General features: G+C 48.6%; 2 protein-coding genes and 2 pseudogenes across 6 annotated transcripts; 1 reads left to right on the plus strand and 3 right to left on the minus strand.

The window, feature by feature from the left end:
• Window positions 1-26,861: 26,861 nt before the first annotated feature.
• DRD1 (dopamine receptor D1) lies at window positions 26,862-33,069 on the minus strand. The gene is made up of 2 exons (XM_012781542.3): window positions 32,630-33,069; window positions 26,862-32,514 (listed from the first exon to the last, which is right to left on the minus strand). Exon 2 carries the CDS (start codon window positions 32,019-32,021, stop codon window positions 30,681-30,683), a length of 1,341 nt encoding a protein of 446 aa, XP_012636996.1. The 5' UTR covers window positions 32,022-32,514; window positions 32,630-33,069; the 3' UTR covers window positions 26,862-30,680.
• A 5,927-nt stretch (window positions 33,070-38,996) lies between these two features.
• LOC142865037 (uncharacterized) lies at window positions 38,997-39,085 on the minus strand (annotated as a pseudogene).
• Window positions 39,086-41,053: 1,968 nt separating this feature from the next.
• On the minus strand, window positions 41,054-44,132 carry LOC105868669 (large ribosomal subunit protein uL23 pseudogene; annotated as a pseudogene).
• A 9,140-nt stretch (window positions 44,133-53,272) lies between these two features.
• Window positions 53,273-85,915, plus strand: SFXN1 (sideroflexin 1). Of its 5 annotated transcripts, none has more exons than XM_075998490.1 (11): window positions 53,273-53,379; window positions 63,368-63,539; window positions 68,009-68,179; window positions 69,551-69,649; window positions 71,767-71,842; window positions 73,044-73,129; window positions 74,750-74,877; window positions 77,646-77,695; window positions 81,559-81,608; window positions 81,992-82,039; window positions 83,415-85,915. In XM_075998490.1, the coding sequence occupies exons 2-11, from the start codon at window positions 63,376-63,378 to the stop codon at window positions 83,509-83,511; spliced, it is 969 nt and encodes a 322-aa protein (XP_075854605.1). In that variant the 5' UTR covers window positions 53,273-53,379; window positions 63,368-63,375; the 3' UTR covers window positions 83,512-85,915. The 5 variants fall into 5 exon arrangements, 4 of the variants coding, with proteins under 4 accessions (XP_075854605.1, XP_075854606.1, XP_075854604.1 ...); XM_075998491.1 differs by lacking the exon at window positions 53,273-53,379 and adding an exon at window positions 54,158-57,450; XM_075998489.1 differs by lacking the exon at window positions 53,273-53,379 and adding an exon at window positions 60,667-61,552.
• The last annotated feature ends 56,495 nt before the right edge of the window (window positions 85,916-142,410 follow it).

The following is a 142,410-nucleotide window of genomic DNA, read 5'->3' on the forward strand; positions in this document are numbered from 1 at the left end:
ACCGCTCCTGGTCACGGTTCCCCCGATCGTGGGGCCACACACCCCTCAAGCCTGCACTGCAAAAGTGCAGGAAAAGGTGCTCTGCATCACCAGCCACTTAGGGAAACGCAAACTAAGCCACCGTGAGGAGATGTCATGCTGCACCCAGTGGCACAGCTAAAATAATGATATTGACAGTGCCAAGTGCTAGTGAGAAAGTGGAGAAACAAGGTATCACGTCTATTACTGGTGGGAATGTGAACCATGCAGCCACTCTGGAAAACGGTCGGCAGTTTCTTAGAAAAACTAAACACACGCTCATCGTACAACCCAGCCATTGCACTCCCGGGCATTTATTTCAGAGAAATGAAGACCTATGTCTACACGGAATTCCGGACAAGATTGTTCCTCTCAGCTTTACTGGTAACAGCCCCCAAACTGAAAACAACGGAGATGTCCCTTCAACAGTGGCCGGCTAAACAAACAGTGGTGCAGCCATACCCTGGAACACTACCCAGCAGCAGAAAGGAGCAAATTATGGGCACATGCACCAACCTGGGTGGATCTCAAAGGCATTAGCAAGAAAGGCAGTGGAGTGATAAAAGCCAGTCTCAAAGGGGCAAGCATCGTGCTATTGCATTTGAATAACATGTTCAAAATGACAACACTGTAGAGATGGAAGGTGGATTAGCCGTTGCCGGGGCTAGTTAAGGACAGCAGAGGAGGAAGGGACGGGTGTGAGCCTACATGGGTAGCGGCACAGGGAGATGCTCCCAGAGCTGGAATATAATAGCCGTGTATCTTGGCTGTTGCAGCTACACAAAGCTACGCAGGACATAAAACTAAACACACACACAGTTTCAATGTCCGAGTCATGGTTTCGATCTTGTACTCCTGTTATGTAAGATATGAAGAGGGTTCATTTCAACCTGCACAGAAGCTGTTCTCCTAAACACCCCCTTTAGCCAGTTCACCTTTCTCTGTGCAAAGCAGAGGGGCTGCAGTGCCTGAGGCCATCACCGCTCCCTGCCAGGACTGCTCCCTGCACAGTGCTCCGCAGCTCCCGCCAGTCGCGTTGTCTGCTTACTAAGAGCGAGGTGGATCTGTTCTCCAGCCTCTTCAGTCCCCTGAGCTGTTTTTCTGAACATGTAATTAAAATAAATATTACAAAAAAAAAACAATTAAATAGAAGTGGGATAAACAAGAGAGTTTCTGTTTCAATGAAAACTAAATTAAAGGCTTTGGAAAGGCTCAAAAAAATAAATAAATAAAAGCAAATCACTCGTGCAAAATGATCAATGTCGAATTAAGTGTGGGCGAGCCAGCAGAGAGACATTCAGGGGAGGTAGGAATCTTAAAACTCTAGAAGGGCGCTGCGTTCACACGATTTTACAAGGCACTCTTAAGTTCTTGCTCACTTTTACAGGCTCCTCAGCTGGAAATTCCGGACAACACAAAACCCCAAACGGAGGACACATACACAAAGATGAGCAGCAACATGACAGATTTGGATACAGACCCGAGTAAAACAAAATGCTTAGGATAAATTTGCGTAATCCCTGATTTCCCGTTTTAACTGACGGCCAATCCCAATTACCTCTCATAAGGTTCCCCCTGTACTTCTGCATATTTGACAGTGGGCACTATGAACCGCCCCAAACGTTCTGGCCCCTGACCCAGTCACTCCACTTAGGGAAATTTCATCTAAGAAAATAATTCCAAAGTCTGGAAAGAGCTGTATGTGCAAAGACGGAGTATTTATATGGCGGAAACGTGGTGTTACACCAACACCTAGCATCAGTGGCCTTGATTTCTGTGAGGGTTTATGCCCCTGCCCCACCTTGCACAGTTTGGGGCCTGCTGTGCGCCAGGCATTCAGACTTCACCCGTCCTGGAGCTGGGCACGTGGCCGGGGCCAGTTCAACCCCATGCTCTCCCTAGGGACTTTGTGTCCGTAGTGGAGTGGTGCAAGGGCCGGAAGCCACAGTTGGCATTTCTTCACTCATACATACATATATACACATACATACATACATATATATCCATCCATCCATATATACATACATACACATATATACATACATGCATATATACATACATACATATACATACACATATACCCATACATACATATATACATACATACACATATACATGCATGCATATATACATACATGCACATATATACATGCATATAGACATACACATACATATATACATACATATCTATACATACATATATACATACATATACATAGATATATACATACACATATATGTCCATACATACATACATATCTATACATACATATACTTACATATATACATACATATACATACATATACATGCACACATATATCCATACATACATATACGTACATATATCCATACATGCATATATATCCATATATACATATATCCATACTTACATACATACATACATATACATATATACATACATACACATATACATACATATCCGTGAATACATATACATACATACATACATATACACATACATATATCCATACATGCATACATACATATACATACATACATGTATACATACATGTACACAGCACAGAGCTATAACCAGACTGTCCAGTAGCTTCTGATGCTCAGACCCCCAGAACTTTCCCAAATCCCGGCCCAGAGATGGGGAACCTGTGACCGTAAGGCCACATGTGGCCTTCTGGGTCCTTAAGTGTGGCCTTTTGACTGAATCCTGGTCTTCTTATTTTTCACCTGGAACTTCAACCCCCTCGTGAACCCTGTGGGCTCGTCTATGTCCTTCAAGTCAATCCCTGTCTGCCTACGCTATCCAGAGTTGCTTTCTACTACTTGCCAACAAAGAACCCTAACTGACTCAATTTATGAAAGTAGAAGAAAATAGAAACCACCCAAATGTCAAAGAATTAGAAAATAACAAAGTAAATTATAGTTTATTCCTTCAAAGAAATATTATGATGTCGTTAAAAATTACAGTTATTAGGATGTATAATAAAATAGGAAAATGTCTACAATATAACATCTGTGGGGAAAATGTCAGGGTACAAAATTTTATATGCAGTATGATTACAATGTAAAAATACCCATAGAAGAACTTCCAAATCTTAACCATTATGTTGGGATTATGTGTTTCTGTTCTTTTTTTCATATTTTAAAAATCTTCCTAATTAAGCTGTATTTTTTTTTAACTAGAGAAGCTAATTTTTATGTTTGTGAGGTTTTTAAATAAGAAAAAGAAACCAGGTGAAAATTATCAGTTTTTATTATCTAACATTTTGTTTTGAAGAATTACAGATTTACAGATTATTTAAAAAGTACAATAATCGCAAATACTAGATTCCGTAGGTGTGTATATGTATATAAGTTTTCAATTTTCTCAAGTGTTTGAAAGTCGGAGATATATTAATATTTCTTTAATCCTAAATATTTTAGTGTATTTTTCTAAAAACACCGACATAGCCTTACATAACCACAATACAATTATCAAAATCAGGATGTTTAGGAAACTGTTGTCCTCATAAAAAAAAAAAAAAAAAAATCAGGATGTTAACATTGGTAGTACTGCTACCTAATCCACGAATCTTTTTTTTTTTTTTTTTTTTTTTTTTTTTGAGACAGAGTCTCACTTTGTTGCCCAGGCTAGAGTGAGTGCCGTGGCGTCAGCCTAGCTCACAGCAACCTCAATCTCTGGGGCTCAGCGATCCTCCTGCCTCAGCCTCCCGAGTAGCTGGGACTACAGGCATGCGCCACCATGCCCGGCTAATTTTTTCTATATATATTTTTAGTTGGTCAATTAATTTATTTCTATTTTTGGTAAAGACGGGGGGTCTCGCTCAGGCTGGTTTCGAACTCCTGACCTTGAGCAATCCGCCCGCCTCGGCCTCCCAAAGTGCTAGGATTACAGGCGTGAGCCACCACGCCCGGCCTCTAATCCACGAATCTTATTGAAACTCTACTAGTTTTGCCAAAATTTCATCTCATAGAAAATGCCTTTTGATTTTTTTTTTTCTGGTTTAGGGTCTAATCCAGCGTGTCACTCTGCCTCGTCCCTCCATTCCCTTGTAATCTGGGGCAATTCCTCAGTCTTTGTCTTTGATAATCCTTGAAGTTTCTACATTGTGTAGGCTGTGTACTTTGTGTGAGGTCCTCAGCTGTAGTTTGCCTGATGTTTTCTCATGACTAAATTCAGGTCGCACATTGTCTTGTCACAAACACCACGGAAGTGACGTTCTGTCTCCCCTACTGCATTGTGTCAGGCAGCGGGACTATGTTTGTCCCCTGGAAAGTGATGTTAACCCTGACCTGATACCAGGTTCTCCACTGTAACGAAAAACTAGCTTGGGGCCGGGCGCTGTGGCTCACGCCTGTAATCCTAGCTCTTGGGAGGCCGAGGCGGGCGGATTGCTCAAGGTCAGGAGTTCAAAACCAGCCTGAGCAAGAGCGAGACCCCGTCTCTACTATAAATAGAAAGAAATTAATTGGCCAACTGATATATATATAAAAAATTAGCCGGGCATGGTGGCGCATGCCTGTAGTCCCAGCTACTCGGGAGGCTGAGGCAGGAGGATCGCTTGAGCCCAGGAGTTTGAGGTTGTTGTGAGCTAGGCTGACGCCACGGCACTCACTCTAGCCTGGACAACAAAGTGAGACTCTGTCTCAAAAAAAAAAAAAAAAAAAAAACTAGCTTGGGATCATCTTTCTCAAGCAAACAATGTGTCCTTTGCAATAGGTAGATTCAAGTGTTATTTTATTTTAGGAAAGTTTTCTTTCTTTTTCTTTTTCTTTTTTTTTTTTTTTTTTTTGAGACAGAGTCTCACTCTGTTGCCCAGGCTAGAGTGAGTGCCGTGGCGTCAGCCTAGCTCACAGCAACCTCAAACTCCTGGGCTCAAGCGATCCTCCTGCCTCAGCCTCCCGAGTAGCTGGGACTACAGGCATGCACCACCATGACGGCTAATTTTTTTTCTATGTATTTTTAGTTGGCCAATTAATTTCTTTCTATTTTTAGTAGAGACAGGGTCTCGCTCTTGCTCAGGGTGGTTTCGAACTCCTGACCTTGAGCGATCCTCCTGCCTCGGCCTCCCAGAGTGCTAGGATTACAGGCATGAGCCACTGCACCCGGCCGACCCTTGCTTTTCATGGTGAGAAGAACATGCCTCAGGTAGCCATGGATTTGAGGAGGCTGAGGGGCCTATGGAGCAGACTGGCACCCAGCCCTCCCACTGGGGTCAAACCCAGCTTAGGCCAACCTAGTACATGAACTTCAGCCACCCTGAAGACACACGAGCAAGAACCAGTGTTTCTTGAGTTTGGGAGTGTTTGTTATCCGGCAAAAGCAGACTGGCACTTCCAGCCTCCTCATTTTCTCTGAACCTAATCAAGTTTGGGGGGAACTTCTTCCACCTCTGAACTTACCCTCTTTTTCTAACAAAATATATAACATTTTTCCTCCAAAATGGTTCCCTCAGCTTCAGGAAGTTTATTTTTTGGTCCGATGCTTTACTCTCTCCTCTGCTGTTGGCTACTTCCTCTCACATAGCTCCTGTGTGCCGTTGGCAGCTCTTACAAACTACGTTTCAGTCTGTCTCCTAGCTGCACTGAAAAAAAAAAAAAAAGTGTGAATTTTTGCTTTCTCTTCTCCTTATTGCTTTGGATGGTTTCCAGGAAGAGAAGAAGAGCATGTTAAGCGAGTCTATCTTGCTTCTAGAATAAGAAGGTGGCGCGGAGTCTCAGGACAGACATGAGCTTTGGAATCACACCAATCTGGATCAAATCCTGGGGCTGCCACTAATTTCTGTATGAATTTGAGAAACTCACACTGACCTCTCTGAGCTTCCGTTTGTATCCTGGAACTATAAAGAGGATCTAGGCCGGGCGCGGTGGCTCACGCTTGTAATCCTAGCACTCTGGGAGGCCGAGGCGGGCGGATTGCTCAAGGTCAGGAGTTCAAAACCAGCCTGAGCGAGACCCCATCTCTACTATAAAAAATAGAAAGAAATTAATTGGCCAACTAATATATATATATAAATTAGCCGGGCATGGTGGCTCGTGCCTGTAGTCCCAGCTACTCGGGAGGCTGAGGCAGTAGGATTGCTTAAGCCCAGGAGTTTGAGGTTGCTGTGAGCTAGGCTGACGCCATGGCACTCACTCTAACCTAGGCAAGAAAGCGAGACTCTGTCTCAAAAAAAAAAAATAAATAAAGAGGATCTAGTAACGCTTGGCTCCGAGATTTATTGGAAAGAACATCTTCAGAGAATTAAAACATGGGCAGCATCTAGGCACCCCCCCAAAATGAGACCATTATTATGATGGTGCTTCTTTCATTGTGCTGTTAGTGGTGGTGATTGGTGAAACAAAAGATATCGAAAAGTCGTTTTTAAAATACCTGGGTGAAAAGGCAATGACAGTATAGAGATGTGTCTCCCGTTCTGTGAAATCTAACAGCAGTGAGAGCTGCTGATTCTTCCAAAATCTCAGAAAATAGCTTGATTCCCAGCACCCTGTCCCCTCTCTCAATACTTGGGTTTTCTCGTTCTCCCCCGCCCCTGCAGACCACATGCCTTGGTCCTGGGGATGGGACAGCTGGCTCAAGCCACACGGGTCAGCACGACCTCATTCCCTGACCACCGTCCCTTGGTTCACTGATGGGCGTGTGATTCCTTCGGGGCCGATGAGATTGTGAAAGACGTGAGCTGGTGGCTTGGGGACAGCAAGGTTTCATTCTTCTGGGACGGCTTCTAAGGGCCACCTTCTCCCTCTCCCCTGATACGGTCATCAAATCCCAGAAGATTCCGACAGCCCTCTTGCAACTACAACCAGAAAGGGAACTGGCACAACAGAAAGCAAACACGGAGAGGAAAAGACGCTGGCCACCACTAGCACACCTTCTGTGGGGGGACAGCATCTCCCAACCTGTGTCCCTGGGGTTTCCGGAATCAGAAAATCATCACTCGCACGACGGTGCCCTGAGGTCATCTTTCGTGGCCGTCCGGGGAGCAGGCCGTGGGCGCCGCCATAAAAAGTAAATAAATAAGTAAAATAAAACCCTATTCCACAACGTCCGTTTTACGATTTATAGTATGATTATGTTTTCCCATAGACCATGATATGACATGTATTCAGCAAACATTTATCAATAATAAAAGCTAACATCTAAGTTCTTTTTTTTTCTTTTTTTTTTTTTTTGAGACAGAGTCTCACTTTGTTGCCCAGGCTAGAGTGAGTGCCGTGGCGTCAGCCTAGCTCACAGCAACCTCAAACTCCTGGGCTCAAGCGATCCTTCTGTCTCAGCCTCCCAAGTAGCTGGGACTACAGGCATGCGCCACCATGCCCGGCTAATTTTTTCTATATATATTAGTTGGCCAATTAGTTTCTTTCTATTTATAGTAGAGACGGGGTCTCGCTCTTGCTCAGGCTGGTTTCGAACTCCTGACCTTGAGCAATCCGCCCGCCTCGGCCTCCCAGAGAGCTAGGATTACAGGCGTGAGCCACCGCACCCGGCCTAAGTTCTTAATATTGATATCTGCCAGACCTTCTGCTGAGCCCTTTGGGATCTTCCACCTGATTCTCATAACATTCCCGAGAGCCGAGCGCCAGCCATTGCGTATTCACACAGAGAGAGAAACCAAGACTTCTAAGCTAACAGACTGAGCCATCTTAGCTACTCAGACTATGTTGTGGATCAACACGTGGTGAATCTCAGAGTCAAACTCAGGCCGGGCGCGGTGGCTCACGCCTGTCATCCTAGCTGTCTGGGAGCCCGAGGCGGGCGGATTGCTCGAGGAGGTCAGGAGTTCGAAACCAGCCTGTGCAAGAGCGAGACCCCGTCTCTACTATAAATAGGAAGAAAATTAATTGGCCAACTAATATATATATAGAAAAAATGAGCTGGGCATGGTAGAACATGCCTGTGGTCCCAGCTACTCGGGAAGAAGCTGAGGCAGCAGGATCGCTTGAGCCCAGGAGTCTGAGGTTGCTGTGAGCCAGGCTGACGCCACGGCACTCACTCTAGCCTGGGCAACAGAGTGAGACTGTCTCAAAAAAAAAAAAAAAAAAAAAGAGTCAAACTCAGATCTCTCTAACTCAAAGTTGAATTCTTAAACACTAGGTTGAACTGGGTCTAGAAAACAGTTGCCAGGAGTTCCGAGAGGAATCGGACAGTTTTAACTCATGAGATGAACACGGACTGGCAGTGTGAGCAGATGCCAGGTGACTTTGCCGGAGCAGGACCCGGACACAGGCAGAGGCCAACTCAGGGAAAGTCCGTTAGCCGTGCAGAGCCGCCAGGACTCCAGCCTGGGAGCGGGGGAATGGACACAATCACACAGGGTCTGTGGACGGTGGACGTGAGGATGGCGTGAGCCGCCACTGCAGAGCACAAGGCCGGAGCCCGGCAGACCAGGAGGAAGGTGCGCAGCGCCCAGGCAAAGCGGGATGCATGCACGCCCGGGTAGGAACGTTCACACGACTTCCCCTTGGGTAGAAGAAAGAAAAGGAACGTAAAGTGTTTGCTCCACGTTCCCCTGCAAGCCGGCAGCCAGCCCAGCGGGAACTGCAGGTGTTGAGGGGCGTCCTGCGTCAGGGAAGGGCCCCATCACCCAGGAACCGAGTCCCTCGACCAAGAACAAGGCCCTCCTCCTCGGCGGCCTGCTGCGCTGCCTGGCAGGCGCTCAGCATATTTGGAGAGCAGAGAATGGGCCGAGTCAGCCAGGAGTGCTCGGGCCTCGGGCAGGGGACGCTTCCTGTGGCGTTTTCAAGCTCCATAAAGACTAGCTCGATTCTGCGACTCGTCCAGTCCTCAGCATGGACATTTTCCTCACCCAGGCTCAAGCACACGCACACGCAAAACGTGAACGTGCACAAAGAATGCTCACTCGCGGACTCTGTGGTTCGAGGCATTTCCTCAGTTCTTTCCACGTCCTACCCTGTGCAGCGTCACTGCTGAGCGAGGGGTCAACCCTCAAACTATAGTCGCTAAAACTGAGCGAACCTCTACTCTGTGCCGGGCCCCGTGCCAAACGTCGTATGCACATCCATGCATTGATCTCATTAAACCCTTAAAAGAAAGATCTTGTTGTGTTGGTATTACCATCCAAATGGTGAAGAAGAGAACATAAAGGCTCAGCAAGGCAGAGGCTGATCCGTGTGACCGGAGCCCCGTGCTTTCCGAAAATGAGCGGCATCCCAGCGTTTATCCAGCTCTGCAGCTCCACAGGAACCGGATGGTCTCGTTTGGTCATTACAGCAACTCTCTGCAAAAGCACTGCCATTTCTCCAGGCAAAGGGGCTGAGGCTCAGAGAGAGGCAATGACTAACGCAGGGTGCATGGCAAGGAGTGGACGGGAGGTTTGCCTGCAGGAGCCCAAGACAGTGGTCCTCGCCGTTGGGGCGCACTGCTCGCTCCATCCTGGGGGCCTCACCCCTGCCCGGATTGACCCACACTTTCTATTTCTGACTCTGTACGGCGGAGCGATCTTCTCATGCTCACATTATCAGCCTGAATTAAAGTTGACCGCCGCCCCATGATCTCACCCGCAGGCACACAACAAACAATAGTAACAGGTGTCGTGGATGCAACCCTTGGCACGCCTTTTAGAAAAGCAGTCAAACTCCTTCGTCCCAAAGCGCCTGTGAGCCGGAAGTGCAGAGGAGTTGACAGAACTGTCTTAAAACGCATTTGGAAGCAAATGTGCTTCTTGTTCTTTAAAAAGACCTGAACTGAGGCAAAACAACACTGATTTTGTTCTTAAGGGTCTTGAAATCCTTGTCTTTCCCTTGTTAGGAATTGGGCTGACAGCATCAAAAGAAAAGTCACCATGGAAGGGCTTTGCGAGGCTGGCCAAGACTGAGCTCACCAGCTACTCCACCAGGCTCCTCTCAGCTCTGGCCACACGGGACCGGCCACCACGGCCACCGCAGGGCAACTAATGAACCAAAAGGAAAGGCATGGCCACTTTACTGAAGGTGACAGGGCTGTGCCAAGCACTTGTGCCTTCATGCACAGTCTAAGGGCTAAATATGCACACCCTGGAACCAGCATGTCTGGGCTTGAAGCCTAGATCTGCCTTACCAGCTGGCCGCCTTGGTCAAGTCTCTTAACCTCTCTGTGCCTCAGTTTCTCCTCTGTGCAATGAGGCCTGTAAGAGCACCTGCCTCGTTGGACCGTTGGGAGTTGGTACATGTGGAGTGGGCAAAGCAGGTCCTGGTGCATGGTCAGAGCTCTCTCTCTCTTTAAGAATTAACCATAATTAGGCCGGGCGCGGTGGCTCACGTCTGTAATCCCAGCACTCTGGGAGGCCAAGGGGGGCGGATTGCTTGAGGTCAGGAGTTCGAAACCAGCCTGAGCAAGAGTGAGACCCCGTCTCTACTATAAATAGAAAGAAATTAATTGGCCAACTAATATATATAGAAAAACTTAGCCGGGCATGGTGGCGCATGCCTGTAGTCCCAGCTACTCGGGAGGCTGAGGCAGGAGGATCGCTTGAGCCCAGGAGATTGAGGTTGTTGTGAGCTAGGCTGACGCCACGGCACTCACTCTAGCCTGGGCAACAAAGCGAGACTCTTGTCTCAAAAAAAAAAAATTAACCATAATTTATATTAACTATATTTTCAGTCTTCACGCCCGCTCTGTGAGAGAGACGCTCTCGTCCCCTTCTGGGAGATAAAGAAACCGAGGCTCAGAGTGATAAAGTGACCACGGCTGGGGAAGTGGCCGGGAGAATTGAGTCTAGCCCTGGTCTGGCCCAGGGCGGCCTGTGGTCTCTCTCCTGCGGTCCCTCGCCCTGGCTGGCAGGTGCACGGCCCACAGGGCCTTTGAGTCTCATAGACCAGGTGAATGATGACCCACGAGGAGAAATTCAGAAACGCTATCACCACAGGACAGTGTGGACAGGTTGCCGACAGCCAGACACACACACAATAGCCAGGTTGTGCCCAATTCCGCTACTGACACCGAGTCTCGGAAATTCTAATGACACTGTTCCACCCACCTGTCCATCTATCCACCTGTGCACCCGCTCACCCACCCATCAGCACATACGTACATAGGTCGCACTCTTTGTCCGTTCTAGCGAAACCCCCCAATCTTTAACGCCAAGCTGAATGGCTGACTGAGTTCTGTACTGGGTGCTAAAGAAACATAAAAGTCATCTGACAGGTCTCAACATTTGTCATGTACCCTCTGTGCCCACCACCACCTCCTCGACAGGGAAAGGATTCATCATGAGAAATTTCTCAATTTGCATCCAAGAAAAAGGGACTTGTTATTTGTATAGCTGAGGCATCCAACTTCACTAGCCTGAGATATGTGTGTGTGTGTGTGTGTGTATATATATATATATATATATATATACATATTTGTGTATATATATATATATATACATGTTTTCATATCAAGTGAAACAATTCCAATATCCCATCTGACCTGTTACTGTCTGAATGTTTGTGCTCTCCCAAAATTCATATGTTGGACCCTAGTCACCAATGGGATGGTTCTAGGAGGCGGGGTCTCTGACAGGTGATTAGACCGGGAGAGCTCATGCAGTTAGCGCCCTTCTGAAAGAAGCCCCTAGAGCTGGCGTTCCCTTTCCGCGGCGAGGACAGGGCTGTGAGGACACAGCGAGGGAGTGCAGTTTATGAACTGGGAAATGGGCTCCCGCCAGACACTGACTCCGCTTGGTCTTGGACTTCCCAGCCTCCAGAGCTGTAAGACATAAATTTCTGCTGTTCACAGCAATCTAGCCTGTGACCATTAATTGCAGCACCCCAAAACAGACTAGCCTGCTGCCAGTTAGGAGAACGTCTCCTTTCTCTCCCACCGTGGTCCCGAGCACCTGCAGGGTCAATGCAGCCCAAAGAGACAGGCCTGAGAGTCATCACCACAAGGGCAGAGCAGGCCGGGCACGGTGGCTCATGCCTGGAATCCTAGCACTCTGGGAGGCTGGGGCAGGAGGACTGCTTGAGGTCAGGAGTTCGAGACCAGCCTGAGCAAGAGAGAGACCCCCATCTCTACTAAAAATAGAAACAAATTATCCGGACTACTAAAAATATATAGAGAAAAAAATTAGCCTAGCATGGTGGCGCATGCCTATACTCCCAGCTACTCAGGAGGCTGAGGCAGGAGGATCGCTTGAGCCCAGGAGTTTGAGGTTGCTGTGAGCTAAGCTGATGCCACGGCACTCTAACCTGAGCAACAGAACAAGACTCCATCTCAAAAAAAAAAAAAAGGAGGGGGGGGACAGAGCACATAAAGTTCTGCTTGGCTCAAGTGTTGGCCTGGGCAACGTGGCCATCTAGCTTTTGTGGCTGATGGGGCCACACTACTGCATCTCTGAGGATTTATGGCACCGTCAAGGCTATGTCTGTCTACCTAGGATGTGGGTCCCGTTGCTGAATAGCACAAGTATTATTTTTTCCAGGTGTGGAATTAAGAGGGCCAGAGAGTTCGGGAACAAACAGTCTCCTCTTCCCAAGTGTTCTGCCCAGTTGAGGTTGCTGCACCAAACTTCCACCTTCCATAGTGAAGCTCTCTGGGGACTCCATTCTCTCAACACCCCCCCCCAAAACACACACACACTTCCACGCATCGTTTATGATCCAGGGAGTCTGTGTTAGAAAGAATCCAGCTATCACACCTCGCGTTCTGCCTAGAACTAGGCCTGCCTTAAATTCTTGGGAAGCTTTTACAAGGAGGTGGGTGGGCCAGAGCATTGGGCCCAGGGGTGCCTCGTAGACCAAGGGGGTCATCCTACCCTCAGAACCTCAGCGTGGCCTCCACACATGCCCCGTCTGGTCCAGAGGACTCTCTTCCCTCCCCAGTCCAGCCCCACCCACTCCCCGCCCCCGGGCCTGGCGGTCGGAATGCCCAGTCTCTTGCCCCGTGTCTTCCTAAAGACTGGTAACAGCCCATGTCCCTCAGTCCAAGATTCCCAGTCACCACTCTATGTTTCTTTCCAAATTTCCCACCACTTTATTTCCTGGGATCCTCGTCTTCTTTCTTCCTGGGAGGAGGGAGGAGAACCCACAGGCTGCGGGGACATTTCAAAGGCTCGTTCTGGGTATTAAATGAGGAAACGGATGCAGAAGTTCCCAGCACGGTGCCTGGCACATAAAAGCAACACTAAACTTCAGCTTTCTGCCCCCCTACTTCAAACTACTTAATTTTCTTTGCAACGAACACTTCTTTTCTAATTGCCCTTGACTTCAAATGTCACCTTCTTTAGCCCATACCTCATTACTAATCCATTCTTGCCTAGTTCCTCCTACATTCCTTTTGTTCGTGTTGAGGATGACTTTTTCTTTTCACCTGTGTAAGTCTTGCTGCCTCCTACACTGATTAATTCAGGTAGATTGAAAAGAGGACTAGCTCTTCCTCCATAAAACTCCAATTAATCAATCATTTTAGAACCTGAGCAATTTGGTGTGAAGGTATTTGGTAGAAAGAGGGGGAACACTGCTGTCAGTCCAGGGACATGACACTTAACGGCAGAAAGACCTCAGACAGTACTTTTAGTTTTGGAAGTCTCAGTTTGTTTATCTGTAGTACCCTAACTCATACGGTTGGTGAGAAGTTTGCAAATAACCTAAGAAAATTCTCCTGGGCAAAGCCTAACTTATAAGTGCAAGACAATGGGAAATTATTGCACTGAGACAAGACAGCCCTGGCTCTGAATCTGTTTATACCACTTAGCCTGTCTTTATGTACGGAATATTCCGTCAGACAAGAATAGAATACATATTTCTCTCAAACTCACAGAAAACATTCGCCAAGATAGACCACATTAGGGGCCATAGAACACACTTTAACAAATGTAAACAGGTATAAACATACAAATTATGTTCTCAGACCGCAATAGAATGAAACTAGAAATCAACAATAAAAAGATAGCCCCCAAACATTTGTAAATTAAACAGCACATTTCTGAGTCCGTGAGTCCAAGAAAGAGTCTCGAGCAAAGTTCAAACACATTTCAAACTAAATGAAAACATGATTATCAAAATAGGCAGGATACAGCAAAAAACAATTCTTCAAGGTAAATTTGTAACATTAAGTGCATACAGGAATAAAAAAAAAGATCAAAAATCGATAACCTAGGCTTCCACCTTAAGAAACTAGAAAAGCAAGAGTAAATTAAGTCTAAAGCAAACAAAAGAAAAGCAATACTAAAAAATGAGAGCGGAAGTAAATAAAATCGAAAACAGAAAAACAATAAAGAAAATCAACAAATTTTGTTAAACATTAAGCTGGTTCTTAGAAAGGATCAATAAACTTGATAAACTGACAAATTAAGAAAAAGGAGAGAAAACACAATTTACAATATCAGAACTGAAAAAAAAAACAAAAACCCAAAGTCTTTACAACTAAGTCCATGGACATCAAAAGGATAATAAAGGAATACTATGAGCTACTCCATGCCCCCAAAGTTTGATAACCTAGATGAAATGAAAGACAGTTTCTTGAAAGACACAAACTATCAAACTCATACAAAGAGAAAATAATAACCTGAATATTCCTATATTTATCAAAAAGTCAAATCGATAATGAATAATCTTCCAAAAAACAAAGCACCAAGCCCAGAGAATTTCACAAGTGAATTCTACCAAACATTTAAGGATTTAAGGAAGAAATAATATCAATTCCCTACTATCTCTTCCAGGAAATGGGAGCAGAGGGGGAAATCTCTAACCTATTCTATGAGGCCAGCATTACTCCAATACCAAAACCAGATAAAGACACTACAAGACATTATAAGAAAGAAAAACTGTAGACCAATATCTCTCATGAACATAGGCACAAAAATCCTCAACAAAATACTAGCAAATTACATCCAACAATACATAGAAAGAATTTTACAGGATGACTATGTGGTGTTTATTCCAGATATGCGAGGCTATTTCAACATTCAAAAACATCACATTTAATGGTGGGAGACTAGATGCTTTCCCCCTAAGATAAGGAACAAGGAAAATATTTCCTCTTTCACCACTCCTACTTGACATCATGCTAGAAATCCTAGCTAATGCAATAAGATTTAAAAAAGTAAATACAAGTCTATACAGACTGGAAAGAAAGAAATAAAAAACTGTCACTTTTCATAGGTGATATGATTGCCTATTTAAGAAACCTCAAAGAATACACACACACAAAAAAAAAGAACTTCTGGAATTAAAACGAGTATAACATGATTACAAAATACAAGGACAATATACAAAAGTCAGTTACTTTCCTATATGCCAGCAATGAATAACTAGAATTTAATTTTTTAATTTTATTTACAATAACACACAAAAAATGAAATAGTTCTAAATCTAACAAAATGTGTACAGAGTGTATATGCAGAAAACTATAAAGCAGTGATGAAAGAAAACAAAGACATAGAGAGATACTCTGTGTTGAAGGATTTAAAGATTGAATATTGTTGAGATGCCAGTTCTTCTCTGCTTACTTTATAGATTCAATGTAATCAAAATCCCAGAAAGCCATTTTTTAGATATCAACAAACTGATTCCAAAGTTTTTCTGGAAATACGGGGACCTAGAATAGCCAAAATGATTAGTGGAAGCAACCAAGATGCACCCCCATACGTGAATGAGCAAAGGAACTGTGGTACAACCACATACTGGAATACCATTGAGCAATAAAAAGAAATGAGAAAGCCACACAAAGACAGGGATGACTCTAAAATGCATATTGCTAAGTGAAAAAAGCCAGTCTAAAAACATACCGTATGAATCCATTTATATGATATTGTGGGAAAGGCGTAACTCGACAGAGAATAAACAGATCAGCGGTTTCCAGGGGCTTGGCAGTGGGGAGGTTGACTAGATCAAGCACAGGAGGTATTTTTAGGGCAGCGAAACTATTCCACATACTGCAATGCTGGGTACATGACATTATGTATTTCTCAAGTCCCACTGAATTTCACAGCACAAAGAGTGTACTTTAACGTGTGGATTTAAAAAAAAAAAAAAAATCATTTGGGTGGTCAGGGGATCCCAGGATGGAATGCAGACTACGGCAGAAAAGTCTAACTATATCATAAATGCATGAAATAACCTCACCAAAGGCGGTAGCGGGAAAAGGGGAGAGCCGAGCAACTTCGGAAGTGACGCAGTCTATAAGAGTAAAGGGGGGGCCGGGCACAGTGGCTCACGCCTGTAATCCTAGCTCTCTGGGAGGCCGAGGCGGGCGGATCATTTGAGCTCAGGAGTTCGAAACCAACCTGAGCAAGAGTGAGACCCCGTCTCTACTATAAATAGAAATGAATTAATTGGCCAACTAATATATATAGAAAAAATTAGCCGGGCATGGTGGTGCATGCCTGTAGTCCCAGCTACTCGGGAGGCTGAGGCAGGAGGATCGCTTGAGCCCAGGAGTTAGAGGTTGCTGTGAGCGAGGCTGACGCCATGGCACTCACTCTAGCCTGGGCAACAAAGTGAGACTCTGTCTCAAAAAAAAATTTTTTTTTAATTAAAAAAAAAAAAAGAGTAAAGGGGGGAAAAAACTGTACCCAGGTACTTGATAAAGTTGATTCCTACCGGGGTATGAGTTAACAATTCTGAAACCACTATACATGTATACTGGGATTAAGCAATAAAATGTCAGCTGATGGATGGTGGAGGGCAGGAGCCAGGCCCCTCATTGACAAAGTGGGGGTTGCAGCTGAGCAAGAAGGACGAGGCTAGAAGGGCCCATGGGGTGATGGATTCGGGCTGGAGACATCCACACAAGTTCAGGTTAAGCTTAATATAGATTCAAATGATTACACATAAAAATAGTTACAGATGTTTGTATCTACGTGGTTAGTGTGTTTCTTTGCTCTGTCGGCTCAAAGGACCTGGAAGCAATGACACTTTGGTAGCAATGAGCACACCTGAGTGCCCAGATTTTGGTTTCTGAGTCCATTCTTCAATAAAAACAACCAGGGCTCCCTGGAGAAATGGCTGATTCTAAGGCTGGGTCAGGAAACCTGCAAGATGAGCCTGGAGCAACTTACAGCGCTAGAAAGTCAGGGGGGGTGGGCGGATAAAACCACAGTGAAATGTGTATTTCAAAGAGACACTAACAGAGCTTCCAATAGGCAAAGGTGACACAATTTGAGCAACAACATGATGTAGTATTGGATTATATAACTCGAAGCAAAACAGGTATCCATGATCCATAGAGATATAAATGAATGATTGCATAAACAAACAAACAAACATGGGAGAATAAACACGTCTCCCACGCAGAATAATTTCAGATAACTCACGTAGATAACCCACTCCTTAAACTGCACATGATGACACGGAAATTACGGATGGGAATTAGTCTGGGGGTAGCTTAACAGGCGGGAACTCTGGCAGACAAACACTACCCCAGCCAGGCGATCAAGGTCGTGGGTCATGTTGACAACAGTCTATGCCCTTGATAGAATGTCGCAGAGATGACCCTTTAGCCCCTGTGATCTTCACGTCAGAACCCAGCGACGCCAGCTGATTATGAGAAAAATATCAGACGATGACGATAGAGGGACAGTCTACGAAGCAGCTGAGCAGCGCACCGCAACCTGTCAGGCCCTCAAAAACAAGTCAAGTCTGAGAGACTGTCACAGCCCAGGGGACCCCGAGAGTTCACGAGGACCAAACGTAGCAGGGTGCGGGACGGCGCGCTGTAGCGGGAACAGGACTTTAGGGGAAAACCGAAGAAATCCAACAAAGTATGGATTTCAGTTAATAACAATCTATCGGCCGGGCGCGGTGGCTTACGCCTGTAATCCTAGCACTCTGGGAGGCCGAGTCGGGTGGATTGCTCAAGGTCAGGAGTTCGAAACCAGCCTGAGCAAGAGCGAGACCTCGTCTCTACTATAAACAGAAAGAAATTAATTGGCCAACTAATATATATAGAAAAAATTAGCCGGGCATGGTGGCACATGCCTGTAGTCCCAGCTACTCGGGAGGCTGAGGCAGGAGGATCGCTTGAGCCCAGGAGTTTGAGGTTGCTGTGAGCGAGGCTGACGCCATGGCACTCTTTCTAGCCTGGGTAACAAAGTGAGACTCTGCCTCAAAAAAAAATAAAATAAAATAAAATAAAAAAATAACAATCTATCAACATTGGTTCACTAATGGAGACCAGACTAATGTAAGATGTTAATAATAGAGGAAACCGGGCGTGGTGTTGATGGGGACTCCGCACCATCTTTGCAATTTTCTGTCTATCTAGAACTGTTCTAAAATAAAATTTGCTTTTAAAAACGTGAGATGGCAGCCCTTATTTCTCCACAAACCACAAGCTCTCTCCTCCTCCATCCCCACCTCCATCTCTGCTGAATTTGGAATCCCTGTTAAACACGCATGGGACTGTCAGGGAGAGGACCGAGAATAACCAGGCTGCCTGCCGGCTGAGTCTGTACCGCGTGCCACCGTGAAGTTAAGGGAGTCGAGCAGAGAGGGCCGGTGACATGCCAACGTGGCCTCCCCAAAGCCACCAGCCATACACCAACGGATGCTGTGAAAAGTCCCCAAAGACCTCTTCCTATGGGAACTTGTGTTTGAAATCACTTTACCACCTTGATCTAACAGCCTCTGCCTATAGCCGACTGCCAACTAACAGAGCTCCCCGTAGGCAAAGGTGAAACAATTTGAGCAACAGAATAATGTGGTATTGGATTACAACTCGGAGGAAAGCAGGGCTCCATGACCCATACAGACATAAATAAATAATTGAATACACAGACAGACAAGCATGGGAGAATAGACACATCTCCCATGCAGAGCAAGCTAAGTATTAGCTATCCCCCGGTTGCCATCTGGCCCGGGGAACCCTCTGCATTCGGACTTATTCTTCTGGCCTCTCATTGGTTATAGCATCTCATGCTTCAAACTTAAATTTCTTCCTCCTCCTAGAACAAGAGATCAGACAATGAAAGCTGTCTTTTCCTTCAACACTGCCCTAAATGATTTTATCCTCAAACTTTGGATTCACCACTCGAAGCCTTCAATCTCTATCCTCTGGAAACTTCTAAAGCGAGCCTATGGGAGCATTTAACATAAAAAATATTACTGAAACTTTTACCATCCAAGTCAGCCACAAGAAAAATAGAATTCGAAAGCCTCCCGAAATGGTAAACCTAAGGATAAACGCTGGAGTGTGTTTTTCGGTTTGGGGGTGATCAGAAGTGGTTTACATCCCAGTGCACGCTGCGTTTCAGGAGAGGCACTGCACATTTGCGTAGTGACTCAACAGCTGGAGAGCGAGAGAGAATTCGACAGGGAAAACGGTGATGGTCACTCTTGCCGTGCCTAAGAGCACTTGGCACCTCTGTCCTCTAAACTCAGAGAAAATTCTTGCTGCGGTTTGCTCAGAGCCAACGCGCTGGAAGTCTCCTGGGCTCTGAGCTATTCAAAAGTGCCCAGAAATGCTTGAGACTTGATAGGGAGAAAAATGCATCGGCCCCAGAGAATGACAAAGTAATCGCAAAATTGAAATTAAGGACAATTTTCACGAACAACATGTAAAAATCCTTATTTTTGGCAGGGAGGTGGGAGCACGTTGACACGTTTGACTGGATGTGCATCGGGGCACCTAAAGTAGGAGGTCTAGAAAAGTCTCAGAGCAGGGCAGGCTGAGGAGGGTCTCTCTGTGTTGGCTCCAGTGATTTCAGACTGGTGACCCCCCCCCCTTTGAATGCTTTTTGTCATTTCCAAAAAGCTGGAGAGAAAACGCTTTAACCTATGAAAAGGCCACCCTGTGTATTATTTTTCTAAATGAGATGCATTTGATCAAAAAAAGTATCCCGAATATGGACTCTGTGGAAGCTCAGTAGAAAAAGACCCTTGGTGTGAATGAAGTAAGACCCCCACGCGGTGGTGAGGGTCATGCCTTGGGCTTTCTGGGGAGGGCTTTCTGTGCTCTGCCCTGTGTCCCCGAGTCCCTGCTCTGCTGACCAGCTGAGCATCTACAACCAGCCCCAAGCTCGCCCTGCCTCAGCCGGACCAGGCCCTGACGATTGAGCCAGAGATGTTCCCTGATGAGCTCAGGAAAACATAAGGTGCTTAACCACTGCACATCCCTTCAAGGCCATGCTTACACCCCCCACCCTCGCCCCCCACCAGCAAAGCAGCCACAGCTAGAGCTTTTCCTGCCTAACACCCAGTTCAGCATGCTTGTTTTAAAATCTGATTTTAGCACTCTGGGAGGCCGAGGCGGGCGGATTGCTCAAGGTCAGGAGTTCAAAACCAGCCTGAGCAAGAGACCCCGTCTCTACTATAAAAAAAATAGAAAGAAATTAATTGGCCAACTAATATATATATATAAAAAAAATTAGCCGGGCATGGTGGCGCATGCCTGTCGTCCCAGCTACTCGGGAGGAGGCTGAGGCAGGAGGATCGCTTGAGCCCAGGAGATTGAGGTTGCTGTGAGCTAGGCTGACGCCACGGCACTCACTGTAGCCTGGGCAACAAAGTGAGACTCTGTCTCAAAAAAAAAATAAATAAATAAAATAAAATCTGGTTTTAATTGCACATGTAAAATACACAAGCACAAGCTTCTTGTAAAAACCAAGGAATCCGCAAAGTAGAATATGAAAGTCTCCTCCTCCCTGGCTCTCCCGAAAGCTCATTCCCTCCCCCAAAGATACACAGGGGTGCACAGTCATTGCGCGCAGCCCACACTTAGGGGATGTGATTGACGTACCTCGATTATTTGGGATTCTTCTGCCTGGGAGATTTGTCTATTCCCCCACGGTTATCTCTCTGTTTGTTTGCTCCAGTCACTTATTCAGGGGGGTGGGCACTGCCCCACATCTTTTTTTTTTTTATGTATTTACATTAAAATATATATACTGCTTACACATTTGTAAATAAAAGGAATCATATTGTCCATATTGTTTGGAAACTTGTTTTTTCCCTTCATAAATGCATCATGAAAATCCTTCCATAACGGATCTGCCTATGGATCTGCTTTTCTTTCTAACAACCACATACGACGGATATCTTTTTAACCACATGTACTACGGACATCTCACATTTCAGTTATTCGTGAAATCGCCCTTTGGAAAATTAAAGAGCCACAAGCTGGAAACCGTGGTAGGAGCCCGAACTCTGCCAAGGTACAAGCGCAGCTAGAAAAATAACCAGCCGCCGTTCCCCGGCTGGCTTCCCTGTGCTTGCTTATTACTCAGGAGTCACAGAAGGGATGGGTGTAAGACTCTCAGCTTTCTTAATTGCTCCATAGGTAAAATCATCCTCCTGAGCCCTAAGGCTGGTCTTTGAGACACCTTCCAGACCTGCATTCCAGTGGGACAACTGACCTAGCCAGACCAGAGGCCCGGACCATGGGACTGGCTCACCTGGTCTTGTGATTCCCACCCAGGAACTAGCACAGCACAAGAAGGTGATTTCTGCAGGCCCGATTTCACCACCTACCCAACCAATCAGCAGTACGGATTCCCTAACCCTCTGTCCCCAAACCATACCTAAAATCCCTATTCTTGGAGAGGCAGGTTTGAAAAATTTCTTCCGTCTTCTCACTTGGCACCCTCTGACCTTAAACTCTCTCCCTGCCGCAAGTCCCATTGTCTCAGCCTGTTGGCTGCGTTCTGGTTGGGGGCTGACACCCACCCCCTACTACTGGGCACGCAAGTTGTCTCCGGTTGGCTGGTACAAGCAAGGACACTGGGTCAATCGTGTATGTGTGTGTGTGTGTGTGTGTGTGTGTGTGTATGCTTTAAAGTTTGGTTGTTCCTGCCAAAGTCCCCTTTTCTGTTGAGCCATATCAATTTGCACTGCTATGAGCAGGGCAGGAAAGCATCTGTTTCTTGTACCCCAAACCAGAGGTTCTGCTGCGGGATGGAGCTTCACCCAAGTGTGACATTTTAAATTTTACAGCCCCATGAGCAAGCAAATAAGCTTTCGTTTCAATATTGGTGCCAATGAATACTTTCTAAAAATGGCATTACAGTTTGATTTTGTCTCAAGAGTATTACGATCACAGGCTTTTTAAACAACCTAGAACCATCATCTTATTGTCCCTGGAGTGGATTCCTCTTTAATCTTCCCCTATGCCAGTCAGGAGCATGCAGTTTTATAATGACCCCGCCACCCATCCAGCAAAAACCCACAGCTGTTTTGGTAGAGCTGTGTATAGCACCCCTTCTGCCCCCGGTCTAACGACAAACAGCAGTGTGCATTAAAGAAGCATCTTACAAATGGGGATGACCATTATCTTAATTACAGTCAACATGTTTATGATGCTGAATACATCTGTCCTAAAAACAGCGGCCTCAAAACAGCATGCATGTGGCTCGATAATCCGGGGACACATCTGTGACATCTGGTTGACATCTCCTCTCTCCTGGGTAAAAGAGTTGATTGCTAGCCAGGCACACCCATGAGAGAGAGAGAGAGCCTTCGTTTGCCATTTAAATACTATTTCAATTATTTTCCTGCGGTGGTATCAGTAACAGAGAAGCCTAACTCGGCAGAGTGGATCAGCCCTGATAACTTCAACAGGGTCAACCACACGGCGGAAATTTCAGGCATGCGCATGAGCACCTACCTAAACCTTCTGCAAAGTTATTGATTCGCTCGCTCACGCAATGAACTGAAATATTACCTTGGGCGCCTACTGTGCACCAGGCACTGGAAAAACAGTGTTGGAAAGGACCCCCTGCCCCCCCCCACAAGGGTCCCCCCACTCACTGGAGAGCAGGGACCCGGACAGCACGGGACAGGTTGGACGCCCTGCAGGGCCGCCAGACAGGGAAGGGAAGGGCCAGGGAAGCCTTCCGCCTGAGGCTCACACCTGAGACGAGTCTCAGAGGAGGATGGCAAAGAGGAAGAGTGTCCCACCTGGAAGAAAAGCAAAGAGGTGCCACCAGAGTGCACTTGACAGCATTGCCCCCGGGGAGCACAGCCGGAGAGGGTGCGGGAGGGAGGGTGTGCTCACTCCAGTGGCTGTCGCATGACCTGGGTAATTATCCAGGTGGACTGAAAAAGGGCTCCTGCAGGGGCAGGGGGGGAGACCACCCCAAAACAACTGATGTGACAGCCTGTGGGCCCCATTTGGACCAAATCTTCTAATACGTTTAAATTCATCTCGGTACCATGTACTATGTCCAGAAAATTGATCTCTGCATCCCTGTCTCTTTCCACCTGTCAGATCTCCGTCCACCCTTCAAGCCCACCTCCAATGCCACTTCCTGCCCACCCTGTGCCTGGTTACCATGCCCTGCCACAGCCCCTCCTGCCCCCCAATTCTACCTTGTCCCCCTTCGCCCCGTCCCCCTCCCAAAGCTGAGCACGAGTCAGGTATGCGTAAATGCTTGCTGAAATAAACTCTGTGTCCAGGCCAAGGTGATCTGCAAACATAAGAATATTTAAGCCTTTGATTGAGCCATCTCCCTATTCCTTTAGCTTTGAACTCCACAAATTCTTATTTTTGAAACACAAATGTCTTAAAAGTCTTCTTAGCTTAAGCTTTCCTCTGCCAGAAGACACATGCTTCCTGTTGCCATTGCTCAGTTAACCCTTTCAAAGACCTTCAACCTTAATCTTGCTACTGTTCGAAACTGGGTCACAGGGTGGGTGCACAGGGATTGATTGTATCATTCGATCTACTTTGGGTATATGCTTGAAAATGTCAAAAAGTATTTTTTTCATGCACCAATATTTGAGGTATTCAGAACCCCCTTAAGAAGTCCTTGTTTGGTTAGGACTATTTCCTAGCAAACAACAGATTTATGATGAAAAGAATATGCTCTGGCTGGGAGGCCAAGGAGGGAGGATCGCTTGAGGTCAGGAGTTCGAGACTACCCTGAGCAAGAGTGAGACCCCATCTCTACTAAAAATAAAAAAAATTGGCCGGGCGTGGTGGAGAGCTCCTGTAGTCCCAGCTACTCGGGAGGCTGAGGCAGGAGGATTGCTTGAGCTCAGGAGATTGAGGTTGCTGTGAGCTAGGCTGACGCCATGGCACTCTAGCCCGGGCAACAGAGCAAGACTCAGTCTCAAAAAAAAAAAAAAAAGAAAAGAAAGAAAGAAAAAGAACAGATTCTAAAGTCACAGAGTCCTAGATTCAAACCTGACCCCATCATTTAACAGCTGTGTGACTTTGAACCATTACCTGCCCTCTCTGACTTTTAATTATTTTGATCTATGAGATGGGGATAATGATGATTGTGCCTACCTCGTGGTAGTAGGAGAAGGGAATCAGACAGTGAATGGATGCTGCTTGGCACGAGGTCAGGTTTCGGAGGCTCAATAAAATGGAATTATTGGCATTACCTGGGGAAAAAAATTTCCTTTTCTCTACATCATACTTTCCAAATATTTTTCGATGATGGTTTATTTGCATATCTGTCTTCTTCCTCTAAGACTAGGAAAGTGTCCAATCTGTTTCTGTGTCTCTGGCATCCAGCACATGGTGTGAATCCTAAAAAGTGCTTCTGGAAGGCTATTAAATGCAAATTGCATCAAATTATATATATATATATATATACACACACACACACACACACGTATATGTGTGTGTCTATGTGTGTGGCGTGTAGATGCAATTTCCTCTGTACAACCACCTCACATGCCAGAAACCTGCAGGCCTCGAAGTCGTTGGAGATTCTACTCAGAGACCTTAGAGAGAGCCTAGCAGACCTCCACGCATGATCAAGCATCCCCAAAATAAAACTGCACTAAAATTGTGGCTCCAGGCCGGGTGCGGTGGCTCACGCCTGTAATCCTAGCACTTTGGGAGCCCGAGGCGGGCGGATTGCTCAAGGTCAGGAGTTCGAAAGCAGCCTGAGGGAGACCCCGTCTCTACCAAAAATAGAAAGAAATTAATTGACCAACCAAAAATATATATACAAAAAATTAGCCGGGCATGGTGGCGCATGCCTGTAGTCCCAGCTACTCGGGAGGCTGAGGCAGGAGGATGGCTTGAGCCCAGGAGTTTGAGGTTGCTGTGAGCTAGGCTGCCACCACAGCACTCACTCTAGCCTGGGCAACAAAGCGAGACTCTGTCTCAAAAAAAAAAAAAAAAAAAATTGTGACTCCAGCGTTCCCTATTTCGACTTATTCCATCCTTTGATTCATTCAACAAAGATTTAAGGAGCAGCTCTTGTGTGCCAGGCAGTGTCCTGGATGCTCAGGGATGCACAACGAGAGGGAAGAAAGAGTAAAACGGGTTTCGCTCTCAGCACGTTCATCGCCTAGGGAAAATGATGAGAGAAGAAGGTCACTTCACGGCCGCCTGGTACGACCTTGGAGGGAAGAAGGGTGCAGAGGCAGGACGAAGGTGCCCAGGAAGGCTTCGGGCAGCTGTGATCGGCTGCGTCTTAAAGGGTGAGGGGGAGCGGGCCAAGGCCACGGGGAAGGGTGCCCAGGCAGAGAGAACGGTGTGTGCAAAGGCACAAACGTGAGGAAGGGCATCGCTGACCGCGCAAAAGCCAGAGTGCCCGGAGGACAGTGCTGGTGGGCTACCGGCAACGGCTGAGGCCGCAGAGGCCAGGTCACGAAGGGCTTCGAATACGTTTGATTTTTTCCTCCTGAAAGTAACTGGGAGCCATTGAAGAACATCAAACAAAGGCATCACCATCAAATGGCATTTTGTTTATAAATATCAATCTGTTTGGCTTTCCACTAGCGAAGAGAATGGGGGCTCGGGAGACCTATAGGGGACCCTATCAGAGTCACGTGTAACCTGTCATTGATCCCGTGCGTCATATTTTCAAGCCAGAGACTATCTCAGAACTCATCCCATATAACATGCCTTATTGTAGACACACCAAAAAAAAAAAAACAAAAAAAAAAAACACCTTATTTCTGTAAGTAGCGCGTCCTTTTTAAAAACTAAATGAAACATCCTGCCGGACAATTCCGTCTTCCTAGGTCCTGCCACCATTGCCCCCCTGCCAGCCCTCCTGCCAGGGCAGGCGTGAGAGAGAGGTGGCCTCCCTTCCGGGGCCGCAGTTCTGAAGGTCTCGCCAACCGCTGGAAGCACTCGCCAGCTCTGAGAGGGGGTAGGGTCTCTCTTCTGTGAGCATGAGAAAATCCCAACTGGTTCTGTGCATTTTCTCATAGTGATTAGAAAGTTAAACCCTTCTAAATCAGAGATTATGCTTGAGCTTCTAATACTATTTAAATTACAACTCCCGAATCTTGAGTGATGTAACAGACTAAAATCCAAATGTTGCTTCCTAAATTCTATATATCACACGGCAAGTTACTTAACGTGGCAGAAGGCACTGTAATAGATCGGCCTGGTAACAAAATCATAGAGGTTTTGTCTGCGGCATGATGCTCACCAGCCTCTGAATCCTCCGTAAAACAAACCGGTTGGTCTGTCATCTTTTCTACCCAGGAAATCCTGAACAAATCCACACAGGTGCGTCTAATCTACACAGCACTGCACCCTCAGGGCCACCAGCTTCCCTCCTTCCACTGACCACGGTGATGAGCTCATGCAGAGCAGCTGGCCCTAAATTAACAGCCCAGAGCTGACAGGCCACCGACTCATCATTCCTGAAACAAATTACATAAGATAAGGAGATATTACACAATAAAATATTGTGGACAGGCCGGGCACGGTGGCTCACGCCTGTAATCCTAGCACTCTGGGAGGCCGAGGCGGGCGGATTGCTCGAGGTCAGGAGTTCGAAACCACCCTGAGCAAGAGCGAGACCCCGTCTCTACTATAAATAGAAATAAAATTAATTGGCCAACTAATATATATGTAGAAAAAATTAGCCGGGCATGATGGCGCATGCCTGTAGTCCCAGCTACTCGGGAGGCAGAGGCAGTCGGATCGCTTGAGCCCAGGAGTTTGAGGTTGCTGTGAGCTAGGCTGACGCCACGGCACTCACTCTAGCCTGGGCAACAAAGCGAGACTCTGTCTCAAAAAAAAAAAAAAAAAATATTGTGGACAGATTTTTTTTTTTAGGCAATATCTAGTGGTAACTTAAGGCAATTGTTTTTAACCACACTGATATAAAAAGCCTCTTGCTTCGGGAATACCAGATAACCACAGCCAAAGACAATGGTGTCTGGAACAACCTCAAACCACGTGTCCTCTACAAGTCATCTCTAGTTGCTGCAATCGAACATGCAAAAGTCAAATAAGTAGCAAATCCATTATTACTAATGCAACAAATATTAACTGATCACCCCTTCGAGTGACAGACCTTGCCAAGATCAGGCCCACAGCTCCCTGCTCAGTGCTCTTACTCACGTCAGCCTCATTTTAACCTTCGCAAGAGCCTGCGTGTTTATCTCCACTCCGCAAACGAGAGGTAAAGACATTTGTTTATCCTCACGCAGGCCAAAAGCCTCAGCTGCGATGTGAGCCCTCCTCTCTCTGAAACTAAGCCTGCACTTTCTGCATTGCAGGTCTCCAACTGTGGGCCGGCTCCTGGGGAAGTGGGGGCCGGGACTGAGACCCCCACCCCGCCCCCGGAGCAGGCCCAGGGAAGAAAGCATGTGGGGACCCAAAGATTGGAGACTTCAGAAAGTCACGGACGTTGGATGACACATAGATTTGCTTTTGGGGGTGACCACTCCCAAAAGAGATGACATTGAACCCAGACTCAGAGAGCTCCACTCCTTAGATCCCAAGAGAAAGCAGCGACTTTCCTAAATAAACCCAAAAACTCCTGATGGAAGCCCAGTGCCCAGTCCCCTCCCAAAAGACTTCCTGCTGTGTCAGTCACCAGAAAGCTGTGCATATATTTGATTAGGAGAGGTGGGAAGATGGAGAAGGGAAAAGAACATCTCTTTTAAACTGTTTTTCTCTTTGTTAAGGTGTCTCACATAGATTTAGCATTATTAAGGCTCATCGCTATGGTTAAAAATGAAAGTCATTTCATTGCACTTTCGCTTTTACAGTTGTAATATCAAATTCTCCGAAAGATTCAGCAAAATTAACATTCCATAAAGACGCTGTTTCTCAATCAAATATGCCAGGGATCCCGAAGTACAGTCTCGTTCAAAGCGTATTGAATGTTACAATTATTTAACATAATTTCTAGACACGTCATTTGTTTTCTTACTCTTTTGCCACTGAAATAAATGACAAAAGCTTTTCTGTCACGTTTTATTAGCCAGACAATGACAAACCGGACTGAGCATTGTAGCTCGATGTTGCTGAGACTCTTAATTTATGAACAAAATTAGATTTCGAAGAATAAAGATATCCAGAAAGTTATGAAACAGAAAGAAAAGGCATCACGCTTCATGGGTGCTCGTTCTAGATGTGTTCATTATATGCCACAGCCCGGGGAAGGCAAGTACGGGATTTAAAAAGACACCATCTGTCGTGTGATCTTCCAAGTTATAAACTTCACCCTTAATTTCTCCATCACCTGCTGCTCAGTCATTCTCCTTCACCAGGGTGAGAAAAAAATGACTTAGCACAGCACGTTAACTAAGTAGCCTCCGCTGGACCTAGGATGTGCCTTGTGGGACATTTCCATAAGCCCAGCAGCACAACCTGTAGATTTTCTCCAGGAAAAAAAACATCCCGTTTTTTTTTTTTTTTTTTTTTTTAGGGGGGCCAAACCACGTGGCTTTATTATACACTCGTGGACGAGGTTCTGGGGCCCCAAGAGCGAGGGCTCCGGAAGTCGCCAAAAACATCCCGTTTTATTTTACTTTTAAAATGAACGCAACACGTATAATAGTTGCCACCGGCTGTAAGTCCCACAACCCCCAAAGAAAGCCACAGTCTTTTCTGAAATTTTCATTTTATTTGAAATAGGTTCTTCGACAGAAAAAGCAGAGACTTTAGAAAGCTTTCAAATCATGAAATGAAAAGTAGAGTCATTCCTCAAGTGAAGAGAGATTTCTTTGTCAAAAACAATGTTAAGACAGAAGAAAAGAAGCGGGTATATACCCCAAATCAGAAAACATTTTCTGTTTAAATAGTCAAAGGCAACCCATGGCACACATGACAAGAAGAAATTTCCATTTTTTTTTTAAAATAAAGGAATGTATACTTGAAAATCCCTATGTTTTTCTTCCTTGTAGATCTGAAACATCCTAGTTTTTAAAGCACATTTAGCAAAAGCAACGGAGCTCATTCGGGGTTGATTTGAGTTCACAAAATAGTTTTATTATATGTAAGAAAGCATACAGCCAATAAAATTAAGAAAACATTCACAATACATAAATTACACAGACCTGATGCAGGAGATATTTTTCAATAGATTTTTTTTTTTTCTTTTTACTGATTTCATCTGAATGTTAACTAAGTTGCTTATCAAGAAGAATACTTTGTAGACATTTCAGAGAAACTCTCGAAATGCCCCACATGAGTTAGCATCTGCAAAGAAGGCTAACGCTACTTTTTACAGTCCAGGCAATGAATGACACAGGGACCTGAATCCAAAGCACAGAGAAAGGAAGAGCATTTGTCAGAAGAGATGCTGACGGCTTCGGAGTGCTTAACACACCCAAAGAGAAGGGTTCTCCTGTTTCTTCCACTCAAGGATGCTAGGGAGGCAATTAATATACCACTAACATTTGAAGACTTTTTAAAAAATTCAGTTCTAAGTTCGGATTAAAGCACTGCAAAAAGCAGCCCCACTGACTGGCTTGTTTTGACCTGGTAAGACAGAGGTTTGAGCTCTGTGTGTCAGTGGGGCTGCTACCTTCCACATCTCTATCCAGCAAAGCCATTTGCTTGCTTTTCAGAAAAGCTATCTGACACATGAAATGAGAAAAGACAGAAGGGAGCCAATTATTTTACATAAATACAAAGTGGCATATACTTTTCATTGCCACCTAAGATCATAGATTTAAAGTTGGACTCTTTTCAGCTGGCTTTTATCTAAGATATTTACAGAGCTACAAATCCCTCTGGGAAAGTTTTTGCCGTTTAAGAAATTCTGAACATCATAGTAACCAACTTTTTTAGATTTTTTTTTTCAAAATCTTCTTAGAAAGAAGAAGCATTCACAGCTTCATCAGTTCTCACCTCACATTTGTTTGTGTCAGTAAATTTTAAGGGATCAGTCTTTGCTATGTTTCTAGAAGTTGCACATGATCATTTAGAATCTCTCAGAGTCAGGGTGTTTGTTTCACTGGCTTACAAAGTTCTAGTTACATGGACAAAAATGTGGTTGTAAGGTCTCAGATGACTCATTAGTTTATCCTATTAAATATGATAAATATATTATTATTATAATAAATTAAAAATATACATATAATACAACAAATAAATAAAACCAGTATCAACAAAGCATCTCTCAATTCTGAAAGAAAAAAAAAAATCCCATTCCTACTGTAAGCCTCAATTATTCTTTAGAAATAATTTATGAAGGCATGCACCTACCTTTACAATCTGGGACCGTGTTAGCACCTGTTTGTATACAGCAAACTCAACCCTTCTCATTTCCTTCCCAGAAAGGTTTGATTTTTTTTTTCAAGTGAAGCTGCTCATTGCTGATTCTTTGCCCTCTTTTTAAAGTCCTAAGATAAGAATAAATTTCTAAAAGCAATTTGGGAGGCAAAGACATGTCCCTTATAGCTTCCCATGTTTGTAGTGTCCCTGTTTGCTTGACCGTGAACAACACAGAAAACACACTAGGATGTATCTGAAAATATAGCTGCATGTTGGGAAGCAGCAGAAGGCTGGCCTGACACCCAGAGTCTCGCCATGCCTTAGTTTCTTAACAGCAAGCCCCAGACAAACCTGCTGCAGCTTTGGGGGTGAGCAGGAGCATGCAGCAGCTCAGGTTGGGTGCTGTCCATTCTGCGCGAGGGGTTGGATCTTCTCTAGGGAGACATCAGTGTCATAGTCCAGTATGACCGACAGGGCCGGGGACAGCTTCTCCAAGGGTTTGGCTATTCCACCTGCCTCCTCCTTTTTCAGGTCCTCAGAGGAGCCCACGGCATGCGGGATCAGGTAAACCAGATTGCACTCCTTGGAGATGGAGCCTCTGGGCTCGTGGTGGCTGGAAAACACCACAGCCCCGTTGTTGTTGATGCTAACTGTCTCTATGGCGTTATTTGTCGCAGGGCAAAGCCTGTAGCATCCCAAGAGGGTAGAAAACGCCTTCCGAAAATCAGCATTAAAGGCGTAAATGATGGGGTTCAAGGAGGAATTGGCCCACCCAAACCACACAAACACGTCGAAGGTGATGGAATCGATGCAGAAGGGCTGGGTCTCCCCGGACCCGCAGAAGGGCAAGATGCAGTTCAAGATGAAGAAAGGCAGCCAACAGCACACGAACACCCCCATGATCACCGACAGAGTCTTCAGAACTTTGGTCTCTCTTTTGAAGGACATCTTAAAAGAGCTCTCGGGCTGAGAGCACTCGACAGGTTTCCCATTACCTGTGGCGGTCTGGCAGTTCTTGGCATGGACTGCTGCCCTCTCCAGGGCAGAGATGCGCCGAATTTGTTTCTGGGCGATCCTGTAGATCCTGGTGTAGGTGACAAGCATGATGGCCACAGGGATGTAGAAGCTGATTAGGGAGGATGAAATGGCATATGTCCTGCTCAGGCTCGAGTCACAGTTGTCTACGGTCTCGCCCGGGGATGTGGCATTCCCGTCGGAGGGACCGGTGGGTTTTGCCTTGTGCCAGCTGAGCTGCACTGGGATGAAGGAAATGAGGACAGACAAGGTCCACGCCACGCTGATCAGGATGAAGGCTGCCTTGGGCGTCATCTTCCTCTCATACCGGAAGGGGCTGGAGATAGCCCAGTACCTGTCCACACTGATCACACAGAGGTTGAGGATGGACGCCGTGGAGCACATGATGTCAAAGGCCACCCAGATGTTACAGAAGGACCCAAAGGGCCAGAAGCCAGCAATCTCGGCCACCGCCTTCCAGGGCATGACCAAGACGGCCACTAAGAGATCCGACACAGCCAAGGAGATGACGAAGAAGTTGGTCACCTTGGAACGCAGGTGCCGGAACCTGATGACAGCAGCGCAGACCAGCGTGTTGCCCAGGAGGGTGGACAGGATGAGCAGTGACAGGAAACAGGCCGTCAGGATGCGGAAGGAGAAGTCCCTCTGCACCACCAGCCCGGCCCGGTCCATGGTGGAGGTGTTCAGAGTCCTCATCTTCCTGAGGGACAGCACATGCGGGGCTGTGACACCCTCGAGTTCCGAGCAGGGATTAGGGGCCGCCAGACTCCAGGAGCTGCCCCTGCTCCCCGGCCTGCTCCCCTGGGTGGAGGCCCTTCCCCCAGCACCCCGAAGAGCACGGCAGGGACCAGGTGTGGCAGGAGCCTCCTGTCGGCAGTCCAAGTCAGTCCCCAGGAAAGTCCCTCTTGCTTCCTACAACTGTCTTCCGACTCCCTTGCTCCAGGTCACTGTCACCGGCACCAGCTGGTCCCTGAATTCCCCAAGGAAAATATTGGCTTTTTAGTATATTCTAAGCCATCCATCCAGGGACCCCCCCCCCCAGGCCTCTGCCCTGCTACTCAATTGCAGTCACATGTCAGGGCTGTTGCTTCCCTGATGGTGACAGGGAATTCTCCCCTTTTCAGACGCAGCTGAAAATGCATGTCTCGCTCCTCCAAGCCCCTGGCTCCTCCGCAGCTCTCCAAACGCCCTGAAAAGCAAAGGGAAAGCACACGGTCGTTCGCCCAGACTTGAGCAGATCGCATCTTTACTCACATCAAGCCCAACCCAGTAATTTGCTGGACGAGCCAGTCCGGGCCACCTACCTTGCCTTGGGGTTGTCGCTCTCAGAGCCCCTGGAGCTGGGAACGCGGACTTCGCCAGCAGCGCAGCGGGGCGCCTGAGGCCAGCCGGCCGCCGCCGCGCAGCAGGGGTTCGGCTCGGAAGCGCAAAAGCCGCCCGGGCCAGGCGCGTTTGGGGAAAGGACCCCGGCCAGGCCCGCAGAGAGGCGGCGCTGCCCGCTGCCTCCAGCTGCCAGAGACCATTCACAGCGGAGCCCCAGGCAGAGGATGCCCGGGCGCTCGGAGCTTTCCTGGGAGAGATCACCCCCAGGACCACTCGGGTAGCCTATTTTCTTTGCTTCCTTTCTCCGGGAGCCGAGTGCCTGGGCACCCCTCGGGTGGCCCTGAGCGCAGGGCCCCCGCCGCCCCCCAGCACTGCCCGCCACCCCTCTGCAGCCCGTGCGAGCGCCAGGCAGAGCGCGGAGCTGGCTCCGGCGGCGGGCGCTCGGGCCGGCCGGGTTCCCGCGGGGCACAGCGCACCCCGCCCGCGCGTCCCCTCCCCTGTCCTGGGGGCGGGCCTCGCTTCCCAAGCGGAGTCGCAGGCGACAGCCGCACGTGGTTCCCGGGAAGGCGCTGCGGGCGAAGGGGCGGGGGACGCCCAGGTGAGCGCCTGCCCCCGCAGGTTACCTCGCCCACCCACCCCAAGCCTGGGGGGCAGCGCGCCCAGGGCCCGCGAGGCGACCCCGACGGTGGGACCTCCAGCGAGCCTGAGTCGCCAGTTAGCCAGCGCCTCTCCGGGTAAACCCCCAGCCCGACGCACAGCCCTAGCGAGAGGGGACCCTCCCTACTCACACACCAGCCACTAGGACGGCCGGCCCGCGTCCGACCCGCGCTGTCTCCAGGCACCCCAGCTGGGCGCATCGTGCCCCGCGGGCGCCCGAACTCACCGCTCGCGGGCAGGGCGCTGCGCCGCCGGGCGCTCCGGGCCGGTGCGCGCCGCTGTGCCCGGGGCGCTCGCTTTGCGCTCCGCCCGGGTGGCCCGGGTCGCCCGGGACTGCAGCCCGAGCCTGTCCACGGGCGGGCTGGCGCCCGGCTCCCGCGCCGCGCTCCCTGGGCCCGGGGCGCCCTCTGCCGACAGCCGCGGCTTCCCGCGCCGGGCCGCGCCTCACAGGTGCCGACCCCGCCCGCACGGGCTCCGGGAGCCCCTGGGACCCGCGCCCCGACTCGCTCCTCCCTGCCCGTGACCGCCAGAGCCTGGGAAAGGGGAGACAGAGTCTTCCTCACTCAGGACTCCTCTGCGTAAAGTACCCCCAAAAACTGACAAGGGTGGAAAGTCCCTCTGGCATCGCATTCATTGAGCCGTTGCGCGCCAAGCACTGGGCCGGGGCAGCAAGGTGCAAGCCTCGCTCGCTCACGAAGGGAACAGAAAGGCCCGGAACTTGCTGAGGGGCCTCTGAGCCCCAGGCGTGCGCCTTGCATCGCTCACCCCCTTGAAACCGTCCCTGCTCGCAGGCCGGCTCGTCTCCACCCGCCCTGTGGCCCAGGGAGGCTCAGCCAGGTGGGGACCTGCGTGCGCGAAGCCACACGGCTAACGAGAGTGCTGGCCGGCTGCCCGACACCCGCCCAATGTACCGCCTCCAGCTCCGGAGCCCACAAAGGAAATAATTACTTATTGGGCTAAGTTACAGGCAAGAGCCGGCGGAGTCAGGAGGGCTTGGAGAAGGAGGGTCCCCCAGCCTCTCGCGGTTGCCCCGGGGCCAGGCAACGCCTGGCCTCTCAGACTTAGTACTAATTGTCCTCAAACGAAGACATTCACCTGCCTTCCCGTGCCGTAGGAAGGTGGGAAGAGAGTAAGCACAGGGCTCTGAAGTCACCCTGCCTGCTCTCCTGTCCCCCACCCTACCACTGTGGGCTGCACGTGCCCTCTCTCCTTTCTGAGCTGGGTTTCTTCCTCTGCAAAGTGGTGATGACATAACAGGACTGCTGTGAGCACCCAACGGGAGGGAAGATGCTTGCAGGGGACTGGCACCACACTTGGGAGCTAGTCAGCCCTCCTCCGAGGCAGGAAACCCCTGGGGTTCATTTAAAAGCCAATGGTATAATCTACATTCACCACACCAGGAGCAAGAATTTTCTCAGTAAAAACCCTGAACCTGAATGATAATTCTATCTGATTGGAATGCAAGCTGCACCTTGGTTTTGGATGCAAGGACCCCCATTACTGATGTACACCTCCCTGTGCCTGTGCTCACAGCCCATGTCCCACCCATGGCCTCCCTGTCACACACGGCATCTCACGGGCTAGCGACCAGAGGCACAATTTTTGCTCCCAGTTGCCCCATTAGAACCATAGTCCTGCAGAGCCTTAAGCCCTGCTTAATGTAATGCTTCCGGATCCTTCCCCAGCTTCTTGACTCTGTTTCATCTTTCTTTCCCTTTATACTAATAAACACAAATTAAAGGGTATGTTTCTGGTTTAAGACAATCGTGTGAGGCTGAATGTTTTAACTCCTTACGTTCTAATTGTCCCTGTCTGCCGTTTTACTCTGCAATTACCCAGAAATAAACAAGGTGGGGAAATCCGGGGATAACCTTGGAAAGCAGGAAAGGGTAGGATCCTTTCCCTCCCTCGGGATAGCCCATGTTGGGGGAAAAGGACTTCTGGGTCACCTGAGGAAGAAACCCCAAAAGAACACACTAACCCCCCAACCCCGAGATCAAGGTAGCAGGGACTAGAATCGAGGATGAGGCCAATTTGAGGGTAAGATTTCTGTCCGATGACTGCCTTTGAGAAGCGCCCCCAGTTGCTACAGCCAACAATGCCCACGGCTCTTGAAATTAAACCACGGATGACAACCACGCCACCACACCTGGGTCTCAGGTGGCATCACACTCAGGGAAACACCAGTTCAACAGTCAAAAAATATTTTATGCAAAATGTAAATACTAACCAAAACCTTGTTGCAAGGAAATGCCATTCATAACCAATTTCTTCATGTCCTCATTTCACTCAAAGCTCAGCAGCTGCTCAAAAAATAAAAATAAAAACTTACTTTGCTGGAAAAAAATCCCCTAAATTTTTTTCAAATTAGCCCATACTGACCTTTGTCTTTTTCTTTCAACTCATTTACCTGATGGATCTAAGAGATCATGTCAACACGTAGTGGTTAAGAGGTTTTTCTCACCCACAGGTAAATTTCTGCCCTTTTCCATGTCAGAACGTAGGACCTCCTTCACACCCACGTGCTGTGCTTTGCGGGGGTCTCTGTCAAAGCTCCTGTTGAGGCTGAATTGCCATTGTCGCGGTATTATGAGGTGGGACCTTTGAGGGGTGGTTAGGCCACAGAGCTCTGCCCTCGGGAATGGAGTTGTCTTGGGAGTGGTTAGTTATCGCTGGAGTGGGCTCCCGGTAAAAAGAATGTCAGCTTTGGTCCCCCAGCTTTTCCCTCTGTTTCCTGCCATGTCATGTTAGCAAGAAGACCCTCACCAGCTAGAGCCCCTCATCTCTGACTTCCCGGCCTCCAGAACCATGAACCAAATCAACTTCTATTCTTTTCAGCTTACTCGGTCTGTGGCATTTTGTTATAGTAGCAGGAAATGGACCAAGACGCCAAGGCATGCAAGAAAGACCCAGAAACCAAAGCAGCAAAGAGAAAATCCTCCTGAACAGGTAGAGGAAGAGAGAAAGGACCTGTGACTAACCTGTGATCAAGGAGGTAATTTTGTTCCCTATCACCAGGAAAACAAGAGAAATTGGGGCCAATTTCTTTTTGATTCCATAACTCTAAGACAGACAGCGGAGATCCCTTGCTGACAAGAGTTAGGTCACCGGCTTATGAACATCCTTTGCTGAGAAAACAGGACAGAGTGAAACGTAGCTCAGATCTCGGGGTTCCACTTGGCACAGAGTGTGAATTTCAGAGGAACTTAGAGTCTAGTCGGAGGTTTGGAGTTTTTCTGATTTTTCTCTCTTGAAGCTAAGAGGAAACAAAGCCTTCCCTTTTGTTCTATAAAAATCCCTGCCACAAGCAGCAAGAACACTAATATAAATGCAAGCAGGTATTAGCATTAGATCATGCTGGGAATGTAAACCCAAACACAAAAGCACCTTTGTTTCCCAAATTGGTATGTCTTTTAAACTCTACCGTGATTTGTGCACCGCAAGGAGGGGGAGGTTAAAATGCTGCTTTTCAACAAATTTTTATTTGGAGTGTGTAAAAAGCAATGAATACAAAAGGCATGCCATCTAAGGGGGAGTTTACTCTCATAAAAGAATAAATAAAGCAACTAAAGTGTCAAGTATATCAAACGATATATTAAGAGGCTTTAGGATTATTAAAGCTGATTTTAAAAGAGATAAAGCTTGGCCGGCCTTGACTAAGAAATGAGAATGCTCTTTTCAAGCAATAAATATAACTTCTCTGAAATTCCTAATGCCCCGTCATATTTACTGCTCCTACAGTTATTAGACAATGCAAAAATCAATACTTTAAAATTTAAAAATCAACAGACATTCCTCTTGGTAGTGGTTAGAAGTATCACATGCATATTGTGTTTTCTATTATTGCATGTTCTTCCCTTTTTTTTTTCTTTTCCTCTTTGTCTGCCTTTTATAGGCTTAACTGAATAGTTTTTATCATTCCATTTTATCTCCATTATTGGCTTCTTTTCTATAATTGTTATTTTTTCATGTTGCTTTAGAGTTTGCATCATGCTATGTATGTGTGCATGTGTGTGCACATACTATACATACTTTTCACAGTCTATCTTCAAGTGATATTGTACCATTCCATGTATAGTTAATAAAATTACAATAGCATCCCTCCATGTCTTCTTAAAAAGTCAATTACCTTTTAAAGAACTTTAATAAGAAGTAAATATGCAGGCCGGGCGCGGTGGCTCACGCCTGTAATCCTAGCACTCTGGGAGGCCGAGGCGGGCGGATTGCTCAAGGTCAGGAGTTCGAAACCAGCCTGAGGGAGACCCCGTCTCTACCAAAAAATAGAAAGAAATTAATTGACCAACTAAAAATAGATATACAAAAAAAAAAAAATTAGCCGAGCACGGTGGCACATGCCTGCAGTCCCAGCTACTCGGGAGGCTGAGGCGGGAGGATCGCTTGAGCCCAGGAGTTGGAGGTTGCTGTGAGCTAGGCTGACGCCATGGCACTCACTCTAGCCTGGGCAACAAAGCGAGACTCTGTCTCAAAAAAAAAAAAAAAAAAAAAAAAGAAGTAAATATGCATTTGCCATGTGCCATTTCTGTGCTCTTCCTTCTTTTATGTAGATCCACATTTCCATCTGGAATCATCTTTCTGCTAGAAGGGCCACCTTTAACATTTCTTGCAGTGCAGTGCCACTGGTGGCTGATGCTTGCATCATCTCTAAAAAAGTCTTCGTTTTTGTCTTCATTGAGTAACAGATTTTTCCTTTTAATGTTCTCAGATGTTGCACTACTGTCTTCTTTTTACATTGTTCCCAGTGAGATACCTGCTATTATCCTGACCCTTGTCCCTCTGTACATAACATGCCTTTTTTCCCACTCTGGCTGCTTTTAAGATTTTTTTCCTTGATCGCTGGTTTTGGGTAATTTAATGAAGATCTACCTTAGACTAGTATCCTTCAAACCTTTAGTGTGCTTGGAATTTATTGCTTTTTTTTTTTTTTGGATCTGTAGGCTTATGTTTTCTGTCAAATATGGAAAATTTTGGCCATTGTTCCTTCAACTATTTTTTTCTCTTCTTCCCTTCCTTCTTTCCTTTGGATGCTTGAATTACAGAGTGTTTTAGACTGCTGCGGTTGGCCTCCACCTCCTGGACGTTTATTCCCTTCTCTCAACTCTCTTTTCTCTCTGTGTTTTATTTTGGGTAGTTCCTGTGGCTGTATCTTTAACTAATATTTTTCTTCTGCAATGTCTAACTTGTTGTTAATCCCATTCAGTGTTAATCCCACTTCTGTGTTACATTTTGTAGCCTTCTTCTCTAAAAGTTTATTTTGTGTCCTTTTTCGTGTATGTATCCATTTAACTTTCTGAATCCGTGAAACATAGTTGTAACTTTTAATGTCCTTCTTTGCTAATTCTAACCTCTCTGTCACCTCAGTTGATTTTTCTCCTCATTATGAGTTGTATTTGTCTGATTCTTTTCATGCCTGCTAATTTTTTTATTGGATGGCACCCATTGTGAATTTCATCTCCCTGGGTGCTAGTTTTTTTTTATAGTCTTAAAAATATTCCAGAGTTTCACTTGTGAACACATTCGAGTTACTTGGAAACAGTTTAATCTTTTCTGGTTTAGGTCTTGCTTTTTTCTTTTTCCTTCTTTTTTTTTTCATACCCCCTTATTTTATTTTTTTTTTCTTTTTCTCTTTTTCCTCGTCTTTTCTTTCTTCCCCCCTCCCCCTTTTTTTTCTCATGTCAGACATGTGATGTTCCAAAGGCAGAGCAAAGTCTGAGGGAGGCCTGTCTCACCCAATCATCATGCTCATGGGACCACAAAAGGATCGGAATCCTGCATGTTAAGATTTGTTTGTAGGCTGGGCGCGGTGGCTCACACCTGTAATCCTAGAACTCTGGGAGGCCGAGGCGGGCGGATTGCTCCAGGTCAGGAGTTCGAAACCAGCCTGAGCAAGAGCGAGTCCCTATCTCTACTATAAATAGAAAGAAATTAATTGGCCAATTAATATATATATATATATATATATATATATATATATATATATATATAAAATTAAGCCAGGCATGGTGGCGCATGCCTGTAGTCCCAGCTACTCGGGAGGTTGAGGCAGGAGGATCACTTGAGCCCAGGAGTTTGAGGTTGCTGTGAGCGAGGCCGACGCCACGGCACTCACTCTAGCCTGGGCAACAAAGCGAGACTCTGTCTCAAAACAAAAAAAGAAGATTTGTTTGTAGAACCAGAGCGTTGTTTAATCTGGGCCTGTCTGTTTTGTGTGACTGAGGCAAGACTCTGTCTCCATGCACTCTGCCCTGTGACCTGTGGATTGCGACGTTTTCCTGTCTGGCTGGTGGCAGCGAGCTCTGTGTGTGAGTGCCAGATACTGCTTCTTCTAATTCTCACACCTGTCTCTCCTCCCACATGGGTAACTGGTCAGTTCTCCACTGAGTGCAAAAAGGTGACTCTCTGAAGATCTCTGGAGTTCCCTTCACGTGTGTGCGTGTGTGTGTGTGTGTGTGTGCATGTCTCTCCAGCACTCTCTTCAACCTCTAGCTATCTTGGTCTCTCCCTGGACTCTCAGTTCTCCTTCCCCCCCTTGGGGCATCTGCCACACACACACACACACACACACACACACGCACACACACCAGTGCCCTCCCTCCCTGCCCCATGGCCTGGACCTTCCCCGGGACAGCAAGCCCAATGAGTATAGGGCTTAGCTGGTTTCCCACCTTTGGGGATCGCTGTCCTTTTTCACCTGGTGTCCAGTATCTTGAAAAACATCATCTCATGTATTTTGCTCATTGTATTGGTTGTTTCCAGTGGGAGTGTAAATCCAACTCCTGTTAACTCCATCTTGTCTGGAAATAGAGATCAAAAAATCTCAACTTTTAGACTCTAGTCTCAACTTTTTAGATTTTTGAACCTAAACCAGCAAAGGAATCTATGCAGGCAAGGAAACTTGGGGTGGGAAATGGAGACTGACCCAGCAGTACTGGTTCTCTTCTGGCTTTTTGTACCCCAAAGCGGCCACCAGCTCATGGCTCTAGCCTGCTGCAGCCCCAAATGTGGCCCTAGTCCCACCTGCCATCATGGCTCTAGTATTCTCACCTCCCCGATCCAAGTACCCCCGTCCTGGGAGACATAGGGAGTCCATTTAGCTCAGCCTGGGCTTGAGGGAAGAGCCGGTTCTTTGAGAAGGGATGAAGTGGTCATGAATACCATCGTGCATTCCTTAAGTACTTTTTCCCAGTGCCTATTATTGGCCAGGTGCCGTTCTAGGTGCTAGGATTGTAGCAGTGACCAAAACAGTCCTGTCTGGCTGGGCACGGTGGCTCACGCCTGTAATCCTAGCTCTCTGGGAGGCCGAGAGGCGGGCCGATTGCTCGAGGTCAGGAGTTCAAAACCAGCCTGAGCAAGAGCAAGACCCCGTCTCTACTATAAATAGAAAGAAATTAATTGGCCAACTAATATATATAGAAAAAATTAGCCGGGCATGGTGGCGCATGCCTGTAGTCCCAGCTACTTGGGAGGCTGAGGCAGAAGGATTGCTTGAGCCCAGGAGATTGAGGTTGCTGTGAGCTAGGCTGACACCTCGGGACTCACTCTAGCCTGGGCAACAAAGCGAGACTCTGTCTCAAAAAAAAAAAAAAAAAAACAGTCTTGTCTGTTCTCATCGAGTTTATATTCCAGTGCTAAATGATAGATATCTTTTTTTTTTTTAAGGTGAGAAGATATATATATATATATATATATATATATATATATATATATATATATATTTAGAATTAGCCAGCTGGACTCGGTTTAGATGATCCCAATTTTGTTGGCGACATCCAAAGCATCATAATCAGGAGCCAGTCGAACATATGCCTTCTTCTCTCCATCAGGCCTGATCAGGGTGTTGACCTCGGCCACATCAATGTCACAGAGCTTCTTCACAGCCTGTTTGATCCGGTGCTTAGTGGCTTTGACATCCACAATGAACACAAGTGTGTTGTTGTCTCCTATCTTCTTCACGGCAGACTCAATGGTCAAGGGGAACTTGAGGATGGCACGGCGGTCAAGCTTGTTTCTCCTGGGCGCGCTCTTCAGAGGAGATCTGGGCTGCCTCCGGAGCGGCAGCGTTCTTTGGCCGCCGGAAGGTGGGTGATGTACGGATCTTCTTTTTTGTGTGTGTGGCTGTGGATGCCTTTTAGCACTCTGCCTCCTTGGCCTTCAAAGCCTTCACTTTGGCTTCGGCTTTGGGAGGGGCAGGAGCTTCCTTCTTTGCCTTCGGCCCCGTCCTGTGAAAACGATAGATATCTTTAGCACAACACAATATACAATTGCCATGAGTTTCGACTCTGTTGGAAAAAAAAGAAAAATCAATGCACTTACTAGCAAAATTGAAACCCAAGCTGAGAGAAAAGAGAGGCTGAATCACAAACATTGTTTACGCTATGTAAATATAGAATTCACTGAAGTCACAGTGCAGTCTTCCTTAAGCCATTTACAGAAAACACAAAGCCCAGGGGGAAGTCGGTACAGGGGGAAAAAATGCTGAAGTAGGTTCTTGAGGCTGGAAATCAATCTTCTGTGGAGAAACAAAAGCTGCTAATTTGTCTGCTAGGGCCCACGAGACCAGTACGATTGGAGGACCCCAGTGAAGACACGGCAATGCACTAGACCAGGCGTCCTCAAACTAGGGCCGCCTAGCACATTTATCCGGCCCTCCGGGTGTTTTTGCTACCACTGCCTGTCCTGCTCAGCAGCCGGCTCCTCCCGGGCCCACAGTGCACACTCTCCAACGGTCTGAGGGACAGTGACCTGGCCCCTGTTTAGAAAGTTTGAGGACTCTTGCAGGGCTTCCCTCTCAGCCTGCGCTGCTACTGTTTGAGTCACGCACCCTCGCTAGACCGTAGTCACCGCTCACTCTTACCCAGCTCCAGCCGCCCGATCCTGGAGCCCAGCATGGAGCTGCAGTGGAAGGAACACCGGGTCAGACAGACCTGGGTCTGAGTCTTGGTCCCATTAATATCCAGCCATGGTGACTTAGCCAAGTTCCTTCACCTTCCGGCCTCCTTTCTCCACCCCTGAAAATGCAAATACTACTAATTACCATGCAAGGGTCACTGAGAAGATTAAATGAGATCCTGTCTTAGAAATATCAAGGAAGAGGCCGGGCGCGGTGGCTCACGCCTGTAATCCTAGCACTCTGGGAGGCCAAGGTGGGCGGATTGCTCGAAGTCAGGAGTTCGAAACCAGCCTGAGCAAGAGCAAGACCTCCGTCTCTACTATAAATAGAAAGAAATTAATTGGCCAGATAATATATATAGAAAAAATCAACCGGGCATGGTGGCTCATGCCTGTAGTCCCACTACTTGGGAGGCTGAGGCAGGAGGATCGCTTGAGCCCAGGAGTTGGAGGTTGCTGTGAGCTAGGCTGACGCCACGGCACTCACTCTAGCCTGGGCAACAAAGGGAGACTCTGTCTCAAAAAAAAAAAGAAAAGAAAAGAAAAGAAAAGAAAAGAAAAGAAAAGAAAAGGAAAGAAAGAAAGAAAGAAAGAAAGAAAGAAAGAAAGAAAGAAAGAAAGAAAGAAAGAAAGAAAGAAAGAAAGAAAGAAAGAAAAGAAACATCAAGGAAGTACGTACAGATCAGGAAATGTCACCTTGCACCACATTTTCTCTCAGCAAAGGCTGTTAGTCGAGCACACATTCACTGGGTTTTGCCCGCTCAGCATCCATTTCTGGAGAAAGCAACCCAGATTCTTTTGGGGGCATTACTTGTTCTTGCTTGAATGCATTCCGGTGGTCGGATAAGGTAGCCTGCCCCTCCCTAGCTAAGGAGGTGGGTAGACATGTGGCCCGAGAGAGGTTTGCCTGGACCCTTCCTCCAGGAGATTTGAATCTTAGGCAGAAGGACCGAGAGAGAAAGTGAAAGTATTTGCGTGTCCCATCAGCATGGCCCCGACCAGACTGCTCCTGCGGTGAAACTGTTCATGGAACTCTTGCCTCCAGAAGCAAGAGAGCTCTGTCTGATCAGAATAAGAAGAGGACAAGGAGGAGGAGGAAGGGGGGAGGAGGAAACACATTCTGTGTTTTATTTGGATTTAAATCAACTAGAACCACCATTTTTGCTTGCTTGGCCAGCAAGGGGGAAAAAAATGAAACACAAAAAAGCATCAAGCTTTTCCCAAACCAATAGGTGACCTTATATAATTTGTATAGTGATGGGTCTTCCTGGTGACTTGTTTCATTAAATGCACTTCATTCCCCATCACAAACGTGTCTCATAGATTACTCGAGCAACCCAGTGCCTTGCCTGCTTCCCAGGCAAACCCCTGCTGTCTCAGCTGGAACCCTCGGCACCAGCAGGCAACTCCCCACGTTTAGGACCCTGGGATCTGCCCGATTAGCCGCACCTGCAAAGAGCGGAGGGCCCAGGTCTGGAGGGGGTAGGAGGACCAACAGAGGAGACAGCACCAAATGTGGTCTTAAAGAAGGGGGGAAAAGAATGTGTGGCAGAGGGAATAATGTACGCAAAGACCCAGATAATGGGGAGGAGGGGTTGGAGAGAGAAGAGAGCAAGGGTGGAGAGAGAGAAGGTTGCAAGGTTGGGAGAGAAATAAAAAGAAGAGGGCCCTTCTAGAATCCAAGCACTTCTGAGGTCTGGGTGCTTTTAATTCAGACATTTGTGGGGTCTCGATAAACCTTACAGATCTTACTGTGTTCATGAGGCAGAGAAACTAGAAGCAGCGGCGCCGCGTGTGTTAGCGGTCCTAACTCGGGGAAGAGGCGGAAAACTTCAAGGGCAGCCCACGCGTGGCCAACCGCCTCGCCGAGGGAATCGGGGCCTTGGGGAAGGCTTTCCTCTCCGTGCGCCCACAAGCCATCGTGCCCCATCTCTGCCCACCCCTGAAACCGTCCACCCAACGTCTCCACCGGGTCGTCCTAGTTTGCACCCTTTACTAAACTTTTCATCGTCCCCCAAACTCCCTGCTCCTCCTGGGAGTCCTCGCTTGGTGAAGACGCCTTGTCCCCCGAGACACGACAGTGGAAGCCTAAACCTTACCTGACACGTTTTCCCCCCTGCGGCCCCACGTTCAAAGTTACACCCTCCTGCCCGTTCTTCTCCTCCTGGGGTCCGTGGGGACGTCTGATCCCTTCGCCCCGTGTCTACCGCTACTGCCCTAACCCAGCTCTCAACGCTTCTCCCGTGGGCTCCCACACCCAGCCTCCTCCTCGCCTCCTTCCCGGCACCTGCCAAAGACACAAGCCAGGTCACGGACCAGGTGTCTCTAGTTTTCAGGGCAACTTTGTTAAGGGAGACAGGCGGCACCTGTAATGGCCTCCTCTGCGTTCCCACCTGAGGCTACTAGATGTGGTGGGAAATAGTATACACCACTCGTCCCTTTCCTTAGGTTCTCTTCCTTCTTTATGTAGCTTTTTCATTAGATCTGAAATTCCTTTAGACCTTGAACTACGGGTCCACTCCAGCAAAAGGAATTCTCTGTGCAACCTTGCAAAAGAAACCCTCTTCAGTGTAAGTAAAGGAAAGGGTGAGCGCTGGTGCAGCTGCACTTGGAGATGAAACCCTGAGTGGTGCAGCCTTTTGGGGGGAAAAAAAGGTAAAGTTGGAAGCAGGAAACATTTTTAGGAATAAAGCGGCTCCCAATTTAGAAGCCAAAAATAAGAGGCCTTAAGAGGTTGGTCTGTAGAAGTCGCTCTGGAGCTGCACAAGCTCAGGGGCTCCCCCCGAGGAATGTGCTTTTAGTCTCTCAAGACCCCCCCTCCCCGTGCCTAATGGTCGTCAGCAGGAAGGGCTTCCAAATCAGCATCCGTCACTCCTGGGAGGTGGATAAGCTGCCGTTTTTCTTTGCTAGAAAGAGGAGACTCTCCTCTCTGCTTTGAAGGTAAATTAACCGATGAACCTGGCGGGCTCCTCACCTCCAAACAACAGGGCTTGCTCGTGCTCACACCCCGCCCCTGGCTGTGGAGGGCATTTCTTTTTTGTTCTTCTACATCTTCCTCCCCCAGGTCACCGAGCTCTGGCGGCCACGGTCACCGGCCTTCACTCCCCTGACTGCGTGAAGTAGACGCAGGACTCACGGTACTCGGTTCAAACTCTCCCTCCGGCATCTGAAATTTCAGGGGAGACACGGGGGACGAGAGGGGACAGAGCCGTGTTTTCTCACCAACGGTGCGGAGGGAACTGGGTATCTACATGCTGCAGAACGAAGTTAGACCCTCCTCACACACTATCTATAAAAATGATCTTAAAATAGACTAAAGACCTAAATGGAAGAGCTAAAATTATAAGACATAAGGAGAGAGTGCCGTGGCATTGGATCTGGCAACGATTTCTTTGCTATGACACTTAAAAGCACAGGCAACAAAAAAAATAAAAGAGAAATTACACTTCATCAAAATGTAGAGCTTTTGTGCATCAAAGGGCACTATCAACAGAGTGAAAAGGAAGCCTCTAGAAAGGGAGAAAAATCTGTGCAAATCAGATACCTGATAAGGAAATTAATATCCTGGCTATGTAGAGAACTACAGCTCAACAACAAAAGCAAGAACAATTAAAAACCGGGCAGAGGACTTGAAAAGTCATTTCTCCAAAGACAGTATACAAATGGCCAATAAGCACAGGAAAAGATGCTCAGTATCACAGTCATTAGGGAAATGCACACAAAGCCACAGTGAGACCCCACCTCACGCTTACTAGAATGGCTACTATTTACAAAGCAGAGAATAGGCCAGGCGCGGTGGCTCACGCCTGCAATCCTAGCACTCTGGGAGGCCGAGGCGGGCGGATCGTTTGAGCTCAGGAGTTTGAAACCAGCCTGAGCAAGAGCGAGACCCCGTCTCTACTATAAATAGAAAGAAATTAATTGGCCAACTAATATATATAGAAAAAAATTAGCCGGGCACGGTGGCGCATGCCTGTAGTCCCAGCTACTCGGGAGGCTGAGGCAGGAGGATTGCTTGAGCCCAGGAGTTTGAGGTTGCTGTGAGCTAGGCTGACGCCACGGCACTCACTCTAGCCTGGGCAACAGAGTGAGACTCTGTCTCAAAAAAAAAAGGAGAAGAAGAAGAAGCCACTGGAGTGAGGTGGAAGAAAATTGCAGAAGCCAGCTCTGCCTGGAGCCGGGGAGGGATTTCTCAAATCCGCCTCCCAGAGAATTTGGGAGACAGGGTTTGTAAAGACGGTTCGGCGTAGGCGGGTGAATCTGCTATTTGGCCGTGTTTGGGGCGGAACTGTAGGGTGTAGGAATTGGCCTTTGCTGACCATGTTCTTGGGTAGGGGTCACAAGACCGGGTGAGTCAGTTCCTCGGGGCGGGCCGCTGGGCTGGGTGGAATGCAGGGTCTGGAAGATACTCAGAAACTACTCCTAGGTTTCAAAAAGGTGATGTTATCTATGGAGAAAGCTAAGAATCCTTATGACCACCAGCAGTGTGGCTCCAGAGTGGCAATGATAGAGAAGTAAACAGAGAGACAGTGGCCAATTATTATTATTATTTTTAGCTAGGCCTTTACCGCAGTTCTCACCTTGTACCCCTTTTTCAGTTTATGAAGGGCAGCTTCAGTGACATGGGGGAGATAGACAGATAGGGTTAGGGCTTGAGCTAGAGGTATATGGCTAAATGTTCAACAACCAGCACTCTGAAAAATACAGTATATACCTATACATAATAAGTTTATTGTAAGTATCCTGATACAAAGGATATAGAGAACAAAATTTACAAATGATAATAAATCATACAGTATTTGCTATGAGTTTCATATAGGCAGCTGATTCTCATAGGATGCTTTCACTGATTTTTGCCAAACTCTTGTATGTTTTTTTTTTTTTCCTTCACATTGTCTCTTGCAGCAGGGCTGGTTTTATTATTTTTTTTATGTGTTTTTCTTTCATTTTGTTTTATTTCAATAATTTAGGGGGCACAGATGGTTTCTTGATCCATGGATGAATTGCACAGTGGTGAGCTCAGGGCTTTCGGCGTACCTGCCACCGAGATAGCGTGCATTGTGCCTGGTAGGTAACTCGGTTCCCTAACCTCCCGCCTCTCCACTTTTGAGTCTCCAGAGTCTTTATACCACTGTGTAAGACCATGTACATGCATCACGTAGCTCTCACTTCTAAGTAAGTACATGTGGTATTTGTTTTTCCATTCCTGAGATACTTCACTTAGTGTGATAATGGCTTTCAGTTCCATCCAAGTTGCTGTAACAGACATCATTTCATTCTTCATTGTGGCTGGTGTGTGTGTGTGTGTGTGTGTGTGTGTGTCACATTTCCTTTATGTACTCGTCAGTTGGTGAGCACTTAGGTTGATTCCATATCTTTGCAACTGTGAATTGTGCTGCAATAAATATACTAGTGTACGTGTGTTTTTTGATATAGTGACTTCTTTTCCTTTAGGTAGATAACCTAGGAGTGGGATTACTGGATTGAATGGTAGGTCTACTTGTAGTTCTTTGAGGAACTCCATACCATTTTCTATAGAGATTGTATTATTAATAATGTACAGTCCCACTAACAGTGTACAAGTATTCCCTTTCCACCACATCTGCACCAAAATCTATTGTTTTTTTAATTAATAATAACAACCCTTCTGACAGAGGTGAGGTGGTATCTCATGATGGTTTTCATTTGCATTTCCCTGAGGATTAGTGATGTTTAGCATTTTTTGTGTATTTTGGGCATTTGTATAACTTCTTCCAAAAAATGTCTTTTTATGTCTTTTGCCTACTTTTTAAGGGGGTTATTTGTTTTTTTTTTCCTGCTGAGTTTGAGTTACTTGTGGATTCTGGATATTAGTCCTTTGTCAGATATATAGTTTGCAAATGTTTTCTCCCATTTTGTAGATTGTCTGTTTATTCTGTTGACTAATTTCTTTTGCTGTGCAGAAACTTTTAAGCTTGATTAAGTCCTACTTATTCATTTTTGTTTTTGTTGTATTTGATTTTGGGGTCTTACTCCTAAATTCTTCGCCTAGGCCAATATCCTTAGTTTCCTTCTAGAATTTTTATGGTGTCAAGTCTTATATTTAAGTCTTTAATTTATCTTGAGTTAATTTTTATGCTTTTGAGATATAGGGATCCAGGTTCATTGTTCTGCATATGGCTATCCAGTTTTCCCAGCACCATTTATTGAACAGGGAATCTTTTACCCAGTGTACGTTTTTGTCTGCCTTGTCAAATATCAGATGGCAATACAAGGATGGTTTTATATCTGGGTTCTCTGTTCTGATCCATTAGTCTATGTCTCTGTCCTTGTGCCAGTCCTATGCTGTTTGGGTTGCTATAGCCTTGTATAGCTGGAAGTCTGGTAACATGATTCCCCCTGATTTGTTCTTTTTGCTTGAGGTTGCTTTGGTTATACAGGGTCTTTTCTCTGGTTCCAGATGAAGCATAGAATTATTTTTTCTAGGTCTGCAAAAAATAATGTTGGTATTTTAATAGGAATTGCATTGAATCTGTAGATCACTTTGGGTACTATAGACATTTTAACAATGTTGGTTCTGCCAGGCCATGAGCATGGTATGTTTTTCTATCTGTTTATGTCCTCTGCTATTTCCTTCTTCAGTGATTCATAGTTCTCCCTATAGAGGTCTCTTACCTCCTTAGTTTAATACATTCCTAGGTAATTTATTTTCTTTGTTTCTATTGTGAAAGGTATTGAGTCTTTGATTTGGTTCTCAGTTCCCTGTCTCCCTGAATTGTATAAAACCAAACTATAACCCAACCACAGTGAGTCCACTTGCTCAAGGCTTCTTGGGCCTGGCTCTGAGTCATGGTCCTCAAATTTGGCTCAGAATAAACCTCTTTAAATTATTCTACAGAGTTTGGCTTCTTTTCCATTGACAGAAATATACTAAATATCTAATAGGAGGTTTCTATAGAATAGCCCTGAGTGTGTACATGTACTTTTCTGAACTTTTCAAATTCATATGATTATGAATTTCTTTTTTAATCAAAAATAACATGGCTAATACCACTTAGAATTTAAAGTTTTCATTAAACAGTTAATTTAAAGGGAAACAGTGGTTCTTACTGCATTTCCTGTTCCACTCTGACAAAACCTTCATCTTGTAACACGTTCAGCAAGATCTTTCCTCAGCTCACTGAACTTTCGTTATGCTCAGAAATGTCCCTTCATCTTTGCTGACTTAAGCAGTGTTTTGTTTTTGCTGTGCCCCAAATGGGTCAAAGTCCATATTAGAATGTAAGGGTTTTGCAATGCTTGCAGATGGAAGCCTGGCAAGAATTCCCAAACAATCCATCAAACAAAAATACCACTGCAGCTTTGTGGAAGCTGTTTCTGAAAGATCTTTACCTCAATGGAAAAAAGCCAAACTCTGGGTTACAGGTAAAGCCATCAATCAATATGTGGGAAGCATACATTGGTTTGGCCCAAATCTCGAAGGGGGGGGAGGTTTACACCTTACAGGTGGGTTTAAAGACTCTTTGGCTTGTAATTGGTTAAAGACATGAAGCTTTGTCTAAAGCCTTGGAATGTTTTAACATAAGAAGATAAGCCACTGGACAGAGATTTGTTGTATAAATTGAGGACCTGCAGGATTTTCTTGCATACCCTTAGGCCTGTTGATGGGTTACAAAGGATGTCCCCAAGAAGGGAGGAGGGCATGATGAGGCCTGTCTGACCTCCCTCCTCTTGGCAGACAATTTAGTTTTAAGATATCCCTTTGGCCAAGAGGGGGTCCATTCAGCCAGCCGGTGGGGGTTGAGCCTTAAAAATCGTACTTTAGTTCACATTTATTTAAAACAATGGTGGTAACTCATAGAGACACCTGCTTTCTATGTTTAATTCCTTGTCTCATTTCTTCTTCCTTTGTCTACCTTTTCTTTTCTGCTTTTTCACATTCAGTTGCCCTCAGCTCAAATGTCACCACCTGTGTGAACCACCCCCCCCCAGTGAGTCAAGGGTAGAAATCCAACTCAAAAGAGCTTAAAAGAAAAGAAAAAAAAAAGGAAAGAAAAGAAAGGAAAATAAGAGAAAAGAGAAAAGAGAAAAGGAAGGAAGGAAGGAAGGAAGGAAGGAAGGAAGGAAGGAAGGAAGGAAGGAAGGAAGGAAGGAAGGAAAGAGAGAGAGAGAGAGAAGGAAGGAAGGAAAGTGAGAGAGAGAGAGAAGGAAGGAAGGAAGGAAGGAAAGAGAGAGAGAGAGAGAAGGAAGGAAGGAAAGAAAAAGAAAGAAAGAGAGAGAGAGAGAGAGAGGGAGGGAGGGAGGGAGGGAGAGAAGAAAAAAAGAGGGAGGGAGGGAAAGAGAAAGGAAGAAAGATTAGGATTTATTGGCTTCCATAGCTGGGAACCCAGGAGGTGGGTGTAGCTTGGGGATTGGCTGAGCTCAGCCAGGAAATGACGCCATCTGAACGTCATCTCTCTGACATCTCTCAGCTCAGTTTCACTTTGGCGCCGGCAAAAGGGCAGGTCTGGCAGAGAAGCTGCTCCTCTTCCCCACTGTTGACGTATAAATTCAGGGCAAGATTCGGCCGGCCCAGCCTGGGTCCTGTATCGGGGCTGTGGCAGGCAGGAGAAAGGTAAAAAGCCCCATGATTGACAGTCTGACAAGTTCAAATTGCAGTGAGGGACGGGATTCCCCAGAAGAAACTGGGATGCTGGAAAGGCAAAAACTACACGTAACAGGATTTTTTGGAGAAAAATCCCCAATTCTCCAGCTGCCCCTGTATTTGCACCTCTTTGCAATGTGCTGGGCACCTCCTCCCGTCAAGGGATAAAGTCTGTTTCTCCCCGAATAGGGGCTGGCCTTGTGGCTGACTTCGACCATTAGGACGCCTGAGAAGTGCAGGTGTGCCGGCTCCGAGCCCTGGGCCTCAAGGGGCCTTGGGCGCATCTACTCTCTCTGCGCTGCCTGCCCCACGTGCACAGGCCAGGTGGCCGCTGGCAGAATGGTGCATGTGGAACAGCCACCCGGCCCCGCTGTCCTAGCTGAGGCCCCAGACACGTGGGCGCGAGAGCCCTGCCAGGATCAGCAAAGCTGCCAACAGCCTACAGCTGACCACGGGCACACGAGTAAGCTCTGGGCGGCCCAGCTCAGGCCAGCACAAGTGCCCAGCCAACCCACAGACCCGGGAACAGAAATATATGTTTCCTGTTGCCTACTCCCAAGGTTTTGTGGTTGTGGTGTAGCATTGTTACGACAGCTGACACCTGATACATTTGTATCTGCTAAACCTCCCTTGCATGGCCACTCTGCAGGAATGACCTAGGCAATCCCTGTTGGGTGCTCTCACAGCTCTTAGTAACACAGCTGCCTGCCGTCCCCAAACCCCCAGGCCACGTGTACCAGGTACCTGTCCATGGCCTGTTTAGGAACCCCGGCTGCACATCACAGCCTGAGCTCCACCTCCCCGCCCCTCTGCGTGGAAAAATTGTCTTCCATGAAAACAGTACCCGGTTTGCCAAAAAGGTTGGGCACCACTGTTACGCCGTATTCTACATTCTACCATTGCAAGTTTTATATTGAATTATCATTCATTTCAAATACTTATTTACATGTCTTTTCCATGTTCCAAGGAACATGTCTGTTCCTTGCCCATAAGTTCTTTGATGACAGAAACACTTTTTGTTTTAAATCCTGTTGAGCCCAGTGCTGGCCATGGTGTGTGGTAAAGAGCAGAAGCTGGTTAAACCTCCCTAGGGACTCCAAGGGTGAGCAATGCCACCTGGACATCTGTGAAATATGCTCAGATTTGGGAAGTTTTGCTTTATATTTAGACCATTAATGCACCTGGAGTTGAGGGGTTGTTTTTTTTTTGGTGTTTTTTTTTTGAGACAGAGTCTCGCTTTGTTGCCCTGGCTAGAGTGAGTGCCCTGGCATCAGACTAGCTCACAGCAACCTCCAACTCCTGGGCTCAAGTGATCCTCCTGCCTCAGCCTCCCAAGTAGCTGGGACCACAGGCATGTGCCACCATGCCTGGCTAATTTTTTCTATATATATTAGTTGGCCAATTAATTTCTTTCTATTTATAGTAGAGACAGGGTCTCGCTCTTGCTCAGGCTGGTTTCCAACTCCTGACCTCGAGCAATGTGCCCAATTCGGCCTCCCAGAGTGCTAGGATTACAGGCGTGAGCCACAGCGTGAGCCACTTCGCGGGCCTTGGAGTTGAGTTTTGGTGTTTTGTGCAAGTTAGCGATGCAATCGTCCCAGCTGGTTTCACGGCCGATTTCGCACGTGCAGGGCGCCAGGTCTGGCATCTCTGGTTGCAGGAAGCTCTTTGTCGATCCTGCCACAAACACACCACCTTTCTTACCTATCCTGGCTTCATAACCCAGTTGTGTGTCTGTAGGGCAAGTCACTTCATCATTGCTCTTTTCTTCAGCGTTGTTTTGGCTTTTCTGGCTCTTTATTTTTTCACGTGCATTTTAGTAAAAGTGTCAAGTTGCAGGTACACACAGCCACACCCACTAGAATTTTGCTTAGAATCGGGTTACCTAAGTTATTTGGGGGAGAATTTACATCTTTGACAAAATGGAATCTTTCTATCCATGAATGTGACGTGACTTAATTCACCATTTATTAGATTTTATTTGCCTTCGTCTCACTTCTTCCACTGTGACCAATTACCAACCTGGTCCATGACGCGACGCGGTTCCCCTCTCTCCTGGTTAAGCCTCACTCAGGGGCCTTTGTTCCACCTGCCCCTTGCCTCTCCCGCAGCCTGTTCCCCCGAAGTTGGAAGACACAAATCATGCCTGGCACTCACACCACCTAAAATCCCTTGTGGCACCCGGGGTGCCAAGCTCCCACACTTTGGGAAACACTGGTTGGAACCGCGAGAGGAGTGACGGATGCGACCCCGCGCAGGCCCTCGGAGAGCAGAGCGGGTCGGAGACGGCCCCGCGCAGGGCGGACACGCGCGCGCGAGCACGGACTGGGGCGCGGGGCCGGGGCGCGGGGTGGGGCCGGCCAGAGGCCAGAGCGCGGGGGGCCCCCGGCCGGGCGCGGGGTGGGGCCAGCCAGGCGCAACCGGCTCGGGCCGGGCGCGCGCCGCCAGCCTGCGCGAGGACGCGCTGCGGGGCCGCCGTGGCGGGAGAGGCGCTTCCGGGGGCGGCGCGAGCGGGACCGGCGGGGCGCGGGCGGCCGGGGAGCGGTGAGTCGCGGGCGCGGGGCGGCGGGGAGGCGCGCGGGGCCAGGCGGGGAAGTGCGCGGGGCGGCGAGGGGCGCGCGGGGCCTGCGGGGAAGAGCGCGGGGCGGGGGGGAGGCGCGCGGGGCCTGCGGGGAGGCGCGCGGGGCTGCGGGGAGGCGCGCGGGGCCTGCGGGGAAGTGCGCGGGGCGGCGGGGAGGCGCGCGGGGCCTGCGGGGAGGCGCGCGGGGCTGCGGGGAGGCGCGCGGGGCCAGGCGGGGAGGTGCGCGGGGCGGCCGGGGAGGCGCGCGGGGCGGCCGGGGAGGCGCGCGGGGCGGCCGGGGAAGCGCGCGGGGCCAGGCGGGGAGGCGCACGGGGCGGCCGGGGAGGCGCGCGGGGCGGCCGGGGAAGCGCGCACGCGGCCCGGCCGCCGGGGACCCCGGGCTCCGCGGTCAGAAACCCCCTCGCGGGCCTCGGGCCGGGGTCCCTGCGCCGGGGGTCCCCCGCCACCCCGGCTCCCCGGCAGCTCCCCCGCCCAGCATTGCCAGGCCCCGCGGCCCCCGTGGGGGGTGGTCTCGCCCCCGGGGGGCTCCTCCTCCGCGCCCGGCCGCGCTGTCCCCGCTGTCCCGGCGGCCGCGCGGCGAAACTCGCCCGGGAGACACCCAAGATGGCTGCCGCGGGGACAGGGGGCCGCGCGGACCGGCGCGAGCAACTGCAGGGTGGCCAGGCGGCTCCTAGCTCTGGGCTTGTCCCCCTGGTGCAGAGCGGGGTGGGCTGCAGAAAAGAGACCGCCTGGTTCCTGCCCCAGAACTCGCCTCCTGCGGGGAGGAGATGTGCAAAGCGAGTGCGCACAGCGGGTTTTTGGAACAGCCTTGTTCCCCCGAGGGCCTGGTATTTGCAAGTTTTTCTCCTGATCTCTCCCGAGTCACAGGTCCCTACCCTTCCCAGAAGGACGGTAATCACAATACCCACTACATGTGTGCCGGGTAATTCGGGTCCACATTTACTTCCACATTCTTCTGGCCCTCGGAGGTACTTGGTGTTGTGTCCATAATCCAGATGAGATAACTGGGGTTCAGAGAGGTTGAGCAGCCTTCCCAAGGTCACACAGCTGGCTGTCCGCAGTGCAAGGCTCTCTGAGCCTCCATCTGAAATTCTGCCTCCTCAGAGATGCTTTCCTCCTGGCCATGGGGTCTGAAACAGCACCCACCTTTCCTTACAGAAGCCCTGTGCTTTTTTCTTTGATAGCATTTGTCACCAGTTGGAACTGTTTGTCTTGTTCTCTCCAGGTGAACGGGGTCTGTGTTCGTCTTGCTCAGCCTGTCTGTCCCCTGCAGCTAGCAATCGCCTGTACCAAGTAGGCCCTCGATGAATCTTTGTTGAGTGCTTGAAGAGAAATTCTAGCTCTGCTTGATTTCAGGGCTGGGGTACTTAACTACTGCATGGGCAGCTCTTCTCTGAGCTCCCATGGTGCTTTCTTTATGCTTCCCCCACGGTCCCAATCCCTCTCCTGCCTCAACTTGTTAGCCTTTAACCTGGGTGCCTCTGGATTTTCACCTCTTTGTTCCTCTCCAGTTTCCTGAGCTGGTTCCAGGCATTGTAACAGGTGCAAGAGGATGCCCAGTGAGCAGGGGCCTTTGCAGCTCTTACAGTCCTGGCCTCACACGTGGCGTAAAAGACGAGAAGGAACTGCTGGGGAGGATGAGGAGGGTGTCCGCCAAGAAGCTATGGGACCTCAAGCAGGGCCTTTCCCCTCTCAGGACTGCAGGGTCTCCCTTGCAGAAATGATGGTGTTTGGACAGGAGTTCCCATCTCAGCTCTGATGTGAATTTCCCGAAGTGTGTATCGGGGGCTAGGTCAAGTGTGCAGGCGGCAGGCCACAAGGGTGTTCAGGAAAGGGTCTGTATCTCGTGGTAGCAGTTGTCAGAGAGGAACTTGTATAGCAAAGGGTGGTTATAATTCAGGGTCAGTAAAAGGTTTAGAATGTTCTTGATTTTCTGTAAAACTTTAATGAAATTCCACGGGGATGGGTGTAGAAAGGCCCCAACTGGGAGGAAACATCCGTTTCCCCTTCCTCATTTCCTGCAAATAAAGCCGAGGGGACAAGCAACGGCTATCAGAGCAGACCCACCCCCCAAATGCTTTGCTTCCTGGTGCCTTAGGATGGGGTCAGGCATGGCATGCTCCTTTGCAGCAGCAGCAAGATGCATTCAGTTGGACAGAATCACGAGCGGGACCGACTTTTTCCTTCCGGTTCAAGATAGGAAATCAGTAGCAGTGAGTCCATTTTTTAAAAAAGGAAAAAAAAAGCTGTTGACTGTTTCCCAGAAAGTGGCGAATCATTGTTAGAATATGTATCGAGCTGGCACTTAAATTACACAAAGTTCCAAGTTACTAAGTTTTTCATTAACCACTGTTAATTTGTTAAATATTTTCATTGGACTTTGGTATGTACTATATAATCTGTGAGTTGACTCCTTTAAATGGGTGGTAAAACATTCAACTGAGTATGTGTAAAATGTTATAGTTTTGTAGTTTTTTTTTATCATCTTTGCAAGCTGATATACCACCATTTCAAGTGAAAATCAATAGAATTTTTTTTAACAAATGGGTAAGAGTTTTTACCCATCCCCAGATAATGCTTAAGAAACCCACACCCAAATATGCCGAAATAAAAAAAAAAAAGAAACCCATACCCAAAGTTGATCTTAAGGACTGGAATGTGAGCAGTGATTGTCACGTGGGTGTTTTAGTTAGTGGCATCTGCAAGGGAGGGGAGGAAACGGTGGCAGCAACTCTCCTTGTCTTCCAGGTTCTAGACAGGCCCCACGCCTCCAAACAGAACTGTCCTTGGAGAAGTGAAGAGTGTGCAACACGAATTTGTTGCTGAGTGAAAATTCCCTTGAATGAATCTAATTCTTTGCATAGGTTTCACTTTTCTGACCTATAATTTGATCTCCTATGTGGCCACACCAATGAGTAAGGATGCCGTGTGCAAATGCCCAGCCAAGGCCAACCCCAAATTAGTAAATTCGCTTTTTAGGCTCGTTGGAGTGAGTGTGATCGTCCTTTGTGGACACATCTCCTCTGGCCTCCAGAGAGTCAGAATTGTGCAAAGTCAGAACTGTCACTTCCAGGCTGTGTCATCTTGGGCATGCTACTTAATTTCTCTTAGTGACTCTACAAAATAGGGGAAATCGGGGCTTTAGCAGCAATGTAACGATGCATGGAAAGCCCGGTGTCTGGGACATGGCGGGCACTTGGTCCTGTCCCCTGGGCAGTGGACAGTGGAGACTCACAGTCTGGTTCACACCTGCCTGGCCCTAACAGTCAAACGGGGGAATCAGACTTTTCCGTAACTCTTGCAAAATACAGTAGTTGTAACCAACAACAAGTCTCCAGTTGAATAACTTAGTTATCGCTGTTAATCTTTAGCCAGGGTAAAAGGTCTCCGTTACTAATTCCCTGAAAAAGCACATTCCCCGCTAACTTGCTTTCTGTGGAATTTGTAGAAAATTCGTTTTTCCCAAATAAAGCATCTTCTCGGCATGTAGCTAAAAGTTTGAGATAAAGTTTATCTTGGAGAAAAACTCCTTTCTGAGACATCTGTGATCATCTTCAGGAAGCTGGGACAGCCGAGCTCCTGCCCACCAGCAACTGCATTTATGGGCAGGGCTATAGCCAGGGCGGACAGGAACTTCCAGCCCTGAAGAACTGGCTTTGTTAGTAATGATCTGCACCTTCGGGGGTCATTTTCGATCCTTGTGTGGCACTTGACGTTTGATGGAGATGAATAAAGGCCTTTTATACACTTGTGTTTGCTATTCCTACCAACCCTGTAAGCCAACACCTATCTCTGTTTTATAGATGAGAAAATGGAGGCTCACTGATGTAAAGTGACTAACCCAGTGACATTTCTGGAACGGAAGTGACAGAATCAGGACTCAAATCTGGATGGTATTTGCTTAAGTCCGGCTCCTGCTCCACAAGTTGTCAGGGCTGATGCTCAGGAGCACGGGGTGTCAGTGCGGACAGCCGTGAGGCACCCAGATATTTATACTGCCCCGGCAAGAGTGTGAGAACCTCACTTTTTCACTGGTTGGTCATTTTGGTTTTCATTTAGTTTTGTTTTCTTTTTTACATTTTTTTCAATATGGTGTTTTCCAAACTTACCTGATCATAGAATATCTCTTGGTGTGCTTTTGAGAAATTTGATTCCTGGGCTCTTAAAAAGTGTGATTCCGCCTCAGCGCTGCTGAATCAGATTCTCTAAGAAGAGGCTTTCCCAGTCACGAGCACCTCTTTGGGGAACAGCAGTCCTGCAGCAAGGTGACTTAAGTTCCTGTCTGGCACTGCGTGAGCAGGTTAGCTAGACTGCCCTTCTAAAACACCCTCCCGTGTCACATGGCTGTGATTTTGATAAGGGTGACGTGAAATGATACAGGGAAAGCTCTCAGAATGAGGGATTATTAAATGTCAGTGGCTACTATTAGGCAGTATTCTGATTTTTGTTGATAAAGACCGAGAAACTTGAAGCAATCAGATAATGTGTACAAGGTCACAGAGGAGTTGAGGGACCGGGATTTGAACTCTGATACGTTGCCTCTGCAAGCACAAACTCATACCTACCTGCTACACAGTAGTAGCTCCCCTGCACAGCCCTTCTCTCCCCCCAGGCATCCCCTTCTCTCCCCCAGGCATGCTTCATTATAGGACAGCTGGATGAGACTGGGGAAGTGTGGTTTAGAGCCAGGAATTCGAGCCAAGCTAACCACCAGGTTCAGTTAATGTATTTGGAAACTTTGCTGATCACAAGTGCCTCATAGGAGCAGACTGCTCACCAGTCACTGAGGATTTGATGTGGTGGGAATGCTGGGCCTAGCAGTCAGGAGGTGGTCCTTGCCATTGCACACGCGTGTGCTGAGTGTGATTTGGGGACAGGGCAAGGTATCTAGCCTGGAAGGCAGGCAGCAATGCCCTCACAGAATTGTTCATGAAAATTGTGATGTCATTTAATGAATGCCTTGAATATGGTGGAGTCAGCTAACATTTCCAGTTGGCCTGTAGTATCTTGTGTTAATGTGTTGTGACCGTAGAGTCTTTGTCACGCCACTCATTTTGGCTTTAATGTTGCCTGAGTTATTATACATTTCAAAGCAGATTTACTCCATTGAAAATAATGGGTATTTTTGAAAGAAATGTGAAGATCTGAACACCAGCCGTTCATACCAGTCTTCAGTAAGGTTTGCCCAGATTAGTAATCTAATAGCTCGGTTTAAAACTTTCATCAGTGGAGTTGGGTAATAGCCACAGACAATAAGCTTTATATGTGAAGGGCATCCACAAGTGTGTTTGGGGAAATTAATTTAGGCTGTTTTCATTAGAATGTGTTTGCTCTTCTTCGATTTACTGTTCACTGTGTGTTGGGGCTTTCAACACCCAGGACCAAGCCGGTGTTGGGTACGTGAGGGCCTTCAGCGGGTACTGAAAGCATAAATTAATTTTGTTTGTGAATGAATAAAAAGACTGTGAGAGATGTATTTTGATGAGGCTCTGTGAGACATTTACACAAAACCTTAACTAAGAGATTAAATTTTTAACAGTTTTTAATCTCTCTAAGAGATTATTCCTGTCCGAATGACTCATTTAAATACAGTGTAATGCTGTAATTGTTAATGTGACCTCAGGTAGCTGACATTGTAGATAAGAATGTCTTTAAGTGATAAAACCTTTTCTTTTTTCTTTTTTTTTTTGAGACAGAGTCTCGCTCTGTTGCCCAGGCTAGAGTGAGTGCCGTGGCGTCAGCCTAGCTCACAGCAACCTCAAACTCCTGGCCTCAAGCAATCCTCCTGCCTCAGCCTCCTGAGTAGCTGGGACTACAGGCATGCGCCACCATGCCCGGCTCATTTTTTCTATATATATTATTTGGCCAATTAATTTCTTTCTATTTATAGTAGAGACAGGGTCTCGCTCTTGCTCAGGCTGGTTTTGAACTCCTGACCTCGAGCAGTGTGCCCGCCTCGGCCTCCCAGAGTGCTGGGATTACAGGCGTGAGCCACCGCGCCCGGCCTCCGCCTTTCTTCAAATCATGAAAACTGAATTTGTTGCAACTCGTCAGAAATCTGCCAGTAGGTTGTGTAAACCATAACACTTTGCAGCCGACCCTCTGTAGCTGTCAGCCGGCTAGTAAATGGCTAGTAAACGCAGCCTCCTAGTCCTTCCCGCTGTCCCGGGCTGCGGTGGCTGGGAGCCGGTCCACAGCCTCTCCGAACGTCTGAAGATGCTGTCGCCTTGGAGATGGGAGCGCACCGCGCACGGCGGGCTCCTGATTCTGCGCATGCGTGCCTGGACCAGTCTGGCCCTCGAGGGTCGTTTTTCACTATTCTCGCCGCAGCATCTGCAATGGGAAGATAAAGATCTTGTTCTCCAAAACTTTCTTTTGAACCATTTGTGGTTGGATCATCATTCATGCCGTCCCCAGTGTCCCTGTGAGGCTGTCCAACACGATGCCTTCCCTGCGGCATAGCCCGCAGTGCCCGCGCTGCTCAAGAATACGGCCTGTCTAGGCCGGGCGCGGTGGCTCACGCCTGTCATCCTGGCACTCTGGGAGGCCGAGGCGGGCGGATCGCTCGAGGTCAGGAGTTCGAAACCAGCCTGAGCAAGAGTGAGACCCTGTCTCTACTAAAAATAGGAAGAAATTAATTGACCAACTAATACAAAAAAAAAATCAGCCGGGCATGGTGGCGCATGCCTGTAGTCCCAGCTACTTGGGAGGCTGAGGCAGGAGGATGGCTTGAGCCCAGGAGATTGAGGTTGCTGTGAGCTAGGCTGACCCCATGGCACTCACTCTAGCCTGGGCAACAAAGTGAGACTCAATCTCAAAAAAAAAAAAAAAAAAGAGAAGAACACCTGTCTAGACAGGTGGCGTGTCTTTGCCCAGTTTCATCCTTCCCCCCGAGCCCAGGGCCTCAAGCCGCAGGATGGCTGCGCTCTCAACGCGTGGACCCGACCATGGGGAAACCAAGTCCCGCCCTTCGGCATCTTCCCAGCAGCCAGGACAGACCCCCCCGCAAGGAAGCTGCTGGGGAGACCGGGGCTACCACCGGTCGGTAGGGAGCGCGCGCCCACCGGGCCGCCCGCCCCGCGCCCCACGCGGCGTCCGGGCTGCCTTGTGCAGGGGATGCCCAAGGCGCGTCTGCTCCCGGCCCTGCTCCCAGCTCCGCTCCCGGCCCGCTCCCGGCTCAGCTAGGGCGCACGTCCGGCAGGACGGCGCGGGCACGGACGGGCCTCTCCAGCCTGGAGGCGTCTCCAGTGGGCGCGCCGCCGGCCCCCTCGTTGACGTTAATGTGGAATGGGGAATAAGTGGGACTCCCGATGTTAGAAAACTGCCCCATTCATTCGGAGTGGAGAAAGTGGAAAACCGTTCCTATGCTTGAAGGTGGAAGTTCATGCGTAAAAAAGGCTTGTCCCGTTTGAACCACGGGGTGACGTTCATCGTTAATGACTACGGTTTCTGTGAGAAAGCTCACATGGCATTGCTGGCTAGTCTGTGTGTCTCTCCCGTTCTCGGGGGCAGGGCACAGGGTTACCCAGTCTAGTCACCGTTTCTCACGCCGGCACAGTTCAACTCGAAACCCTTTTTAAGTAAGGGAAATAGTGTTGTATTTTTAATATTTTAAGGTTGTATTTGAATAGTTTCCTATTCCTATTATAACAAATTACCACACATTTATTAGCTTACAACAACACACATTTATTATCTTAGGGTTCTGGCAGCCAGAAGTCTGAAGCGGGTGGGTGTTCCTTCCAGAGACTTCTAAGGGAGACCCCCTGTCCTTGCCCTTTCTGGCTCCTGGAAGCAGCCTGTGCCCCCCCCTCGTGCCGAGCCCCACCCCAGCCTCTGCTGGTTCCCACGTGTGTCCGGCCTGGCCCTCCTGCCGACCTTCCGCAGGGTTACGTTGGCCCACCCAGGTAATCCGGCATGGCCTCTCCTCTCAACACCCTTAACGTAATCACACCCGGGAAGTAAGGCGCATTCACAGTTTCTGGGGATTAGGGTGTGGTGGCCTTTGGGGACCATTGTTCTGCCCACCGCAAGTGCATGAAAGAAGAGCTTCCAGGGCTCGGGGTTTTGGTGGGTTCCACCGGAGTCTGAAGATGAGCAGTTGGTGTTCCGCTCCCCTGCCTCTTTCCCCACACAGTGAGTGGCGTCTAAGAATCTTGCTTGCTTCTTCTATAAAAGGGGCACGGGATGTGTAAAGCACACAGTCGTGAGGACTGAGAATTTCCTGGTGCCGGTGCCTAGGAGGACCCTTTTCTTTGTTAAAGAAGACACTTTTGGCCGGGCGCGGTGGCTCAAACCTGTAATCCTAGCACTCTGGGAGGCCAAGGCGGGCGGATTGCTCACGGTCAGGAGTTCAAAACCAGCCTGAGCAAGAGCCAGACCCCGTCTCTACTGTAAATAGAAAGAAATTAATTGGCCAACTAATATATATACAAAAAATTAGCTGGGCATGGTGGCTCACACCTGTAATCCCAGCACGTTGGGAGGCCGAGGCAGAAGGATCACTTGAGCCCAGGAGCCCAAAACCAGTCGGGGCAACATAGCAAGACCCCATCTCTGAAAAAAAAAATTAGTGGATATGGTCATGGCACACCTGTAGTCCCAGGTACTCAGGAGGCTGAGGCAGGAGGATCGCTTGAACCCAGGAGTTCGAGGCTGCAGTAAGCTATGATCATAGCACTACTGTCCAGCCTGAGCAACAGAGTGAGACCCTGTATGATACCAACGTGTTTTGTAATTATATGATAACATGCATAGAAAACATCTGTAAGGAAATGCACTAAAACATGAACAATAATTATTTCAGAGTGGCTAGGTGACAGGAGATTTTGTTTCCGTATCCTTTCTTTGCTATAATAAGCTTATACTTTCAGAATACTACAGTAAGCATCTGTTACAAAAATACAATGCAGTTCTAAAATAAGCATGTATTACTCAGAGAGAGAAATTAATTACTTTTGGGGAAAAAAAGGTGGTTCTTTAGCCAGAAAATAAAAATTTTATGAGGATAATTATATGCTACCGTGTTATTCTTATTCACGGGGCTGTCAGAATGTGTTTTTCCCACTCTGTTCCTGGTAGATTGAAGAACATAATTTTTAATTTTTGATAGGTGTTTTTTGTGCTAAAGAAGGCAGAATGAATGTGCATCTTTTTTTAATTGTGTAATTTTTAGTGTTTCAGCCCTTTTTTTTTTTGCATCATTAGTCACTTTTACTGGTAGAAATAATAACACTTTCGGTAGACCAGAATGCAGTGCTTTGAGATTGCTTGTTTCACCCAGAAAAATGGGTTCAAATATCAGACCCTGCCACTCCTGATATGATTTTCAAACTTTTTATATTTTATTTTCTCTAGAGTATTTCTAGGTGTCAAGGAATGTTGAGATACTATGTACTTACAAAGAGAAGTAATGCAGAAAGTACTGAAAAAATTTGGTGAAGATCAGTTGAGATTTGTAGACAAAGTTAGCTCTGAATTTCAGTGGTCTTGCTGCCATTTATAGCAACATTATCCTTTTTTTTCCTTTTTTTTTTTTTTTTTTTTTTGAGACAGGGCCTCGCTCTGTTGCCCGGGCTAGAGTGCCGTGGCGTCAGCCTCGCTCACACCAACCTCAATCTCCTGGGCTCAAGCGAGCCTCCTGCCTCAGCCTCCCGAGTAGCTGGGACTACAGGCACGGGCCACCATGCCCGGCTAATTTTTTCTAGTTTTAGTTGTTTGGCTAATTTCTTTCTATTTATAGTAGAGGTGAGACCTGGCTCTTGCTCAGGCTGGTCTTGAACTCCGGAACTCAAACAATCCACCCGCCTCGGCCTCAGGCTGGAACATTATCTTTATAAATGGGAAGAGAGTACATAAGTTTTTGCTTGAAGATTTCGCTTGACTAACAAAGTTACAAGCTGTGTAGTGATAGCGTAAGCCTCACGGGGACCTGTGTGTTTGGCTCTGCAGTCAGGACGATGTCTGGAGAATTGCCGCCAAACATCGACATCAGAGAGCCTCGCTGGGATCAAAGCAGCTTTGTCGGACGAGCCAATCATTTCTTCACTGTAACTGACCCTAGGAATATTCTGCTAACAAACGAACAACTAGAGGATGCGAGAAAAACAGTACATGATTACAGGTAATGTAAATGATTATGTTTTTTCACTTAATGTATAAATAGATCATCCTATTAGTCTATTGCTTATAAACCTCTACTTAGTGATTTTACATTTTTTTTTTTTTTTTTTGGCAACAGAACCCTTTGAACAACAACAGCAACAAAAAATGAATAGAAAGGGGCCGGGCGCGGTGGCTCACACCTGTAATCCTAGCTCTCTGGGAGGCCGAGGCGGGCGGATTGCTCAAGGTCAGGAGTTGGAAACCAGCCTGAGCAAGAGCGAGACCCCGTCTCTACTATAAAAAATAGAAAGAAATTAATGGGCCAACTAATATATATATATAGAAAAAATTAGCCGGGCATGGTGGCGCGTGCCTGTAGTCCCAGCTACTCGGGAGGCTGAGGCAGGAGGATGGCTTGAGCCCAAGAGTTTGAGGTTGCTGTGAGTTAGGCTGATGCCACGGCACTCACTCTAGCCTGCGCAGCAAAGCCAGACTCTGTCTCAAAAAAAAAAAAAAAAAAGAATAGAAAGGCCTGTTTGTATCCCCCATTGCCGAAATTGCTGACTCTTGACACACAGATATCCAGGGCTCATAGCACCAGTCTGTGAGGCCCCTTTCCGGGCACCCTGCCTCCTGTTCCGTCTCTACTATAAATAGAAAGAAATTAATTGGCCAACTAATACATGTAGAAAAAATTAGCCGGGCATGGTGGCGCATGCCTGTAGTCCCAGCTACTCGGGAGGCTGAGGCAGGAGGATTACTTGAGCCCAGGAGTTTGAGGTTGCTGTGAGCGAGGCTGACGCCACGGCACTCACTCTAGCCTGGTCAACAAGCGAGACTCTGTCTCAAAAAAAATAAATGAATAAAAATAAAATAAAATAAATAAAGACACTCTAAAGCAGCAGCTGTTTCTGTAAAAGACCACATAAGACACATTTCGGGCTTTGTAGACCACAAAGCGTTTCTTCTTTTTTTTTTTTTTTTTTGAGACAGAGTCTCGCTTTCTTGCCCAGGCTAGAGTGAGTGCCGTGGCGTCAGCCTAGCTCACAGCAACCTCAAACTCCTGGGCTCAAGCGATCCTCCTGCCTCAGCCTCCCAAGTAGCTGGGAGTACAGGCATGCACCACCATGCCCGGCTAATTATATATATATATATTAGTTGGCCAATTAATTTCTTTGTATTTTTTATAGTAGAGACGGGGTCTCGCTCAGGCTGGTTTTGAACTCCTGACCTTGAGCAATCCTCCTGCCTCGGCCTCCCGGCACAAAGCGTTTCTGATGTATATTATTCTTGGTTTTCTTGTTCGTTTATTATTTTTACAATCCTTTAAAAATAGTAAAAACCGCACTTACCTAATGGGGCGTCCTGGCTCCCACAGTGTGGGACGTCAGGCAGAAGCCGGGGGTTGGCTTGTTGGAAGAGACACGCCTGAACACGCCTGTGAGCAGTGCGTCCCAGGCAGAGATCCGGGGTCGTCTAGGTGGTTAGCGGGGGATCCAGTGACACTCTATGAGCCCCGAGTCCGGCCAGGCTCTGCGACTGCCAGTCTGCACACAGAGGGCGGGCACAGAGGGAACCTCAGGGGCCTTAGGTGGAAGTGCCGAAGGGCAGGCAGGGGAAGACCCAGCAGAAGCACATTTTAGGACTTTAGTAAAATAAATGTTCTTTATGAGCCTGGAGAAGCAGCTGTAAAGAGGAGAAACTGAGAGGAAAAGGCCACCGTGTGGTGGAAAGGAAGATGACACATACTGAGGATTGCCAAGGGCCTAAAAATGCGATTGGAAAATCGAAATCTTCACTAAAGACAGTGGTGGAGAACCAACATCAGAAATGGCACCGTGAGGCCGGGCGCGGTGGTGGCTCACGCCTGTCATCCTAGCACTCTGGGAGGCCGAGGCAGGAGGATCATTTGAGCTCAGGAGTTCAAGACCAGCCTGAGCAAGAGCGAGACACCATCTCTACTAAAAATAGAGATTAATTGGCCAACTAAAAACATATAAGGGCCAGGCGCGGTGGCTCACGCCTGTAATCCTAGCACTCTGGGAGGCTGAGGCGGGCGGATTGCTCGAGGTTGGGAGTTCGAAACCATCCTGAGTGAGACCCCATCTCTACTAAAAATAGAAAGAAATTAATTGACCAACTAAAAATATATATACAAAAAATTAGCCGGGCATGGTGGCGCATGCCTGTAGTCCCAGCTACTCGGGAGGCTGAGGCAGGAGGATCGCTTGAGCCCAGGAGTTTGAGGTTGCTGTGAGCTAGGCTGACGCCACGGCACTCACTCTAGCCTGGGCAACAAAAGTGAGACTCTGTCTCAAAAAAAAAAAAAAAAAAAAAAAATATAAGAAAAAAAAAAATTAGCCGGGCATGGTGGTGCATGCCTCTAGTCCCAGCTACTCAGGAGGCTGAGGCAGGAGGATTGCTTGAGCCTAGGAGTTGGAGGTTGCTGTGGGCACTCTAGCCCAGGCAACAGAGTGAGACTGTGTCTCAAAAAAAAAAAAAAAAAAAGAAAAGAAAAAGAAATGGCACCGTGACAAAGTAGAATTAGAGATATAGAGGAAAAACCAGGGAAGCTTGGGGTGGAGGTCAGGGGTCAGCAAACTTTTTCTATAAAGGGCCAGATTTACATATTTTAGGCTTTGCAGGCCATGCAGTCTTTTTTTTTTTTTTTTTTGAGACAGAGTCTCGCTTTGTTGCCCAGGCTAGAGTGAGTGCCATGGCGTCAGCCTCGATCACAGCAACCTCAAACTCCTGGGCTCAAGCGATCCTCCTGCCTCAGCCTCCCGAGTAGCTGGGACTACAGGCATGCGCCACCATGCCCGGCTAATTTTTTCTATATATATTAGTTGGCCAATTAATTTCTTTCTATTTATAGTAGAGACGGGGTCTCACTCTTGCTCAGGCTGGTTTCGAACTCCTGACCTCGAGCAATCCGCCCGCCTCAGCCTCCCAGAGTACTAGGATCGCAGGCGTGAGCCACTGTGCCCAGCCTACTCATTGCTTTTGAAATAGTCTTGAATGTAAGGAAAGATTTCTTTATGAGGGTTTATTTACTTCCCCGTCCTTTACAAATGGGAAAAATTAGGAGCAGCTAAAATGCCCAGCACTAGGGATTGGTATAATATTAGTGTGTTGCACAGTGGATTGCAATCATGCAGTGGAATACTGTGCAACATTTTAAAAAATGATATATTTGTTTCGTAAAGCTACAGTAACAAATTGCCACCAGCTGGGTGGCTTAAAACAACAGAAATGTATTCTCTTGCAGTCCTGAAGGCTCAAAGTCTGAATTCGAGGTGTCAGCAGGTCCACGCTCTCTCTGAAGGCTCTAGGGGGCGATCCTTCCTTGCCTTTTCCCGGGTTCTGACAGCTTTGGTGTTCCGGGCTTATAGATGCATCACTCCAATCTCTGCCTCCAGTATCACATGGCTGCTCCCCCCACCCCACCCCGCTGAGAGCCTTCATAAACAAGGTTTTCATTCTGTGCGTTTAAAAATGAATTAATATGGCCGGGCGTGGTGGCTCACGCCTGTAATCCTAGCACTCTGGGAGGCCGAGGCGGGTGGATTGCTCCAGGTCAGGAGTTCGAAACCAACCTGAGCAAGAGTGAGACCCAGTCTCTACTATAAATAGAAAGAAATTAATTGGCCAACTAAATATATAGAAAAAATTAGCCAGGCATGGTGGTGCATGCCTGTAGTCCCGGCTACTCGGGAGGCTGAGGCAACAGGATTGCTTGAACCCAGGAGTTTGAGGTTGCTATGAGCTAGGCTGATGCCACGGCACTCACTCTAGCCTGGGCAACAAAGTGAGTGAGACTCTGTCTCCAAAAAAAAAAAACAAATGAATTAATATTCCTGAGTACCATAACTTTCATCTAATTGGTTAAAAATACTTTAGAGTTTGCAACTGGTATTAACTGAGTAGCACCTAAGTGGACACATAGGTACTACAGTAATAGGGTATTGGGCAGGGGGGAGGGTGCGGGTATATACATACATAATGAGTGAGATGTGCACCATCTGGGGGATGGTCATGCTGGAGACTCAGACTTGTGGGGGGGAAGGGCATTTATTGAAACCTTAAAATCTGTACCCCCATAATATGCCGAAATAAAAAAAATAAAAATAAATAAATAAAACTACTTTAGAGTTTGCAAAGTTCAAAATACATTTTAAAATGTCATTTCAAACAAAGAGTATTTCAAAGTTGAATACTTCCATATTATACAAGACTCTTTTTTTCGGCTTTTCCAAATTACAGATGATTTAAAATGAATAAGTTTGAAATGTTCATTTTAAGTGCTTATGTTTTGAAATTTTTGCTGACTCTATATGTAATCTTAATTAGTTAGTTTTGTCACTCCATCCAGGCAGAATTGTTTTAGGTAAGTGTGAAACTTTAAAACTTTGTAGCTACTTGTCTCTAGGGCACTAGTGAGATATTTGAAATGAAAAATTGGCATGGTATTTGTTGTTGTTCTCCTAGGCAAGGAATTGTTCCTCCAGGTCTTACGGAAAATGAATTATGGAGAGCAAAGTACATCTACGATTCAGCTTTTCATCCTGATACCGGTGAAAAGATGATTTTGATAGGAAGAATGTCAGCTCAGGTGCCAATGAACATGACCATCACAGGTTGCATGATGACATTTTATAGGTACGTGGTGGGTATGTAACAACAGTTTGTTTGATATCCTAAAAGCCTAACGTACATTTTTATGTAAATAATTTTATTGAGATAAATGTCATTTCATAAGTAAAAGAAGTGGTGAATATGGGAATTAGCTTGATTGAATCATCCACAATGTCTACATGTATCCAAACAGCACATTGTACTCCAAAAATATATAGAATAAAAAACAAAATTGAAACAATAAAATAGGGGTGTAATTGCTTTATAAAAAAAAAAAAAAGGAACAAATGTCATTTCATTTTTAGTTCCCTTTTGTATAAATGTTGCTACCCTAGGGGTCTTTTTTACCTTTCTCCTCTGCTAATACCATCTTCTTCGTTATTCAGAAGGAGATTGAATTTTTCCCTAAATCTTAGACCCCAAAAGAAAATGAGGTAGAGAAAGAAAATACAGAGTCTGTAAGTAAATTCTCCTTTTAATCCATCCATACAGATGTAGGTATGGGACTAGGTATAGACACAGTATGGGTGTAGGTGTAGACGCAGACAAACAACACAGGATTGTACGTGCAGTTAGGAGGGCCAGGACTGGGTAGCCTACAAATGTGGCTTCGTTTTTCCCCCAAGAAGGGACCTGACATTTATCGAGTGTCTGCTCTCAGTGGACACTCAATGACAAACGTCTGTGCCGGGCCCTCTACAAGTTTTATCTTACTTCATCCTCATAGTAACCTACTCTGAGCTTGGGGTCACCCGTAAGTACTGAGTGAGGACACTGAGGATCAGCAAGGACGAAAGTCTGCCTGGCCACACAGCTCCTGGGCCTGTGGCCGCCCAGATGCGTAGTCCTTGCCCCGCCCCAGCTGTCTCCTGTCTGGCTCCCGGTGCTCCCAGGCTCCGCCCTGCCCGGCCCCCGGTGCTCCCGGCTCCACCCTGCCCGGCCCCCGGTGCTCCCGGCTCCGCCCTGTCCAGACCCTGGTGCTCACCTGCTCTGTCCTGCCCGGGCTCCTGGTGCTCACCTGCTCTGTCCTGCCCGGCCCCCCGGTGCTCCCGGCTCCGCCCTGCCCGGCCCCCGGTGCTCACCTGCTCTGCCCTGCCTGGCCCCCGGTGCTCCCGGGCTCTGTCCTGCCCGGCCCCCAGTGCTCCCGGCTCCATCTTGCCTGGCCCCCCGGTGCTCACCTGCTCTGCCCTGCCTGGCCCCCGGTGCTCCCGGGCTCCGTCCTGCCTGGCCCCCCAGTGCTCACCTGCTCTGCCCTGCCCGGCCACCAGTGCTCCCCGGCTCCACCCTGCCCGGCTCCCGGTGCTCCCCAGCTCTGTCCTGCCAGGTTCCCGGTGCTCCCCGGCTCCGTCCTGCCCGAGGACGCTGGGTGAGTGAGTGACGGCGACTCTGTTTCAGGACGGCTCCGGCGGTGGTGTTCTGGCAGTGGATCAACCAGTCCTTCAATGCGGTGGTCAACTACACCAACAGGAGTGGAGACGCCCCCCTCACCGTGAAGTACGTGCGCCCGCCGATCTCCCGCGCTCGCCTGGTTACCTGGCGGTGCTCTTCCTGTGTACAGGAGTGCGTGTGTCTAAACCGCTCGTGGTGCTCAGAATGTTAGTGTAGCATCTTTTGAAGTAAAGCACTTTCCTTTCTCCTGTCTGTCAAGACGCCCGCTTTCTTCCAGCCTGCTCTCTCAGACTCCCCCGAGCCACCCGCGGTGCTAGTGGCCTGGCGCGTGCCTCAGTGCCGCCGTGACACCTGGCGTGCGGTCAGGCCTGGGCCCCGTAGGTAAACGGCAGGCCGTGCCCGCCCCACCCCGGCCCGGCAACGGCCAGCAGCATCGAAAGGAGAGGGGTCCGCCTTGTGGTCTCCGGAGAAATCAAGGAAGACCATGGTGGTGCCACCGTAGTATCTGACTTTAAAAAATAAAAATAGAAACAAAATAGCTCATCTGTGGAGCCCAAAAGAAAGCAATGGGTTTAAAAATTTACCTCTTGGACCGGGCACAGTGGCTCGCGCCTATAATCCATCCTAGCACTCTGGGAGGCGGAAGTGGGCGGATTGCTCGAGGTCAGGAGTTTGAACCCTGCCTGAGCAAGAGTGAGACCCCCGTCTCTACTATAAATAGAAAGAAATTAATTGGCCAACTAATATATATATAGAAAAAATGAGCCGGGCATGGTGGCACATGCCTGTAGTCCCAGCTACTCGGGAGGCTGAGGCAGGAGGATTGCTTGAGCCCAGGAGTTTGAGGTTGCTGTGAGCGAGGCTGACACCACGGCACTCACTCTAGCCTGGGCAACAAAGTGAGACTCTGTCTCAAAAAAATAAAAAAAATTTACCTCTTGTAAAAAAAAAAAAAAAATCTGACAGACTAAAATGTCAGCATCACTTGTATCACACTTGAAAGAAAAATGCTTTTCTTTTTTTTTTTTTTTATTACTTAAAATGGCATTTGACAGCCCATATTCTTCTTCCATCATCCTGTGGAACAAAGGATATTGAAATCTGCAACCTAGTGGGGTTCATCACAATTAAAATTTCTTTTGAGGGAAGAGAGAATTGCTTGCACTTTGTTGCATTTTGAAGATGAGACTTAGTATTTTTATACTTTTTTAAAAAAATTTTATTTCAAGAAAGTACGAGAGTACGAACATTTTGGTTGCATTTTATCTTTGCCTCTCCCAGGCAAAGGTTAGAGGTATGCCCTTCCCCTCCACAATGCTCACCGCATCCCCCCCAACCCCGAACCCCTGGAGAACACCTCCACCCTCTGAGCACCACGGTGTTAATCGGTCGGTACCAATTTGATGGCGAGTACCTGTGGAGCCCGTTCTTCTGATCTTGTGTCACCTCGATTTTTATGCAGTAAAGTAACATTTTTTAAATGGCTGCACTTCACTTTTGCTTTCAGTATGTGTATTAATGTTTTGAGAAGTATCTTTTATTCAAGCAAATATGTCCCAAACATTTAGCCCAATACACATTTTCCTATATTCTTAAGCTTTCTACACACAAACCCTCCCTCCCACAAATACATAGCCTCTGCGTCTACTTGTTTGGGATCATTGTCAGGGTATATGTGAAGAATCCTATTTTTTATGGGTCTGTTTGCTTTTTCTCTAGATTCTTCTACTTGGTAAGAGTGATAAGGAGGCCGGGCGCGGTGGCTCACGCCTGTAATCCTAGCACTCTGGGAGGCCGAGGCGGGAGGATCGCTCGAGGTCAGGAGTTCGAAACCAGCCTGAGCAAGAGCGAGACCCCGTCTCTACTGTAAATAGAGAGAAATTAATTGGCCAACTTATATATATATAGAAAAAATCAGCCGGGCATGGTGGCACATGCCTGTAGTCCCAGCTACTCGGGAGGCTGAGGCAGGAGGATCGCTTGAGCCCAGGAGGTTGAGGTTGCTGTGAGCTATGATGACGCTACGGCACTCACTCTAGCCTGGGCAACAAATCGAGACTCTGTCTCAAAAAAAAAAAAAAAAAAAGAGTGATAAGGAATGTTGTTTGTGGACTCTCCACTCTCAATCATGCTCTTTTCTGTTTCACCCCCCAGTTTCTTCAAATAAGGTACCAGAGTTCCCTGACACTCGTCATTTGTGGGGTGTCCTTTTCTCGTTTCAGGGAACTGGGAACGGCTTATGTGTCTGCCACAACTGGTGCTGTAGCGACAGCTCTAGGTCTTAACGCCCTAACCAAGGTACTCGGATTTTTTTTTTTTTTTCATGATAAACTTCTTGATTCGTTCTCACCTGCCTGGCTCAAAAGTCCCTCCATTATTCCTCAGAATAGTTCCAAGTCCCGTGACTTTCTTATCATACTCATTATCTTTAGCTATGTATTTTAATTATATCTTCCAGTACATTTGGGAAGGGTTGTCACACCCGTGACCTGTGCATGGCGCCGAGTGTGACCGACAGGCCCGGCGTGTGCAGGCCGTGGCTCTGACCAGCGCAGGAGTCAGCGCTGAGCTCAAGACTCCGGGGCCGGGCGAGGTGGCTCACACCTGTGATCCCAGCACTCTGGGAGGCCGAGGCGGGCGGATTGCTCGAGGTCAGGAGTTTGAAACCAGCCTGAGCAAGAGCGAGACCTCGTCTCTACTATAAATAGAAAGAAATTAATTGGCCAACTAATATATATAGAAAAAACTAGCCGGGCATGGTGGTGCATGCCTGTAGTCCCTGCTACTCGGGAGGCTAAGGCAGGAGGATCGCTTGGGCCCAGGAGTCTGAGGTTGCTGACGCCACGGCACTCACTCTAGCCTGGGCAACAGAGCGAGACTCTGTCTCAAAAAAAAACCTCTGGGATGCCAAAGCCTGTGCTCATTCAGCCTTGCTAGGCTGTCCGAATGTCCTAGAAGCACGCCCGGTCCCAGCACGCCCATGCCGGACACTGAAAAATACCTCTAGAAACAAGTTTTTTTTTTTTTTTCTTTTTTTTTTTTTAAGACGGAGTCTCACTTTGTTTCCCAGGCTAGAGTGAGTGCCGTGGCGTCAGCCTGGCTCACAGCAACCTCAAACCCCTGGACTCAAGCGATCCTCCTGCCTCAGCCTCCCGAGTAGCTGGGACTACAGGCATGCGCCACCATGCCCAGCTAAATTTTGTATATATATTTTTACTTGGTCAATTAATTTCTTTCTATTTATAGTAGAGACGGGGTCTCGCTCAGGCTGGTTTTGAACTCCTGACCTCGAGCGATCCGCCCGCCTCGGCCTCCCAGAGTGCTGGGATCACAGGCGTGAGCCACCGCGCCCGGCCTAGAAACAAGTTTTGAAAGTACTCTTGGCCTGCGTTCCGACACAAATAGGACCGCGTTAAGAGCGTTCAAGTAGAAATAAGTTATTTCCATCCATTAACATGGGAAAGGGAAGATGACGCTTTTGTAATTCTCTCTTCCACAGCACGTCTCACCACTGATAGGACGTTTTGTTCCCTTTGCTGCCGTAGCTGCTGCTAATTGCATTAATATTCCACTAATGAGGCAAAGGTAAGATTCATGCACACTCTTACTTAGCAAGGGCTTGCGCCAGGCGGGATAGTCTCTTGTAATAATTAGCTTTGTTGAAACTTTAAAAAATTTATTTTACTATGTGCAGATGAAATTGTATGAGATCTGGGATTTACTTCAAAATAACCTGGGGCCGGGGTGAGGATGGACCCCGTGATGAGACGAGTTGGCAGTTACAGAAGCAGGCTGGGGAGCGTGAGGCGTTCAGATTGGGTTTTCTGTGTCTGTACACTCGAAAGATCCGCCTCAAGCTTCCGTGCTTGGGTTGGACAAAGAAGGTGCACGCAAAGAAAGTTTATTCTCTAAAATAGGGTCTCCCCGCCCACAAGAATTTTCTTTTGAGGCTTAAAATAACATTAATCTATATCTGTGGAAGTGTTTTTTAGAACTGGCAAAAATTAAAGGAGAAGAAAGAACAAGAAAAAGCATTTTAGGGCCGGGCGCTGTGGCTCACGCCTGTAATCCTAGCTCTTGGGAGGCCGAGGCGGGCGGATTGCTCAAGGTCAGGAGTTCAAAACCAGCCTGAGCAAGAGCGAGACCCCGTCTCTACTATAAATAGAAAGAAATTAATTGGCCAACTGATATATATATAAAAAATTAGCCGGGCATGGTGGCGCATGCCTGTAGTCCCAGCTACTCGGGAGGCTGAGGCAGAAGGATCACTCGAGCCCAGGAGTTTGAGGTTGCTGTGAGCTAGGCTGACGCCACGGCACTCACTCTAGCCTGGACAACAAAGTGAGACTCTGTCTCAAAAAAAAAAAAAAAAAAGAAAAAGAAAAAGCATTTTGGAATGGATCACAAAATCAGGATATCAATAGGAGTTATAGGCCGAGCGCGGTGGCTCACGCCTGTAATCCTAGCACTCTGGGGGGCCGAGGCAGGAGGATTGCTTGAGGTCAGGAGTTCGAAAGCAGCCTGAGCGAGACCCCGTCTCTACTATAAAAATGGAAAGAAATTAATTGGCCAACTAATATATATATAAAAAAATTAGCCAGGCATGGTGGAGCATGCCTGTAGTCCCAGCTACTGGGGAGGCTGAGGCAGGAGGATCGCTTGAGCCCAGGGGTTTGAGGTTGCTGTGAGCTAGGCTGACGCCACGGCACTCACTCTAGCCCGGGCAACAAAGTGAGACTCTGTCTCAAAAAAAAAAAAAAATAGGAGTTATAGTGTTAGTAACTATAGTTAATAAACATCCAGTAAGGGCCACATACTAGTGACTTCTTCTATGTCAGTATATTAAGTTAGTTGACTTAATAATGCCATGTATTGTATCTATTTGTCATTTGAAAGTTGCTCAAATTTGCACATGGGCATAGAAATTAGCCTTTTCTTTAAGCTAGCATATCCACCCTTCAAATCATATTGTTGTTGAAAAAGATACACCCTTTTAAGAAAGCTGACTCGGGTTATTTTACTTTTGTGTCTACCCAGGAGGATTAAGCTCGTTCATGGTATTTAAAAATAAACGTGTTAGTACTAGAGATAACACTTGAGTGAGTATTTGGATTAAGTAGGGACTGGATCTTTCCGTCATAGTATTATTTTGAGACGCTCCGTGAAGGCACTGGGGGACTCCTTTGCATGTGCTTGGCTCTGCAGGGAGCTCAGAGTTGGCATTCCGGTCACGGACGAAAACGGCAACCGATTGGGGGAATCGGCCAACGCTGCGCAGCAAGCCATTGCTCAGGTGGTGATCTCCAGGATCCTCATGGCAGCCCCGGGCATGGGTTAGTAGACCCTCGTCATCCACTCGTTCCTTCCCTGGACGCAGACCGAGCAAGCCTTTATGGATCAGCGAACAAACAAAAACAAGTCACTCCTTTTAGTGGAAGTGACCTTCCGTGGGGGAGGCGGAACGTAGACAAGTACACAGACATGCGGGTGGGAAGTGGTGCTAAGGGCTAGAGCAGGGAGCGGGGTACCCGGGTAGAGGCAGCGGAGAGGTAAGAGCGTGCCCGGAGTGGAGGGAGGAGGCATCATGGGAGGGGGGTGCAGGGTCGTGGGGGAAGGCGCAGGGTGGTGGGAGAAGGTGTGGCATCATGGGAGAAGGCGCAGGGTGGTGGGAGGAGGCGCAGGGTGGCGGGAGGAGGCGCAGGGTGGTGGGAGAGGGTGCAGGGTGGCGGGAGGAGGCGCAGGGTGGCGGGAGGAGGCGCAGGGTGGCGGGAGGAGGCGCAGGGTGGCGGGAGGAGGCGCAGGGTGGTGGGAGAGGGTGCAGGGTGGTGGGAGGAGGCGCAGGGTGGTGGGAGAGGGTGCAGGGTGGTGGGAGGAGGCGCAGGGTGGCGGGAGGAGGCGCAGGGTGGCGGGAGGCGCAGGGTTGTGGGAGGAGGCGCAGGGTGGTGGGAGGAGGCGCAGGGTGGCGGGAGGAGGCGCAGGGTCGTGGAGAAGGCGCAGGGTGGCGGGAGGAGGCGCAGGGTGGCGGGAGGAGGCGCAGGGTGGCGGGAGGAGGCGCAGGGTGGCGGGAGGAGGCGCAGGGTGGTGGGAGAGGGCGCAGCTGGTGCAGAGCGAGGAGGCGTGGGGAGCGCTAGGAAGGGCAGAGCATGGATGGCCGCCCTGGCGAGATCGAGCTTGGCTTTTGTCCGAGAGGCGGGAAGCCACTTGGGATTTGAGCAGGGCCGCGGCGCAGTCCCACTTAGGTTTTCACCGTGTCGCCGGGGTGCTGGGTTGGCGACAGGCCGAATGAGAAGCAAGGGTGGTGTTCGGAGCCTGTTCAGGGGTTGCCTCCGTGTCGAGGCGAGACTCAGTGGGGGGCTGGGCCACGGCCACGCAGTGGCGGGGATGGGCATTGGACAGCAAGGAATTTGATCTTTCTAAACCTTGAAAGGAAACTTCCAAAGTCCTTGGGTAGAAGTAATTTCTCCTGAAGACTTATTTGTGTCCGTAGGAAACGGTAGGAACGTGGAGCAGATCGGAGTGGTTAGAGCAGCTACTGAGAGGTGAAGGGCGTGCCCAGCCACCACTCTGTTCTCTCCGGCATCAGCCAAAGCAGCAGATCTGCATTGTGTTCATTCCCTCTGAGGCCCGGGGCCAGCGGGAGGGCCGCTCAGAGCTACCTTCAGAGCAGGCCTAGAGAAGGTTCTCAGACTCACCCCAGAAATCAGAGGACCTGGGAGTTATCCAAGAAAGCCCTCTCCACAGATGAAACAGAAATTAGTACTAAACAGAATGCATTGTTAATATTAAAACAAATTTAATTTTATCATCTGAGCTGCATGTGCACACAGCACTTGGCTTGTTAAAATGAAGCTCCAAATGAAGCATACTTCATCAACCACTGTCCAGCTCGCTCACTAATATATTTTGCAGTTTTTACGTTCCTTCTGTCGCTGCGAGTGCTCATTAGCGGGCAAGCAGGACCAGGCAACAGAGGTTGAACCAAAGTGCATGAAGGAAAGCTTTGAGGAAGGTCATGCTTGCATTCCGACTGTCTGGGGGGAAGACGGCTGTGGTCTGATTTAACAGAGGAGCACCTCGGCCGCTTGTGGGGTGCCGGTGTGTTCTGCGGGGTTGGCCAGGGAGCCCCGTCCCGAATTGCAGCCAGAGCTTCCCCGAGTCCGGAACCGGCACGCTTGCCGCTCACCGGGAGGAGGCTGGGAGCCCGCCCCGACATGCCTCCCGAGCCCTCATTTCCAAATTTGCGGGAATTGAGGGGTTACAACTCCAACTTGTGCCATGGGTTTGCTTTTGGTTTCGGTCTTTCCCACTTTGCAATGCCTTATTCCTCTTGGAATTCAGCCAGCCCAACAAATCCATTTCCAGCGACTTGGTTAGTATACATGCTGTGGAGTCCCCAGAAGGAAAGCCAGATCCTTCTGTCTCCGTGAATTGTACGAGGGCAGTTGACACATTGCAGTGTGGGCCGTGACAGTTTAGTCTGGTGAAGGTTACTAGGAAGTGAACCGGTGCCGCCCATCACGTACCCGACATTCTACACGCATTGTTGCATGCATCCGGTCATCGTGGTCACTTCAATACCGTTTTCTCCATTTTATAGGTGAGGAAACGGGAAACTGAGGCTTGGGGAAGTCAGGTGACTGCTTCCGAGTCCCCCAGCTAGCAAGTGGTCCGGCTTGTGCTGGAAGCAGGTCCTGCCTGACCGAGGCCAGGTTCTGTACGCTGTCCCCCAGTGCCGGACGCCCGGGAATAGTTGGATTTGCTTTATTATTTAGTAATGCAGGAGGGAAAGGTTCCTGATGTTCGCACTGTTGCCTGTTTAAAGTCAAATGTCAAGTTCTCTTCAAGATTGTAAAACTTTCTGGCTGGCAGAGGGCATTATTACATTGTTTTTCAAAAATCTAGAGAATAGGAAGAGTTTTCAATTTAATGAATTTAACTTTAATAATTTAAAGAATTGCCACAAATAGTTTTCGCTCTGCCGGTGTGAAAAAATAGGCTAAAAGTGACATAAAGCCTTCTGTCAAATTGTCGGGGGGGGGGGGGAAGTGAGCTGAAAATAGACATTAAATAGAGGTTTAAGTGGCTCTGTCTTTACTTTCAGCCATCCCTCCGTTTCTTATGAACACTCTGGAAAAGAAAGCCTTTTTGAAGGTAAGAGCCAGTTTTATTTGTCATTTTGTCAGTTGTTTTCATTGCTTTTCAGATCTCAGAGTATACAGAATATCCTTGCTACGGTAAAGAGCGAGTAAAGGACTTGGAGGTCCGTTTCTCTCGGACTGTTAATGTAAAGAAAAAGATGTTTCCAGGAAAAACATTTTGTTCCTAATCTCAGATATCTGAAATCGCTTCTAGACATAGAGGCTGCAGGTATTGAAAGTCCATAGCTCGGTTACACATGTCCCCTACCGAGTGCCTCTCGGGGTAAAAACGAAGAGCTGATGTGAATTTGGGACGATGTGTGTGTGTGAGCCGCTCTCCGCACCGTCAGAACGGAAACATAATTGGGAGGACTGGATTCACGGGGTCTCGCTGTTGGGACGGTCGCCTCCACTCCACCGATTTCTCAGAGGCGAACACTAGACAGAAAATGTAGTTGGGGCCGGGCGCGGTGGCTCACGCCTGTAATCCTGGCACTCTGGGAGGCCAAGGTGGGCAGATCGCTGGAGGTCAGGAGTTCGAAACCACCCTGAGCAAGAGCGAGACCCCGTCTCTACTATAAATAGAAAGAAATTAATTGGCCAACTAAAAAGATATAGAAAAATTAGCCGGGCATGGTGGCTCATGCCTGTAGTCCCAGCTACTTGGGGAGGCTGAGGCAGGAGGATTGCTTGAGCCCAGGAGTTTGAGGTTGCTGTGAGCTGGGCTGACGCCACGGCACTCACTCTAGCCTGGGCAACAAAGTGAGACTCTGTCTCAAAAAGAAAGAAAGAAAATGAAGCTGGGCATACTGTGTGATTTTTCTCGCCATGACCGATGGCAGTTGTTTTAGGCGTACCCTGCACTTTCTCACACGAAGGAGCCAGCACATGATACAAGCAGTTAGCCCCCCTCAGCCCACCCAAGCCTGGCCACCACGCCAGGCTTTCACGCAGGGATGAGTAAGGTCCATGTTATCTCTGCAGCCTCATCTTAAAGTGTGTTTGTTAGCTCTGCTCGAGACTGTATACCCTCCGGTCGTAATTTAGGAGTGTGCTGCCTCACTGGCTCTTCCCGCAGACGCCCTCTGCGGCCCCCCCCCCCACGCTGAAGGGGCCGCCGATTTCGAGCGAGGTGGTCAGTGTCACTCACAGACCATATCCCCAGTGCCTCACTAGCTACAGGGGCCTGCTGGGAGCCGCACTCCCTGAGAACTCAGTAGAGGACGCTGCTTTGAAACAGTGATGGCTAAATACTGTTGAGGTTCCCACGTATGCCCACCGCTCCCAAGTTCAAGGTTGCCGTTACTTTTTTTTTTTTGAAACAGAGTCTCAACTCTACTGCCCGGGCGTCTAGAGTGCCGTGGCATCAGCCTAGCTCACAGCAACCTCAAACTCCTGGGCTCAAGCGATCCTCCTGCCTCAGCCTCCCAAGTAGCTGGGACTACAGGCATGCACCACCACGCCCGGCTAATTTTTTCTATATATTTTTAGTCGTCCGACTAATTTCTTCCTATTTTTAGTAGAGACGGGGTCTCGCTCTTAACCCTGACTTTGAGCCATCCTCCCGCCTCGGCCTCCCAGAGTGCCAGGATTATAGGTGTGAGCCACCACGCCTGGCCTATTACACTTAAATATTACATTTTTCCCACATAGAGAGGTCGGACTTAATTGTTAATACAGCCGTGACTAAAACGTATGCAGAGGCAGCTTATGTTAATACCCGTGCTGCTCCGTGTTCGAGCCACTCCTGCGTTATTGTGAAGGAAAGGCCAGCTTTACCAGGTCCCTTTTCACAAAGGCTCGATTCCTCAGCAGTTCCTGACGCCCACGTGGGAGGGGTCTGTCTGCCTCGGTTGGCCTTACCCTTGTTCCTCCGACACCCACAGCCAGCTGTGCCACTTCTGCAAAGAGGTGCGTATCTGGGCTTCACCTTGGAACTGACCAAACTCCTCTGCAAACATGAGACCCATTGAACATTCTGGGCTTTTTAAAATAGTGATGCTTGGGGAGCATTCAGCATGACTCATCCTTCCCCCACGCCTTATCCTTTCCCAAACCGAGAGCTGGAAAAAGCCATCCGCTGTGGGCAGGTGACTCACGGAATTTTTGCAGCAAACCAAAAAGTTTACTGCCTAAAATCTGGCGCTTCCACGAACGTATTTTTTTTTTTCCCCTTGAAGAATAGTTTCTGTTGTCTCTTTAAACTTAGGTCATTCTTGCTGGCATTGACCAGGTCTTTAATGCATTTGAACTTTTTACTTAAAACATCCTCTGTTTGCGTAGCTCTGTTAGGTAAGTTGTGTGCCCACCTTGGTGCATTTCGTGAGTACCTAGTGAAAGACCAGATGGCCCTGGTCTCAGACTGAGTTCCGCCTGGGGGTAGGGATGGATCAGGGAGGGTGCTGGAGGGGTCTGCAGAGGGGTGACATCAGGTCGGGGGTTGCAGGATGAGTCGGAATTCTCTAGAAGCCCGGTCACTGTGAGGAGCCTTTCCATCATCCCTCTGCGTGGGCCACGGCCAGCATTAGGTAGTCCCTGTCCCACTCGGATATGACATGCGACTCTTCCCTTTGGGATAACAGGCTAGCCCCGTTGGCTACAGACAAGCGTGTGCTTGAGACAAGCGGGCTGCTCTCACGGGCCCGGGTTCATCCATCCACAGGATCTTGCTTAGTACTTAGGTGCTTAGTACTTACCCTCCCGTTGCCAAGAGTCCGTGCACCAACCCGGATGTCAGTCGTCTAGAGATTTACCATCTCCCCCTGGCAATCCTTGGTCATCACAGAAAGCTAGTTCCCCATGGCTCAGTTTCCCTTTTCTGTCTTTTGGGGGGTAGGACCCAGAGCTCTGGGTCACCTGTGTGGATCAGTGTCCCCTGATGACATGCCTCCCTTCCTCTCTAGCCCACACCTTCCCCCTGCCGTTGACCCTCCCGATGTCCCTTTCCGCCAGAGGAGTGCCCTCGAGGCCCGGGTATGCCTCTCGTGCACGTTGTCTTGTAATGGCTCATGTCCACTCTTAACCCAGCTGGCTGATTTCCTTACGACCGGTTCACCACTCGGTCGCAGCTATTTTTGTAGCCGCATTTATATAACCATGTATCTCATTGCTCTTTATAGTGTGTATTTTGGTATCGTCCCTTTTTTAAAACTAAAAGTCTTAACAAGCATTTATTTTCCAAAAGACCAAGCAACTCGTTTGTTTCCATTAAAAAAAAAAAAAAGAAAATGTGACTAGCAAAAAATGTTTTATGCCAGAAATAGTTTTAACCATACTGACAGCGACTAAAACCAAGAATGATAATGGGCTGGCTGCAGGGAGCTGTGGGGGATGGTAAGTGATCCAGACACCGGCTCGGGGCTCTGGGAATGTTACCTGGCATGCCTTCATCCACACACTTTTACAGGAAGCTGTTACGACGCTCATTTTTGTGTCGTAACAAGGAAACCAAAGCTTGGACAGGTAAGGCTCTGCCTGCCCATCCCCTGCAGTTGGGAACTAACTGGCGGAGCAGAGATCCTTTGTCTTCCAACCTTGGCACCAGGCTATACTGGCTCCCCAGCCAGGAGGTAAATTATAATTAAATGATAGCTAATTTTTCCCCCTCCTGTGCATAGCCAGGCAGCCCTCAGGTTATACGTGCAAGGGAAAATATTAATAAAATAGAAGCCACTTGGTCTTTGCATGTGTGCATGTGTGTTACAGATCTAGGAGAGCCACAGGAAGCCAGGACTAACACGCTCGCTGCAGGGTCTAACCACATTCCATCTGCGTCTTGCAGTGCGGCGAGCTTCCGTCCAGCTAAGCGGCAGCAGGAATGTCTCTTAAGTGCCTGTCTAAAAAAAACTATTCAAAATCATGTGTTTCTCCACACAGAGGTTCCCGTGGATGAGTGCGCCTATTCAAGTTGGATTGGTTGGCTTCTGGTGAGTAGAAATTACTTTTACATAATAAATGGAAGGGTGACAGGGGACACCTGTTGTGAAAATGAGACCATCCCAGAGACCCATCTGGGTCTTCCATTCCCAATAATTAGATAAAAGTAAACTGTCTTTAGAGAAATCTACAACGTTAAAGCTATTTTTGTGTGATTCTCTTGTAAACTCCTGTTTTCGCTTAGATTTTTTTTTTTTAAATTATTTTGGCAATCCCAGGTAGTAAAATTTACACAAACGGGACATTATTTTTGTCAGGCAGTATAATGCTCTCAAGAAAGGGCACTGTTAATAAAGGCAAAACAGAAAGAGGATCTGAAAAGTCGACCGTTTTCCAAATGCTCCGATTTGACTTTTTTTTTTTTTTTTTTAAGTTTGGTGTTTGCTACGCCCCTGTGTTGTGCTCTGTTTCCTCAGAAAAGGTATGTGATTGTTATTCTTCAGCATGATCGTGAGTTTTGATCCCCAAAACCAGGTGAAGGTGAGGGGCTGTCACCACAACTCACTGTGGGTAGGGAAGTTGAGACTCAAAAGGGTAATGATGCAAAGTTCTCTGAAAGGAAGAAATAGAGGCAGATCACGCCTATAATCCTAGCTCTCTGGGAGGCCGAGGCGGGTGGATTGCTCAAGGTCAGGAGTTCGAAACCAGCCTGAGCAAGAGCGAGACCCCGTCTCTACTATAGATAGAAAGAAATTAATTGGACAACTAATATATATATATAGAAAAAATTAGCCGGGCATGGTGGCGCATGCCTGTAGTCCCAGCTACTTGGGAGGCTGAGGCAGGAGGATCGCGTGAGCCCAGGAGATTGAGGTTGCTGTGAGCTAGGCTGATGCCACGGCACTCACTCTAGCCTGGGCAACAGAGTGAGACTCTGTCTCAAAAAAATAAATAAATAAATAAAATAAAATTACCCCAAGGCCTGCCACATGAAAAAAATAACCACTGTGGGGTTTTTCCCTCGTGCCTTTCTGTATTTATAATTTTTCCTTTATTTGTTTTGCATATTTTTAATAGAAATTTATATATTGACATTTTTTTTTAACCTTACATTTTTTTAATCAAATCTCAACTATATTAGATATCAAATGTTCTTAAAAGACCCATTACATATCAAAATATTAGCAGTTTCTAGAGCACTTTTCCTTGTATTATACTTGTATCTAATGAGTATGAATTTATTATAAAAAATAAGCTTTATTACTACTACACTACCTTCAGGTATGTTTCTTTAGGTACATAAGAGAGAGACTGACAGTGGTTCCCTCTCAGTGGTGGGAATGTGAGCGCTTTTGGCTTTTGGGTATATACTTCAGTATTTTCTGAAAGTTTTACAATGAGCAGTTATTACACAGTGAACAAAAGCATGTTGGTGTAGGCAAGTTTTCAGCGTTACCAATTCCACTGAGTGCATGTATCTTTTTGCACCAGTGGGGTGCACATTTAGTCGTTTGGGAAGTTCCAGCACCTTAGTAAGGTCTGGGGTGTCGCTGCCGTGCAGTCTCGCCAACAGCAAGTGACTTTCAGCTTTTAATATGCGAGGGTTGGGGTTGGGTCTGAACGTGCATTTCTTTTATTAGTGGCAACAGAAGAAAATTTCTATTATTAGTGACAACAAATTTTCAGAAAGGAACGGTGTACTGGTTTTCTAGCCATTGCCCAGGTTTCGTTGCACCAGTTGCAGCACGGGGCCAGGCCTGGGTTCTCCGCGCCTGCACCCTCTCTCCCTGCTGCTTCTAGGTCCTGGGTCCCACTTCTGCCTGTGCACTAACCCTGGTGTTTCTCCCTCACCCCAGTTCCATGTCTGTGACAAGCCTGGAGGCTGAGTTGCAAGCTAAGATCCGGGAGGCTCACCCCGAACTGCGTCGCGTGTACTTCAACAAGGGGTTGTAAAGGCGAAGGGAACCTCTGCGACCGCCCCTGCCGTCTGCAAGCCTGGTGTCGCCGTGCAGGGTCCTGTCCCACCTGGCTTCTCCCGGTGACAGATACCTTTTAAAGATCCACATCGGCCTTTTAGAATAAAGCTGCTACTTAGAACACAGCACCTGGTGCGGGCCAGGTGCCCGACACCTGTTGGTTTCCTTCCGTTTGGATCATGTCATGATATGCAGAAATACCCTTCCTGTAGCTTTTATAGTAATTTGTTTTTCAAAGACAATGTCCCAGTCCTCACCCATGGTTTTAAAAAAGCATTGCTAGACATAGACTAGGTGCTCAGTGTATGCTCAGTAAATGTTTATTGATTGAGTGAAAGGGAACCTGCTTAAAATACTGGATTTTCATCTTATTCTGGTCTGAAATCCAGGAAATCTCAGCAGTGCGTTGGGAAAATACAAAAAAGCTCTGAAGCTAACCTATAAAATCTTACCCTAACCTATTAAGGGCAATTTGCTTCCAATTTGGGCAAAGACCCAAGGTAGATGGTGGAGTTCGGGAATTTGTAGGGTAAAAGCTCCTTCATAACCCTTCCAAAAGGCGAAGTTGTGGGCCAGTGCAACACGCCTTCCCTCCTGTCGGCAGTGATATGCATTTATATATCGTGGGTGGATATCCTTGGCTGGTTTTTAAATTTATTGTTTTACATTTGCATAAAGATGTTAATCTTACCTTGCAGTTATTGACTTTTATATTCAGTTATTTACATCAAATAATCAAATAACTGAAATGTACAGATGTCAAATTTTGGAAGTATATTTAATACCAGTGCCGTATGAGTGGACCGGATCTGATTTGTCAGATTTTTTTTTAAGAAGTGAGACCACACAGTTCTAGTTACCTGCGTGTTCTTCCTTGTCACCCGTATAGATAGAGATCTCTTTGGCTTTTCAGAGAGGCACAGAGACAATATGTGTAGAAGTCAGTCCCAGTGAATTTTACTTGAATATTGTGTATTACATTCCACCCTCTTTGAAAATAACGAAACCATGTACCACTGTTTACAATGGCCATAGTCATTGCACAGATCATATGTTTAATTAACAGAGATTATGTTGCAAGTCTGTAGATGTTTAACGATATATACAGTCAGCCCTCTGTATCTGCGGGTTCCACATTCGTGAATCCAACCAACTGCAGATTGAAAATGTTTAAAAACAAACAATGAAAAAGAATACAAATTTAAAAACCAATATAGTGTAACAACCATTTATATGGCACTTGCATTGTTTTATGTATTATAAGTCCTGTAGAGATGACTTAAAGTATACTAGAGGATGTGCCTAGGTTATATGCAAATACTGTGCCCTTTTATATCAGAAACTTGAGCATCCTCGGATATTGGTATCCCAGGGGCGTCCTGGACCAATCCCCAGCAGAGTAACGGCTGCACAAGGCAGTTGTTTCATTGAGTGTAGTTCGTTATAATTCAGAAATTTGCAAGTGAAATATAGAGACCATTTAGGTTTGACAGATTTTTTTTTTTTCTTTCTCCCTGACAATGTGACCAGACTGGAATTCCTCATAAAGAAAAAGTGGTGTGCCTTGTGTCTGCGTTTCTCTTTTCTCGGAAAGGATTCGTGGAATCTGAAGCTTTTTTGGCCACCCGGAACCTTCCCTGAGGCCACCAGAATCTTCTCGTTTGGATTTTCTGTCTTAAACTGGTTGAAGCAAATGGGTTTCCCCATGACATTCCCAAGAGAGGATTCTGTTGCCCTCAGTGCTTCTCTTTAAAAAAGTGGTAAAAGGCTGGAATTCAGGGCAGATCTCCACGAGGTGCTTGAAGGGCACTTAACCCCAGCTCGTCTCTGAAGTCCCCACCCTGGCTGGTCTGTAGCTCCGTGTCGGAATGGGTGGAGCCTTCAGCAAAAAGTGGGCAGCTGGCAGGCAGATGGATGAGCCCCCTGAACCTTGCACACGCCAGGAAGACGTGAGCAAAGCATAGTCGTACAGTGGAGTGGTTGTGACAATGAACTTAGAAATGTGTCTTCTTAAAAACATCGTTTTTTTTGACTCTTCAGCCTCTTAATGCTTTTATAGAGAAATATTAACTGTATAGTTTAATCATGGTTTATAAAAAAAAAAAAAAAAGAACAAATGAACCAAGATTAGCAATCCTTGCTGATCTTGTAGAGATACCTTTCCTGGAGGGAAAAAAAAAATCCACATGAAGTGCAATAAGCTTGTAAAGGTAAATAGGTGTCAATGTTTCTGTTGGCGTGGCATAAAGAATTATGATGTGACTATTTACTGGCTGGCAGTTTTATTTCAGTATTAGCACAGTGTCTTGCCAGTGTTGGGGTCAATGTATTATCTCATTTCAACTGGATGAAATGTTAAATAAACTCAGAATGAAAACAGATTCTCTCTTTTATTTGTATGTGAAGCAGTTTGCATGTTGCAGTCGATGGTACCATCCGTTGAAACTTAGTATCTGCAGTACCTTAGTACTTAGTACCTTAGTAACTTAGTATCTGCAGTACCTTAGTACTTAGTAACTTAGTATCTGTAGTACCTTAGTGCTTAGTACCTTAGTAACTTAGTATCTGCAGTACCTTAGTACTTAGTACCTTAGTAACTTAGTATCTGCAGTACCTTAGTACTTAGTAACTTAGTATCTGCAGTACCTTAGTACTTAGTAACTTAGTATCTGCAGTACCTTAGTACTTAGTACCTTAGTAACTTAGTATCTGCAGTACCTTAGTACTTAGTACCTTAGTAACTTAGTATCTGCAGTATGCAACGATACTTTTGTATTTCACTTCTAGCAGGAAATGTGTTTCTGTATTTTTGGGCTACCAGTCTTCTACCTCCTTGAGCCCCATATATACATAGAGACACACATTCCCCAACCCCACAGCACTCGAACATGAGGGTGAGACACATTTGCTTTTATATTGTTTGCCTGATTCCGACGTGTAGCTGGCATCGGCCATAGTTAACAGAGAGTGTCTGGACTAACCTAAGTCTGGGGAGTGCCTTCACCACAGACTTAACAAAGAACGGGGCATCTGAACTTCCTTGGTCACGTTTCTGCATCTGTTTTGCTACTGTGACTCTGTTGTCACTGAAATTATTTAAATATATATTCAAAAGTGTGGGCAGGGCGCAGTAGCTCACACCTGTAATCCTGGCACTCTTGGGAGGCCGAGGCGGGAGGATCGTTTTTGAGGTCAGGAGTTCGAGACCAGCCTGAGCAAGAGCGAGACCTTGTCTCTTCCAAAAAAAATAGAAAAAAATTATCCGAGCAACTAAAAATAGGAAGAAAAAAATTAGCCAGGTGGGTAGTCCCAGCTGCTTGGAAGGCTGAGGCAGGAGGATCCCTTGAGCCCAGTTGGAGTTTGAGGTTGCTGTGAGCCAGGCTGACCCCATGGCACTATGGCCCAGGCAACAGAGTGAGATTCTATCTCAAAGAAGAAAATAAAAGTGTGGATCAAGGAGTTGGACAGAGCCAGGTCTAACCTATACTGTACTCGTTTACAAATATATGCCTTTGGGCCAGTGACATTATCTGTGACCTTCAGTTGTGTTTTGTTTGTTTTGATAGTTTGGAAACAATTGACTCTGCCTCACAGAGTTGTTCTAAAGCTTGAACGAGATGCAGCAGTTATTAGGACATTTCAACCCTATTTGCTTTAGAGACACTGAGCATGCGTTCAAAATGCCAGGGTATCATTGTTAATGGTAAGATTTCATAACCCTGGCAACTCTGCCCAGCCTGGGGCAGAGTTTTTACGGTTTTTACGGTTAAGCAAAAACCGTAATCCACGGGTTTTTACTTAAAAATATCGGATGAAAATGGTCTGTTTTGTCCATTGTCCTGTCTTCAGCAGTTAGGAAAATTGGCACCAGCTAGGGGTCCGTGTGGTTATGGGGTTCAACCCGGGCCCTTTCCAGGAATCTGTGAAGTATCCCCCCGTCTCATCCACACGCGGAACAGAATCCACCGTGGAAGGGCAGGGGTATGAGATGTTCTGAGGACAGAGCTGAGGAGGAGCGTTAGCCCTGGGAGTAGCCTAGAGGGAGACGGCTGTGAGCCCGGCAGGTGACAGCGCTGGTTCCGGAGCCGTCCTTGCCCTCACTGCCTCTAGGTTTCTGGAGCAGAGGAGAGCCGGGGCGGACCCACCAGCCAAGGAGCCTGTAATGTCCCCATTTTTAGCCGCTTGGGTGCGGCGCTCACGGCTGCGACACCTCGCCCACGGCCAGCACTCGCAGCCGCACGGTGGTCTGTGCTGCGCATTGATGACGCGTCCGTTTTGCTCTTGTGTGACGAGGAAAGCTAGAAAGTACCGGAAGCTTGTTTTACTCTACAGGCAGCTTTAACTTGTGACGTCAATCACAATAGGTAACATACACATACATGTTTTCATGACGTTATTTTTAAGCGTCCACAATTTTATTTATTTATTTTTTTTTTTTTTTGAGACAGAGTCTCGCTTTGTTGCCCAGGCTAGAGTGAGTGCCGTGGCGTCAGCCTAGCTCACAGCAACCTCAAACTCCCGGGCTCAAGTGATCCTCCTGCCTCAGCCTCCCGAGTAGCTGGGACTACAGGCATGCGCCACCATGCCCGGCTCGTTTTTTTCTGTGTATTTTTAGTTGGCCAATTAATTTATCTCTGTTTTTAGTAGAGACGGGGTCTCGCTCTTGCTCAGGCTGGTTTCCAACTCCTGACCTCGAGCGATCCGCCCGCCTCGGCCTCCCAGAGTGCTGGGATGACAGGCGTGAGCCACCACGCCCGGCCCACAATTTTATTTTGATAAATGAAACATTAGAAAACTCATACCACGGCTGTCGGCCACAGCCGACGCTCGTGCTGAAGTGGTTGAGAAGAATCTGAGTCTCAGAGACGCTGACCCGTCCAGTGTCTCACCTGCCAGCTCGGTACATCCCCTCTCGCCCCTCACTGCCGCTCCGGCAGCGGGAATAATTAGCAACTGCGTCTTGCAGTCCTGTTTTTTATTTACGTGATTCCCTGTAATCCCCCAAGAGTTCCTCTGAGCGGCACCTGCCTTAGAAAGGTGTGGAGACAGTCTTGAAGAAGTGACGTCGTTCGCCACGAACCTCACCTGGACGGTCCGAAGACCAGGAAAGATCCCGTGCTCGTTCCCTCTCTCTCGCTCCCGCGCTCACAGAGGCACAGGTGTGTGGGACAGAGGACGGTCACGCGAACACCCAGCCACGGTCCAGCTTAGCCCAGCAAGGTCGTCTCCAGGTGGGGCCCCCTAATAGGTAGAGGAAGAGGAGCAATGGTTCTCAAAGTCCGGTCCCTGGGAACTTAGACTTGCCTGTTCTCACGCTCACCCGCTCTTACTGGAATCAGAAACCGGAGGGGGGCCCAGCCGCCTTTTCCCAAGCCCTCCGGCGGACTCTGATGAACACTCGGCCTCGAGAATCGCTGGTTAGGAGAATGGATGCTGGAGCTTGACCTCCCCAGCTTGCACTCAGCGCAGTTCTTCGGATTGAGGTAAGCCGGCCTCTCTACACCTGTTTCCTCTGCACAATGGGGATGCCCCTACTTCCCTCACTGAGTTACTGTGCGGACTCAGGGAGTACCGGGAGACAGGTGGCCCTGAGCCTGGGACCCGGGACACCCAGCACACTTCGGCAGAACTGGAGGCGCGTCAATCCCAGGAGCCAAACGTTTTTACGCGTTCTGTTGGTGACCCTGCTGGGAAACAGGTACTCCCGTGAATGCTGGTGAATGCAGATTGGGACAGTTTCTCTGCGAGAGTTTGGCAGTGTCTGTCCAAATTTACAGAAGCACATTCTGCCCTCTTCTCACTCCTAAAACTGAATGCCGCAGGTGTAGCCGCCTGTCCACAGACACCGTGGGAACCGTGTAAGTGGAGCGTGCTGGGAGGGGGTGGGGGAAGGGAGGCTGGAGGATGTCCTCAGAAGACAGTGAGAAAGTTCCAGGCAGGAAAAAAAAAAAAGATGTGTGTCTACTACTTCGGGATAATCGAAGGCACAAAAATAAATTCTTCCCTTGGGGAAATTTTTTTTAAAATTTCTGATTTGGATTCTTGCAAAATAGATATATAGATATATAATAGTTGCTTGTCACAAATATAAACTAAATTGGAAAGAAAGCCTATCTCCAGATTGTAGGATTAGAATTGGTTTTTAAATTTTCTTCTTTTTTTTTTTTTTTTTTGAGACAGAGTCTCGCTTTGTTGCCCAGGCTAGAGTGAGTGCCGTGACGTCAGCCTGGCTCACAGCAACCTCAAACTCCTGGGCTCAAGCGATCCTCCTGCCTCAGCCTCCCAAGTAGCTGGGACTACAGGCATGCGCCACCATGCCTGGCTAATTTTTTCTCTATATATTAGTTAGCTAATTAACTATTCTTTCTATTCTAATATTCTTTCTATTTATTGTAGAGACGGGGTCTCGCTCTTGCTCAGGCTGGTTTTGAACTCCTGACCTCGAGCGATCCTCCCGCCTCGGCCTCCCAGAGTGCTAGGATTATAGGCGTGAGCCACCGCGCCCGGCCTTAAATTTTCTTCTTTATGCTTTTCTATTTTTCCAGATCTTTCTTCTGCTTCTGAACTCAGGACATAGTAAGTGCTATTTTTTTTTAACCCTATGTACATTATATCCCCCATTTTGTAATAATAAATGCACACATAAAATACATGTCACAAAGGATATACACCAACATGGTTAACAGCTGGCGTCTCTGGATTTGCAAGTAATGTTTATTTTCTTTACAGTTTTCTATTTCTCAGATTATTATTATTATTTTTTCAAATGCACTTTGTTTTATAATCAGAAAACCATCCAGTTCAGGCCCTTGAGTGAAGTCACAGCCTTAGGCAACACCCACTGCTGCAGGCCTGCCCCAGGGCTGGGCAGGGGTCCCGCAGTCCTGGCCACTCTCAGCTGCCCCCCTCCCCCACAGGCGCCTGGGGATGCTGAGCGAGTCAGGGACCCCTCGCCTGGACGCCAGCTCCCCCTGCCTGAACCAGGCTCCTTGACGCCCGAGCTCGGGCCAGGCGGGAGCCGCAGCGTCGAGAGGCGGCGCCAGGGTGCAGCATTGCCTGCAAGACCGGGGCTGCCGGCAGGTGGCCCCCGGCGGCCAACTGCCACCCATCTCTGGGCTTCCCAGACGAGGTGGGGAAGCGGGTGGAGGAAGCTGCGGCACGCTGCAAACATGGCTGGTTTGGCGTCCGATTCATCCGTGCCGTGCGTGTTTATCTGGGGCGCATCGTACCAGAACCTGGTGGATGGCCGGGAGGGGGAGTGCAGAGCAAGAGTGGGCCAGACCCCGTCCCTGCCCTCGCTGCCATCGGTGCTGTGACTCAAGTCAGTGCGCCAGGTGCTGCAGGAGTGCAGAGGATGAGCCCCACACCTTGCTGGGGGCGGGGAGCAGGGGACGAATGGGAGGGGCTGGGAGAGGCGCCTCAGCCCATGCCAGAAGGATGAGTAGGGCTCCTTCCTTCACCAGGAGCAGAAAACAGGCAGGAAGGAAACCGGGGCTTCCAGGCGCAGGGCACGGTCCGTGCAAAGGCCGGAGTCCAGGCAAAGGTGCGGAGTGGAGTGTGCAGGCAGAGGCCACAGGTGTGCAAGGTGCCACCCGGACTCCAAGTGAAGCGGTCCCTTAGTGCCCCTCACAAGGGCACGGATTCCATCCTGAAAGCTGGGGCTCACTCTGAAGGGCTTTGTGCAGGAAAGCAGCGCAGTCAAACCGGAGCTCTGCCTCGTACAGTTTCGGCGGCGTGGTCTTACTGTGAAATGCGTACAGTCAAACCTCCCTACACACCGAAAGGGGTGAATGGAGAGCCCCAAGTCAGCGTCTGATGCAGGGCACCTGCTTCCCCTTGTCCTTTTGCTTCTCATCTGCGGTGGCATCCACACACAGCACACAGGGAAGCGGGGGACTTCGGGTGGCTGCAGTGTCCCTCAGCGGACATCACCGGTCCGGGGGAGTCACCCCAGCTTCTCTCGGGGGCCAAGAGATCGTTCTCATCCTGTTTGACTGCAGTCAAGAACAAGTTCTGCCCTTATTCCCGTTTATAATAAAAATGTATTTTAGGCCGGGCGTGGTGGCTCACGCCTGTAATCCTAGCACTCTGGGGGGCCGAGGCGGGCGGATTGCTCAAGGTCAGGAGTTCAAAACCAGCCTGAGCGAGACCCCGTCTCTACCATAAAAATAGAAAGAAATTAATTGGCCAACTAATATATATAATATAAAAATCAGCCGGGCATGGTGGCTCGTGCCTGTAGTCCCAGCTACTCGGGAGGCTGAGGCAGGAGGATCGCTTGAGCCCAGGAGTTTGAGGTTGCTGTGAGCTAGGATGACGCCACGGCACTCACTCTAGCCTGGGCAAGAAAGCGAGACTCTGTCTCAAAAAAAAAAAAAAAAAAGTATTTTATATTCTGATTATAAAAATACTATCTCCGGGCCCAGCGCGGTGGCTCACGGCTGTAATCCTAGCACTCTGGGAGGCCGAGGCGGGCGGATTCCTCGAGGTCAGGAGTTCGAAACCAGCCTGAGCAAGAGCGAGACCCCGTCTCTACTATAAATAGAAATTAATTGGCCAACTAATATATATATATAGAAAGAAAAATTAGCCGGGCATGGTGGCGCATGCCTGTAGTCCCAGCTACTCGGGAGGCTGAGGCAGGAGGATCGCTTGAGCCCAGGAGATTGAGGTTGCTGTGAGCTAGGCTGACCCCACAGCACTCACTCTGGCCTGGACAACAGAGTGAGACTCTGTCTCAAAAAAAAAAAAAATGTATATTCTGATTATAAAAGTACTATCTCTGGGAAAGGTGGTGGCATGAGAACAATTTTTTTTTTAAAATACAAACTAAAAATAGAGGGTAAAATGCCGACAGGAACACTAAAGGGCCCACTCTGCACTACAAACCCTGAACACTAATTTCCGTCCGGGAGGTGGGGCGGGATTCCCAGGTGCAGAAGACGGGGCTGCAGGCGGGGCGAGGACTAAGCAGAGGTTTTCCTGGGACTCGGTGCCCTCACGAGTCCCATCGAGAAGTGCAGTGGTGACAACCTGGCGAGGAGAGGGATGTTCCCTCGCTGCTCTGCTGGGCAACAGCCGGGCAAGGAGAAGCCGCAGAGGGATCCCAGGCGGCCAGAGAGCTGCCTGAGCCGGGCCATGGCCCGGCGCCAGCAGGAAAGAGGGGGTTTGGGAGGAAGAGGGTGCAGAGAAGGGCAGCGAGGGAACGACGCCAGCCTGCAGAGTCGGCTGGGCATGCAGAGGACTCCCCGCTCCCTGCTGGGCTTCCTGCAGAAGGCCCCAAGGAGGGCTCCAAGTTCTTGCTGCTCCGGCCACCCGGACCACCGGCCACGCCTCAGTGCCTGCTCTGAGGCTGCCAGGACTGAGAACCGCTGCTCTAGGGATGCAGCGTGCTTTGGAATATATTTTATGACTTTGGGGGTTCTGGGCTGCGTTTTTTTTTTGTCTGTTTGTTTTTTTGAGACAGAGTCTCTCTCTGTTGCCCGGGCTAGAGTGAGTGCCGTGGCGTCAGCCTCGCTCACGGCAACCTCAAACTCCTGGGCTCAAGCGATCCTCCTGCCTCAGCCTCCCGAGTGGCTGGGACTACAGGCATGCGTCACCACGCCCGGCTAATTTTTCTTTCTATATATATATATATTAGTTGGCCAATTAATTTCTTTCTATTTATAGTAGAGACGGGTCTCGTTCTTGCTCAGGCTGGTTTCGAACTCCTGACCTCGAGCAATCCGCCCGCCTCGGCCTCCCAGAGTGCTAGGATTACAGGCGTGAGCCACCGCGCCCTGGCCTTGGGCTGCGTTTTAAAAGGGCCCCCGCAGTGAAGCGGGAGTGTCACAGCATGTATCATCTCATTTAAATCGACTCGGTCCCCAGGGAGCCCCAATTTACAGACAGGGGCTACTGACATTCCTGGAGTGGTCATTGTGCCCTAGACAGCACCTCATTTTATCTCACATCAGCCCTGTGAAATAACTACTCTCCAGTTGTCCCCTCTTCGCAGAGGATGAAATTGTGGCCCAGAGAAGCATTTAAGGAACTTGCGCAAGATCAGCCACTAATATGCCGCAGGGCAGAGCCCGGCCGGAGCCCTCCTGGCCAAGACACCAGCTGCCCGGCACACGGTGTGTGTGTGGGGGGCCGCCCCCCAGCCCATCTTCTGTTGGAGGGAGGGACAGGGCCAGCCTCTGATCCCCAAGGCTCAGTCTACACCCGCCTGGGAGAAGCAGCCTGCAGTGGTGCTTAGGACAAGCAGCGGATGTCCCCAAGACCGATCTCCTTTGCAACAGGAGAAAAGATCCAGTGTGTGCGTGGAGTTGGCAGTTTGAAAGACGGAAGTGTCTGGAGCCCTGTGGCAGGCTCTCTTCTGGGCGTGCACCTGCCCCTCCCTTCCTTCCCGCCCCCCTGCTCCCATCCCGGCTCCGCCTCCAACTCCTCTTCCTCCTCCTGCCTTCCGTCAAGCCTCAACCTCCCCCACCGAAACAGCTCTGTCATCTTTTTGCTATAAAAGCGATGCATTTTCATAAGAGCAAATTAAGATAACACAGAAGCACATAAAATGATAACTTCCCTCCCCTCTGTCCAGGATGCCAACGTTTTTTGCTTTGACCTGTCTATAAAAATGAAACCGTAGTTTATGTGTTACACGACAGCCTTATTTTTTCCCCTTAAAGAATGTACCATGTCGGCGAGTTCCGGGGCCCCGCTCTTGGGGCCCCAGAACCTCGTCCACAAAAAAAAAAAAAAAAAGAATGTACCATGAATTTTTTCCAAGCAATATGTATAGATCTTCCTCATTCCTGTTAAGAGATTTATTAGAATTCCAAAATACTAATTCCTATAATTTATTTATCATTCCCCTATTGATGGACATTTCTGCTACTTCTACCTTTTTGCTACTATAAAAAAAAAAACAATGCTGTCGCGAATATCTTTGTGCATAGCTTGATATCCTTGTGCTGTTGTTTTTGTAAGAGGTTCCTGGAAGTGAGATTAGATAGGTGATAGGATGTGAGCATTTAAACTTTTGATGGTAATGATCATGATGATGATGGCGATGGCTCCTTTTAGCACTTACTTCCATGTGCCAGGCATTATGAGTGCATTATATCGCTTATCTTATTTAGTCCTCTCAACACCCCGAGGATAGACTCCATCATTATCTTCATTTTCATCCAACAAAACCTTCATGTTCATGCAACAAAACCTCAGGCCCAGAGAGGCTGGATTCCTGCCCCAAGTAACGCAGCTGGTGAGCGGACTGTCCTCCCAAAAGGCCCTGTGGCTTTTCCCACGAGCAGCAGGGCCCACTGCCTCGTGCTCTCCCCAACACAGGATATGACTGTCTTTGTAAGAACTGAAAATCTAAAGGTGCCTCTTTCTTGGTTTGCTTTCTCACCCCTTGAGGTTCACCATCTGGGCCTCCCCCTCCCCCCTGGAGGAGGAGCAGGGCCTGCCTCAGCCCCCCCTGCAGCCCACCCTCCCCCCTAGAGGAGGAGCAGAGCCTGCCTCAGCCCCCCCTGCAGCCCCCCCTCCCCCCTCCCCCCTAGAGGAGGAGCAGGGCCTGCCTCAGCCCCCCCTGCAGCCCACCCTCCCCCCTCCCCCCTGGAGGAGGAGCAGAGCCTGCCTCAGCCCCCCTTGCAGCCCACCCTCCCCCCTCCCCCTGGAGGAGGAGCAGAGCCTGCCTCAGCCCCCCCTGCAGCCCACCCTCCCCCTCCCCCCTAGAGGAGGGGCAGAGCCTGCCTCAGCCCCCCTTGCAGCCCACCCTCCCCCCTGCCTCGCTGAAGCCCTGCCATGGATCTCTCCGCACTGCTTCCAGGACAAGATCCTGACTCCTCGGTCTGAGATTCAAGGCCCTCCGTGCCCATGTCCCTGCCCGCCTGTCAAAGTCAGCATCCGTTCTCTGGCCCTCCCATTGGCTCTTCCTAACTAGGACCATGCACTTTCAGCTCTCTGGGCCTGTGCACGTGCCATTGTCTCTTTCTGTTAGCTCGGGGACCAGGAGGGAGACACACGGAGCCTCGTGTGCAGCAAAATGCTGTTTATTTGAGCATCTGGGTCCAGATCGCTGGAGGCCAAAAGAGCATCCACCACGAGGGAGGGGAAAGTCTTGGGTTTTCTAGGGTTTTTCCTCGGGGAGTGAGCAACACTTACAGAGATAAGGGACAGGCTTTACCATCACTAAGTTTTACGTTTCAGGTTCCCACCCGGAACAAACCTAACACTTTCCATCTTTGATTTGCCTGGAAAACTCCTACTCATCCTTCAAAACCCAGTTAAAACGGCTGTTCTGAAAGCCAGGATGAAACCAAGAAGGAGAACATCAAAATTTCAATAGTGACAGTGACATTGCAAGTGACATTTACTTGTGTTGTACCTTCTCATGCGCTCATTGCAAAATGCTCTGCAATGAGTAGCTATTACTTTAATGACTAGAAAAAAATAAAGTAACTTTGATTTTTTTTAACATCTTTCTATTGAAATATCTTACGCTTTATGAAGTAGTGCCTTAGGGCCCCGACCTAGATAACCCTAAGTTAGTCTCTGAGAGGAATCTTGGCTTGCTCGCCTCTTGTTTCATATGTGAGTCAAAATAGGCATCCTTTTCCCTCTGAGGAAATTTCCAGAGTGCCTGGCACACAGTTGACTCTTCATTGGGTGGGTTGCTTGGATGCATTGATTAATTAACAAAAAAGTCAAGTGTGCACACAGTGTGGCTGACTTCCAAAGCACAAGCTCCTCGGCCATCCAGAGGAAGATGCCTCCCTCCTCCCCACTCCAAAAGAAACTGCGGGCGAGCATGAGCCACAGCGGGTCCTCACAGCAATCGTTCCAGGCGCCCTCAGTCTTCAGTGGCTGAGAGCTCATTCACACTGCCCGCACCTGGCTCAGCAACGGGCCGCGTCTCACTCCCGGTGGTGCCGGAGACCCAGTTTGAGAGCAGAGGGGTGGAGGAGGGGCTGACTCTGCTCTGCTCCAGGATGCAAAAATTCTGATCCCTCAGACCTCTCTGCAGGACGGCAGCCTTGCAAATTCTGTAGCGGCCAGGAAACGCATCCTTTGCTCCCCGTGGACTTAAATAATCGTAAGGTTTCAGAGAATTATCTTTCCAACTTGGAGGCGTTTCTATGGGCACCTGTCTGTCTTTGCTGCATAACACACCGCAACAAGGCTTTCGTATTTCCCCTGGCTCAGTGGGCTGGCTGGGTCTCCCACCTCGGTTTCACCGGACTCCTCCCGCACGCACGCAGCGGCGCCCTCCTGCCGAAAGGTCTGAGATGGCCTCAGCCACGCGCTTGCGAGCTGCCTCCCCCACGTGGCCTCTCTCCCTGCTGTGGACTGGCTTTTTTTGCACCGTGGCCTCAGTACGGCATTCCAAGAGGTCGGCCCCTTGCACCAGCATCTATCAAGCTTCTGTGCTTGTCCTGTGTGCTCATGTCCCATTGGTCAAAGCAAGTCACCTGGCTAAACCCAGAATCGGCGAGGGAGGAGGCTTGGAGCGCCCCTCTCCATGGGCGCTTCGATTAGGAACTCTGGACAGAAAAAATCCAAGCCCTGAAATATTTGGAAGAAGTTTATTCTGAGCCAAATTTGAGGACCATGACCCGGAGCCACTGCCAAGAAGCCTTGACCAAGTGGTCTCCCTGTGGCTGGGTTACAGTTCAGTTTTATACATTTTCAGAGAGACAAAGGTTACAGGCAAAGTCACAAATCAACACATGAGAGGCATACATTGGTTTGGCCCCAAAAGGTGGGACATCTCGAGGGGGGGGGGCTTACAGGGTATAGGTGGGTTTAAAGATTCTTTGGCTAGCAATTGGCTGAGAGAGTTAGACTTTATCTAGAAGACCAGAAAGGATATGCTTGCTTTAAGATAAGGGTGTGAGCACTCTGGGAGGTCCAGACAGGAAGACATTTTAAATTTACAATAGGCACCTGCTAGGATGCTTGAGTTAAGATATTTTAAATTTATGATAGGCACCTGCTAGGATGCTTGAGTTAAGACATTTTAAATTTATGATAGGCACCTGCTAGGATGCTTGAGTTAAGATATTTTAAATTTATGATAGGCACCTGCTAGGATGCTTGAGTTAAGATATTTTAAATTTACGATAGGCACCTGCTAGGATACTTGAGTTAAGATATTTTAAATTTATGATAGGCACCTGCTAGGATGCTTGAGTTAAGATATTTTAAATTTATGATAGGCACCTGCTAGGATGCTTGAGTTAAGATATTTTAAATTTACGATAGGCACCTGCTAGGATGCTTGAGTTAAGATATTTTAAATTTACAATAGGCACCTGCTAGGATGCTTGAGTTAAGATATTTTAAATTTACAATAGGCACCTGCTAGGATGCTTGAGTTAAGACAGGGGCTTCTTATCTTTTAGGTGATGTTAATGCCATACACGAATCAGGTTGGGAAGTAAACCACCCCGCTTAGTGGGAATTTACCGTTTGTTGTTGGCCTGACCCAGCTGGCCTCCTTAGGAAGGAGTTTTTAGCAAAAGAAAAAGGTCAGAGTTCAGTCCTCAGAACCTGTGGCCAGTTTTAATCCAGCACAGCCTGTGTAGGAGCGGGAGGCAGAGGGGAGCGGAGGCCGAGCCTCACTCAGCAGTGGGGACACGGAGATCTGGAATGATGTCGGCGAGCTCTGGCTTTTCGGCTGCGGGAAGGAAGGGCAGCGGGCTTCCCGGCCTCCTGTAGTTGCGGCCTGGGGCCCGGCTCTGCGTGCCGATCCTCGCCCGGGCCATGCTCTTCCCGGGAAGCCGGTGACAGGGCCTGGTGGGGGCTCAGGCCCGGCCGTTTCTGTCCAGTGTGGGGTTCTTTTTTTTTTTTTTTTTTTTTTTTTTTTTTTTTTTTTTGAGACAGAGTCTCGCTTTGTTGCCCAGGCTAGAGTGAGTGCCGTGGCGTCAGCCTAGCTCACAGCAACCTCAAACTCCTGGGCTCAACCAATCCTCCTGCCTCAGCCTCCCGAGTAGCTGGGACTACAGGCATGCGCCACCATGCCTGGCTCATTTTTTTCTATATATATTAGTTGGCCAATTAATTTCTTTCTATTTATAGTATAGATGGGGGTCTCACTCTTGCTCAGGCTGGTTTCGAACTCCTGACCTCGAGCAATCCGCCCGCCTCGGCCTCCCAAAGTGCTAGGATGACAGGCGTGAGCCACCGCGCCTGGCCCAGTGTGGGGTTCTTGCAAAGCCGTCTTTGCTCTAGCGCTCCAGGCTGTCACGGCACGGTGTCAGGGCGGCCCGCGGTCAGAAGGTCTTCCCTACCTCCTTCCTCTTTTACCTTTCACAGGCGCTGCGCCAGCACACCCTGTGCTCTGCTCACGTTTGTGGAGCATCCGTTGATCCGGCTTCAGGCCCTGCGCTGAGCGACCGCTCACGGGGCCATTTAGCTGCCATGGCAACCCTGCAACACAGGAACCAGTGTCACTCCCGCTTTATAGGTGAGGAAACTGAGGAACACAAAGGCTGTGTGGCTCGCCTTGTCGGGGGACCGGGGGGACCATAGCCAGGCAGAGGTGGGGTCAGGACCGGGTCCAGGGTTGGGCTGCACCCTGCTCGCAGGGAGGGCACTGGTGGGCTTTCGCGGCATCTCGCGCCTCTGGCCTCTCGTGCTTGCCTGACCCTCGTTTCCTTTACATTTTAGAAATGGACTTCCTTTCTTAGAATCTTGTCCCGGCCCGCGGGACCTTCTGTTACTCGCGGGGGCGAGGGGGACCATGCCTGAAAGAGATGGGCGCGAGAGAAAGAAACAGACCAAGCAAAGGGTTGTCAAGGTCTACTTTACTTGGATTTTTAGTAGGTTTTATATACAGAAAACAAGGAAGTAGAAACAGAAAAATAGAGTGGGGGAATGATGAGGCTTTCCTGTGGGCTGATCAGCCCCAATCAGCATCCCAATGGCACCGGAAGCTCTTTGTGATGGATCACTCAACCCCAACCTGGCAGGGGGTTGGGATCAATTGCAGGTAGCATGCCCTGGAGCAAGCATGGCGTGGAATGCGTTCTTCTTGGAACTATAGCTGGGGGGCTGGGTGCTATTTTCGTCTCAGGCTATTTTCCGGGGCCTCGCCCTTGCGTAGGACAAGTCGTTGGAATGTGAAGGGTCTTAGTCTCCAACAGAATCTGTCAGGTTTTGGAATGAGGGTTCCTGGCAGTCTGGTCATAGATTTGTTAGCCAGAGCAAGAGTTAAGGGCTTCCCTTTTAGTAAAGTTTCACCCCAGGTCCCGCCTTGGGGCTTGACTGATCAAGTGAAGTGGTCGGTGTGCATATAGCATGGGAAGAGCTGCCTCAGTTTCCCCTAGGTCAGCAGGCCCTGAAAGGCCAAATACCTGAATGTGGTGGGTGCCGCAGGTGAGAGGAAAGTGGGGTTCGTTGACCCCCCCACATTCTTGTCGAAATCACAAGGGGGTTTTCAGTCTAGGTCCCATTGTTCACTGCGCAAAGATCCGATTATTGAGACAAGTAAGATTGCCAAGGAAGAAAGGAATTTTTAATACTACAGACCAGACCGTGGGAGAACAGAAGGAGAAGCTGCCTGAAATCCGTCTCTGACTAATGGAGATCGTGGGCGTGCCCTGTGCCTTGGGGCAGGTTTGGGGCCTTCAGAACCTCAACTCTTCTGTCTGGGGGAAAAACCCACCCGTTTCTGGGAAACAATGCAAAGGTCAGTTAGGGGGAAAAGATTTCGAAAAACATACGCAGCCCTTGCAATCTGCTCCTCACAAATGAGCTTCCAAGAATGACGTGGGGGATTCCCAGGAAGACGGCTTCCTGGCTTCCTCTCGGGGAGGCAGAATGAGTCACCCCCTTGGCCGGGGCAGACCGCCACTCCCCACTGTAAGGTCTTTCTGGACGGGGAAAAGAAAAGACAGACAGAGAGCAAGAGTGGGGGCCAAACCACGTGGGTTTATTATACGATCCTGGATGAGGTTCTGGGGCCCCAAGGGGGGGGGCAGAAGTCAGCGCCTGCCCCCGTTTGAAGGGACTGAGGCCTTTTATACCCTTTGGGCCAGGCTAGGGACTTTTGGCGGGAAGAGCTGGGATTTTCCATCGTGACCTTGGGTGGTCGTTGAGAAACAGGAGGGGCTGGAGGTATTTGTGCAATCCAGGAGAGGAACCGTTCTTATCCGGGTGGACTTCTGGGTGTGGTTCCTCTCAGGGGGGCCTGGCAGTTTTGTCCTTCCCGGGTCTGGTCTCCTGAGCCTTTTCTTTTTTGATCTAGGGAGGGGAAGGGGGGCCGCCACCAGCCTTACACCCACGAGCCACACAGACAGAGAACGGTCCCTACTAGGGACATCTCTTATTTTATGCCTCTGGTAATATCATGGGAACACGATGGCATCTCCCAGGAGCTTCTAGAGCTGCTCCGCTAGGCTCTTATGTCTATCAGAATTCTAATTTCATCTACACTTCATGAACCAGACTCTTTTTTTTTTTTTGAAACAGAGTCTTACTCTGTTTCCTGGGCTAGAGTGCCGTGGCGTCAGCCTAGCTCACAGCAACCTCCAACTCCTGGGCTAAAGCGATCCTCTTGCCTCAGCCTCCCAAGTGGCTGGGACTACAGGCATGTGCCACCATGCCCAGCTAATTTTTTTATATGTATATTTTTAGTTGTCCAGCTAATTTCTATTTTTTTTAGTAGAGACAGGGGTCTCACTCTTGCTCAGGCTGGTCTCAAACACCTGACCTCGAGTGATCCTCCCATCTCGGCCTCCCAGAGTGCTAGGATTGCAGTTGTGAGCCACCACGCCCAGCCAGATTGACTTTTTTAAAGGAAAAAAAAAAAAATTCAAACTGTGTAAAATAATTTAAAGAGGTTGATTTGGAGCCAATGGGAGCGACCATGGCCTGGGGACCCACAAACCCAAGCAGCCTTGAATGTGTGGTCTTGAGACAGCCAGGTTAGTCTGGCTTCCTACATTTTAGGGAGACAGGAATTACAGGTAAAAATCATAAATGCATGGAAGGTTATATTGGTTCGGCCCCAAAAGATGGGGACATGGGCTAGCTGATTTGATGGTGGTGATCATTACACTGCAGTGTGGCAAGAGATGCCCCAAAATGTGATGCTGTGGTACGCTGACCACTGTGAACTGAGGCACGTGGTCATCCGCTGGGGTGCAGATGAGGCTTGCTCTGAGTGCCCCTTAGCTGCGTAAAGTCGGAGCCTCCAAGAAAACTCAGCTGTCATGAATACCCTCCCTGGCAATCTTTTTTTTTTTTTTTTTTTTTTTTTTTTTGAGGCAGAGTCTCACTTTGTTGCCCAGGCTAGAGTGAGTGCCGTGGCGTCAGCCTAGCTCACAGCAATCTCAAACTCCTGGGCTCAAGCGATCCTCCTGCCTCAGCCTCCCGAGTAGCTGGGACTATAGGCATGCGCCACCATGCCCGGCTAATTTTTTCTATATATATTAGTTGGCCAATTAATTTCTTTCTATTTATAGTAGAGACGGGGTCTCGCTCTTGCTCAGGTTGGTCTCGAACTCCTGAGCTCAAAGGACCCGCCCGCCTCGGCCTCCCAGAGAGCTAGGATTACAGGTGTGAGCCACCGCGCCCGGCCTCCTTCTCCCTTTCTGTAGCTCAGGATGCTACACAAGCTTTACCCATTTGACCCTTCTTCTAGTCTCTCGCCTTGTGGGACTCTCATGCATATGTCCATAGTTAAATACGATTTTACTCCTGTTAGTCTGTCCATGTAAATTTATTTTGCAGCACAGCCAAGGAAATTAGAGGGATAAAGGGAGGCCATTTTCCCCTCCCCTACAATACAACATATGCCTGTATCAAACCATCACACTGTATACCTTGGGCATAGTCAGTCTCTATGTGTCAATTAAGTATTTTTAAACTAAAGAAAAAAAAAGAGAAAGACTCGAGCCCCTGTCTCAAAGCCCTTGGGCTTCTGCACATGTCATAGAGCGGCTCCAACTCTTGGAACACACTTCTGCCTTTAAACCCTGGTCCTGCGCTAGCTAAGTGACCCTACCTGGCCACTTCTCGAGTTCTCCATCTGCAAAATGAGATAATCAGAGCCAGCATCCACCTTGTGCGGCGGTTGGGAGGGTGGGACGAGATAGTGCATGGGAAGAGCTTGGCAGCACGCCTGGCACACGGAAGTGCACGCCTGGCACACGGAAGTGCACGCCTGGCACATGGAAGTGCTTGGCAAACGTGCAGGTATTTCCTTTCTCAGGTGGGAAACACCACTCAGAACTGAGCCTGGACAGTGGAGTGAGCTTTAGGAGACCAGAGGACGTGAGCTTTGTTTTTGCTTTTAGCTCTTAGGCAGGTTCAATAATTGAAAAAATGTACTTCCCCCCTGGGCACATAGATCCTGCTCTAAAGAAAACCACTGGACTGTGGGGAGGAGAGTTGTTTTGGCTTCCGAGGAAAGGGGACTTGAGAAATAAATACCCAACCTCATTTCTGCATCTGTGCTGCATTTACCCTAGGAGAGCTCCCCTGGAAGCCTACCGGCAAGGCAGAATCCAAGGGGCCATATTTGCATAATAAAAGAGTAAATGAATTCAAACAGGGAGAGTTTACCTTTCAGAGCCCCCAGTCCTTTTGTTCTCCTTTCTAATCATTCCTGGCAGTTCTTTTTAAAAGGCTAAAAATGGCACAGAGAGATATTGATTCACAGAGGGAGAAAAAAAAAATACGGTCATAAAAGGGGTTAATTTGAATCATAGGCAGGAAGCCTTTTTTCCTCTTTTTCTCTTTTCCAGTGAGAGGCCCAGACTCCGAGGGGAGAGCTGTGACCAGAGCCCCCTCCCAAGGCAAAAGCAGCTGAATTACTGATTTCTTTTTTTTCCTCCCCACCCCGCCCGACAGGGGTTATTTCTTCAAAGAAGAACTTTAAAACATTCTAAACACACATCTGTTTTTAAAAAAACAAAATAAACTGTGAAGCTGTTCAATAAAGGTAAACAAAACACTTGAAAATACACTTAAGTTTCAATGTTAGGGCCCGTTAAAGAGGCAGGAGGCACTGACTGAGGAGACACCTAATCTTCTCAAAGTCCTTGATGAAGAGATTGAGGTTTAGAGAGTTCAAGAAAGTCTCCGGGAAGTGCCTGATGGAGGCGTCGAATCCCATTCTTTTTATTAGAAAACAAGTAAGAAAAAGACAAAAGGCGATGGAAGGAAGGAAGGAAAGGAGGGGGCGAGGTAGGAAGAAGGTATAGGGACCAAGACTCTCTCGGCCCCCTAAAGTTTTGCGGAAACTCACTGTCATGCGGCGGACTGATTTGTAGGAGAAAAGACGTACAAAGTTATTGAACGTGTATGCATAAGAGTCTTCAGAATGAAGACCCAAAGATACCGGGAAAGTTTTCCATTTTTATGTTGAGGTCCAACAATGCATGGACAGAGTAGACGTATGATTGGACAAAAAGGGTATGACCTGATTTTAATACACCAAGTGGGCCAGCAGGGCCTGTCTGTCTAGATCCTTCTCAGCTGCTCAGAGCAGAATTTCTTCTTTCTGGGTGTGGGGCAGGGGCCCCTCTGGAGTGGGGGATCTTAAGACCTACAGTAAAACTAGGTCAATGATTTCTTTATGGCGGCAATTTTTACATAGACTAATTTTTAGGTTTTATGGCTGGCTTTCCGGAAAACGGGTTCTGGTTCCTAAGACCTGCCTTGGGGGGCAGGGGATTCTAGTTTCTATGGCTGGGAGGGAGGAAGGCAGGAGATTGGGGCTGGGAGGCAGGAAGGCGGGAGAAAGTCAGAGAGAAACTGAGATCTGCCTCTGAAAACAGCACCCCTCGACCTGGGGTACTATTTTCTGAGCCCCAGCAGGAGGAAGGAAGGATGGAAAGGCAGAACAACTTATTAGATTATTGTGAAGTGAAAAGCAGAAGCAGACAGATTCTGAGGCACACGCCGAGCCAGCGCTGAGTGGCTCAGAAGTAGACACGGAAAAATAAAGGCCATGTGGAAATGGACGTCCCCGGCCCAGAGAGATGGCACATGCATGAGTAAGGAAGTGCAGCCACCTGGTGGGGACTGTGTGGATAGCACATGTCCCGTCTAAAAGGACAGTAAGTTAAAGATGGTGACAACAGTGGCTTCCTTAATCTTCCCAACTCCCCTCACAAACACACATACAGGAAACAACTGGGATAGCAAAAGAAAAATGCCCCAGACAAACATATTTAAGAAAACCAGGTGATCAAGTATGTAACGGTGCCAGGGAGGCTTGGCACGACTGGCTCCATTGTGCTTCTAACCTTTTCAGTAATATCCTTTCAGTTAAAAGCTTCCGCTCGGTCGGGGGGTGGGGGGGTGGGGTGGGGGGGTGGGGGTGGCTCACGCCTGTAATCCTGGCACTCTGGGAGGCTGAGGCAGGAGGATCGCTCAAGGTCAGGAGCTCTAAACCAGCCTGAGCAAGAGTGAGACCCCCATCTCTACTAAAAATAGAAATAAATTAATTGGCCAACTAAAAATATATAGAGAAAAAATTAGCTGGGCATCATGGTGGCGCGTGTCTGGTGGTCCCAGCTACTTGGGAGGCTGAGGCAGGAGGATCGCTTGAGCCCAGGAGTCTGAGGTTGCTGTGAGCGAGGCTGACGCCACGGCACTCCCTCTAGCCTGGGCAACAGAGTGAGACTCTGTCTCCAAAAAAAAAAAAAAGCTCTGCTCTGCACATAGGCCAGCTAATTATACGAAGGATTTAGTTTGTAGCTCAACTTTAGAAGAAAGATGATAACCATCCCCTTCTCAAAACTAACTCCCAGGGACATAAGGGAAGTATGCACGCAAGTAACAATGGTACGTTAAAGATTTATAGGAACGCCGAGACCTGACCTGTAGCCTCCAAAGTTAACTGACCGGGAGCAAAGAAGTCTCATGACCTTCTCGGACCCTCGCTGGTGCTCAGATGACTGCGGTCCTTAGTTACCTCTTGCAACCCCCCCCCTCCCCCATTCCCTTGATGTAAAAACAACCCTAAAGTGCATACTAACTTAAGATTAACGCTTAACGATTCTTTAGAACATTAGTCTGCCATCGTCTTGGTTTGCTGGCTCTCCAAATAAAAGTCACCTTCCCTGCCCCAACACTTTGTCTCTCAGTTTATGGGCTGCCCTGCAGGGAGTGGGACAAGCTTGGACCCAGTTCCACGTGTCACAGAATACAGGGGGCTGGGATGAGACCCCTGATGGCAATGAGGGTTACCTGGGTTGTAGCTGCGTGGGCTTCCAGGGCTCCTCAAAATGCCAGAGTTAACAAGACAGAGCCACACAGAGCAGAAACTGCCGGGGAAAGAATGCGAGGTGACCAGGGCAGGATGTTTGTGTCGAAGGTGTCAAGACAGAGCTGACCCAGCCTTTGGCCGTGGGGAGGACAGGCTCCAATACAAACTGAGCTCCACTCCAGTTAAGACAAAGGTGACCAAGATTTTTTTTTTTTTCTTAATTTTTTTGAGACAGAGTCTCGCTTTGTTGCCCAGGCTAGAGTGAGTGCCGTGGCGTCATCCTAGCTCAACAGCAACCTCGAACTCCTGGGCTCAAGCGATCCTCCTGCCTCAGCCTCCCCAAGTAGCTGGGACTACAGGCATGCGCCACCATGCCCGGCTAATTTTTTCTATGTATATGAGTTGGCCAATTAATTTCTTTCTATTGATAGTAGAGATGGGGTCTCGCTCTTGCTCAGGCTGGTTTCGAACTCCTGACCTCGAGCGATCCGCCCGCCTCAGCCTCCCAGAGAGCTAGGATTACAGGCGTGAGCCACCGCGCCTGGCAATGACCAAGATTTTTAAAGAGAGAACACAGAGGGAAGTGAAAGGGATTATGGGGAAATGGGAAATTACAAAGGGAGGTAAACAGAGTCACTGAACACGGTGTAGCAAAGTGGACCGGACGATGTACATCTTGCGGTTTGGCTGCACTGAGCTTTCCTGAGCAAAGAGTCGGCACAGGGTTACCTGTGGGGCACGGTCTAGCGCAAGTAGTCTAGCGCAAGCCAGGCCAGAGTTCGGTCGAGTCCTTTAGCACGATGTTCAGGACAGTCCTTTGTGCCAAACGAGAGTCCAAAATTCGCAGTAGCTAGAAATGGTAATTCCCTCCCACCTCTTGCACAGCGTAGAAGAAATGTCGTGCACTTCAATGGAAAAGTGTGCATTTTCACAGCACAGTTAGATCTTATTAGATTCTGATTCTGTGGTAGCTATTTTACAACACTCTAAATAGCATGTAAAGTGATAGATATGCAGATCCCATTGTATCCCATAGAAATTTAATTGACTTCCTTCACCCCTACACACACACACACACACACACACACACGCACACGCACACACGCGCGCACACACACGCACACACAAACACCACGCACACACACACACAAACACATACACAGAAATTTGTCTTCATTTGCAATTCATTTCAACATTCCTTGACTCCACATAAATTTGTGCTTTCCTGACTTTTCCTTTGAACTGGTTTTAACATCTCTCTGGTTCTCTCCGTGACTGATAAGTAGAAGACAATGTGTAACATGTGTTTATTTTTATGTCTCTATGAGAGTCATGATTTTACTTTTTTTGGGTATTATCTTTTAACAATAGAACTTCCTCTTAAAATTACTGGAAAGCCCACCCCACTTAATTATGAGTAAACAGAAGAAGATTGTGATGAAAGATAAAGAGAAAATAGGATAATAGGGAACTAGGGACTACATCTATGAAAATAAAAACATGTGGCCAGCTGCAGTGGCTCACGCCTGTAATCCTAGCACTCTGGGAGGCCGAGGCGGGAGGATTGCTCAAGGTCAGGAGTTTGAAACCAGCCTGAGTAAGAGCGAGACCCCGTCTCTACTAAAAATAGAAAGAAATTAATTGGCCAACTAAAAATATATAGAAAAAATTATCCGGGCATGGTGGCACATGCCTGTCGTCCCAGCTACTCGGGAGGCTGAGGCAGGAGGATCGCTTGTGCCCAGGAGTTTGAGGTTGCTGTGAGCTAGGCTGATGCCACGGCACTCTAGCTTGGACAACAGAGTGAGACTCTGTCTCAAAAAAAAAGAAATCCTTTAGTGAATTTGTATGATTTTATGTGGCCTCGGCACCCATTTAGAATCGTCCTCTGTGTCTCGCCTGACTGACGCACTAAAACCTAACCCTCCCTGAGTCTGGGCTGTCCTAGAGTGTGGCTGTCCTAACAGGAACAAACTGAACAGGTCAGACGTACACCCACAGGGCACCTGCCACTATAAATGGGTTCCCTGTGAGAGATGTAACAGAGGGAATGGCCTGGGGGGAAAATGACAACACATGTTTTCTGTCTCTTTCAAACTTTCCCCACTCTTTTTGGGAACTGAGGCCTGTAATCCCTGCCTTGGGCAGGTGAGCAGGAGGGGGCAGGGGAAGGTCTTTTGCTCTTTGTGTTACTGGAGATAGTTCAGTTGAACTGCGGCTCCATCCCAGAACCACCACCTGGACAGCTGGAGGGCTGAGTGGGCCTCCCAGGTGGGCAGAAATGGGAAGATTAGAATCATTAACTGTAGTTAAATGACAATAGTCTAGAACTGAGGGCCCTCCCTTTAAAAGCTCTGTATTTTTGTTTGCATACAGGAATTTGGATTTTGAGGTGAGAGTCTATCATTTTTCCTCCTTTGCCGACAAAGTAATAAACTTCTCTTTCCTTTTCCTCAAATCAGTTGTTCTGATTTCTCTGATGCAGCCTCAAGGTAGCAGATTCTGGCATCTCCGGGTGGGGTCGTGCATTTAGGCACTAGGCTGCCTTACGGGATAAAGAAGTGTCCCATAAAAGGCACCCTGTAAGCACTCACAATCAATTCCCTTGGATTCCTATCAGGGCAAAGCTAGAATTCATAGCTCTTCTCCAAAGAGAATCTCAAGACAAAATTAAAAGAAAATGCATCAAGCCCAGCTTTAGCAGAAATGGATTTTTTGCCCACCCAGATAAGCTTCGGAGACATTCAGACCCAAAATTTAGTCCACAGCCTCTGTAAAATTGACCTCTGATAATTGGCAACATGCCCTAAGCTCTTTCTTGGGGATGGAGGGGGACTCGTGTTCTTTCTTTGTGCCTTTGATATGTAAATTTCCACCTAAAGTCATTTCATTAGAAGTACAAATTTAGAGTTTCCTGACTAACACTTCTTTAGGGCATGCTGTTAGCATGCCCTTAATTATAATGCATACACACATTTTAAAATCTAGATTTACTAGCCAAACAAGTTTATTGTCTCCTAGATGTTTGAGATTATAAAACTAAGGCTTTTATGTTTTAAGATTTCAACCTAAGAGCAGAATGCATGATGAAAATGAATTGCTTGATGCATGTCAGTCATGGAAGTAAAAGAGACAGAAAAATTATATTTAGCTTTTCAGTTTCTTTGCTTTTGTGATATTTTTGATGCTTGCCTGGTTTGCCAAAAATAGCTTAAGATGGTGCATAGCCTTGTTTTCCATGAGAAATTCAAACAGAATGGTTAAGAATGAGTAAATTAGGTGAATGAAAGTGGGATAAATGTTTATAAATGAACTTTTTTTTTTTTTTTTTTTTTTGAGACAGAGTCTCACTTTGTTGCCCAGGCTAGAGTGAGTGCCGTGGCGTCAGCCTAGCTCACGGCAACCTCAATCTCCTGGGCTCAAGTGATCCTCCTGCCTCAGCCTCCTGAGTAGCAGGTACTACAGGCATGTGCCACCATGCTAGGCTGATATTTTCTATATATATATTAGTTGGCCAATTAATTTCTTTCTAATTATAGTAGAGATGGGATCTCGCTGTTGCTCAGGCTGGTTTCGAACTCCTGACCTCGAGCAATCTGCCTGCCTTGGCTTCCCAGAGTGCTAGGATTATAGGCGTGAGCCACCGCGCCTGGCCTATAAATGAACTTTTCATCATCAGAAAATTTTTTCAGGAACTTGAAATCTTAAGTTTATGTTAAATTAAGTAATAGATACTCATGAAATTTTTATTTGAATTGAAATGCTGAAGCATTAATTGCTGAATATAGTTGAAAGTATAAATACTTTCACATCTTTTTTTGTATAGTATAGAGAGGCTAACAATATTTGAGTCTGGTAAATAATAAAAAATTGATAAAAACATATGTTTCTCAAAATTACAAAATGGCACTCATCTAAGCAATGCTAACCTAAAACAGTTCAAAATTGCTTACTTCCTAGGTTTTCACTAGAAATTAAAGTTACTAAAAGTTAAAATTCTAATTAATATGCTGCAATTATAACTAGAAATAGTAAGGTAAACAACTCTTTCTGCAAGGAAAGGAAGGTGTGTTTTTGATAAGTAAAGGTTACATGAAGGATGTGCTTTTGTTAAGGGAAAAAGAGTAATTTTTGTCCTAAAGTAGAATGAGTGTTGCAACATGAGAATAGAAAATAAAGGCCAAGTGCAGTGGCTCATGCCTTTAATCCTATTACTTTGGGAGGCCAAGTTAGGAGGGTTGCTTGATTCAGGAGTTCAAGACCAGCCTCAGCAAGAGCAAAGGGGACATAAGTAGGTTGTAGAAGGCTTGTCAAAGATGAATCTTGTAAAGGGAATTTTATGTGTGATCAAGCTGACTAAAGTGGAAGGAAATTATTTATAAGTTTTTCTAAAAACTGAGTATTGATTTCAAAGGTACACTGGTGCAAAACTATAATTTGGTCCTCTCTGTTAAAACCATAAGGTTTTCTTAGAGTATTTATCTGCTCTTAATAGAAAATAGTGAAAGATTTCTCTTTACCTTTTAGGTAATTAGCATAGGAAAGAAAGATTCTGTGTTTTATCAAGAGGGTTACCTGTGCTTCATGTTGTCTTTGATCACATAAGAAAACTGAGTTCTTTCTATTAAAGAGCTAGAGGTTTTTCTAAAACTACGTAACTTTTGTATTTGCCTTTTGAAGTCTTTAAAAGTCCCAAAACAATAAATGTTGGCATGGATGCAGAGAGATAGGAACACTCATACACTGCTGGTGGGACTGCAAAATAGTACAACCTCTGTGGAAAGTAATATGGAAATAACTCAGAGAGCTAAAGGTAGAAGAACTACCATTTGATCCAGCAATCCCATTACTGGGCATCTACCCAAAAGGAACAGAAGACATTCTATAAAAAAGACACCTGCACTCGAATGTTTGTAGCAGCACAATTCACAATTGCAAAGATGTGGAAACAACCCAAGGACCCATCAACACATGAGTGGATTAATAAAATGTGGTATATGTATACCATGGAGTACTACTCAACCACGAAAAACAATGGTGATCTAGCACCTCTTGTATTATCCTGGATAGAGCTGGAGCCCATTCTACTAAGTGAAGTATCACAAGAATGGAAAAACAAGCACCACATGTACTCACCAGCAAGTTGGTATTAGCTGACGAACACTTAAGTGCACATATAGTAGTAACATTCATCAGGTGTTGGGAAGGTGGGAGGGGAGAGAAGGGGATGGGTATATTCACACCCAATGGGTGCAATGTGCACTGTCTGGGGGATGGACACACCTGAAGCTCTGACTTGAGTGGGGCAAAGGCAATATATGTAACCTAAACATTTGTACCACTGTAATATGCTGAAATTAAAAAAAATGAATTAAAAAATAATAATTATCACTCTGGTTAAATGAATAACTGATATTTAATGGTGACATGTGATCCCATTTGACCAAGAGCTTTAAATTTTTGATATTTGTGTCAGCCCTCTCAAAATCAAATTCTAAATTAAGTCTTTTTGACCTCGAAATAACATTGGAATGTTCCAGAGAGCCCTGGAACATCCCGAAGGACTTGTAAAAGAGAGATATTAAAACTAATTAGGAGGCCGGGCGCGGTGGCTCACGCCTGTAATCCTAGCTCTCTGGGAGGCCAAGGCGGGCGGATTGCTCAAGGTCAGGAGTTCGAAACCAGCCTGAGCAAGAGCGAGACCCCGTCTCTACTATAAACAGAAAGAAATTAATTGGCCAACTAATATATATAGAAAAAATTAGTCGGGCATGGTGGTGCATGCCTGTAGTCCCAGCTACTCGGGAGGCTGAGGCAGCAGAATCGCTTGAGCCCAGGAGTTTGAGGTTGCTGTGAGCTAGGCTGACACCACGGCACTCACTCTAGCCTGGGCAACAAAGTGAGACTCTGTCTCAAAAAAAAAAAAAAAAAAAAAAAAAACTAATTAAAAAACTAATTAGGGCCGGGTGCAGTGGCTCACGCCTGTAATCCTAACACTCTGGGAGGCCGAGGCAGGGGGGAATCCTTTGAGCTCAGGAGTTTGAGACCAGCCTGAGCAAGAGTGAGATCCCATCTCTACTATAAATAGAAAGAAATTAGCCAAACAACTAAAAATAGAAAAAAAATTAGCTGGGCATGGTGGCGCATGCCTGTAGTCCCAGGTACCCTGGAGGCTGAGGCAGGAGGATCGCTTGAGTCCAGGAGTTTGAGGTTGCTGTGAGGCTGATGTTGCAGCACTCCAGCCCAGGCAAGAGAGTGAGACTCTGTTTCAATAAAAATAAAAAAATAATTAGGCTCATTTGATATGTTATTTATGTGAATTAACATTGTCAAGTAACATAATTTTTAACCTTCTTTGAGTTATATCCGTATGAATATGTTATACATGTTCTAAAAATTATGTAAAATTTCTAGAAATATGTTATCAGTTTTAGTTTCTGTTTTTATGTCAAAGTTTGAGCCACAGAAATAACTAAATTTCCTTGTGAGTTGCATCATTATAATGAACTCTTATCAGATCTTTAACCATAGCCATTTTACATCTTATCATTCACAATTTTTTTTTTTTTTTAAGACAGAGTCTTGCTTTGTTGCCCAAGCTAGAGTGAGTGCCATGGCCTCAGCCTAGCTCACAGCAACCTCAAACTCCTGGACTCAAGCAATCCTCCTGCCTCAACCTCCCGAGTAGCTAGGACTACAGGCATGCGCCACCATGCCCGGCTAATTTTTTGTATATATTTTTAGTTGGCCAATTAATTTCTTTCCATTTATAGTAGAGACAGGATCTCGCTCTTGCTCAGGCTGGTTTCGAACTCCTGAACTCGAGCAATCCGCCCGCCTCAGCCTCCCAGAGAGCTAGGACTACAGGCGTGAGCCACCGCACCCGGCCATCATTCACAATTAATTGCTTTATTCTAATGCTTTTCTGAAAGACTTTTGCAAGCGACTATAATCCTAAAGTGTTGCATCTTCCAGGAGATTTATGGAAAGGACTCTGACCAGGTACAGGCTTCTGAAAACTTTTAGCTCGTACCATTGGACTGGGTAAGAATTTCCAGAACTCTAAGGAAGAAAATGATGAGTTTGTAAAAGTGCTAACCAAGATCAAACAGAACAAGAATTAATTACATGAGACTGAATGATCTGATGAAGAATAATTATGGATCTTTACATTTTTTATTTTAATTTGAAACATTGCTGGTTCTTTTGATGTAGTGTAGATTTAAGGAAAAATTTTTTTTTCTTATGCTATTTATAACTTATAGCACTTTGGTAAAGTATGCTTTTGTGAACAGAATTAAGACATTTACTTTTTCTCCTTACCTGATCCCTCCAGAATTTGGAAACTACTCATGAGCATTCTTATTTTTATGGCAATATATTTGTTGTGTAAGTTTAACAGAATCTGCTGTCTTTATAACAGTACACAATTGGAAAATGTTGGTTTTATTACCAAGGCTTTGTATGGGATGTGCTATTTGAGAGCACACATAGAATGAATTTAGAGGCACAGCAGGCAAAGTCTGAAGTCTGCCTTAGTTTGACTTTCTAGCCTCAAGCAGTTTTTAAAAGTCCAACTGGAGATTCCTTATAAAAAAATTCCAACAAACAAGAGAAAAGCCTATGTGGTCCATTGATATTCTTTTTTTTTTTTTTTTTTTTTTTTTTGAGACAGAGTCTCACTTCGTTGCCCAGGCTAGAGAGAGCCATGGTGTCAGCCTAGCTCACAGCAACCTCAAATTCCTGGGCCAAAGTGATCCTCCTGCCTCAGCCTCCCGAGTAGCTGTGGCTACAGGCATGCGCCACCATGCCCGGCTAATTTTTTCTATATATATATTAGTTGGCAACCAAATCTTTACGTGACCTAAGATGTCCTTTAGTCCACCCAGTGGCTAATTTTAGCAACATCCCTGATGCAAGTGGTTTGTTCAAATTGTGCTAGTGGTCCCTTTTACAGAGTTAGACTTCTAAGCCCACTTGTCCTCACTCCCTGTTTTAATTTACCCCAGTCATAGGACACTGGGTGATAGAATAGCTACCGACTAGTTAAACAGGGAGGGTCCGTGCAGTTGCAGATACTTCTGGCTGCACCCGGATAAATACATTGTACACTTGAGAGATTCAGTTGCAAAGATTAACAAAGAGCTCACTTGGTTAAAATGGGTAGATTCCTCATCTGGTTCATTCTTTGCCTGTTTGATTTTTTTTTTTTTTTTTTTTTTGAGACAGAGTCTCACTTTGTTGCCCAGGCTAGAGTGAGTGCCGTGGCCTCAGCCTAGCTCACAGCAACCTCAAACTCCTGGGCTCAGCGATCCTACTGCCTCAGCCTCCCGAGTAGCTGGGACTACAGGCATGCGCCACCATGCCCGGCTAATTTTTTGTATATATATTTTTAGTTGGTCAATTAATTTCTTTCTATTTTTGGTAGAGACGGGGTCTCGCTCAGGCTGGTTTCGAACTCCTGACCTTGAGGAATCCACCCGCCTCGGCCTCCCAAAGTGCTAGGATTACAGGCGTGAGCCACCACGCCTGGCCTTGCCTATTTGATTTTAGTTGGTTTCGTTCATGGGAATTCTGGCTAAAAAGTATTCTCCAAACTCTTGGTTTTATCCTCTTGGCAGTCATGATAGCAGTCCCCATAGTTCTCTCAACCATTCTAATTGCTTACATGCAGCTGTTTGTTGAATGTCAAATGGTCTCTCTTCAGCTGGGATGATGAAAACTAAAAAAAAAAAAAAATGCCTGATTATGCGGACAGCATAACCCGCACGTGGCATCTGAGACCAGAACCCAGAATGAGGTGAGCGTGAGGAGTGCTGATGCCCCGAGTTCTGGTCCCTCTCTCGCCTAAGTGAGAAATCGGGGTAATCGTGAAACAAGCATTCTAGGAGGCCATGGTGTGGGGCTGAGCTCCTGCGGCAGGTCTCGGCACCCCAGACCAAACCCAAATGCAGTCACATGCTATATGCCACGTGATCAGATGGAAACTTCAGGAATGCAGAGAGACCCCCAAATATGTTGAGTGTTTCTCAACCTTTTTTGTTATTGCCCCCTAAAGGACCTTTGTTAGATGTTTCTCCCCCCCCCCATGACATTTTTAATAGCACTGACATGCTGTGCATCCGTTTATGCATTCTATGTGTACCTGTGTGTTATACATTAGAAGAAAAAGATTTTCTTTTCTTTTTTTTTTTTTTTTTTGAGACAGAGTCTCGCTTTGTTGCCCAGGCTAGAGTGAGTGCCGTGGCGTCAGCCTGGCTCACAGCAACCTCAATCTCCGGGGCTCAGCGATCCTCCTGCCTCAGCCTCCCAAGTAGCTGGGACTACAGGCACGCGCCACCATGCCCGGCTAATTTTTTCTATATATATTTTTAGTTGGTCAATTAATTTATTTCTATTTTTGGTAGAGACGGGGTCTCGCTCTTGCTCAGGCTGGTTTCGAACTCCTGACCTTGAGGAATCCGCCCGCCTCGGCCTCCCAGAGTGCTGGGATTACAGGTGTGAGCCACCGCGCCCGGCAGAAGAAAAAGATTTTCTTCTGCTCTCCTCCAAGAACCAGCTTCTGCTCCTTAGAGATGTTACTGCCCCCGTTGAGAACGCACAATCCACACAGTGACCGTGAATGGTTCCGCGGTGAACTCTCCCAGCTGACCCCGTCGGAACTGATCAGTCTTAAAACCGTGGAGCAGACTTGATGGGCTTTCTGACATGAGGCAGTAAGGAGGAAACAGCACCGCCATGGAGTCATATTTGCAAAAACAGAAAGCAATGAGCTCGAATCTAAGCAAGTCCCTAACTCTGAGCAGTTTAGAGGCAATGTGAGGATAGAGGGCATGTTAAAAACAGCAGGAGGAGACAATCAGCTCAAGCAAGAATATGCAAAGTTCTGCAGGACGAATGACCTAGTTTCCTCAGCAAATGAAAAGCATTATAAAAAAAAAAAAAGGAGGAAAAGGCACTGTTATAGATTAGAAGCAATTTAGAAGACGTCCCAACCAAATGCAACGTGTGGGCCTTATTGAACACAGTTTGAATGGCACATGACACCAAGGAATTACTGATCAAGTAATTCCAAGTATTTTGGAATTGCAAGTATTTTGTAATTACAATTACAAGTATTTTGTTGAGTGTGATAATGGCCTTAAGGTTATAGTTTTTATATATATATATATATATATTTTTTATTTCGGCATATTATGGGAGTACAGATTTTAAGGTTTCAATAAATGCCCATTTCCCCCCCTCCCCCCACAAATCTGAGTCTCCAGCATGACCATCCCCCAGATGGTGCACATCTCACTCATTATGTATGTATATACCCGCCCCACTCCCCCCTCCCACCTGCCCAATACCCTATTACTGTAGCACCTATGTGACCACTTAGGTGCTGCTCAGTTAATACCAGTTTGCTGGTGAGTACATGTGGTGCTTGTTTTTCCATTCTTGGGATACTTTGCTTAGTAGTATGGGTTCCAGCTCTAACCAGGAAAATATAAGATGTGCTATATCACCGTTGTTTCTTAGAGCTGAATAGTACTCCATGGTATACATATACCACATTTTATTAATCCATTCTTGGATGGATGGGCACTTGGGCTGTTTCCACAGCCTTGCAATTATGAATTGTGCTGCTATAAACATTCGAGTGCAGGTGTCTTTTTTGTAGAGTGTCATTGGATCTTTTGGGTAGATGCCCAGCAATGGGATTGCTGGATCAAATGAAGGTTATAGTTTTTAAAAGTCTTTATCTTTCAGAAATTCATATTCTTTTATTTACAGGTGGAATCATATAATGTCTTGAATTTGAGTTAAAATATTTCAACGCCTCTCACAAAAGCTTAGGATAGGGATTAAAGAAGCAAAAAAAGGTAGCATGTGAATAATTTGGAGGCAAGCTGGGTGAGGGGCAACACTTGCACTGTTCTCATCTGTATGTCTTCTTATGTTTGATATTCTTCATAATAAAAAAAGTATCTTTTATTAATATTTTCTTAACCAAAATGTTCTAAAATAGACATAAAATACAAAGGGGTGGCTAATAAATGCCTTGTGGGAATCAGAGGTCCCCAGTCTGAGGCCTTGGGAAAAATGCCAAACGCCATCGCTCTGATCAAAAACAGCCTTTTCTGCGCTGGGAATAACTGATCTGCTTTTAGTTTTAAACCTTACAGTTATTTTTGAAATACTAGTTTATTTTCCCAAGGACGCCGGAAGCAATGATTGATTTTAGACGTCTATTTCCAGACCTCACTTCGTAGCTGCGGCTGAAAGCAGGGCCGTTGCTCAGGCCTCCTCTTCCTCAGTGCCCTCTAGACCTCAGCATGGCCTCCCTGGCTGTCCTCCCTGCTCCCAGTGTGGGGCTCAGTCCTCGTCCCTCTTTCTTCTCGTCCCCCCAGTCCACACAGGACGCGCAGCCCCCAGCTCGGCGCTCGGCCCTTCCTTCCCACCCTCACACTCTCCCGTGGGTACAGTCCCAGGGTCTATGCTGCCGTCCCTCTGCTTTTGACCCCCAAGTCCCTGCCTCCACCCCAGCCTGCCCTCCTGCTGATTTTCCAGGACGTCTCCAGACTGCTGGATTCCTCGTTGTGACATCCCAACGTCACCGTGTGACAACCAGGAGCATCGAAAAAAGGGAGGGAACGAGCCATGTGGATCCCTGGGGAATAGGATTCCAGGCAGAGGGAATTGGCACGTGCAAAGGCCCTGAGGCAGGAGCTCTTGGCAGATTCTAAGAGCAGCAAGTGGGCCAGTAAGGCTGGAATGAGTAAACGAGGGGGGGGCGGTGAGAGATGGGATCAGAGAAATAGCAAGGGGCTGGGCCTTGTTGGTCACGGGAAGGGCTGTGGGTTTAGTTCTCATGCGATGGGGATCCATTGGAGGGTCTTGAGCAAAGGAATGACATTATTTCATTGATGTTTTTACAGTATCTCTCTGGTTTCTGGTTGGAACGTGAAGTGTAGAAGGACAAGAGTAGAAACAAGGAGACTCGTGGACTTGGGTCTCCATGAAACCCCATTCTCAGAGATTCTTTGCTCTCCCTTGGGGTGTTTTTGCACCCTAAGATTTTGTTCTCGTTTGGGAGTTAAGGCCGGTGCATTCTGAAGCCCCTGGATGACCAGTTTAGGAATGGGCACCTGCCCGAGACTCCCGCAGCCCTGTCTGCGCTTTGCCCACAACGCCTGCCTGCGGTCGGAGGCCTGCGGGTGGGCCGTGGTGGGGGTGCAGACGTTCCAGGTGGGGGAAGACATGGTCTAGAGAGGGAGAGAGAGAGAGGGAGGGAAAGGACTTAGAAAGTTGCATTTTAAAAAGCTGTAATTATTTTTCATGTTGCAATTAGGCTCAGTCTAAAAGGGAGAGTGTTAATTATTCTATTTCCTGCTGAGTCTGTTCCAGAAAAGTGGCTCATCCCCTTGACTCCCTAACCCAAGTCCTCGGAGGAGGCAGCCGGTGCCCGGGGTCTCTCCGGTCATCAGGGGAGGCAGGGATGTTTCCTTGGGAGGCAGGGCTCCTCCAGGGGAGGCAGGGCTGTTTCCTTTCCTGCTTCCTTTTCCAAGCTGCTTGCTTGGAGACCGCAGCCAAGCATGCTACGGCTGCTCTGGACCTGGTGGCAGCTAAGTGGCTGAGTGACCTTTGCATGTCACCTCTCTGCAAGCTACCCATGCTGCCCAGCGGAGCAACGCTGTCGGGCTCAGCAGATCTCCGTGTCCCAGGCTCTGGGGACATCGTTCTGGGGCCCCGAGGCATCTGGGAGCTTCTGACTGAATTCTGAGCCCATTTCTTCAGTGATCTCTGCCTTCACCAGGAATTGAGGGCGACATGAAGGGCCCAGGCTTGGGTTGAGCTTCACAAGATGGGATATCACAGGGAAAATTCCATCTGTGCACCATTTCCTCCTCTTTGTTTTTTTTTTTGAAACAGAGTCTTGCTCTGTTGCCCGGGCTAGAGTGCCGTGGGGTCAGCCTGGCTCACAGCAACCTCAAACTCCTGGGCTCAAGCGATCCTCCTGCCTCAGCCTCCCGAGTAGCCGGGACTACAGGCATTGTGCCACCAGGCCCGGCTCATTTTTTCTATATATATTAGTTGGCCAATTAATTTCTTTGTATTTATAGTAGAGACGGGGTCTCACTCTTGCTCAGGCTGGTTTTGAACTCCTGACCTTGAGCAATCTGCCTGCCTCGGCCTCCCAGAGTGCTAGGGTTACAGGCGTGAGCCACCACGCCTCTTAATTTAATTTATAGGAAACGCAAAACCAGACAACACTAAACTATAGTGTTTGGGCTACACACCTAGGTCACGAAGCACAGGGAAAACTAACGAAGTTGTGACCATAACGGTCAGGACCACGGTGACCTTCAGCCAAAGGAGAGCGTGGGGATGCCCAGGGATGCAGGGCACTGGCTGTTTTTTACTTCCTGGCCTGCACGGTGGTTTACATGGGTGCTCATTTTAGAGTAATTCATTAAGATGTACTTTTACATTGTATCTACTTTTCTGAATATGTGTCATTTTTCACAAAAAGCTTTTAAGAATATGAGAACTTTTTTTTTTTTTTTTGAGACAGAGTCTCACTTTGTTGCCCAGGCTAGAGTGAGTGCCGTGGCCTCAGCCTAGCTCACAGCAACCTCAAACTCCTGGGCTCAAGCAATCCTCCTGCCTCAGCCTCCCAAGTAGCTGGGACTACAGGCATGCACCACCATGCCTGGCTAATTTTTTTTAAATATATATATCAGTTGGCCAATTAATTTCTTTGTATTTATAGTAGAGATGGGGTCTCGCTCTTGCTCAGGCTGGTTTCGAACTCCTGACCTTGAGCAATCCACCCACCTGGGCCTCCCAGAGTGCTAGGATGACAGGCCTGAGCCGCCACGCCCGGCCGAGAACTTTTAATATTTACTATCACATCCCAATGTGGGTTTTTTTTTTTTGCACCCTGCGAGAGGCATTTCAGGAGCAAATTGCTCTGGGGAGGCTCCCCGCTGAAAGCTCTAGAAGGCTTGGGAGTGGAAATGGGCTGCGAGGCCCAAGGACATTGCCCAGGGCGACTTTGCAGACAAGGAGGAGAGAAGACTCCCGGCTCAGGAACCACATTTGGTTTCAGAGGGAAGCACAGGGTTAAAGCTGGTATCCAGTGTCTGAGCCAGAATTTGAAAGATAAAAGGCATCTTCAATTCCAGCCTGCTCTTGTTCAAGCCTCCTCCTTAAAGCCTCAAGAGGGAGCTGGGTGTGGCGTGTTTTGGGGGCGGGGGGTAGTTTCCCTAGTTACAAAGACCCGATCTTCCCAGTCCTAGTGACTCATGGCGAATGTTAAATGTGTCTGCACATGAGTGTTTGTGCAAGTGAATGTGTGCACATGCTAAGCATCTGAAGCAGGACTCACAGATGTTTTGCAAGATCACAGCGCTCTAAAATGATCTGGAAAAGCTCATGGGCAACCAAGGACCTAAAACACAGCTCACCCTTTGTCCCAGTATTCCTGCCTCTCAGATTGTTCCCCCGTGATGTTATTAGAAATGTGAAATGAGTTTGCCCAGAAAATTCTTCATCACTGTGTTATAAATCCCTAGTGAAAATTTAGAAATTACCTAGTGTTCAAAAATAGAGTATGATTAAGTAAACCAATTCTGAACACATGATGAAATATCTTATGGTCATTAAAATTCTATTTAGGGAGAGCTGGTAATCAGCAGGGGGGAAAGAGGATGCAAAACTGGAGTTACAGGATGATTACAATAGCAGCAACAGCAAAACCTTACGGGCAGAAAAATACGACAGAAGGAAATCCAAAGGAAAAAGAAAATGATAAGGAGCTGTCTTCAGAGGGCAGAAATGAAATATGGATGATTTTTTTTTTCTCTTCTACTTTTCTGGAGGAAATTTTCCCAAATTATCAAAAACAATTTGATCATGAAAAAAAATCATAGAAAAGTAGATGATTACAAATATGTGTAAGGAAAGCAAAAAAAAAAAAAGTGCAGTCTAGGATCATGGGGCAAGAGAATCAGAGGGAAACTGAGGCACAGAGAGGGTAAGGACTAGAAAGCCACCGCTCGGTGAATCGCTTCTGTGGCTTACATTTCTAGACACTACATTTCTAGTGAGTGCCAGAGTGGGGTTTGTGTGCAGTTCTGTGGGTTCCAAGTCTGTGCTCTTACCCACTGACCACCCGCCTGCAATCGTCATCACCGCCACCATCATCATCATCATCATCATCCATTTCCTCAACTCTAAGACACCCCGCCCGCCACTCGGCCCCACAACGTTTTAACATTTCTGAAGTCAGGCTGTTCCTTACAATTCACACGGCAGCTTTGTTTTTTTCCTCTCCAAAAAAAAACGTATCCAACCAATGGCTCATTCATAATCAACGCTGTCGTAGAATCAAGGGATTTTGTAATTGCTGCTTTTCGCTGAGCAGTTTCTAAGGGCCAGGGGCCGTGCTGCAGCTCCTCTCCGAGGGGGGCATCCCATGCACCGCTCTGCAGGTGAGGCGCCGAGAAGTGAGTACGTGCCCAGCACCTGGAAGCAAACGCCTGCGCCAAGAGTTGACCTTGCAAGCATCGTGCACTCCAGTCTGTCTCCAGAACATTCCGGCTCTGCTACTCCACTGCCTCAGCCTGCACCTTCGCCTTCCCCGGCACCTGGGTCCCCCTGCCATGGGGGGTCTTCCACCTCTGCCTCACCTAACACAGACGTCTAAGAGCAGAGCAGTTCTCCAGACTTTGAATAAATGATTCTAAATTGACTCATCAAAGCTCCTTCTAGGCGATGGAACAGCCATCCTTCACAGTCCTGTTTCCTGTAGAGTTGTGGCGTTGTTTCCTTTGTTTCCCGTAGAGTTGACTCCACCCTTGCTTCCAATAGACATATGACTCAAGCCTGATCAAATATGATATCCCCGTAGTCATGGTAACTGAGTCAGAGATGGGCAAGTGACCCGAGTAGAGAAAATGAGATGCCCTTTGACCCTTCCTGGGAAATTAAAAAAAAATATATCTTATGGCTCTTCCAACCTAGGGAAGAATAAGGGAGAAAGTGCATAGGCTGGAGCTGCTGCAGCCGTCTTGTGACATGAGGCCTGGTAAAGAAGTCAACGCCGAGGAAGCAGAGAGGCGGAGAGAAAGAAACTGGGTCCTGAATCAAGCCGTGCCGAACAGTAATCTTACCCCACCTGTACTGGTTTAGGTAAGATGTTGTCTGCTGAAAATTCTTCAACAAGTCCTCAGTGTCTGGTCACAATGTCCAAATTTCACCATTTGGCATGTAAGGTCTCCCTGATCCAGCTTCAACCTACAATTTCAGTTTCTAGTTTCTTCATATCTTCCTGCCGTATAATGCTCCAGCGGCTTCATATCACTCATCCTTCAGCACCAAAACAGTAGTTTTCCTTTTTAGAAGCATTTGTATATGCTACACCTTCTGCCTCCAATGACATTCCCTGCAGCGCCTCCCTCCATAGGAATAAAACCTTCTCACAGCCTTGAATGTCCAAAGACAGTGAGTTTCCACCACTAGAAGTATCACAGGGAGGATGAAAAGCCTTCAGGAGGGGTGGTTACAAAGAGAATTCAAAGCATCAAATAGGGTTTGGTTCAGCTCATGGTTTCTGTGGTCTGGGGTCAACGCATGTAGATTCCCAGACCTAAGCTTCACCCTGGACCTGCAGGACCAGGATCTCCGGGGATGAGCCTGTGGAGCTGCCCCTTCATCAAGATCTTCGGGTGGCTTCGATGCTTGCGAACCTTTGAGAACTGCTAGCCTAGAAGGACACTGAGTCCTTTTAACGCTGCAACCTTACAAAGTCTGGACTTCTTACCAGAGTTCTCAACTTCCCCTCTGTAGGGGACTGACACACATTTTCCTAGTTTAAGAATTAAAGTTAGCGAGTAATGTACGTGTTCTGCCCAGAGCGTTTGAAAGCGATGTGTTCCGGACAGGCTCCCTGTGATAAACAAAGCCGCTGCCTAGAGGCATAACAAAGGACCTGAGCTGCAAGTGAGCAAGAGCTGCCCCGCCCCACGGCATTGGGGGTCCGGAGGCCACACGATAAGCACCCCATAACATGGCTGGTTAGTCAACGACGGGTGAGACCCCTCAAGGGAGGGGCGACCTAAGCCAGGCACAGCCGCCGGGGTTCAGCCAAAGATCTTAGGGGGTCACCCTAAGAGAAGCTGGGGATGAGAAATGCCCCCTGTGGCTCACCTTGCCCATCCTTGCTAATCTCGGTCTTTTATCTATGCCTAACGCCTAAAGCAACCACCTTGAAATTCTGAGCCAGGGGACATCTGCTTCCCTAAGGCTATTCCGGAATTTATGGCCATCGCTGCAATGCCTGGGCGGTTAGGTACAAGGAACTAACTTTAATTTTTTAGAGTATAAAAATAAAACTGACCCGGTGTATTACGACTCGAGCCAACCGTTTGTACGTGTGTCCGCGTTTTTCTTTGTGTTCTGCGCATTTGTGTTTTGTGTTCTGTGTTCATCCTCCCTCCTATAAACGGGCCACGACACCCTCTTACCACTTCTCTTTCTTTGGAAAGTCCTGACTTCCGCCTTTTCCCCCTAAGGACCCTGATCCTTGGAAATCATTTCTGTCATGTTGCTTTGGGCAGCGGGGAGGGGTCATTGTAAGAACTTAATGGAACGGCGTTTTGCTCACCCTCCCCTGCGACACTGTGTGGGCCTGCTTGTACGCACCCTCAAGTGCCACAAAAAGAGTTGTGTTTGGGGCTTCTCCAAAAATGGAGTGTGTCGATCTGTTTAACGGAAATTAAGCCTCCATCCTTTCCGACATGCTATTCCTTTGCCACGAATGCCATTGATCCCTGCATCCCCCTCACATGCCCTCAGCAAACACCTGCCACGTGCGCGGGCCTTCAGTTGGGTGCTAAGAATATTGAAACTTTAAGAAGAGCCAATCCTTGTCCTCAAGGAGCTCAGTCTAGTAGGAAAGATGGTTGCATAAAATAATCCAATAAATGCAAAACACTGAGAGCGGTGCTAGCCACTCATTTGTTCATTCACTCACTCCTGGGTTTGCACAACAGAAATTCCTGCACACACTCAATGTGACAGTGATATAGCAGCGGGCAGGCAGCCAAGACCTTGGGGCTGGAGCCCCCATTCTAACGCAAGACAGACACCGGGCAAGTGAACATATGAGCGCGGTGGTAACCGAGAGCAATATGTGCTGTGAGGAAAATAAAACAGCGAGCAGCGAGACAGCTGCCGGGAGCGCAGCGGGAGAGGTGCCCGGGGTGGTCGAGGTGGGCTCTGCTAAGGAGATAACCTCTGAGTTGGGCACCGAATCCAGAACGATGAGAAGGAGTCACCAAGAGGAGAGGAGGGAGACGCACAGGAGGGCAGGTCCCCAAACTGATGGGGCCAACTCAGCTCTTCCCCTCCTGCTCGCCTGTCTCCAACAGAACGCACGGAGAAGGCAGAACCCCGAGATCCAGCTGCAGGACGGCCTGTGTCTCCATTCCTCCTGCAACTCCAGCTCAGAGGTTCCAGAGGCCCCCGGGTATGTGAGCCCGGCAGAGCGCTCCGGGGCCCCTCAGCCGTGGAGCCCAGTGCGGCCTGCGCAGGCGACCCTTCCTCTGCTCGCGTGTCCTGAGGGCTCGAGCGTCCGAGCCTTGGGAGGCGGGCTCACCACGAACCCCTGGCTTCTGGTCGTCCTTGCTGCCACGCGCGAGCAATGACCTGCTTTGCCCACTGGTCTCGTGGGAGCGGTAGGGGCGCTGGGCTCCTTCTGGCAACTGTCTCCAGGGCGCCGGGGCCGCTGCCGCAGCCGGGGCTGCCCGCCCCGCCAGGTCCAAGAACGCCCGTCGGAAGGACACCCCAGCGGGGCCCTGCAGGTGCCACCCTCATGGGCTCCGCGGGGTCCGGGAACAGGAGGACCACTGGGCTGGTGGTTGGACGTGGGGAGGAAGGGCAGGAAGTGAAGACAGAAAATTAGGAAGTGGTGACATGGAGCGAGACGCTCAGGCCACAGTGGGACATTCAAATTGTGCCTCAGAGCAATGGGCTTCTCGGAAGGGCTGTCTCCAGAAGCGCATGCGGGGACAGGGCGCGTGCCGGGACGGGGGTGGGGGGCGTGCGGGGACCGGGCGCGTGCGGGGGACGGGGCGCGTGCGGGGCCCGAGTGCATGCGGGGCCGAGTGCATGCGGGGACGGGCGCATGCGGGGACAGGGCGCATGAGGGGACAGGGCGCATGTGGAGACCGAGCGCACGCGGGGACCGAGTGCGTGCGGGGACCGGGAGCGTGCGGGGACGGGGCGTCTGCGGGGACGGGGCGCGTGCGGGGACGGGGCGCGTGCTGGGACGGGGCGTGTGCGGGGACCGAGTGTGTGCGGGGACAGGGCATGTGCGGGGGACGGGGCGCGCGCGGGGATGGGGCGCGCGCGGGGACGGGGCACGTGTGGGGACGGGGTGCACGCGGGGACCGGGCGCATGCAGGGACGGTGTGAGGAGACACTGCAGGCCCGCTACGAGGGCGCCTCGTCTGCCTGGGTGGAGTCGACACGGGAAGAGAAGGGCGGGCTCCAGACGGAAGTGGCAGAGCCCACAGGACCGGTGGGTGCGCGGGAGGGACCGGCAGAGAGGGGCCGAGTGGCCGTCCGGGGGCGCGGGGCAGCGGGACTGGGCGCGCGAGCGGCCGTGGCAGTGGGCCGCTGGGCACACGGGTGAGCGCGCAGCGGGAAACTCAGGCACGGAGACGGAACGTGGGAGTCGCGGCACTGGCCCTCACGGGCGGGTAGCCATGCGCCTTGCCAGGGAGGAAGGATGGACTCTTCCTGGGGGGTGGAGAGAAAGGTTTCACCCAGGGGCTTTGGATTATGAGCAACAGAAACCCAGCCTGGCTACCGAGAAGCTCGTAGACCCTGGAAAGGACTCTTGGCTGAGGTTCCAGAAGGAAAGAACCCAGGCAGAGCCTGAATCTCAGCAGCAGAAATTTCAGGACGGTCTCGGGACATCTCAGCTCCAGCTGCCCCTGTCCTTGTCAGATGCTGTGGCGAATTGGGATCCCTAGGAGTGAGGTCTGAAGGACCCGCGGCCCGGCTGTGGGGTGGGGGGGGCGCATACCCGATCCCATCAGGACCTCATGGGATAAGGGGTGTGTACGGTTTTTTGGCTGCGGCGAAAAGAAAAGAGACACAGAGAGAGAAAGAGTGGGGGCCAAACCACGTGGCTTTATTATACACTTGTGGACGAGGTTCTGGGGCCCCAAGAGAGGGGGGCCCGGGAAGTCGCCGCAGTTTGAAGGGGCTGAGGCCTTTTATGCCCTTTGGGCGTGGCCAGGGACTTTTGGCGGGAAGAGCTGGGGATTTTAGGAGGGGCTGGAGGTGTTTGTGGAATCCAGGAGCCAAAACATTCTTATCCTGGTGGGCATCTGGGTGCGGATCCTCTCAGCGGGGGCTGGCAGTTTTGTCCTTGGCGGGTCTGGTCTCCAGAGCCTTTTCTTTTTGATCTAGGGAAGGGAGGGGGGCCGCCACCAGCCTCACAGGGTGGGCAGGGGCATTCTCCAAGGAAACCTGGGTGCAATGGAAGGGCTGAGGCAGGCTGGGCAGCCGCTGTGCCTGGCCTGCCAGCTCAAAGGCCAAGTTCCCTCCGAAGATGTCTCCGACCTTCACCACCAGATTGAATCTCTTCCCTCTGTGCTCCTGTTCTGGCCCGTAAGCAGTTGCAGGCTTCTCTGTCCACCACTTCCCTTCCCCACCGGACGGCGAGCACACCCAGGTCAGGACGCGCTCCTATTTATCTACAAAACCCCAGCGCTCCCATGGGGCCCCGCCCACAATCGGAACTCAGTAAAAAGGTTGCTGCCTGGATCGCTTCCATCCATCCGTTGAAGATCATCTGGATCACAACCCTGAAACTTAAAAAAAAAAAAAAGTATCATTCTGTATTCATTGCAAAGTCCAGGATGAGTTGAGTGACAAATTACAGAGATTTTTTTTTTTTCCCAAATGCCTTTCGAGTCACCCAGCCAAATCAGTTCAGCAAATTATATGTAATCAACCAGGAAATCAATCAGTACTGCAAGTGCATTAAAGAGTGTAGCAGATTCATTATGTATTTAGCACATTCAGTCCAATTTGCAGGAAGTTCAGAGAAAAACAGGCTTCACCACAACAGTGCCTCTGATGGACTCTGCAGAGCACGGGCCAGGCTTCCAAGGTGAAGGCAGATTGGGAGACCGGCTGCCTCCCTCCTCCTCCAGGCCGGACAGCCCGGGCCAGGCCCACGGGGCAGGGGTTTTACCTCCAAAGCCGTGACACTGATCTCAAAGCTTCTTTCTACTCGGAAATTCTATGGGAGAGGATAGATGGAAGGGCAGGGAGGGAGAAAGGGAGGAGGGATGGAAGGAGGAAGGGAGGAGAGAGGGAGGGAAGAAAAAAGGGAGGAAGGAGGAAGGGAAGGAAGGAAGGAAGAAAGGATGGAGAGAGGGAGGCAGGAAGGAGGGAGGAGAGAGGAAAGGAGGAAGGGAAGGAGGAAGAAATAATTCCTTGGGATTCTGCTCTGCCCTTCAGTTGCTCAGCCTCCTCCTTTCTCTAGAAAGCCGCCATGCACGAATTCACTCGGCAAACCCTGGCTGGACACCTGCTTTATGCCAGGTTCCGGGGCATGAGCAGAATCACACCTGGACCTGCCTTCGGGGCAAGCGCTGGCTTCGGGCTCGGGAGCTGCCGGCTGTGGCAGGCTTCCGTCACTCCGGCAGCGACAGAAAGCCAGCTCAGATGGACTTTCGTGGAAACAGGGAGTCTCCTGCTGCTCCAGAGACAGCAAGGGGGTTTCGGTTTCGGTTCAGTTGCTCATTGCACAAAAATCCAATTATTGAGAGACAACGAGGATTGCCAAGGAAGAAAGGAATTGTTAAGACGACAGACACCTTGTGAGGAGAAGGGAAGAAGCTGCCTCAGTCTGTCTCTGACTAGCCGGAGATCGTGGGTTTTTATTTTTATTTATTTATTTACTTTTTTTGAGACAGAGTCTCAGTTTGTTGCCCAGGCTAGAGGGAGTGCCGTGGCGTCAGCCTCGCTCACAGCAACCTCAATCTCCTGGGCTTAAGCGATCCTCCTGCCTCAGCCTCCCAAGTAGCTGGGACTACAGGCATGCGCCACCATGCCCGGCTAATTTTTTTCTATATATATTAGTTGGCCAATTAATTTCTTTCTATTTATAGTAGAGACGGGGTCTTGCTCTTGCTCAGGCTGGTTTCGAACTTCTGACCTTGAGCAATCCGCCCGCCTCAGCCTCCCAGAGTGCTGGGATTACAGGCGTGAGCCACCTCGCCCGGCCTGATCGTGGGTTTTTAAAGGGAGGTCACGTGCCTTGGGGGCAGGTGGTCGGGGCTGAGTCTGGGTGTCAGGAAGTCTGCTGGGCCTTCAGCATTTGCGCTCCTTGGCTTTGCAGAAAGTCCACTGTTTCGGGCCAAATGTGGCGGCTCATGCCAATGATCCCAGCATCTGGGGAGGTGGAGGCAGGAGGATCACTTGAGGCCAGGTTTCTCTCATTTCTGGGAGACGACTCAAAGGGCCAAGCACTTAGGGGAGGGGGTTATGAAAAGCACGCCGCGGTTCATGGCGCGGGTCACGGGGGCACGCTGGCCTGGAGCAGACCTGGCTCCGAGGCTGGACTGGATCCAGGACTCACAGGGCGTCACCTGACCTCTCTTCTCCCATGCCTGCTTTCTCCCACGCCGGCGCCCTTCCCCGGGCAGCTTGCCCTGTGTGGGGGCAGGCCGGCCACCAGACTGCGCCCTGCAGCTCCTGAACACGGAGGAGAATGTCTCTTTCCCCATGGTTTCAACCCAAGCCCCAGTCCTGGCTCTCACTGGCAGCGTGGGACCCCTGCTCAGATGCCCGTCCTGGGGCGAGCCGTGCTGGGGGGAGGGAGGGGCCGCCCACGGGGGAGGGGCTCCCCCCCGGGAACAGGAGGCATGGACCCAGAGGAGGGGAAACAGCGAGAGACTGATAACGTTCGGATGACACAGAACAGCTAACCCCTGTGACACTAGTGCCCGCCCACTTGAAGGGAGAGGGGACCAGGGATCAAAGAGCCGGCAGCTTGCCCAGGGAGGACCTGGTTTTGGGTCCTGCAGCCCAGGGTCAGCCTTGCGCGGGGGAGATGCCCCTGCAGCGGCTGCCTCAAAACCGCCCTTCAGACCAGCGCCCTGCAGGGCCAGCTCGGGTTCTGCACCTTCTTTGGAGGTGCATGCGGGGCAGATCCCGGGCCACGCTCCCCGCTGCAGGGCTGAGCCACACAGGTCGCTCCCAGACTCTTGTGTGGTCAGAGGCCCCGCGGGAAGGCACTTGGTTGGATGCGGAGTCCTTGGGCCTGTGCCCAGAGAGTTCAAGAACGGGGCAGAGGGGCTGCAGTGTAAACAGGCTCCCGCCCCCCACGTGGTGCGGACACAGATGGACTCTGCACCCCACTTTGAAAGACCCTGATACAGTGGGGCTTGCGGTGCAGGAGGTGCAGCGTTCGGCAGATGCTCAGTGAGGGGCAGCTCCAGGTTCCTGGCAGCTGGCCTGTCCTGCAGAGTCCCCGACATGCCTCTGCCGTTGACAATCACCTGCAACACACAGCTTGGGGTCCACTCTGGACAGCTGCTCTGTGACCCCTGACCTCTCACCCAAGGAGCAGGGCCGGCTGCAGGCAGCTGCTGGGCTCCAGGTTGTCAGACCTTCTGAGTTTTCAAGAGAGGCTGGAAATCTAGATTTATTTTTATGCCGTCTCACGATATGCAAATGTCTAATCATGCTTTTAAAAATTCAAAATTGTCAAGTTCAACCCAAATATACCGGCAGGCTGGATTGAAACCACAGCCTGCAGCAGCACAAGGACCCACGCAGGGGCTGTGGGGAGCAGAGTTCTGGGCCCCACCTCTGAATTTCTGAGTCAGTGAGTCTGGGGTGGGGCCAAGAGTTTGCTTTTCTAGCACATTCTGGGTGCTGCTGCTGCTGCAGCTGGTCTAGAGACCTCATTCTGGGGGGGAGGGGTCCCTGGGGGAGGCAGTTGGAGCCACCAGGGCAGGCAGAGTCCCAGGTCCTTGGGCAAGGACCGGGCGCAGGCCGGGTGACAGGGGAGCAGATGGGGGCGGCGGAAGAGCAGGTCGGGCTGCCCCTGCCTCTTCCTGGCCACACAGCTGTGGCCCTCGCTCCAAGCCGATGAGCAGAAGATGCGGCCTCCTGGCTCCTCGCTCATTTGAAATTTTAATTATCTGCCAGAGCACGATTCCCACAGCCACCCCCACTAGGGGTGGGAGTGAAAGGAGCCAGAAAGCTCCAAAATGCATGGTTTCAGCAAAACAGAATAACAATCTTGCTTGGGAGTTGAGGCAGCACCTGGGAGGATGGTGATGAATACAGAGTGACCCCCACCCCCACGCCAGGGTGGGGCTCGGGGTAAGGCGGCCTGTGGGCAGCGGACAGGGGGACTCGGGGGGTGCCTTAGATAAGCCCCAGGACTCAGTTTCCCCAGCTGTCAAATCGGTTATTCGAGAACCGCTCGGCAGTGCCTGCTCCTCTCCCGGCTCCAGACTCAAGGGGGCCCCAAGGGGGGGCCTTCCTCTCTGGGGTGGAAGGGACCGGGCTTTCCTGACCCCTGGACATGTGGCATTGCAGACTGACAGTCCCCATGTCGATGGCCACGCATTTATTAGACAGAGAATGAGAAAGACGTACCACTGGCTTATCCAATCCGTGCTGCTATGGAGAATCATCTCTGAGGCCAAGGATAAACTTAAGTTTTTCCAAAGCGAGTTGATCTTAAGAAGATAGTAATTGGGCGACGTGCGCCTTGTTTCCAAGCGCAGTGTCAAGACGATTCCCTGTGTGTGACAAAGGACAGGCTGGTGAGGAAGTCCCTGGCAAACACAACCCCTGTCTTGAAACTGTAGTGACAGGGAGGCAGCCATCCGGTCCCAAAGACCCGGGGCTCTGCATCCCTGGAGAGGAGTGTTAAATTCGGTGTGGCCCGAGGGCAGCCTCGGTGCCGTCCACAGTGACCCCTGCCCAGCAGACGCCTGCAACCTGCGCCTGTCCCGAACAGCCGAGGCTCCGCCAGCCCGTCCCAGCAGCGGCCGGCTGTTCAGACCGCATTCACAGGAGACTGACGCCGAGCTGTACCCCTGTACCCGGTGGGTTGCTGCCCCGCCTCACTTGCGCTTTCTGAGCCTCCTTTCCCGTTTTTGTTCGTAAAGTCTCTCCCCCACGGCAGTGGGGGGTCTCCCCCCCAACCTGCTCTGCTCTGCCGCCCGGCTCGGTCGACTGTTCCTTGCTCACTTACATCCTCTTAAATTCAATTTGTCTGAAGTGGTTCTTTTAACGGGAGGTGGCATACAGGGTATGGGTTGGGAAAGGAAAAATAACAATAACGCTGGAGACTTCAGAAAAGTTGTGTGGTCGCCTGGAAACCCCATCAGAGTAAAAATTTAAAATAATAGGCAACCCCAAACTAAATCATATTTTTTAATTTGTAATTTTTAGAACGTAGATTTCTTTTTTTTTATTATAATGATAATAGAAGTAAAGTTATTATTATTTTTTTTAATTTCGGCATATTATGGGGGTACAGATTTTAAGGTTTCAATAAATGCCCATTTCCCCCCCTCCCCCCACAAGTCTGAGTCTCCATCATGACCATCCCCCAGATGGTGCACATCTCACTCATTATGTATGTATATACCCGCCCCCTCCCCCCTCCCACCTGCCCAATACCCTATTACTGTAGTACCTATGTGACCACTTAGGTGCTACTCAGTTAATACCAGTTTGCTGGAGAATATATCTGGTGCTTGTTTTTCCATTCTTGGGATACTTCACTTAGTAGTATGGGTTCTAGCTCTAACCAGGAAAATATAAGATGTGCTATATCACCGTTGTTTCTTAGAGCTGAATAGTACTCCATGGTATACATATACCACATTTTATTAATCCATTCTTGGATTGATGGGCACTTGGGCTGTTTCCACAGCCTTGCAATTATGAATTGTGCTGCTATAAACATTCGAGTGCAGGTGTCTTTTTTGTAGAGTGTCATTGGATCATTTGGGTAGATGCCCAGCAATGGGATTGCTGGATCAAATGGTAGATTCACTTGTATAGCTTTAAGGTATCTCCATATTGCTTTCCACAGAGGTTGAACTAGTTTGCAGTCCCACCAGCAGTGTAGGAGTGTTCCTCTCTCTCCGCAACCACGCCAGCATTTATTGTTTGGAGATTTTTTGATAAAGGCCATTCTCACTGGGGTTAAGTGATATCTCATTGTGGTTTTGATTTGCATTTCCCTGATGATTAGAGATGTTGAGCATTTTTTCATATGTTTGTTGGCCATGCTTCTGTCTTCTTTAGAAAAATTTCTGTTCAAGTCCTTTGCCCACTTTTTAATGGGGTTATTTGATTTTTTCTTCCTGATTTTCGTGATAGAACGTAGATTTCTTATTCACCTATGGGAAAATAAAAATGATATTGACCAGCAGTAATTTTAAAATTTTTTGAAATATTTATTAAATGAAATGTAGTGAGATTTCTGCATTTCCTATATCTCCACTAATTCAATACAAGTTGGTTCTGAGTCTGTTATAAGAACTATCAAATCTCCTCTGCCACAAATATTCAATAATGACTTTTTGCAGTAAATGCACTGAGGGTTGGAAGCCCTTTTCTTTATCTTTTCTTTTCTTTTTCTTTTTTTTTTTTTTTTTTTTGAGACAGAATCTCACTCTGTTGCCCAGGCTAAAGTGAGTGCCGTGGCGTCAGTCTGGCTCACAGCAACCTCAAACTCCTGGGCTCAAGCGATCCTCCTGCCTCAGCCTCCCGAGTAGCTGGGACTACAGGCATGTGCCACCATGCCCGGCTCATTTTTTCTACATTTTTTTAGTTGCCCAATTAATTTCTTTCTATTTATAGTAGAGACAGGGTCTCGCTCTTGCTCAGGCTGGTTTCGAAGTCCTGACCTCGAGCGATCTGCCCGCCTCGGCCTCCCAGAGTGCTAGGATTTTAGGTGTGAAAGCTCTAAAAGACTGGAAGCCCTTTTCAACAAAATATGGGGCTGGAAACACGGGTCTATGATGAGTAGACAGACACACGACAGAGAGAAGGTGGTCAGTCACCTCGGGGCAATATTTTTCTTCACTTTAAGCCTCTCTCTCCCTGTAAGAACATTCTCCTGAGTTACTGAGGGCTCACATAACATCTTGTATGACCTCTTCCTTCCCAAGTGGTTTTAACCACTTGGGTACGGCGCTCACTGGCCGCGAAGCCTCGCCCACAGCTGCGCTTCCAGTCCGAACCGTGGCGTGCGCCGCGCATTGACGGCGGGTCCGTCTTGCTCTCGTGTGACGAGGAAAGCTTGAAAGCACCGAAAGCTTGTTTTACCTTACAGGCAGCTCTGCTTGTCATGTCAATCAGAATAGGTAACACAGACATACATGTTTTCGTTACGTTATTTTTAAGCATTCACAATTTTTTTTGATAAATGAAAAATTAGAAAAGTCAGTTCAAAATTATAGTTTTATTTCATTCATATCATAAAGAAATAAGGCAAGTTTTTGGATATTACAATACATTTTATTCTTTGGTATGACAAATTTCGAAGCACGGGGCTGCACCTAGGCCAACGTTACGCTGTTTACAGTAGTGTCTAGCACTGCTACGCCTTTTATTATTTTTTCGAGCATACGATGCATCTTCTTAATGGATTTTTCCTTTTTGTTTTATCACTATTGTAAGGTGCTGGAAAATGTCTTTCTCTAAAACCCATGAGATTTTCTGATGCAGGGCAAGGGTTGTATTGCCTCGATTCGGAGTGCTGTTGTAGAAGTCTTGTTATTGACGCTAAAGTCGGCGCTCGGCTGTCCGCCTTCACATCCCGGCTGTCGGCTACAGTCGCTGTGCGCGTTCATCTGTGGCTGCCGACTACAGTCGGACGCTCGTACCGAAGTGGTTAAAAACACTGCAGTATCACTGATTTATTTTCGTGCTGTTTAGCCTTCTGGGACATTGTAAAGCCTGGAGGGGTACGACGATTCTTCCTGTGCCTGGCTGTGTGGGGCCATCGTGCCCGTGGCAGGACCCAGGTATCCTTGTCCCCTTGTCCCCGAAATGCCGAAAGCCTTCACAGTTCTGGTGACAGCAAAAACCCTGCCCCCATTTCCAAAAGGTCCCCCCCAAGAAAATGGTATCTTCCAAATGAGAGCCCAGGGTCTATGCAGGACAGCGGAAACTCAGGCTGGGCTGTCCCGTCCCGCTGGTTGATCGAGTCCCTGCTATTGCGGGGCTCTCGGGGGATCTCTCCACGGCACACCCGGGAAGCCAGTCCTTCTGTTCCCGTTCCACTCCTGCAGCAGCCGAAGACCAGAGAGGCTGTGGCCAAAGTTCGGGACTTGTCCCCAAAAGGCAGCGTCCAAAGAACAAGGGCAGGTGGTTTGGGGAGAAGGAAAGAGAAGTTTATTAATTTTCCAGCGAAGGAGAAGGATGGCAGACTCCTGTCTCAAAGTTCCAACGCCCTGTTTTTGAGCAGAAGTACAGAGTTTTTAAAGATTTTGGCAATGACAGTCTTGTGACCTTCCCCGCCCCCTCCCCAGCCGGCTCCGTAGGCACAGAGAACAAAGGCTGCTCCCTGCCCACCTCCTGACCACGGGCCTGGGGCGGGGAAGCAGGTTTTAGTTCTCAAAAAGGGTGAGGGGGTTTGAAGAGGCAGAAAACATTTTCACCCTCTTGAGGCCATTCTCTGGTTACCGGACGAAGGGACTTGCCCAGAGCACCCTAGTAAGCCTGGCTCTCTAGCTCCGGCGCCCGCACGCGCAAAGTGACTCGGAGCAAGCGCTCGGGTGCATATTTATGGAATGAATGAATCAATGAGGAAACGGATAGATTGGCAGAAATGTCTGGAAGGCTTTCTTCACTCCGGCACCCAGTCTAGTATATTTCTGGAAGGTATAAAATCGAAACGAATCTGTCGAGTCTGACAAGTCACAGAATAAAAATTCCTACCTCCAGTGAGGGTTACAGGAATCCAACAAGGTGCACAGCCGTTCCCTTCCCTCCCTACATTCTGGACTCCGCCCCCACCCTCCAAGGTCAAGGTCAAGAATTCGCCTTAATGAAAACAATCCTTTATTCAGTTATAGCATTTTATATGTCGTAAAAGCACTTTTCTATACATTATCTTAGTTGATCTTCAGTTATTCAAAAATTGGCTTCCAGCGCCAGCCGGAAGCCAGAGACACCAGCCCCGGGAGAGAGACAGAGCCCCGTGCTTTGTCCCACCTGGATCCGCACGCTCCCCTCCACCCTTCCAGACGCAGCTCTGCTCCATTTGCATTGGCAGCAAGTCTTGGGCTAAATAAACCCTGCCCTGCGCCATATGGCTTCGCGTTAAAGATTGCACTCCAACCAGCCCTGCAGCCTCTGGTGGGTCTAGTTCCCTTCCAAGTGTGGATTTGGCTTTTAAGGAGCTATCCTCCCCCCAACCCCAACCCCGAAAATACCTTGAAGATGCATCTAGAATGCCAGCCCCTAAAGGGTTTCCTTAGCAGATCCTTACTCAGCCTCCTTCCCCGCCCGGCAGCGTTGGGGGCTGGAGACCTGGGGTAACAGAGCAGGGCTGGGGACACCAAGACCAGGACCAAACCTGTCCCCGTCTGGGGCTGAGCCTGGAGTCCCGACCCCCCAGGACCTCTGCGAGAAGGAAGCGAAAGGAAGTTAGAAGTGACGGAAACACAGACCAGACGGTGTCTCCGCCGGCCGCTGGGCGGTCCTGGGAGAGGACATTTGCGTTGAGGGAACAAAAGCTGCGGGTGGACCTAAGCCAGAGACTGCTGGTCCTTCCTCTCCCCACTAGCCACCGTCACTCATTGGGCAGGGCACGGAAGGGACCCAGAGCAGACAGCCCGGACGCCTCTGGACCCCTGGCCAGGCCAAGGGTATGCTTTTGTTGTTCTTGCCCAAGCGCCAGGAAGAAACCCAAGCCTGCGAGAGCAGAGGCAGGAGCAGGGGAGGTTCTGGGAAGGTCAGCTCCCCGCTTGGCCTGGGTGGCTCAACCCCAGGGTGCCCAGCACCGAGGAGAGAGTCAGCACTCACAAGAGGTGTTCCGTTGGTGCTTTGCAAGTGGAAAAGAGAAGGGAGGGAAGGCAGAGAGAAGGCATTTTTCTGATCGGGTCATCCTGTCCCCTGTTTGTAATGGGCTGTGAAGTATGTAAATTTTTACAGGTATTATTTCACCAGAGCTAAGCTTTTAATTATAGCTTTTGTATTTTAGATTAAGTGGCTTTAAAATATTCTTTGCGGGGGAAATAAACCCTAAAGAAATGCTAAAATTTTCAGTCTTTTGAGGAATTAACTCTTAGAAACCACGTGCCTCAAAGGAAGAGAAACCCCTAAAGAATGAACGGATCTAGACCAGATTGTCAGTGTCTGCTCCTGTCAATCAAAGATGTAGTCTTGCTGAAGAAAGAAGAAAAAAGCCACCCCATACCGACTAAGCCTCAGCCGCTACAGCCAGCCGAGCCTGGGAAACACAGGGACAGAGGGACAATGACCAGCCCCAGGGAGACACAGTGGACAAAACTCAGACTGGAGGAAACTCTACGAGAGACAACCGAGTGCAATGCTTTTAAAACTTGATAAGAGAGAGAGAAAGAAGATGAAGTGGGAACCTAAAAGGGGTTCTGTGGTGTGATGATGTGCATATATAGGTTTTTGTCCACAGTTCCTGGCTCACAACTCCCATAGCCCTCGTGGCAGTCTTTCCTGACAGTGCTGGGTGCGGCAGCCTCAGAAGACAGGATCTCTCTGGCTTTCTTCTGCCCTCTTTTCACCTGCCCCAAGGCAGGACTCTAATCTTCCCCCACTTTTCTGACTGTGGGTCATAAAACCCTCATTCCAGAAAGGGTCCTGTCCGTAAAAACCCAAGAGGACTGGGGTTGGAGAGCTTCCCAATAGCTGAACACGTGGAATGTCCTGAGGGAAGCTGTGCTCTTTTTTCCCCCATTCGTTACCCCACACATCTCTCTGTCTATATCCTTTGTGATACCTGTCAACAGAAAAGAAGCTAAACTCTGTAAAATAATTTAGGGAGGTTTATTCTGAGCCGAGTATGCGAGACCACGGCCCAGAGAGCCACGCCCGCCCAGGAAGCCTTGAGCAAGTGGTTTCGCCGTGGCTGGATTATAGTTTGGTGTTACACATTTCAGGGAGACGGGGGTTAGAGGTGAAGCCATAAATCAATACATGGAAGCCATGCACTGATATGGCCCAGAAAGATGGGACATCTTGATGAGAGGGTGGGGTTAGGGAGGTGCTTACAGGTGATAGGTGGGCTTAAAGATTCTTTGATCTGCAATTGGTTAAAGAAATGAAGCTTTGTCTCAAGGCTTGGAAGGTTTTAAGCTAAGGCAAGAAAGTCTTTTAATCAGACACAAGTCACTGGACATAGACTCTGACTCGAGTGATCTGCTAAGTGCACGGACGGCCTCCAGGTGTGGTTTAAGCCTCGGAGTGCAAAGCCTTAGGCCTGTCAGTGAGTTACAAAGGCTGTCCCCAAGAAGGGAAGGGCATGACGAGGCACGTCTGACCTCCCTTCTCATGGCCAGCAACCCAGCTTTAGGGTATCTGGGGAGTCCCCTTGGCCAAGAGGGGGCCCATTCAGTTGGCTGGGGAAGGGGCTCACCATTTTATTTTAGTCCATATATCCAGGATCTAAGAGACATGTCAGCCAAGTGTTATGTTTGGATCTTACTTGCATCCCAGTGGAGTGTAGATTTTCAGGGATGGGGGGGCAACCACGCCCAGCGGAGCAAAAATTGCTTCTTGGGGGCGGTGGAAAATCTTAGCTATTACGATGGTTTGTGTCCATCCAAAGGGCCACGGTACCTACAGAAATATACAGTGTATCTGCGGGATTAAAATTTCGTGAAGGGAAGGGCAGTTATGACTGGGGGGAAAAATGTCTTAAAAAGCTCTTTAGGGGGACCATAATGAAAACTGCTTCCAAAACACCAAATTAGAACACATGAATTGTATTAATAAAATATCTGAGACAATAGGGGAAATGATGAAATACTGTTAATATTTAGGTAGTGGTATTGTGGTTATGTTTATAAAGGGCTCTGATATTTTGGAGATAACTGCCGGCAGGCTTGGGCATATTTGCAGATGAAATATGGACAATGAGAGCAATATCAAAAGGGAGAAAGAGATGAACTGATGTTTCTCAGAGCACCAGGCTTCCTTCTTGTTGTGTTTCAGGATCTGCCTTTTCCCAGACTGGTTGCTAACTTGTGGCGGCCCATGGGTCAGATGCAGCCTGCGGGTTTGTTTTGTTTGCACCCCCCAGTGTGTTTTTTTAGGGTTGGGGGGGTCTCACTATGTTGCCCAGGCTGGTCATGAACTCCTAGCCTCAAGCAGTCCTCCCACTTCAGCTTCCCAAAGTGCTGGCATTACAGCTGTGAGCCACTGCGACCCATCTACTTCACCTCTTTAAGCCTCAGTTTCCCCATCTGCCAAAAGAAGGCAAATAAGCAGAACAGGTATTGGGAGAAGCAAGCGACATCATACGCCAGGAGGCCGTGTTCAAACCCAGTCAGCGTTCTTGTGGCTGAGAGTTTCAGAAAAACCTGGCACAGTACGGAGGTGCGTTTGGGGACGTAAGAACAGCCGCTGTTCCTGAGCACTCGCTATGCATCCGCCACTTTGCATACATTAGCACATTTGACGTGGCCCTTATCAGAATTCTGTGGGGTCACCGCTTCCCCTCCCAGTTTAGTGATGGGGAAACTGAGGCTCAGAGAGGTTAGTGCAGTTGCCTAAGCTGTTGCAGCCCAGCCAGGACTCCAAGCCGTTCCGAAGCCCTCCAGATCCAGAGGAGGGGTGGCCTGGCCTGCTCTGCCTCATGTGGAAGGGAGACAGGTCCTGTCTGGGCGTCGCCCCGAAGCCAGGGGCATGAGGATGCAGGCCCTGGTGACAGGTTCCCAAGGAAGCTGCCTGAGTCCCAGGAGGGCGGATGGGCGTGTTTGCTCTGCTTGTTGAAAGGGCGGTTTAGCAACGAGTGAAGGAGGGATCAAAGCAATCTTGTGCCTTGGGCCAGGCAGCCAGGTGGCTTCTGGAGCAAGGAAGACGCTGCCCCGGGCTCCAGCTAGCAGACTCCCCGGAGAGCCCACGTGTTTGGCACTGGCAGGGACAAAGCAAGGGGAGCACAGGTCTCTGTCCCTATTGCAGATTCTGGAAGCTGAAACAGAGAGGCAAAAGAACTGGCCCATGGTCGCGAAGCCCAAAAGCAACAGCATCAGGCCCGGAACCGCGTTCCCTGTGACTGCGCCACCAGTGATGCTTCCGCCACGAGCGGCTGCCCCTCTCGGCTGCCCCAGGGGTGGCGTGAAGCCCCAGGGCCTGAGCTCCTTCCCCGGGAGCCGCAGCCTCTGTGATCTCTCGCCAGGAGAAGCCCCCGCAGGAGTGACGATTCTGCAGCCTCTGCCCACGGCTTTTTCTATTCTGGGTGCGGCCGTGCAATTAGCATACATCTGAATGCATTTTCCATTTTTAACAGGAAATAGAGACACATGAGAAAAGAGATAAAAAGCTCCTGTTAGCCAGTGAGGCTGTGTGTCATCCCTCTTTAGACTCCACCTCACGTTCCTTGCTCTGCCTGAGAAGCCCCCCCGAGCCCCCACCCCAGCCTGTCGCCATCTGATAAAACCCCTCTCCACCCTTCGAAGCCCCCGGGGAAAAGGTCATGTCCTCCAGGCAGCCTTTCTGGGGCCTCCAAGCCAGAGTCGATCACTTCTCCTCCCCTCCTGCCTCCCTGGACCACGCACACCCTTCTTCCAGACCCAGCACGCTGTATTCCAACACACCCGCAAGGCAGCTGCCTGGGCTTCTCACGCCCAAGCAAGGGGACTGGCTTGGCTGAAAGATTCTAGAAAGTTCTTTCAACGTTGCAGGTGCCGTCATACTCTGCCTGGAGCATCCAGCCTCAAACGGAGGGAGTCCACACCCCAAAGACTTTAGGGCTGACTTCAGACGTTGCAACAATTCCATTCTGGCTTGGGGGCATATTCGGAGAGTCCCCCAGCCCTGGGCTGCTCACCCCGACACCACTCTGTCTCAGGGCTAGGTCGGCGGTCAGCCCAAGCTGCACGGGATTCCCGCAGAGTACAGAACTACCCCCCATGCAAGTTAGAGCGCAGCCGCCTGGAGTCCTGGTCCCTTCAGCCTGTTGAGCTAAGTCTGTTCTTCGAAGGTTAAATGGAAATAGCTCACACCCCCAGTTGCAGACACCTCCCTTTCTCCCGGCCAGGCTTGGCTCTCACCTCCCGCTCCCTCTGAGTCCTCACACCCACCTGCCGGAGCATCCACGTCTCTGCCTGACACTGGACACTGGCCTGATCGCTTCCTCCCCCCAAACTGCCAGGAACACGTAACAGAACTTAACTAACGTTCTACGGAAGTGGAGGGTGGTGGCTGTCACACAGCACAGGCAACTGCTTCAAACTGAGAATTATCCTAAAATCCACCTGCCACTTGCCCACCATGGGGAATCTCTCGCTGGCCACACTTACACTCAGGTGCCACATTCGCCTCCTTCTCACCATACCCAAACTCAAGCCCGGTTGAGCCATAGCTGACCAGAAGACCAATGAATGAGAAGTAACTGTTGTAAGCCACTGAGATTCGGAGGGGGGAGGGGGATTTTTACCCAGCACAAGCTGATCAATACAATCATCAGATCCAACCTCCACCCAATGCTTAAAGCCACTCCTCACCATCTCTGCCAAGCCGAAATCACACCTCAGCTTGCATACCTCCAGTGATTGGGAGCTCACTACCTTTACAAAATCTGCCCGATCCCATCTCTGGACAGTTTGATCATAACATATCTCCCACCCAAATCTGACCGTCAGTCCTGACTCCCTCCGTCCCTCCTCCTTGGCCTCGCCCCAGCACAGCCAGGCAGAGGCCTCACCCCCCCCCCTCGGACACCCAGCCACTCCTACACAGCACAGCCCTGTATGCTTCCGCCTCTCCACTCGCCCTCCGTGCCTGCTCTCCTCTACAAGTGCAGACCCTGGAACTGACCGCCATGGCCGATGGGAGTGGCCAGCGGCCAGACCTTTGTCTCTCCTGGTTAGAAGCAGACTCTGGAACTCCCAGGTCTGGGGGCAAATCCCTGCCCTGCCATCTCCCGCCGTGTCTCCTTGGACAGGCCACTTCATTGCTCAAATCCTGTTTTCTGACCTGTGGAATGGGGCAGTGACTTCCTCCCCCACAGGCACCCTGCACGGGCACAGCGCCCACCAGGTGACAAGCACCCGCCTTGGCCAGCCATCGCTCACTCTGGACGCCCATTGGACTCACTGTCACCTACATTCCTAGAACAATGCATCCTTTTCGAAACGCTTTTTTTAAAAAAATTATATTAAAATACTCAAAATACTAGAAAGAACAAAGAAGAAAGAAAATCGGACCCCCCGGCAATAATGCTGTTAAAATATTAGCTAACACCCCATCATTTTCAGAGGGGCAAGGCCACTCCTCCATGTCCTCACCGTGTCCCTGAGGGAAGCAGCACGGCCAAGAGCCTTCGGCCCCAGCTTTGTTGTCACTCGTGGATTCTGACCCTGAGTCAATGACTTCGCCTCTAGGAGCCTGGTTGTGAGTTTGGTATGTGAAGGGATTTTCTTTTTCTTTTTCAATTTCTGCATATTATGGGGGTACAAATGTTTAGGTTACATATGTCACCTTGCCCCTCCACCCCCAGAGTCAGAGCTTCAAGCATGTCCATCCTCCAGATGGTGTGCATTGCACTCGATATGTATGTATGTGCCCGTCCCCTCCTCCCCCCACCTGCCCGACACCCAATGAAGGTTATTCCTCTATGTTCACTTAGGTGTTGATCAGTTCCTACCAATCTGCTGGTGAGGAACATGTGGTGCTTGTTTTTCCATTCTTGAGATACTTCACTTAGTAAAATGGGGTCCGGCTCTATCCAGGAAAATACAAGAGGTGCTGTATCAACATTGTTTCTCATAGCTGAATAGTATATTCATACATATAGCTCCACGGTATACCTATACCACATTTTATTAATCCACTCATGTATTGATGGGCACTTGGGTTGTTTCCCCATCTTTGCAATTGTGAATTGTGCTGCTACAAACGTTCGAGTGCAGATGTCTTTTTCATAGAGTGACTTTTGTTCTTCTGGGTAGATGCCCAGTAATGGGATTGCTGGATCCAATGGTAGATCCACTTGTAGCTCTTTAAGGTATCTCCGTATTGCTTTCCACAGAGGTTGAACCAGTTTGCAGTCCCACCAGCAGCGTAGGAGTGTTCTTCTCTCTCCACATCCTTGCCAGCATTTATTGTTTTGGGGCTTGTTAGTAAAGGCCATTCTCAGTGGAGATAAGTGACATCTCATTGCAGTTTTTTTTTTTTTTTTTTTGAGACAGAGTCTCACTTTATTGCCCAGGCTAGAGTGAGTGCCGTGGCGTCAGTCTAGCTCACAGCAACCTCAAACTCCTGGCTCAAGCAATCCTCCTGCCTCAGCCTCCCAAGTAGCTGGGACTACAGGCATTCGCCACCATGCCCGGCTAATTTTTTGTATATATATATTAGTTGGCTAATTAATTTCCTTCTATTTATAGTAGAGACGGGTCTCGCTCTTGC

This window comes from Microcebus murinus, chromosome 28 (genome assembly GCF_040939455.1).
Source record: "Microcebus murinus isolate Inina chromosome 28, M.murinus_Inina_mat1.0, whole genome shotgun sequence".
Lineage (NCBI taxonomy): Eukaryota > Metazoa > Chordata > Mammalia > Primates > Cheirogaleidae > Microcebus > Microcebus murinus.

Bases quoted from the DNA above. Each gene is read 5' to 3' on its own strand.
- DRD1 (XM_012781542.3), bottom strand. From the start codon at position 32,021: ATGAGGACTCTGAACACCTCCACCATGGACCGGGCCGGGCTGGTGGTG.
- SFXN1 (XM_075998489.1), top strand. From the start codon at position 61,510: ATGAGCAGTTGGTGTTCCGCTCCCCTGCCTCTTTCCCCACACA. The intron at 61,553-63,367 runs GTGAGTGGCGTC...TTGGCTCTGCAG, and splicing joins CCTGCCTCTTTCCCCACACA to TCAGGACGATGTCTGGAGAA. The intron at 81,609-81,991 runs GTGAGTAGAAAT...TTTTTTTTTAAG, and splicing joins GTTGGATTGGTTGGCTTCTG to TTTGGTGTTTGCTACGCCCC.